The sequence below is a fragment of the Epinephelus moara genome, chromosome 5 (assembly GCF_006386435.1).
Source record: "Epinephelus moara isolate mb chromosome 5, YSFRI_EMoa_1.0, whole genome shotgun sequence".
In the NCBI taxonomy this organism is placed as follows: Eukaryota; Metazoa; Chordata; class Actinopteri; order Perciformes; family Serranidae; genus Epinephelus; species Epinephelus moara.
Window position 1 is genome coordinate 33,706,394 of NC_065510.1, and position 124,247 is coordinate 33,830,640.

General features: G+C 41.8%; 4 protein-coding genes and 1 non-coding gene across 11 annotated transcripts in view; 3 read left to right on the forward strand and 2 right to left on the reverse strand.

The window, feature by feature from the left end:
• Positions 1 to 23,757, forward strand: part of LOC126389719 (nucleosome-remodeling factor subunit BPTF-like) — a 55,551-nt gene extending 31,794 nt beyond the window's left edge. For 4 of the 7 annotated variants that reach the window (XM_050043535.1, XM_050043536.1, XM_050043539.1 and 1 more), the window contains 15 exons: positions 1,145 to 1,275; positions 1,632 to 1,746; positions 2,544 to 2,761; positions 3,544 to 3,784; positions 3,907 to 4,190; positions 4,509 to 4,622; positions 4,798 to 4,959; positions 5,454 to 5,536; positions 9,267 to 9,492; positions 9,738 to 10,069; positions 10,787 to 10,960; positions 11,418 to 11,610; positions 12,277 to 12,361; positions 16,297 to 16,483; positions 20,117 to 23,757. In XM_050043535.1, coding sequence (XP_049899492.1) covers positions 1,145 to 1,275; positions 1,632 to 1,746; positions 2,544 to 2,761; positions 3,544 to 3,784; positions 3,907 to 4,190; positions 4,509 to 4,622; positions 4,798 to 4,959; positions 5,454 to 5,536; positions 9,267 to 9,492; positions 9,738 to 10,069; positions 10,787 to 10,960; positions 11,418 to 11,610; positions 12,277 to 12,361; positions 16,297 to 16,483; positions 20,117 to 20,153 — 2,582 coding nt within the window. In that variant the 3' untranslated portion in view covers positions 20,154 to 23,757. Of the gene's footprint in view, positions 1 to 1,144; positions 1,276 to 1,631; positions 1,747 to 2,543; positions 2,762 to 3,543; positions 3,785 to 3,906; positions 4,191 to 4,508; positions 4,623 to 4,797; positions 4,960 to 5,453; positions 5,537 to 9,266; positions 9,493 to 9,737; positions 10,070 to 10,786; positions 10,961 to 11,417; positions 11,611 to 12,276; positions 12,362 to 16,296; positions 16,484 to 19,133; positions 20,072 to 20,116 lie in introns of those variants that run through there. The other 3 variants (XR_007569893.1, XM_050043537.1, XM_050043538.1) reach the window with 3 other exon arrangements.
• Positions 23,758 to 26,880: 3,123 nt separating this feature from the next.
• Positions 26,881 to 33,660, reverse strand: LOC126389732 (UPF0450 protein C17orf58 homolog). Its single transcript, XM_050043561.1, has 5 exons — positions 33,542 to 33,660; positions 32,007 to 32,669; positions 30,877 to 30,963; positions 28,982 to 29,173; positions 26,881 to 28,609 (listed from the first exon to the last, which is right to left on the reverse strand). Exons 1-5 carry the CDS (start codon positions 33,612 to 33,614, stop codon positions 28,422 to 28,424), a joined length of 1,203 nt encoding a protein of 400 aa, XP_049899518.1. The 5' UTR covers positions 33,615 to 33,660; the 3' UTR covers positions 26,881 to 28,421.
• Positions 33,661 to 36,923: 3,263 nt separating this feature from the next.
• Positions 36,924 to 36,996, reverse strand: trnar-ccg (transfer RNA arginine (anticodon CCG)). The gene has a single exon. It is a non-coding gene; the product is annotated as a tRNA-Arg (tRNA).
• Positions 36,997 to 37,325: 329 nt separating this feature from the next.
• On the forward strand, positions 37,326 to 46,335 carry LOC126389730 (importin subunit alpha-1-like). Its single transcript, XM_050043558.1, has 11 exons — positions 37,326 to 37,384; positions 37,730 to 37,840; positions 37,938 to 38,078; positions 38,737 to 38,825; positions 39,416 to 39,684; positions 41,017 to 41,111; positions 42,934 to 43,197; positions 43,383 to 43,616; positions 44,103 to 44,285; positions 45,215 to 45,364; positions 46,104 to 46,335. The coding sequence occupies exons 2-11, from the start codon at positions 37,775 to 37,777 to the stop codon at positions 46,191 to 46,193; spliced, it is 1,581 nt and encodes a 526-aa protein (XP_049899515.1). The 5' UTR covers positions 37,326 to 37,384; positions 37,730 to 37,774; the 3' UTR covers positions 46,194 to 46,335.
• A 976-nt stretch (positions 46,336 to 47,311) lies between these two features.
• LOC126389725 (E3 ubiquitin-protein ligase SMURF2-like) lies at positions 47,312 to 119,246 on the forward strand. The gene is made up of 20 exons (XM_050043551.1): positions 47,312 to 47,734; positions 77,416 to 77,454; positions 79,648 to 79,756; positions 87,166 to 87,299; positions 91,257 to 91,322; positions 92,392 to 92,476; positions 92,826 to 92,909; positions 95,214 to 95,425; positions 97,773 to 97,857; positions 98,929 to 99,087; positions 99,919 to 99,972; positions 109,193 to 109,406; positions 111,117 to 111,220; positions 111,315 to 111,429; positions 112,533 to 112,711; positions 113,425 to 113,562; positions 113,691 to 113,811; positions 113,921 to 114,122; positions 115,584 to 115,659; positions 115,783 to 119,246. Exons 1-20 carry the CDS (start codon positions 47,683 to 47,685, stop codon positions 115,880 to 115,882), a joined length of 2,328 nt encoding a protein of 775 aa, XP_049899508.1. The 5' UTR covers positions 47,312 to 47,682; the 3' UTR covers positions 115,883 to 119,246.
• Positions 119,247 to 124,247: the final 5,001 nt, after the last annotated feature.

Consider the following 124,247-nt stretch of genomic DNA (forward strand, 5'->3'; position numbering starts at 1 on the left):
CTGTTGGGCGCCCTGTTTGTTTTGGAAGGGCTTAAGGAAGTTAGGCAGGAAAACAAGTTTACCCTGAGGTCTGCTTCCCAGACAGGTAGGCCTCTATAGCGGGATTCCATTTTTCTTTTTTTCCCTCCGTCTTTTTGAATAAAAGTGGACCTCTCTACTCACCGGAGTCCCAACTCCCCGACCTCTCCAAACAGCCAGCCCATAGAAAAGCGTGTTTGATGTGTGTGACTAGAGCAGCTACTCCCCTGGTCTTACGACCGGTTTTAACGTTCCTGTTTGAAGAGGGAAACCCTTGATGTATAGGTTTACCTGCTCGGTTGTGGTTGAAAAACCGCAGCGAGAAGGCAGCAGGAGGAAAAAGAGCGACACTCTCATGGTTTCCATTTCTGCCATTGGCTTCACGTGAGCTCATTAAGGCACAGAGCCTGGCGAACAAATATGAAACGCTCCCTTTGTCAGGTTAAAGTTAAAAAGTAGGATCTGAACTCATGCATAATTTATCAGGGGGGTTCAGGTATGTTGGGGAAAACCCAACTAAGCTTTCAGTGAGCCTTTGAAGATTTTGTTTACCTGCTCAACTAATATTTACCGTTGCTGTGATCAAAAGCTGGCCATCGAGCAAGGAGAGAAGCCCACAAATAATGTATTGAGTTGTATCAATGCAGGACTTCTGTACAACTGCTCGCTTGTGACACGCGAACATGTAGCCGCTGCTTCACATCAGTAATTGTATTACGATGTTTAAGCTTTTTCAAACGTGCTGGTGGATGTGTTTGATGTAGTAAAAGGCAGGTATTTGACTTGTAAACATCATTGATCTCTAAAAATATAAGCTTACAAGCAGTCCTGTGAGAATACAATTAAAATTGTATCTTTAAACCACACGTCTGTTTGTTTAAACTACCCTCGTAGATAAACTGTCCCTTCCTTGCAGCATTTTTCTCTCTGTCTCTTACTTAACTTCACTTTAAGTTTTTCCTTGTCATTTCCTCATCTTTCCACCAGTTATGTTCTTGTCTTGACTGATAATTAAAATTGACAGGCTGCTTCCTGGGAAACCTTGACTTCGCCCCACCCCTCTCCTCATGCCTCTCTCTTCTCATTTGTTCACTCTGGTATCTTTCTGTTTCTCTTTTCTCTGCAGGTGTGGTTCAGCAGAAAGTGCTGGGTATCATTCCCTCCAGCACAGCAGGCGGTGCTCAGACCTACACCACATTCCAGCCCCGCACCACCACGCTCAACATCAGGCCCAATACCCCAGGCTCCCAGCAACAGGTACAACCGCCTTCTCCCTGCTCTGAAGTCATTATAGAGTTGTTTTGACTTAGTGTGTTCATCCCTTATGTGATCACAGCTGTAGTCTGTACATTATCTGCTTTCTGCTTTGTTTCGTTTTCATTGAATTTTCTACTATGTTTGTAAAAAAGCTCTCACATTACTGATTTTGTAGCCTGTGCTGTTGGTACTTTTTAAACTTTATAGAGCTGGTTATATCTCCATTTTCTCTGTACATAATTTTCTAGAATATAATGAATAATTTTTCATCAGCTCCAGGTGCGCCCCTCTGCACCTTTTCAGACGCTGGGTTGAAGCAAACAATTAATAATATCTTCATGAATATATCCTTTTAGGTACTGGCAGCTGGTGGTCAGATCCGTCCAGGCATGACAGTGATCCGAACACCGATCCAGCAGACAGGACCAATGGGAAAGACGATACTCCGAACACCCCTCATGGTCCAACAAGGTAATGCACTCTTTGTGAGAGTTTGACTTCTTTTCAGTTGGAAAACCTTAAAGAAATACTGCACACTGCAGGGTGGTGCCCGCCCACATCTCCTGGAAGATTTCAATGGAAAAATTCCAGTCAAATATCATCTGTTTTTATTGAGCTTAAAAAGCAATTGATAGGCAGGCTATATGAAGTATGACATCATCATGGCATGTAGATTCATATTTTTTTCTTTTGATTTATAATCCAAATTGAATAGACTTACATATATGGTAATGCTATTTTAAAACTGGATAGATATGACGCTAGCCTACGTTTCTTGGTGCAACACACAAATGCAAAGAATTTCCTTCAGCTTTAGACCTACATTTTATCAGATAAAATCAAAAAGAATAAAAACTATTTGAATAAAAAATACATGTAGGCCTATCTGGCTCACAACATTTTAACTACGGCATGCGGCAGTTGACTTGAAATAATTTCCATTCGCTATAGGCCTTTTCTCCTATTATCTCCATTATGACCAGAAGACATTTAAATATGTCAGACTGCGACAGATTTTCCCTATTAAAAAAACTGATAATGTAAACCCTTGCACACTGGCAGCAGGTCTAGAAACAACCTAAAATGGGACTGTTTCATGCCCTCTTTGTAAATCAGTGCATGGGCGGGTGTCTGTGAGTGTGTAATCTCCCTCCTCTTGCTAAATTCTGAAACTACAACAGCTGTCCGGAGCAGATTGGGGACCTTTAATGTCTGCACATATGAAACTCTAGTTAAAAGTACTATCTTTATTCACCTTTCTCTTCCAGGTCAGGGTGGACAGCAAGTGGTGACGCAGATCATTCGTGGCCAGGCAGTTTCCACAGCAATATCTGGTGCCAGCCCTGTCGCCACGGTTACCGGCCAGGGGGCAGCCAGCCCCACCACGGCTGGACAGGCGGCAGGCCAAACACCACCCGGCACCCCGCGGGCGCAGGGGCAAGGCCAGGTTAAACTCACCCTGGCGCAGCTCACCCAGCTCACACAGGTTAGTGAAGGACAGCGAAAATTCCCAGATGTCTTGTGTCACACTGCCCAGATAGCAATGAAATTTGATTTAAAATAAAGGATACCATGGCCTGTAACTTGTTATACAAATTATTTGATCATATCAGACATGTACACTCCTGGACAGTCTTAGTGTAAGATTTGTACACAGTATTTCTCCACATGTTTTCCTTTAATTACAGTAAGAGGAAAAAGACATTCAAATGGGGAAGTATTCAGATTAATTCATTGATCTTTCAAAGATATGAACTATAACAAGTATTATTTTAGCCTCAGCATGAAAGGATGATTATAAATTGTGTGGACGTCCATGTCTCCACAGAAATGGAACACGTATGATCTTAATTTTGAAATGTCGAGGCTACTTAGGTTCTCGGGAGTTCAGTTTTAAAAATTTCTACCAAAACAATTTTGCTTTTAAAAGTCAAAGACCCCAGTATCAAATATACGGTTTAATGGGCTTTATAACCACATCCCAGCAACAGTTCATGACCCAGCTCAAGTTCTCTTAGAGGACAAAGGGAAACTCTCCAAAAGCTTGTGAGCGACAGAGCCCCCCGTCTGTGGTGGAGCCAACAGCTACAAACACTTTTACCAATCTGAAACAAGGTTTGAGACTTTGTGGGGGAAAATGGGATAACTATCATTCATTTATGCTTTGGATAATGGGATGTATCCACCTTTTATTACCAAAGGCAGTTTCATTTGTATTAAGACTGGAAGGTACAGTGTGACTCACCTACTCCTCTCTACCTCTCGTAGAAGCAGCAGGCTGGGTCAGGTGTGGATCGGCAGGCTGGTGTCAGTGGTACCCAGCAGGCTCTGACGGTGATGGTTCAGGGACAGGGCCAGACCACCGGCCAGCTGCAGGTCATACCTCACGGGGTCACCGTCATCCCAGGACCCGGTCAGCAGCTAATGCAGGCAGCGCTGCCCAACGGCCAGGTGCAGCGCTTCCTCTTCACCCCTTTGGCCTCAGCTGCCACACCCACATCAAGCACAGGTACAAGAAACAAGCACTGATCACTGGACAGACAAACTCTCAAACTGCAGACAATGAGGGCGACATTTTAACGATGACATTCTCCTGCTCACCTCTGACCCTCTATCTCTCTTTTTCTCCAGCCACCACAGTCCCAGGCCAGCCCAACTCCACCTCCACAAAGACCCCAGCCCAGCCCGCCCAGCAGGCTGCCGCCCCCGTCCAGGCAGGCGCGATCCCCTTAGCCACCACCAGCACCCCTTCGTCGGCCACCCCGCAGGGCCAGCTACCCCCTCAGACGCAGGCTCACATGCCCATTCAGTCTCCCACCTCGCTGCAGGTGAAAACGCAGGGAGGAACTGCCCAGCTGCAGCTGCAGCAGACGCCCCAGCTCATCAGTATGTCTGGACTGCAGCAGCAGGTACAGGTATGATTAGCAAAGAGACACTATGATACATTGTCAGCTACGAAGTCACTCCACTTCCCAAAACGACTGTAGCTCAGATGACCTTGAACAACTTAGCAACTGCTCAGGTGATGCCACATAGAGTCCGGCAGACTTCAAACTATAAAACCTAGGTCATGCTATGAACTGCTAATTTAATAGATCCAGCTATTCTTAAGGTGGCGCCCTTTTAAATGAAAGGTGACATTAGGCTGACAGTGTGATCTAACTAATCCAAAACAACCCTGGTTGTCTTTTCAGCTTTGTTAAATTTGTGTATCTTCTGTGTTGTGACTGCAGGTGTTGGCGCAGCTGCAGGCCCAGCAGGGTGGAGGCTCACTGCCACAGCACATCAAACTGCAGCTTCCTATCCAGATACAACAGACCGGCACCACCTCAGCTCAGGGAGGACAGGTAGTGCAGCAAGCCTTCGAAACCAGACCCTAACTTAGATCACCTTCAAAGGACTTTGTTTAAGGGTTTTGGTCCTTTTAGGAAAACAAATCAGAAAATGTTCTGTGCACTGTTTCACACATTTAGACAGAGTAATCCAAACTGTATACCTCCTCACACCATGCTGTCTGCACAGATTGGGAACGTAGTGACCATCCAGGCAGCTTCTGTCCAGGAGCAGCTGCAGAGAATCCAGCAGCTCAGAGAACAGCAACAGCAGAAGAAGAGACAAGCCGCAGAGGCCAAGAGAGAGCAAGCTCTCAACGCAGCCAGCCAGAGCGACATCATTCAGAAACAGGTGTGTGTGTATGTCTGTGTGTGTGTGTGTGTGTCTGTGTGAGCTTGCTCAGGCGCCCATCGGAGCCAGGCCATCCGTCTCTGTCCAAGGCTCACTCTCTTCCTGCCATCAGTACATAAACAGTCACCATCCTCCAACCCTCCACTAAGGCTGCGTTTGTTTTTACAGCTCAGGCCCTGTCTCTGTTTGTTGAGCTTAATTCCACTGCTACTACTGTGTGCTTATGTGTGTGTGTTTTCACCTGTCCCTGTGTGTATTTGACACACTATACTGTCTGGTCCATTGCTGTAGATATTTGTAGTACACATTAAACATCACTAAATACACAAAGGGTTGTCACAAAGTCCAGGTGATTGTATGTTTTTGTTTCATTTTGTACTTTTGCCACTCTTTTTTTCTGCTTCACTGTAGCAGTTTCCTCTCACACCATAAATATCTTTGCTCTTGCTTAACATGTAGTTTGTTCTGACATCTTCCTGCGGGGTGTGTTTCAGGTGGTGATGAAGCAAAACGCTGTGATCGAGCACCTGAAGCAGAAGAAGACAATGACGCCTGCAGAGAGAGAAGAGAATCAGAGGTTTGTGTCCAGAAGTTGTCACTCTGTGTGTGTTGGGTTGGTTCTGTAAGAGAGATTATAGGTATGATATTTTGCATGCATTCAAAGGTGTCATTTCAAGAAGGAAAAGAGCATGCACACCATAGACATGGAAAGTAGCACAGAAATTATGTTTAGAGTCATAATCTGTAGGACACTTATTCTTCGTTCAGTTCTTATGTACCCATGTTCTGATCATATGGATCTCACGTGGGCCGCCTGTACACTGTCCTCTCCCCTCTTCCATTTGACTGTTATCCAAACACCACGTTGGGAGGTACTACACAGCGTGGGAACTTTTGGGTGTGTAACCACCAACAGCTGCATGCACTCACTGTGACCCTACAAGCACGAACACAAAGATGTATAAATGAGAGGAGTTGCACAATAAAATCACACAAGGCCCCTCAAACCTTACACCAATTTGTAGGGATGCAGCACTATATTATAAAAAGTCTATTAGCTTGGCATCATTTGCCAAATAATTCAAGTGGAAACAGACAACATTTTCCTCCCTAGTGTTTCCAAGTGGTATTGTTGGCACCAGGTTGTCTCAAAAACAACTGGATTGCTTTCTCATTTTTTCAAAGCCTAGCAACTATCACAGTTTCCCAAAATTACTTCAGTTGTTCCAGTGTCTGCATTTCCACTACTGGGGATAGTAAAGATGCAAAGTCCTTACAGTGATACTCTTTGGTAAATGGGGATAGCTACCGATAGCTACTGGGGAAAACAAAAGTGCTGTCCTCCTCCTGTTTTAATTGTGCAGTGGTTGAGGCACTTCTTTTGTGTCATAAATTGAACCTACATTTTCCCAGAATATTGTACCCGGTGGCAGACAGCACTGCACAATAAAAGTGAGATTAAAGTGATGGTGTCATTATTCAGTAGCCATTGCATTTGCAGTTAGCATTTATTACATAATGATAAGTTAAAGCAAAACCTTGTCTGTTTCCACTGTAAGATAAAAAAAAAAAAAAAGCAGCTTCCCTCTGAGTACATACGGTGTACATACGGTGGAGTGGGATTTGTGGGTTTCAGTTTATAAACACAAAATTCAAAGTTGGCCACTCCTCCCTGGCTTCTCCTGGACACATGCTTATGATCTGGAATGTTGCTATAACGTTTTTATAGAGTCCCGCCCTCACACCATATGCGCTGATATTGGCAGGTGACCAAAGGTTGATGCCCAGAAGCATCCTGAATACAGCAAAATAAAAGAAACAGACACTGCCAGGCCTCAAACACATCTAGTGGATCATATGATGATTGTGCTGGATTATTTTCATATGATTGTATAGATTGCTTTTAGGAAAATCCTCCTCATTCTGCCTTTGAGCTGTTATCACTCCACTGACAAGTACTACTGTTGGTGTACTGACACTGCTTTGTCAAGACCAGTTGTTATTTCCTGAAGGCCAGGTACTGTAGCGCCCAAGAGACTTTCTAACTCTCTTAAGACCCACTGTGTCAAAATTTTATGTTCACCTACTTTTAACCTTGAAAAAGGCGCATTTTTTCTGCAGTATTGATCCACCGGTACCAGCTGTGCTTTCACTCTCTCCCTTATTGTTAATATTTACTAAAGTCATTCGGCCGTTCTCTGCTACTAACAAAGAAAGGAAAAGTCGTTGTTGTCATGTTATAGCCGTGTGCCATGTCAATTTTTCCCTGTGTTACCGAAAATGATATGAAATATTGATATGATATTTTTCAAGGTATAATATCAAAGTTAGAAGTTGTAGTATTGTGACACTACTAAGTAAAGTTGGGACCACTACAACCATCAAAACAAAAACACAATCTGTATAATAGAAGTCTTAGTAGTGGATTGTTTAGAAAGGCTTCCCTCCTGTTTTATATGTCGTAGGTAGAGTATACTCTGACCCACAGTTAACCCTGACAACCATGTGTTTATGTCCACAGACGGTGTGTCAACACTGTACCCATTCACACAAACCTGAAATACCAAACCCAGACTACCGTGACATCACTACAGCAGCTCTGTCTGTTGTCTGTCTCTCCACTTATTTTTCATCCTTTTTTCCATTTCTTCATGTCATCCTTCTTTCTCTCGCTTTTCCTTCAGAACACGGCTCGGTCAGTAACAACCTGGAACTCTGACATCAGCATGCGTGTGTTTGTGTGTACTGTTTCGTTAGCCTCCTCCACTTTCACGCTGCATTTGCAGTGTGTACTTCAGTGGACACGCTTTAGGAACCGCGGCCCATCTCTGACCTCAGCAGCCAGCGTGTTTGTGCGTTATTCACACAAACGTGCACTGAACACAGCCTTCTGGCGCTGAACATGAACCAACAGTTTTCTATGTTAGTTGTGAATGTTAGCGAACACAAGTGAACATACAGGAGCCACAGAGCCATGAAATATCTTGATTTACTGTAATATACTGACGTCTAGTTTCGTCAAATGTTTGTGAAGAGTTTCTACAGTATCGTCCAATTTTTTTTTTCTCTTCTAAATTGCTTGATATTTCTTGTAGTTTCCTTTTTGATTTGCAGGAAGTTGTGTCATCACACAGTATAGGACTCTACACACTCTACACGCTTTGAATCCCCATGGGCATTTTACTTTGCTTGAATTTGTACACATGACCTTTCTTCCTCCCTTTCCCATGTTTACATGAGCGGTGTGGCTTCTCAGTCGTCATCTATCTGCCCATCTCTCACCATACCTCTCTTCCAACCCTCACGTCCACTCCCATGCTACTGAAGCACAGAGTCTCATACAAATAAACACTGGACAACCAAACATCCCTCTAACATCTGTGAGACACGTGGCCCAGTAACTCTGACTGCTTGGTTCTCACAGGGAGGATGACACAACGGCATCGCTTTTAGGTTCAGTGACTGAAAAGGCTATGTTGTGTAATTATGTGACTGGTCTGTCAAGTCTGCAGCCAGTTGCAACTGTTTTTTTGGAAGCTACACCATCTATTCCCTCTGCATGTCGACGCAGTACTTTTGGAAGTTGTTGGGAAAAGCAGTTCAATTTTTATTTCAGCCCTTGTTTGCTAGTTCACATCAGAGAAGGGAAAGATTTCGAGGCAGATAGGGATGGGATATAAGAAAAGTCTCAGTCAAACCCTGGACTTTGTAGTTAAATAGTTTACTCACCAGAATACCTCAAGGACATGCATTGAGAGAAATACCTCCATTGTTCATTGACACACACCGCCATTGCGTACATGTGGAAAGTTTCAATGTTCGCGTTTTTGAAGTAGCCAATAGCTGTGCAGGTCTCACTCGCTGAAACATTGAGGCATTGTTTGGATTAATACTCCATCCTGCCCACTGGTGTATCAGAGGGATAACTTTCTTCCTCTGTGACTTCGACTGTACTGACTTTCTGAATTCAAGATTCAGATATGTGATAATCCTTTCCCTCCCTGCTCTTTCATCCGCCTCTCTCAGCAGGAGTATTATGTGCAGTTTATGCCTTAAAAATACCCTGAATGGGCCACAGCCCTTTTTCACATGGGTCCTCATTAGACTGGATATTTCTTGACCTGTGTTTGAAGGCGAGACTATACGTACATTACTGTATTATAGGAGCTGTTCATTCGCAATATACAGCGCTCCATTATTCTTGACAATATGCATTTATGGTCCTATAACTTTTCAAAGGTCAGGAGGACATAAGTCTGTAATTAATTCCTTTCCCATCGTCCTTTCTCCTGTCTGTGTCTGTCCAGGATGATTGTATGCAACCAGGTAATGAAGTACATCCTAGACCGGATAGACAAGGATGAGAGGCAGGCGGCCAAGAGGAGGAAGAAGGAGGAGGTGGTCGAGGCAAAAAGGAGGTTGGCCAACGCCAGCAAGCTCTCCTCGCTTCTTTACCGGCACAAAGAGAGCCTCAAGATGGAGATCCTGAAGAAGCGGGCGCTTCTCGACAAGGAGCTGCAGCTAGAGGCCCAGGTACGAAGGCAGGGAGAGAGGTAGCAGAAAAATAAGGAGCGTAATCTGTGTTCATTCAAATATCATCCAACTTATACATTTTCAAAACAAGCAGCTACAAAAACAGTAAGGAGAAGAATGCATAAAGCTTCACACACTCAGCATGCTCCTTTGAAACATTGTTAATCATAAATGACAGAATCTAAATTTTAAACATGCAGTCCACCCCTTTTTAACCCCATCTGTCCTGTCCTGACACTCCTCAGGAGGAGCTAAAGAGGGACCTGTTGCGGATGCGAAGGGAGAAAGAGAGAGCTCAGGCTGCAGCCCAACAGGCTGCCCAGGCTGCAGCCGCCGCCGCCGCTGCCGCCCACAACCAGCAACAGCATACTCTGGCACACACGCATGGCATCACCTCTCAGCACCACCTCACCATGAGCGTCACCTCCACACACAAAAGGAAACGGGAAGAGGAGAGGGAGACGGCGACGTCAGCCAAGTCTAAGAAAAAGAAGATGATCTCGACAACAAGCACCAAGGAGAGCAAAAAGGATACCAAGCTCTACTGCATCTGCAAGACGCCCTACGACGAGACCAAGTATGATGATGCTCTCTGGAGTACTCTCTAATTAATATACTATTGACCCAGATGGTAGGTGTGGTAGTAGTAAGCCAATAAAAAACTGACTTAAATAGAGAATTCCTCAGTAACGAAAATGTAATGGCCCCAAGTTTTGGTCCCTGCCTACCAGAAAGTCCCAGCTTCTAAAGTTGTATTTTGCAGTGGTCCAGAAACTATAAGGGTAGAATTTACTGTCAAACACAAGCCTCCAGATTGCAGCAAGTGTAGCACATTCATTCAGCCTGTAAGCAAGCACTGGGTGTAGAATCAATATTAGGATGAGGGATGGAATTCCGTTCAAAGTTGATGTTTAAACGTCACCTATGCAGCCACTTCCTGACTAGTAAAAACAGGGGAAAAAAAGTGAAAACTATTTGCTAAATGCATCAATGCAGTCACGTACCAGAGGACAAACACCCCCAAAAAACACAGTTTATTCCTGCATCTTGCCTTTCTGTCAGTCTGTTCCTTTTTTTAACTTCACTTCACACATCACACAAAGAAAAGTACAAATGTAGTGGAAACATAAACATAAAAACGAGTGTAATCTATTACATGACAACCTGATTTAAAACTAATGTTTTAAAAACCAGAATAAAGTTTGTTATATTTATTGACAAACTGTACACTAGTCGGTGTCTCCTGCAGTTAGACAAAGTGACAACACTTTTTGTATCCTTTTTCTCTCCGAAGGTTTTACATTGGCTGCGACCTGTGCACCAACTGGTATCACGGAGACTGTGTGGGCATCACGGAGAAGGAGGCCAAGAAGATGGACGACTACATCTGTGTGGAGTGTAAACGAGGTCAGGAAGGCAGCACAGAGGAGCTGTACTGCATCTGTCAGACGCCGTACGACGAGTCCCAGTAAGGAGCTGCATGAGCATGTGTTTGTGTTTGTGTGCCTTATGCTGTGTTCACATGAGAGGCGATACAGCAACACGCTGCAAATCATTTTTGGTTCCGTTACTGTGTTATTTAGCTAAGCAAGCTGATGCAGTGTGAGCTTTCTGAGCATTGTGGTGCACACAGGGATGCAATGGAGCAGTGAAATGTGATGTTAAAATGGGGCTCAGACATGAATCAAAAGCATAGATATTGTTTGACCAGATACAAACTTTAGATGGCGTACAGTCAAGGTGCTGAAGAAGCAGAAGAAAGTGTCCTGTGTTTGTCTGAGATAACTACAGCTCCTGTACATTAACCCACCTGTCTAACCATCGTCTCTTTTTCTTGATTGTTAACAACAATTTATTTATTTATAAAGCACTTTGAAATGTAGAGTACCCTACATCACAAGTTAAACTACTTTCCATCTTCCCAGGTTCTACATCGGCTGTGACCGGTGTCAGAACTGGTACCACGGTCGCTGTGTGGGCATCCTGCAGAGTGAGGCCAACCACATCGACGAGTACGTGTGCCCACAGTGTCAGTCGACGGAGGACGCCATGACGGTCTTCACGCCGCTTACTGACAAGGACTACGAGGGCCTGCGGAGAATCCTGCGTTCGTTACAGGTGAGCAGATTTTTGTAGCTGCACAAACACGTGTGTGTGTACGGTTAAGAGCAGTGATTAAAATATTTGTACCACAGTCAAGCTAGTTAAGGTCATTTCATTTACCTGGTATCCCTGGTTATGTTACGTTTTTATAACACAATGCTGACCAAAACAGTGGGTAATCTGAATTTTGGGGAGGTTTACTCTCCACGCCATCACTGCACATTTACTCTGCAGGTACTTGGACACCTTAAGCAGTAGCTGACGCAGCAGCAGCACTGTAGTGGTAGTTTTATTATAAGTGATAGAGCGAACAGTGACACAGCTCCTCGTTGCCCCACTACAGTGTAAGAGCAGCAAACAAAAGTCCTCTGTGTCGGTCTTATCTGATGGGTTCATCTCCCCAGAGTGCTACTTGGACAGCTGCCTGGCCTCTGCATTTTTTTTCTAGTTTCCCTTTCTTTTCTCCTCCTGCCTCCTCTCTCCTTTTCCTCTTTCCAGCAGTCTGTGTATGTGTGAGAGAGATGGAAGTGTGGAAGAAAGTAAGAGAGAACATCTGTGTTGACCCACCTGCTTCCAGTGTCATTTTCATGGTGCTGTTTGTTTTTCTTCATCGGTTTCAGCTTTCTCAAGTGTCTTGTCTTTCTCTTTATCTCTCCCTCTCGGCCCCTCCCTCCTCCGCAGGCACATAAAATGGCATGGCCGTTCCTGGAGCCAGTGGACACAAACGACGCCCCAGATTACTACAGGGTTATTAAGGAACCAATGGGTGAGTGGAGGAAAAGTGTAAAAGCACACACACGCACACACACACACACACACACACACACCACTGACAACAAGGTTTGTGATTGAATGTTTTCCAACTGCTGTACGCAAGGAATTAGCCTCCAGTCCTGTTTGGGTTGATCCTACTCTGGAGCCGAGCCTTTTCTGTGTTCTTTATGCCAGTGAGAGCTTTTATGTGTGCACATATTGAGCATATTAAATGTTCTCACTTTTCCCCTCTTTTTTTCTGAGTATTATAACTGACTTGCTCACTTTTTTTCTCCACTGTTTCCTTTTGATAGCCTTTTGTACGTTGGCTGACGCAGGCAAACAGCACAAAACACTTCCATGAGGAGAGACAGGTTGCAGCTTAACAAATGATGCTTAATCACAAACACATACAAAAGTCCAAAACAAATACAACAACTGAAACATGCTGGAAATGGAAATGTTTTTGGTCGTTGTAGCTCGTTTGCCCTTGTCAGCCAAAGTGCATATCAATGAGAAAAAAATCTAGAAATTCTATACAAATCTGAAGTATCATACAAATGTTACGTGTTCTACGTTATTTACTTCAGTTCAAAGTCCTTTTTTTTTTTAGTTAGTATTTGTGGAAGAAACCCTCAGGAACAATGCTGTGAGACATTAAATGGCAAAGCAGCACAGTTGTCAGCGAGTCAAGCTGCTTCGGCCCTTGGCATCTATTTCAGTGACATTTCAGTGCAAAAAATGATCTTTCAAGGATTCTGATAATCAAATTACTGCTTAAGTCATTTATCAAGGTAAAATACCAAATATTAACTGTAGGGATGCGCCGAATATTGCAAAAAAACACACATTCGGTATTCGGTGGAATACGTTAAAAGCAAGGCCGAATAATAGCGGCGTGTTTTGATAACGCAATCAAACAGCTTGCCGTGACGGGCGGAATAAAATGTCGGCAGTGTGGCGATCCGTCCGTCACGGTACTCGCATTTGCGACTAAAAATAATTTTGAGCAAGCAAAATAGGCTTAAATCATTCAGCACGCTGTGCAAGCAGCCTACAGATTTCAACCAGCAGCAGAAACGAAAGGCGAATCCCACCGATTGTGGGTTGAACGGGGGTCACAGACACAGACAGTAATGTATTCCTGTCAAATACGGCGGCCATCGGCTTACCGTTACCGGCGACAGAGAAGTCGGTTCCAATAATATCCTCTTCTTGGCGTCATGACTGCCCAAAAGTACCTGAACAGCCGAGCCAGCCGAACACAGGTATGTGATGTGTCAGAGGAGAAACGAGCCGTTCACATTACTCTTTCTGGCAGTAACAGCCCACAAACCTCACCGCACTTTAGGGACTGTTCATTACTTATGAAGGGACTGTTCTTTACTTGGCAGGGGAGGAGGGTGGCTGGTTGATTCTTATTTTATTTATTTATTTTATTTTGATCCCCCCTATGTTAATCACTTATTGATGCTGTTTTTGAAGTATGAATAAGTCAATAAGTAATTTATTCCATTGAAATATCATTGATGTCTCCTATAATAGAAAAGTGATTTATCTTTTAATAAATGACAAAAGGCACATCTGCCTTATTTTCGCTGTGGTATCCTGATACTACTCAGAACCATGATATTTTCATTGGTATCGCACAGTGGGATCCAATTTTGGTACCGTGACAACACTAATCTGGAGGGGGTTCATCTGCAAAAACTAATGAAAAACTAAACAATGATATTCGGTATTCGGTACTCGGTATTCGGCCAAGCGGTTAATAATATTCGGCTTCGGCTTCAGCCACAAATTTTCATTTCGGTGCATCCCTAATTAACTGTATGAATGTGAGGACACATTCACACTGGTGCTATTTGGTCTGCTTTAAACAAACCCTGGTCCACTTCCACAGATAATTCGGTTTATTTGGAGTGGTGTGAACGCTCATTCAAACTCTGGTGTGGACCAAACGAGTGAACCCTAGTCCGTTTGAAAACTGGGGGTCTTGGTTCACTTTCAAGTGAACCCTGGTGCGGTTCGTTTACAGTGGGAAATGCAAACGGACTATCCAGCGAACCAAAGAGAGGAAGTGAACCAGAGAGAGGAAGTGACGTAGATCGCAGTGCATTTTGGTTAGAAAAAAACAAAGCCAAACAGTGAACTGGAAGAAGCAGAGGAAAAAAAAAAAAAAAGAAAGAAAGAAATAAAGAAAAAGTTGGAAAATGTCTCGTGGGCAGGCGTAGAGTAGTGAGGAGGTGCTGTGCGTATTGATGTATGGTCAGAGGACTGTATATCGCAGTTGCTTATGGCTACCCACAATGGATGAATGAAGGTGTGAAATTTTTTGGCATTCCCAGCCCAATCGGTCCGAGTTCCCCGGACTATCCTGGTGTGAAGAGGAATTTGTCACTCTTTTCTTCTTTATATCGTTGTTGTTGTTGTTGTTGTTGTTGTTGTTGTTGTTGTTTTTTGGACAGTCTATTAAGCAAAATGAGCAACTTGACAAAGTCACCTTGGGCTATTTTCCCTGATTTCTGACATTTTACAGACATGATAAATGGCTTAATGGATTATTTGATAATGAAAGTAGTCATTAATGTTGCATCCCCAGAAAATTTCATACAAAATAATTGAAGGACCCAAAACAAAACATTAAAGGTAATATTAAAGAAAAGCAGTGATCCGTGCTATATTTTCTGAAATCAGAACTCTTAAAGACTGAAAACATCACATCTTTTGTGGACTGGTTTTACTAATGTCGACATGCTCTTACTGTTGCACTTTGTGGCTCTGTTATGTAGGAAAAAATAAAGACCATGACTCGTGAATCAGCACATCACCAAGACTGGGATTGTGAGCAATCCCTATTCGGAAGATCAAATTGCCTCAGTAGTGCTGTTTTCTTTTCATAATTGCTTTAGGTTACTGGAAGCAACAGCCACTCTCTATATCTTAAACTGTGCAACAAGCCACCAGGAGGCCAGCCGGGAGGAAGCCCTCCAACTCAGATCAAACTGGCCATGTAAATGGGGACTTACGTCAGCAGGGCCTTTTTGAACTTCCACACAAACAAACCGTTAATGAGCTGCTCCGGGTCTGCCGGGCTCCCCGTGGAAAGGGACCAGCCCCACACTCAGCTCCTGTTGGCCCGGTCCTGGAAACTCTAGTCCTCCCTCTCCCTTCCACCGCAAGAAAAAGACCTTGTTGGTTTTCAAAAAAAAAGGGAGTATTTGGCTGGTGTAGCTGCAGCCGTTGGTAGTTTTTGGAGGGTTTTGAGATGAAATCTGATGACAGAGAAGAAGGAGGTCTTTGATATTGACCATGAAGTTTGTAAGCCCCTGGCCAGCTGGGTGGGGGTTAAGGAGGTTAAGAGTCGGATATGTTTGTTTAAAACGCAGCCTCGGGGACGCCGTGCAGAGCAAACCACCGGCAGCAGCAGATTATATGAAGCCTCGGTTGTTAGCTTCCTTGCTAACTCTTTTTTTTTTTTCAGTTTCTAACTTAACCAGGTTAGTAACACTGAAAGCTCCTTTTTATGGGAGACCTCGACTTGGAAGCACTCCTTTGACACTTGGATAATGACGCTCTCCTCAGGAATGACAAATCGGTCAGATCTCAGTAACTGATCTGGAAGGCTGAGAAGATCGAGGTTAAAGCTGGCAGAGGTTTTGGATTTTTGCTGTCACATATAAAGTGATGAACTGTGCTCCCAGGAAACATATTTGAATGTCTGTCAAACACATGCCACATAAGCTGCAATTACTTTGAAGCAGGCATGCTGATTTGTGGAACAAAGTCGATTAGAGGAGCCAGATATTTATCTGCTGCTTCCGCTTATGTGATGTTTGTCCCTGGCAAGAGTTCACGATTAAATGACCATGTTTTTCTAGTCATTTCTGTTACATACTGTACATACAATCGTTAACCAAATATATTTCTTTAATCCCCTTTTCTTAGACCTTTCCACCATGGAGGAGAGGATACAGAAGCGCGAGTACATCAAGCTGACAGAGTTCGTAGCGGACATGACCAAAATCTTCGACAATTGCCGCTACTACAACCCCAGTGACTCGCCCTTCTACCAGTGTGCCGAAGTTCTGGAGACCTTCTTTGTCCAGAAACTGAAAGGGTTCAAAGCCAGCAGGTAAGATGGGGATAATGATGATGGTCAGCATTGATCGGGAAACACAAAAATGGCAGCAGGTGACTTTGGGGAAAGGAAGGCAGTGGAAGAGAAAGAGACCAAGGTTACGTTCATACTGCAGACATTTCACATTGGTTTCTCAAATCTGACAGACTGTCGGCGCTGTTATTTGCAAGTGATCAGATCAGATATGTGTGTCGAGACTCCAGACATCACTAACATATCTGCATGGGTTGCTGTGGTAACGATGTAGGCATCGGCAACTACTTAGCTACCTTAGTGACGTTGCTTCCTAACAGAGAGGCATGAAAAATGGAGGTCCCTCATTTCTTTCTCCAAACAATCACAGTACAGCGCTCCTCTGTCACACCAGACACACTCAGTGACAGAGCAGGCCAGTACACATTACGATGTCCCTTGCTGCAGTCATGGCTGGCTTCACTGTACAGTAAGAGCTGTGGTGCCATCTGCAGAGCACTAGCTGGTTGCGAGTGACACTTTGAAACCCAGTTTATGCTGCCATAGCATCTTGACTGAGACACATCTGTAGAAATCCGACTGATAGCGCATTTCAAACCACCTCTAAATATGGTCAGTGTTTTTTTTGTGTGTTTTTTTGCTGTCCACACTTTGTAAAATAAACCTGTATACAATCTGGACAAGCCAGAAAACCAGATCTGGGCTGTCAGTCTGAACAAGTCATCAGCAGTTCCAGCTGTGTAGCTGACGCCAACCTCTGACCTCCTTGGAGGTTGGGCAGATACACTTTCTCCAATGAGAGCAGTAAAATCTAACCTCTCACATCAGATGCTTGTGGGGTTCATTAATTCCTTCTTCTCTTTGATTTCCTGGGTCACCATCTTGTGCTTCCTTTAAACATTTAAATCATATTTTTGTTTCTGTTGTTTTGGGGTCATGACTGAATGCTCGTACAACATGCAGGCTTCTTCTGTCCCCATAGAGAACAAATCGGCATAAAACACCAACACAGTTCACATTGAAAGAAAAGCAAACCATGGCTCTGCATGGGACGCATGCCTTTTCCTACCCTCCCTACTCTTTTTTTCCCTGCAGACTGTATGAGCTTTCACTCACACCCTTGATCCTGTACAGTTTCATGTTGGTTGTATCTTCATTCAGCCTTCAGTCAGCTGATTTTCCACCCACAACAACATTTCTGCTTCAGCTTTCATCGTGTAACGAAGGCGTATTTTCTGCTGTGTTGTTTTAATGGAGTTCAGATTGAGCTCCTAAAACATATGTTAAGGAATAGTAAGTTGAAACTAAAAAAGCTCAACATAAGCAATTTGGTGAAATGGCAAAAACTTTACAATCGATTTGTGCCACATAGGCTGGAAAGTACAAGAAATTAGAGCTTGACTCTGCCAGATCTGGGCTGTTTTGTTCATCTGAGTATTTTCCAAATCCAGTTAAAGCGATGTTTTACTCTTTTCATTATGGCCTTAATGCTATTACTGCTGTTCCTGCCTACACTGTAGTAAGGAAGCAGTCAATAAGCCTTAATAATTCCACTATGATGTTGTGCCTCTGAACTCACCTCACTGCATTTCCCTCGCTGCATGATGTGATTGCTGTAGGTGGATGCACACTGCAAGATTATAGCCACAAGTTGATTTATATTTACATACAATGCTTGTAGTTTATTTGCCTTTGCTGTATTGCAATTTGTTGATTTACTGAAGACCAAGCTGAACATTTAATGGTGTGTTTAAAGGAGCTGTATGCAACATTCAGAGTATATCTATAATTCACAGTCAAGGGTGAGACGGTCTGCACATGGTTCACAACATGGAGGTGGCTGAGCTAGCTGCTAGCAGCTAACAGTGCTAACTCCATAAACAGCGCTATCAACAGCAACAGTGCTGACAGAGCTAACGTTATTAACCAGGGGGTAACGGGAGAGTGGTGCTACACTCCTGCGAAGTAGAGCTTAGATCGGGCCCAAGAAATCCAGCCCGAGCCCGGTTTAAACCCGACATTTTTACGATAGGATACGAACGTGGACATTGAAGGCTGACTCTCGTCTTTCTTTCCATGGCAAGCCTTCGTCATGTGCCTCTTAAGTGTCAAGGTCCCTGTCTTTTTGCTGTCATATACCAGCATCGCGCTGCATTTGGTACGCTCGTCTTATTTTGATGCAAAGATTTGTACATTAGCAGGAATGTAGCGCAACATGAAAGTGAAAGCAGTGCTCTGTTTGCAATAAAAATATTTTGTCCCTAAAAACAATGAAAAATCGTGATCTCAATATTGATCAAAATAACCGTGATAATCACTTTGGCCATAATCGTGCAGCCCAACCGTCTTACCACAGCAACACACAGGGGGAGCGACACTTCATCCTCTGCTCAGGACGCCATTACTCCACTTTATCTGTACATAGCAGACTGAGGTTTGCTGCTATATTAACACTCTGAATGTCACATACAGATCCTGAACTGGAGGTGGTGAGATCTTAGGCTCGTGTCATCTCTACATAAATAATGTTTCCATCAGCATTTCAGCTCTGAGTTTAATTAGTTCATAGAGTCTTGTGGTTTGCATCCAGCTATGTGCCTAAAACGGTGATGTGCTTCACCCGCGTGTATTTACACCATCCATTCCCTCTCTCTCTCTCTTTCTCTTGCAGATTGTGATGTCAAACTCCTGGGTGCCGGGGTCACTCTTAAAACAAACAAAAACATAATTTGCTATCCTGGACGTTGCTGTTTTTACTTGTTTAAAACAGCGTTAAAAACTTTGTAAGAAAGTGCATATATTAAGCCACACTGTAGGTGTGATCCTTTTTTTTATTTTAGAGGCAAGGAAAGAAAAAAAAAGTTTCTACTGTCATAATGGCAGCCATGTTGGTAACACAAAGCATCCAAGGGAAAATGTATTTTCTTACACTTGTTGCAACAGATGACTGATATTTTGTTTATGTTTGAGTTGGATATAAGACAAAATATGAGGTTTGTCGTTCTCTTTCTTGAGATTTAGTTTTGAATAAAACAAAAAGCTATTGATTTTGATTGTAAAATCTGACTTCAGCTCCTCACACACACACACACACACACACACACACAGATAACTTATCTTTTAATTTGACAACTGTTCATCATACTGGTCATAACATGCTGCAGCAGAACATTTTTACCTCATTTGTTAGTGGAGAATTTTTAAAAAGGCATGCAACATTTATTAGTTTCTTTTTATCGGCTGTACCCATGTATAATGTTATTTTATGTGAATATTATATCTTCTTGTGAAGGACTATTTTTATGTTCTAAAGGAAATAATGGTAGGATCTGTAAAGATAGATTGGAGATAAATGTAGCTTAGCTTTCCTGTTATAAATATGGCAAGCTTGACAGTCTCCAGTTTAAAATAAAAAGTCCTTGTACATACACTGTTGGGCCGACATCACATCACACACTTTGATAATGTTTCACCAACATGGCTGCTTGGTCTGCGTCAAAGTGTCTGACCCACTGGCATCCAATTCATGTTTTTGTTTTTTTTGTATTTCCCCTAGTGCATATTTTTGTCATATTGTAAAGCTTTTAATAAAAAAGGAAACAACAAGAAGTTTTCCAACTGTTTTCTTCCTCCTCTCTTTGCCCGTCTCTGTAGGTCTCATAACAACAAACTACAATCAGCAGCCTCTTAGCTCCCTCCTAAAAATCCAAGTGTCAAAAAGACAAGCCTTGTGAATGATTAAGCCCCGTGGTCCAAGTCAGGCTGCATCTGAACCTGAGCCCTCTCTGAAGGAGAGCACGCTCCCAGCTGAAAATCAGCTCGCACTGGTGTCAAAGCGCCCAACCTCCAACACGGAGAGAAAAGCCCCTTTTCATCCAAAGTGTCATTGGGACGTAAAGGCAGAGAAGTCCTACCTTCAGACCAGGAGACAGGGCAGCCGCGGACCCTGTCTGGCAGCCTGCTTCATCCCAACCAGCCGTTCCTACCAGTGCATCCCATCCATGAGAGGAAAGGTCCAGATGGGACACGCAGATAAAGTTGATAAGTTGGCTGGTTGGATTTTCAGTGGTCAGTCCGGTTGTCACGGCAGCAGCGGACTCGTAAAAGAGTTGTGTTCTTTCTGTAACTGATCACTATTTTTGTGTATCCTATATAGCAAAGTGTCAGCTTTGATCTTCCCACCCAGAGGTGCAACTTTCATTTCATCCTGTCAAATTTTAACGACACAAACATCCCATTTAAAGCCGAGACCAACATGGAAATGTTCATGAGGTCAAAATGAAAATGCCCACTTTATGCTTCACATGTGACCAACGGCAGGCTTCACACCCATGTACAGTACCTTCAGTTTCATCTCATATTTAACGGTTATATGCCTGAAAGCTACGGAAGCCCATTTCCAGCAGTGTGATTTTTAAAAAAGAAAGTTATTTAACTACATCAAAACAATGACTGATATCAAACAAATTACTTTGTATTGTCTCTTGGTATTTTGAGATGCTAAATCACTTTGAGATAAGTCATTATTTTGAGAATGTTTCCTATTACTTTAAGATAAGTAAGTCATTATAATAATTATTTTGAGAAAGTTAATTAATTTGAGATACAAAGTCATTTTAAGCAAGTTTCTCATTGTCATTATTTTTGGAAAAGTTTCTCATTATTGTGAGACAGGAAGTCATTATTTTGAGATACGTTTGTCATTGTCAGAAGTCGTTATTTTTGATAGTTTCTCATTTTGAGATACTAACTTATTTTGAGACATTACCTCATTATGTTGAGATACTAAGTCATTATTTTAAGACTGTTTCTTAATATTTTGAGGTAAGTTATTAATAGTTATTATTTTGAGATATTACTCACATTTTGAAAATTGTCATTATTGTCAGAAGTCATTAATTTTGAGAAAGTTTGTAATTATTTTGAGATACTACCGTAAAACTTCATTTAAAGGCCTAGTCCCTTTCACTAGGCCAATGTGGCTACGTATTTTGACATATAAGGGCCTGTCTCAATTAGATGCCTGGTCTGGTTGCCAAGCACTTAATTTTTTTTATAGAAGTTCTTCAGATGTATGACAGGGGGTTGTTGGCTACCCCAGATTATGTTTACATTCCTTGATTACCCTGTAAGTAATTTATATTCCCTTAGTCCATAAGGGTCATCGGAGCAAAAATAATCTTTTTCATAAAAATGAATCCAACTTGTGAGTATTGTTTTCACAGGACAAAGTGGTGTTGTGTCGGTATGCCGGGTGCTGTAATCCTTGAGTGCCATAAGAGTAATATTCATATTGGTTTAAATGAACAATTTGATTCTATCTCCCATCTTTGCTGAGCAACTGTTTCGTGAAAAAGGAATTAAAAGCCGATCCCAAATATAGGCCTGTTAATTTTAGTGATTTAAGCAAATAATAGCCTGGGCTACTAATTGAAGTTTTACGGTAAGTCGTTATTTTGAGAAAGTTCATATATATGTTAACTTATTATTTGAGATAAAGGAGTTATTATGAGACAGTTTCCCATTATTTTGAAGATAGTCATTACAGTGAGTTACAGGACCTTTTTTTGTTTTGCATCACACTGGCAGAAATGGGCTTCCATAGTCAGCAGCATTTTCTTGGGTCTGCAGGAACTAACGTTGCTCTTTGTCCCCCACCAGATAAAAACAGCCCCATTGAAGCAAACCAGTTTTCAGATCTCAGGCGCAGTGTCACCATCCGTCTTTCACACTTCACTGCACCGTTACTTTGACTGTATCCTCAGTTGCGTAGCCCTGCACGAAGCATGAAGCAGCCTCATAAAACCCACTCTGCGGCACATTTCACTGTACATTCCCTGTCACAGTAGCCTGGTGCTGAGATGCTCCGTTTGTATTTGAAGCTAGATTTCTGAAGTTCATTGTAGGATTAACATCACCACATAAAGGCAGCATTCACTCAAGTAATTCAAGGGGTCTTCATTTTGTCCAAGGGCTGTCGTGTTAATGTCCAGAGGAAAACACCCAGGACAGACCATCTCACCCACCACATCCTGCCCCTCCTCTGACCTTTTACCATTTAGTGTTCCTCTGAAATGCAAGTGAAGAATGTTAACTAGCTCTGTGCTCCTTTTAAACTTGACCTTTTTGAATGGGGTCAAGGGCAAGAAGGGAGAAAGCGAGACTGTTAGGCCTTCAGGGAAGGTGAGACTTTTACGAGGCTTAACTAACCCACATGTACTGTACCTTCCATACACACACTGTCTCGTCACAAGCTCTTGTTTCTGTCAGTGGCTGAGTCTGTAAGTCTCTCTCCCCTTATCTATCAGCCACTTCTTCCAACATATTTCATTGAAGTTGACAGGTTGGCTCACATATGTCTCTCAACTCGCCCTCAAAGCATGGTTAAGTAATTGGATAATGGACTTTTCCACTCAGCATCAACTCAGTTATGTTGCGGTCTGCGGCAGCATGTCTGGGAGTAAACTTTGAGTGGGGACTGGGGAGTCTTTGTACCGTGGGGTTTGTATGAAAATTTTATAGCTGCATTTTTAGCATATTTGGGCACATTTTTGTAATCGGTGATTATCAGTTTTGTAGGAGGGGAGCAGTCATGAGACACAGTTGTCTTTAAGTTGTTAAAAACTCTTTAAATTTAGGCAAATGTTTCCGTTTCAGTCATTAAGTTTTTTTGTGTGTGTTTGCAGAGTTGAGAGATAATGTAGCTGCTGTCTTCTTTACTGTGTTTGTGTGTCTTTCACACAAATGTCCGTCACTTTGTAATCTGATGATGATGTGTTTCATCCACTGTTTGTAATCTCTATTGTATATTATGGCTGTCCAAATATGTAGAGATGAAAGATTTTTAGAGCAGTAGAAACTTTTATTTTTCACTCTTTGAACCAGCAACTAAGCCCGCCTGTATATTTTAACTGTCTATTTTTTCTCTTTAATTGAAGTGAACTCTACATTTTAGGTGAAATTGCCCTTTATATTAAAAGTGCTGCATATTGTGAGCATAAAGGTTTTTGAATGGGGGTAGAGTGACACAGTTAACTCTTGTAAAGAGTTTCTTTTTTTTTTTTTGTAAGAAACCAACCAGTTCAACATAACTTCTATATTGACATTGCATTTCTTGTATTATTTATTCATATCAATGAAAAGTTCTCAGTTTTTTTTAGTAATGTTGAGGAAACGTAACTGCAGATAAAAAGTACTCTATGTTTTTAACTGATTGTGGCAACTCCGAAGAGATTCTCTTTTGTACTTGATAGGACATTTCATCCTAGATAATAAAAGTAATGTTTTTGACACGAGATTTCAGAAGAGTTGTGTTTTCTTTGATTGCCTCTGCTCATGACAGACACGCTGTTCATGACGGACACGCTGCAGAGTGGTTCTTCTAACTTCATCATACAGGCCTGTCCAAGTTTGTCAGTGTGCATTGTACTATCATACAACTTGTGCACTTTTTTACCATGTATTTACTTTTAGAACACTTTCAAGAGCTGACATCATGAAGTGTTTTACAATAAAAAAAATTATGTATAGCAACAGAAATATAATACAGACTGAAGAAAAGTTAAAACAACAAACAGAAATAAGTGACAAATATATGAAAAGACAAGTGTTAGAGTAGATCTTAAGGTGTCTGCAGGTGACTGACCCTACAGAGCTCTAAAAGTGATCACAAACATCTTATATGAACTTCTGAATTTCATGGGGAAGCAGTGTACAGACATCAAGCTCAGTGTCTCACGAGACCGTTTTGAGGACCCCATCAAAAGGTAGGGAAAAGCTGTTTGGACCATTTCAAAGTGACCCAGGGATGTTTTGCTAAGGCAGGTGAAGAGGGAGTTACAACTACCGAGACGGGATGAAATGAACGCATGAATAATCATCTCAGTCTCAACGGGCCTGAGCTTCAACTGGGGAAAAAAACAAGTGTGAATCACACACAAGATATTGGTCAAGAGTCAGGGTCTGGTCCATGCAGATTTTGCACAGAACATTTAACAGCAGGGGAAAGAAAATCGAGACCTTTCATTACCGTCAAGACGAGGCTGGCTGGCTGTGGCAGAACTGACATCTGTTTTGTCCGTGTTTAAGAAATTATCTGCCATTTTTTTGAAGAAGTTAGGTAGGTATGTAAAATGGAAAAATGATCAGGCTTAAAGGAGCAGTGTGAAGGATTTAGTGGCATCTAGTGGCAAGGTTGCAGATGGCAACCAGCAGAATACCCCTTTCCTCACCCCTGCCTTTCCAAGCCTGTAAGAGAAGCTGTAGAGGCCTTCACGCAACATAGAAATGTGAAAGCCCTCTCTAGAACCAGTTGTTGGTTTGTCCGTCCTGGACTACTGGCAGGCTCCATGAAGAGAACCTGCTCCCTATGTAGATATAAATGGCTCATTATATGCAAATGATAACACAATGGTTCCTAGTTTCAGTTATATATTCACAACCAAAACCATAATTATGCATACTGTATTCCATTTCTGCCAATAAATGCCCCCAAAATCTGTACACTGCTTCTGTAAGTCAGGTATAGAATTGAGTATCATCTGCATAGCAGTGGCAGGAAATATCTTTACTTAAATGACATATTATTAGGCATCCCTGTGGTTCATGGTGGAGTTGAGAGCCCCATCATGAACTGCAACATGCCTTATTAAAGTCCCGCTGGTGACTTTTTTTGCATCTTTGTTTTTCTAACGTCCTGTAAACTCTACTACTGTCTGTTTAAAACTGTTTAGAAAAGCCCAAAACTGCCCCAAAATGGACTTATCTGCCCAAGGAGAAGCATGCACAAGGCTCCTGAGTTTCAATGTAGTTTTAAAGGGACAGTTCACCCAAAAATCTAAAATACACATTTTTCTTCTTGCCTGTAGTGCTATCTATCAGTCTAGATTTTTTTGGTGTGAGTCATCAAGCATTGGAGGTATTGGCTTTAGAGATGTCTGCCTTCTCTACTGTTAGCTGATCGAACACCACTGAGTTAGCTTACATTGCAGCTCAGCTAGGAAGGACGCCATTAATGTTTATATCTTGCAATGTCACAAGCACGAGCCTCTCATAGGTAGATGCGTGCTTCCCTCTGCACAATGATAACGGCTGGTGGGTGTAGTGCGGTAGAAACAAAATTCTTCCTTCATCAAACTGCTCACAACAAGGTCTGTGGATTATCTGTGGAGTAATTGGTCATGATTTCTGGGAAGAGACATTGCTGTTGGGTTTTTCAAATGCACCACAAGCCAAGTGCCATCTAGTTCCATTATATTCGAGACAAGGCAGACATCTCCAATATCTCCAACACTCGGCAACTCACACCAAAACCATTTAGATTGATAAGTATTTTTGATTTGGCAGTGAACTGTCCCTTTAAGACCTATTGTTTACATGTACATGCACATATATTCATGTATTTTGTAGAATAAATTGGCGCCTAATAAAGTATCAACACATTAGTCATTAACAAATACAAAGACTGAGAGAGGGGGGGTTCTGTGGGGACCCACAGCTCATTTTTCTCCTGGGGCCCCTCAGTGAGATAATCCAACACTGCACATCAGGTTCAACCCCCATGTCAATTATCTGAAGCTTTAACAGACAAGTGTGTGTGCTTGTGAGTGCTGAACAACAAGGTCATGACCCCCAACACACTCATACAAACTCTTCCTGTGATCAGATTACGACATGACACATAAAAGCCACCTCCGAGGTTGACCTTTCACACTCCTCTCACACCCTTCTTTCTCACCTCCCTCTCTTAACTCCCCACTCAAACCGCTAAATGAATCCAGAGGCTTGCATGGACGCTGCAAGCGCTGCAGATGGCCACAAGCCCCAAGTGGTGTAAATCCACCACCCATCGGCTCCTTCTCTCGCTCCCCCCTTGTGGCTTGGGGGCTATCACACAGGAAGCAATTTAGAGATGTTCCCACCTCCCTCTCCTCTCTCCCCGCTTTCTCTCCCTCCTCCTTCTCCTCCTTTACATCCTCTGCGATGAGGAATGTCCTCCCGCTGCGATAGTAGCCAAGATGTGGAGCAGGCTCCTGTTTCCTGCCCGCCTGCATCTGTTCCCTCCAGCGCTGATCCCAGATAGAGGCTTCCTCGAGCCTGGGAACCGAGCGGCCGAGCTGACAGACGGACAGAGGGGGAGAAAAGAGGCTTAGCCCTGCCTGCCTTGACGTCCAAGTTCCCAAGTCAGTCTCTCCTCCCGCAGGCCAGACAGAGACCATGGTTGTTAAACTCTAATTAGAGCGTCTTGCGTTGGGGGCTCCTTCCCATGCAATCACTGGGAATGATAATGAGGATCGATGTTTCAGTCAGTGGGCAGATGTATGTGATAGCGCTGGTGAAGGCTTGGTTTAAAGACAAATAAATTCCTCACAGGCTCGTTGAGTACAAAACAAATATACATTTTTATTGGGTTTGTGTATGGTAAAGCAATGTAAGCATTCAGTGCAAGTTTTCCCTTTCATAAGAAGCATGAGCTCGGGGTCGTACTACAATCAAGCCAGGGATTTCTGATTAAATAAGAAGCTATCCCTTTAGAAAGACAGACCCAACATCCCCTCTCCTGCTTCAATCCCCTCCCTGTGTCATTTTACATAACCTCCTCTATTTCTCCTCCACCTTGCCCCCACCTCCTCTGATCTTGCCTACACTTTAAATGCCCCCCTTCTTGGAGGATGTCTTTGTGTGTAAGCAAGAAAACAAGGGCCGTCCCAGAGAGGAGCTGTGACGGAGGCACTTTTTCCGAGTCATGTGTCCAGGTGCGGAGAGGATCAGATTCCTGCGATTAGATTTATGGCTTAGTCCCTACAACAACACACCCCCTCCTCATTCAGCAAGGCCCCTTTTGATGTCCCAGTCTACTTGGGCAGATATTTCATCGTGGACACATAATTAAAGTTAGGAAAATAAGCCGCTCTCATGACAAGCAAAGGTCCTGTGTTCACTCATTCCCTCTCTCCCTTTTTCTCCCTCCTCCTCCTCCTCCTCCTCCTTGTTTTCCACCGAGGTTTGTTGCTGCTTTTTCAGGCCCTTCATTCCCTCCCTTTGGTCCTTGTAACAATAATAGTGCATTTCCTGCCTACCAATAATAACCACAGTGACAACATGCACAGGACTGAGCGTTACAAAACAACACTGTTTGGTGCAATACAACATTTTGTATTCATATCAATTTAGAAGCATCATTGATTAATCATAGGAATTAACATGATTATTGGAAATATTGGGTTTGTATTAAGATCCAAGGTTCTAAATGTACTGAGCAGCTGCCATTATTTGGAAAAGCCAGCATGCTTGTCTTGAAAATAAAGTTTCTCTTTGATGTTGTGTAAAAGTATTGATTTCTGTTTTTCAACTGATAAAAACGGGGGCATGCTTTGAAAAGCAACATAGGACAACAACATTTAACCGATAATCTTATCTGTATGCATGTTCATATGTGTGCTTGGATTATAGTGGGGATAAAGAGGTTGACTGCAGCACAAATATTGGCTTGTATAACAAAAACACGCTAACGTAAGTGCTGGTGCAAGATGATAAAATATACCCATTCTTCAGATGAGCCAAATATACCTTTAAATGTGAGCCAATTGAATTAGTTTAGGGACTTCATGAACCAGCCATGAATGAGGAGTTTGAGTGGAGTTGCTATTTTGGGAATAATAAGGTTGGGGACACTCTTGTTTGACGCCCCAAACGTTACAAAGTAATCATGGAAAATCCATTTAAAAGAAGCTGCTTGTGTTTTCTATCAAAGAAACCACAAGTCAGGAACTTTACAGAGGAGTAAAAAAGATAAACCAGGTTTAGGATACATCATAGCAGTCCGTATGAAAATAAATCCATGCCTTCCGCAAAATGTCTTCTGTCTTGCACAATACTGAGGGGTTATTAGTTACGATCAGTTCAGGTAAGCTGCAATGTCTCTTCCCCTGCAGCAGGGGGCCATAGTCCTATCTTTGGTTCACCTACACCTGGAGCGGGTGGCCTCCAGGGCTTTCTGGTGCCTCCGTTTGTTGAATCTCTTGACGTAGTTGTTGCTTCTCAGGAGGCCGTCTCCAGGCTTCAGTTTACCCCCCAGTAGGTTCAGGAGGTCGCTGGGAAGATGGCGCCGCCGGTGGTAGATCTGGCCCATTATAATGTATCTGGTCCCTAGGGAACGGTTAGGGAAGATGTTGACGTGAAAAAGTGCACAGCTGAGCATTTTTCATGTTTGCCCTAAACAAAGTGGATGCTGCTGCTTTTGCTGATCTCAGGGAAACAGAATTCCCACATCCCACACAAGGAGACTTTGGTGGGGACTTGTTAGAGACTTCTTAGTTAATTGGTCTTGACACGTCTGCGTAAATGTCTCACGATGTACAACTTCTGTCTTATATCTGATCTTGAGTATCAATCAAAGGTTTGCATTCATTAGATACACTTTCACAGTTACTACAGTTTCATTATTTCACTACACTAAACAGATTTTCTTGTCAGATCCTTTTGTTTTATGAGGCTTTTGTGCGTTCCCACTACACTCACCGAGCTTGATGTCAGGGCAGGGCTTGCTGCACTTGTAGGTGTCCAGGACCAGAAGGCGAACTTTGAAGAAAAAGCTGTCAGGGGTCACATAGAGACGACTCATCTTGTAGAAGCCGTCGCTGCTCACCATCAGCGTAATGAGGCGTATGCCTTTACGCACCACATCGATGTCGTGAACTATCCCATTGACAGCTGTTAAAGGGAAATGAATAACATCATATGTAAAAATGCTGGAAATTCATACATAATAATTTTAGGTTTGAATGTACAATCTATATTTTAGATGTATGTTTTGTTAAGGAATAGTTGGACATTTGGGAAAATATGCTTATTTGCTTTTTTTGCCCTGAGTGAGATGAGAAGATTGATTCCACTCTCATGTTTGTCCAGTACATATAAAGCTACAGCCACGAGTCAGTTAGCTTAGCATAAAGACTGAAAACAGGGGTAACCGCTAGCCTGACTCTGTCCAACACTGACAAAAGCAGATTGAACAAACCAGATAATTAATTAGTTTTGGAGCTTCTGCAGTGATGTGGGCGCTGCTCCGGACCGTCGTGGTGAAGAGGGAGTTGAGCCAGAAGGCGAAGCTTCTGATTTACTAGTCCATACATCCCAACCCTAACCTGTGGTCATGAGCTCGGGGTAGTGACCGAAAGAATGAGATTGCCGAAATGAAGTTCCTCTGTGGGGTGGCTGGGCTCAGGCTTACAGATAGGGTGAGGAGCTCGGACATCCGGAGGGAGCTCGGAGGAGAGCCGCTGCTCCTCTGTGTCGAAAGGGGTCAGTTGAGGTGGTTCGGGCATCTGATCAAGTAGCCTCCTGGGCGCCTCCAGCTGGAGGTGTTTCGGGTACGTCCCACTGGTAGGAGGCCCCAGGGCAGACCAAGAACATGCTGGAGGGATTATATATCTCATCTGGCCTGGGAACACCTCGAGGTCCCCTGGGAGGAGCTGGAAAGCGTTGTTGGGGATAGGGACGTCTGGGGTGCTTTGCTTGACATGCTGCACCTGTGACCCGGCCCCGGATTAGGGGATGAAAATGGACGGATGGTTTTAAACATGCTGGTAGTATGATATTTTATCATTTGGACAGAGCTGGGCAAGTTGTTCCCCCCTGTTTTCATGAGAATGGCATCAATCTTCCCACTTCCAAAACATTGAACTCTTTCTTTAAACTACAAGCCTCAAAATTGATGTTTAGCTTAAATTAATGTTTAATTCTGTTTTTGTTGAGTGGTCTTTGTACACATTTGAAATTATCTTTGATATCCTTTTTTCCAACTGGCGCTCAGTATTGTAACATCAGTTCTTCATGGTTTTCTCCTGCAACTTGACTGGATGCTGTCGGACTGGTTCAAACAAATGATGTAGGGATTAATGAATAGCGTTAATGTTGGCTGATTGAGGAAATGAAGGGAAATTAAATGATTTGTGACACGCTTTTTAAATAACATACTTTCTAATGTTTGGGTAAAAAGGTTAAAAAGGTATAAAGTGGTTTCAAGTCAGGCTCAAGTCCAAGTTGTGCAATGGTCATTGGTGTTTAAATCCAAGTTTAGTTGAAATTCTTGTTTGATTTTGTAAAGTCAGGTCTAAAGTCATCAAATTTGTGACTCGAGTCTGATTCAAGTCCAAGTCATGTAACCCGAGTCCACACCTATGAATTATTCTATAGCAACTGTACAATCAACATTTACTTAACTACCTCCATAAAGCCAGTGATTTGTTCAAAATGTTCAGGGATGTTTATTTTTTGGGGGGAAAACAGACTTATATGAACTAATCAGTACTGAAACATTAAAGTTCACGCTCACTGTCCAAGGCTTCAGGCTCTTCCTGCATGTTGCTTTGTCTACCTTTGACAAACTCTTTTTGTCTCTCGTGGTTACATACCAAACTCACTGTAGCAGTAATACTCCCTCTCCTCCTTCTCCTTCCTGCACTCGCTCATGCAGAAGGCATCATGCGTGAAGTCGGACTCTGTGGAGAAGAACACAAGCAGAGGACAGGATGAAGGGATGAGAGTGTGAGAGAGAGTGACTGTCTGCCAGACTCTCATTCCAGCGTCATTAGCAAAGAACAAGGTTGTCATTACAAAACCCAGGCGTTGCATTCCTCCGCATGGGACCGGAGGGGGTGGTGTGTGTGTGTGTGATGGGATCACATCCGTGTTACATTTTCCATCTTAATTACAACATCAGGACCTTCTCGTTCACTCTGCATCAGTTTCTTTACAACCTCGCTGCACACAAAGGGAAACACTGACAGCCAGACTCAAGGGAGGTGGTTGTAATTAGTGGCAAGAGATGTTCACTAACTACCAGTGGAGGGTTCAAACTATCATCACTGTCATTATCACTCTGAGTGAACTCTATGAACTCTGCGTGTTAGTGTATATGATGTTACTTATATGACTGACTTATCTTCACAGGAGTAAAACATATGTAGATATTTTTTAGGTATTTTATGAGGTATTTTGTCGTCTTGATGAGACAGGAGACAGCGCAGAGTGGCAAATAATGTGGAAGTTGCTGGATGTTATGTAGCAAAAGTCCCTAGCCAGACTCAGTGGACTTGTCGATGATATGATCAGCCACCAGGATGCACCAACAAATGTAGCTTTTGAGCATTTTTTTCAGTTTTTGGTCAAAGGCATTTTGGAAACTTTAGTATAAAAATCAAGTTTGGTCCCTTTGTAAGAAATATAAATTACATGGGGAAAAAAGTGGAATAGAATTGCATTTTTTTAAATTCAGTGACTTAAACACTAAAAAATTGTGTTTGGTTTGAGTCATTTGTCACTGTGACTATGTACTACAATATTTCAAAGGTTATTACTGGTAATAAATACTGTGATACTGAGCATCAAAGGTTTTCCCAGATGTTGAAACTCTCTTTTGAAATATGTAATCCCAAATGGGAAGCTCAAGCCCAATAAAGTAACGTTCAAAGACGCTGTGCACAGCTCTGTATCAATACACAGGTCAACTTTCAAGGTCAGGACACAACAAATCCTCCCGTACCTCGTCTCAGGATGTCGAATTGGTAGAGCAGGCTGGAGGAGCGCCGGTTGAAGAGGACAGGCGGGCGGCTGTTGTTCCTGCTCGCTGCACCGATACCTGACTGATAGAGACTGGACTTCCCCGGCCGGTTCTCCTCTGGGTCGAGCCGTCGGTTTGGGGGATCTCTGCGCGGGGAAGGGGCCGGTTGGTGCGGCTGAGCCTGAGGCTGTGTGTGGGATGGACTCCTGGGTCTGGAGTTGGGGTGACCCTCTGGTTCACTCTGCTGAGGAGGACTGATGTTGGACTGGGCGTCCTGGTTGGTTCTCTGCACAGTGCGGTTGGTGACAGCAGCTGTGGCTCCTGTCAGGGGAGTTTTGGGAAGCAGACCAGCAACTTCTGCTCTGGTCTTCTCGCTGTTGTGCTCCACCATTCGGTCGCTCTTGGGGCCCTTTTTGCTTTTGTTGTGGGGGCCATGGTGGCGGGGGATGGGGGCCAGGTCGGTGTGCTTTGGCCAGACAGCAGAGGGTAGAGGATGGAGGGTGAATTTGGACTCCCCGGTCTTGCTGGTCTTCTCCAGGAGCTCGTTGATGGGCAGGGAGGGCTCTTTAACCACCAGCCGGCTCTGGTTGCTCGGAGCTGGATCCACAAAGCTGGGCTGGCCCTTTTCTATCAGGGTGTACAGCTCTGTGTTGACACAAACAATAAGTTGTACTTCAGTAAGACATTTCCTGTAATAATAAAGCATCTCTGCTCTCATAATAAGCTAAAATACTGGATTCATTCACTGTGGATGTTCCTTTCAAGGAGGCAGATTTTGTGCCAATATAAGGGGGGGACACATTTAAAGTTTTAGTGTCAAATACCTACTTTCCTGTATTCTGGTGAATTTTCATGCACAAATTTGTACCTTTAAATGTATTTTGTTTTGTAAAAAAAATAAACGTCTTCTGTCTCTTTTATGCGTTGAAAATGAACATGTTGTAAATATTGAGGGTTGTGTCCCCAGCGTCCCCCTTACAATCTGCACCTATGCTTGAAACACAGAATATTTCCTGGTTCAGGATCTTTCTTGAATGAATAAAGTGGGAAAAATGTTAGTGTTAGTACTTATCTCGGAGGTTTATCAGTAACTCTCATCTTGAGAACTTGACACTTTCCTCTACAGTAGGACACTCATAGACATTAGCATGAGAGGGCTGGAAATATGGAACTTTATAAGAATCTACAGCTCAGACATTAGATTTTAAAATGAACCAATCGTAAAAGTCAAAATTATGAAATTCTGATAACTATTACCCACTTAGCATTTTATCTACGTGAATTATTATATCATTGTTTTGGGATGTTTTCTGATGTTAAAATTGGTAAGGAAGTTTAGGAATGAGTAAATCCCCTCTGAGCATGCTGCTGTGAAAGTATACCTGTACAGTTAATAGACCTCAATAAAAAGAGCTTAACATGTAAAGCAACAAGTGAATGTGTAATAAGAAAAAAATCAGTATTTCTCCACCACATTAAAATGTACCAAACTACAAATAAAAACAATTTCCACTCACCGTTGACAACATGCTCCTCTGTCCTGTAAAGAGGAAAGCCCAGAAACAAGAGAAACAGAATAATCCCTGCCATCCTGGATGTTCAGCTGAGATGTTCAGTGTGGACACATATGTTAAGGTCTGCCTCACAGAGGGGATTCCTGGGATTTTTATACAGCCGCTCAGGAATGAGATGGGATGTGGTGGAAAGGGAGCTGGTGGGACGTCCCTAACACAGAAATAAACACTGTGACATTACACTCCTTCCATTCATAAATGGATTCTAAAAGGGCTCCTGTTGTTGTTTACACTGTAAGAGGGGAAATGCTGATCTGTTGAGATATTCTTTGTTCTCTGTTTTTGTTTGTTTATTTTACAAACTAGGATTTTATCTTACAGGACACAGGGTTTACCTTCTGGTATGTGTTATCCAACAGAATGTTTACAGTCGTCTGTGTGGATGGTTTACTTGCATTTTTGCTGGGTAATTTTATAAAATATCCTCCACTCCAGGGCAACTGATAGCAACCTCTCTGCTGACATCAGCCCGCCTTGATGAGAGGTGGAGGTGACGGTGTACCTGAGTGTATTCAATATCAATCAGTCTTCACTGCCCTCTGGTGGTCACATGCAGGAACTGCGACACATCATTAACTGTCAAATTAACAATTTCCGGACCTATACTTTCTAAATACAGGCACCAAAGTAAAGCAATCTGAAAATAACACAAATGAACGTTTTTACTATTCATTGCAAGAACAAAAAATACAGTGGAGCAGTCAGAAAACATACAAGAATGATTAAATATTGCTGCATCTTGTAGAAACAGCATTCAACAGTTTAATATTATGAAGATATATTGAAAAAATAATTTAAAAATGACAGGTAAATACAAAATAATTCATATTTGTAGAAAGACAAAGGTAACAAAACGAATCAAATAGTGACATACTGACAGGCTGACTGAGATTATGGTCGACTTTAATGAGTTTTTTTCAATAGTTTTGAATTCTTCCACTGTATCAAGAAAATATTTACCAGAAGTGTGATTACTTGCTATCATTTCTGCATTGATACTTTCTTTGACGCATTTAATGTGCTGCAATCTTCACTATGACCACAGGAGGGCAGTGAAGACTCGTGAGTCTAAACACTCTCAGGTCACCTGTCACCTCAACCTGTCATTGCCTCCGTTTACACTGGGTATTAACATGGGTTTTGGTTGAGCCAATCACAAGAGGACAGCCAAGACACATAGCTGTTCACACCTGTGCCTATCACACTTCTCCAGCTGATAACCTGTGTTCAGATGTCGTTGCTGCCTCACCTGTATAGTTTTTATATCCACACTTTTGCTAGCTGTCATGTCAGCGGTTGTTTAAGACCTATTGAAAACATTGCTGTCAGCAGATTTCAACATGTCTCCTTCCACAGGGCAAAATGATGGATAGTCATGCAACACTTCGCCCAACTCTACATAAAATGGGTAAGTTATGAGCATTTGTGCACCGTCACCAAAACAACCATCATGTCCTGCATTGATGTAGTCCTGGTTGGGGACGCATCAGGACGCATTAGCATTTACACTATGTAAGATATGTCGTCAAGTGCGTCCCAGACCACCGGGGCAAGTGGTCTTAGATTGCCTCACAATGCATCTTGGTGGTCATTTACACTTGTATTTAGCACTGACTACTTGTGACCGGATCAACCAAAACACATGTTAACATCAGGTCTAAACAGGGCCTTTAAGACAAGCTCATATTAATTTTGTTGGCTCCGTTTCGTCAGTATAAATAATGCTAGCCTGCCTTGATGCTTGGTGGGTTAAAGCACATTAATACTCCCTTTATTTAATAAAAAAAATCTGTTCATTTCAAACATGTAGTAACCCTCACTGCCCACATATATCCTTGCATCCCTTATGTTGACATAGATTTACACTGGGTGGCACTCGAGGTCAGAGTCAAGAGTTTCTGGCAACAACAAACATGGCGAAGGTGGAGGAGGTCATATGTGGTACCTTTGAACGGGGGCAGCGTTGGAGACAGTGGTGGTCTGAAAGGCCATGAAATATAATGCGACATGTGGTCGGAGAATTTTTTCGTCTGTGTCTGTGATGTTTCAGAGGACTTGCAGAAATACAGATGAAATGAATGCAGACATACATATTTAGGGTTGTGTCCCCCTGTGCCCCTCCTAAAATATACACCTATGCTGCAAACATAGAATATTTCCTGGTTCAGGATCTTTCTTTAGCTTAAATGAATAAAGTGTGAGAAATCAAAATCACCCCTGGGAAGAATCCACAAGAAAAGCACTGGAGCACTCAGATCACTTGTGATGAATTTATTTGTGACTAACGTTTCGACGCCAGCTGCGTCTTCATCAGAGTCAAAACCTGTGAGAAATGTTTGTATTAGTAGCCTACTTATCTGGGAGGTTTATCAGTAACTCTCATTGTGAGAACTTAACACTTTCCTTTACAGTATGACACTCATTGACCTCAGCATGAGTGTGCTGGAAATGTGTAACTTTCTCATACATTAGGTTTTAAAATGAACCAATCGTAAAGGTCCCCAAGTTATGAAATTCTGATGACTATTACCCACTTAGCATTTTATCTATGTGAACCACATTACGTAATTGCTTTGGGGTTTAACATTTCCTCAAACGTTTTTCATGTCAAGGACCCCTAAATTGATACGTACATCAGGTCATGACTCCATTTGATAAGATTGTGCTTCTGAGAGGAAATGAAACCTATGATCAGAATTGTCACTCTTTTGACTTTTACTCACATTGGGCTCACATCTTTAGTGAACTGAATAGTGAAAATGAACTATTTCTCATTTTTCTGGGGATGACCCCTGGTTGAGAACCACTGGATTTGGGTACCATCCTATGGCACCATCAGACAAGAGACAGGAGCAAACATGCTTAACTGTGTTTTATCAGATGAGTGGAACTTTTGGTACTTTTCTGTTACAGATTCTGCATTTTGATTTCTTATATTCTAGCTCTGGTTAAATTCCACTTATGTGACTACTCTTACTTGTAGATTGGTTTAATGCTGGAGTTAAACTGTGAAAAGACATATTCATCTGTACATGCCATATTTTAATTTGTCTTATTTGACCTTTTCAGCATTGCTAATTGAGGTTCAGATTATAATTTATGAACCCCCCACTGCCCAGTTAAAGCAAGGTTTTTAACAGCACAGTTGTCTTGGTGTCGAGCATACTCACCTTGCTAGAGTGACTGAGTTGGTACAATGTAGACCAATTTGGGGTTTTATTATTTACCAAGAGAATCCCATATCCCATCCCATATCCCATCATACTCATCACTGCGAGGAGCGCCCTGTCTTTCACATATTTAAGCCCTGAAAAGGAGCTAAAGACGACCCAGATGGGACTCGAACCCACAATCCCCAGCTCCGGAGGCTGATGCCTTATCCATTAGGCCACTGGGTCATTACGTAGTTATATGTGGAAAATAACTATTATCAAACTGTAAGAGCGAATAAAAAACAGCGGTGAGACGTGTCTTTGAGCACCTAAAATTTAATGACAATTTGTTATGTGAGGAAAATGTTACGCTCGGTACATTGGGTAGTTCAGACATGGCCGCAATGGTTCATAATGAAAGCCTACCAGTGCACAAAGATGTGGAAGCTTTGTCTCGCGATACTACCAGCGGTTGCCTTTGACAACGGGTGTGTTGTCTGAAGCTTTTTTTTGTTACCAGTGGGCTAGGGGGAGGGGCTTGTGGTTAATCTGACCAATCAAAACGCAAGGAAAACAGGGTGGTATATACGTGACGTCACATTTAGTGTAAAAAAATTTACAAGAAATCTGAACGGTAAGCGCGTCGCACATGTCGTGTGACAAAATCTACATTTCAAACAAACGTATTGTTATGGTTTTAGTTTAAGTTATTGTGTTGCTTATAATTTTATTGTTTTATCGCTGTTGTTGTGAATTTCAGCGGGGTTTGGGGTGTTGGTTTATCAGACAGGCTCCGTGTGCGGCGGGGCCACATGGTGTTAGATAACCGGCTTTGCCTCAAGAGAAGCGGCCAGTTAACTGCTAGCGTTAGCTTATCCACCGCCCGTTAGCTCACTTAAAGTAAAGCAGAGGAAGGAAGTGAAATTAGCCGTTTACATGGCTGTTTAATTTTTAACGTTGAATTTTCATCTCTGAACAGGGAGTGTCTGTACGTTATTGCAGTTGTCTTGTTCAACGGTCAGGAATGTCAGCTGGCAGCGACAACGGAGCTCGTCTCACCCAGTTCAAAAACAAAGGGAAAGATGCCAACGTAAGTTCCGCGACCAACAGCCGACATTATAACATTAATTATGTCGCTTATCGAAATAAATACAACCTTATATTCTCATGGGTACCGACTTCTTCAGGAGCTAAGGCGAAGGAGAGCGGAAGTCAACGTAGAGCTACGTAAAGCGAAGAAGGATGATCAGATCCTGAAGAGGAGGAACGTCCAGACTCTTCTGGAGGATCCGACTTCCCCTCTCCAAGAGAAAGACCCCAACGCTCAGGTACCCAGCAGCTGATCCTGGTCAGCTCTAATGCCCCTTTCATACACTCTCTATTTCATTTGGCTGGGGACAGTAAACAGGAGGCACCTGAAATAACACAACTGGTTTTGCATGTCTGAAACATTTGATTGTATAATTTAGTTGGCTATGATTGAGTTGCAGCAAGCTTAATGCCAACACCCAGCACTATCCTCAGAGAATAGGTCTAGTCAAATTGAACCAGAAAGGCAGATAAAAGCTTGGTCTGTTTGTACTCATTATACAAAGTGAAACTTGGAGCAAGCTCAAAGCATAACTAAGGTTTCACCCACACTTATATGTTTTCATTTAACGTGCACATGTGTTTACCTAAAGATAACAGTGTGAAGGTTGTTCCACTTCATTTTAAAATACTTCCTCATTGCTTAAAGAGTCACTGTCAGTGTTAATCAGTGTATGTTATGAAGGCTTTGAACTTGCATTCAGTACCTAATAATTCTGAAAACAAATTTTAGGTCAAAACTATTTTTCCCGCTCTTTTTTTACAATTGATCTGCACTCTCCTGACACTGAAACCTTGACCTAGAAATGCAAGCCATGTTGCAGGTTATTCTTATCTGCTCTTTGCCCCAGGTTTACCTGCCAGATAAGTAATCTGTTTCTGTTTCTGTTTTCACAGCCTCCCCAGCACTGGTCCGTGGAGGAGATTGTAGGAGGTGTAAACAGCCAGAGTCTAGATCATCAGCTGCAGGCTACGCAGGCTGCAAGGTAAAAATCATTTAGTAAAAGAAGCTTGACTGAAGAGTTTTAATGAGATAATATAATAAAATTGTTCCCAGGTTGTTATATGGCATTTTATTCTTACAAACACAGTCCACACGGAGCATATTTTTTTGTCCAGTCTTTCATCAAATGGATATCATCTCTCCTATATAATATTCCTAAATCGTGACAGGTTGTCTATCGTTTTTAACAGTTAGATTTTGGGCATATTCTTTTGCGGATGTCTTGCTTCCTCCTATTAAGTATAAAAAAAATTTGTTCCCAAATCTGTTAAACATGATAACTCATGTATTGTCCTTCAGCTAGTTCTTACTATAATGACATTTAACACAACTACAAGTTGCTTTGAATGTATTTATTTTTCCTAAAAAAAATTATATCTAACGTTTTTGCAATTTATAAGTCTTTTTTATATTACTGTTTTTCTTCAATAGAGCCTCACAGAGTAAAATATATCACATTGTTGCCTATACACTGTAGCTGAATAACCAGAAGGACAATACATCTTGACTTTCTCTTTCTTTAAAGTTACTTTACCTTAATTACACCCCAACTGCGTTTTTCCTGATCTACAGGAAGCTCCTCTCCAGAGAAAAACACCCACCTATTGACAGCATCATCGCTGCCCAACTCATCCCAAAGTTTGTTAGTTTTCTGGCATGGTCAGAATGCCCCCCCATCCAGTTTGAGGCAGCCTGGGCCTTGACCAACATTGCCTCGGGTACCTCAGAGCAGACAACTGCTGTAGTGGAAGGAGGGGCCATCCCAGCCTTCATCAGCCTGGTGACATCACCCCACCCACACATCAGCGAGCAGGCCATTTGGGCCCTGGGAAACATCGCAGGTATTGTAGGCCGACAACACTTAACATCTCTTTGTGTCTGAGGTTACTTGTTTTACCTCCGTAGTTCCGTTACTACATCCTGCACTGCTATATTGTTCAGCTTATTCACCTAGATAGTTGTGATGTGCGGATCTGCTGTTGTTATTGTGTGTATCTGCGCTTCCTTTGCTTTGTCTGGACGTGTTGTTTGTCCCCAGGCTGCCATGTTGAGGGATTTTGAATTAATTTAAAAGGGTGTGTCCTAGTAATCTTACTGTAAGTGTGTTGTTGACACTGTGAATTCTTGTCCAAAGGTGATTCATGCGAGATAAGAAGGAACGCACTGTCTATTAGAGTATCAACACAGGTTGTTTTCTCAGTCAGTAAAGATATTAGAACAGATCATGGTGAGAAAAAGGGCCCGAGATATTATGGTAGTTGCATAACACTGAAGCTAACGCTAATGCTGAAGGGCCAGCTCCTTATTGTCATGGTTCCTATGCAGATGGGAAAATTATGGAATTTAATTTTAATAATATCCAGGTCTGGATAAGTGTTGAAGAAAGAAAACAGTGTGGAAAAGTATTTGTGTCTAGACAAACTGATCAAAGACCTACAAGCTGAGTGCTTTTCATGGCTTTTGTAGCAGGCAGCCAGCGCAACCAAAACGTTTACCACTGTGTGAGAAAGTGCAGGCCAGAGCGAGCTTGATGTCTTCGAAAGCAAAGCAGGAAATATGGTGTACAATTGAACACACACTTCTACATAGGGCTGCCTCTATGCCTGCATGTCACAGCATGCAAAACAGCTCTGCCCCAAGCGCCGTATAACTGAACCAAATCCAGACATCCGCAACCAAAGTAGTTCAAAAGAAAATGGAATATCTTTGAATTGCATATGTAGCATAGGAAGTAACAAAATATGAAGCTTGTCTGAGCATTTAGGAGTTATGCAGTAATGTAGTTATTAGAAAAATAATATTTTATGCAAAAGGAAATTATACCGTTATGGCTGTGCTAATTGTCGTTTCCATGGACACAGTGAATTAACAAGGCTGCACAGATGCTTTGAATATTAAGTAATTAAATTTAAATAAAATAAATATCGTATTTCACTTTTTTCAACTCATTGATTTTAGCTATTGGTACTCCGATGTCAGATATGGTTGGAAAAATACACCAAGAACTGTGGAAATACAAGTCTTAAAGTATGAAAATCTGAAATGGAAAATATGTAACCCTGCACTATAGTGGCTGACTGTAATTTTCATATAGTCACAGTTTGCTTTTTTTCTGTTCTGATTGCACTGCAAACAGCACATGACTTTAAATGTATTTTTCCCCTTAAATCTAGGTGATGGATCCAACTACAGAGACCTAGTGATCAAACATGGTGGTCTCCAGCCACTCCTCGCCTTGCTGGCAGCCCCTGACCTGTCTGTGTTTCCTGTGAGTTTCTATCAAACAGTATTGCACTGCTGCTTTTAAAAGACTTTTCCATCTTGGTTTCAGTGTGTTCTATTCAGATTTATAAATTGACACTGTCTGAGTCCAGTTGAGGCAGACTTCTGCTCCCATTTGGCATTAGAATAGCAAGATTTTTATGGTGTAGGCAGATCAGTTGGATCAAGCTGTTAGTAGATTTGTAATCTATGGGCGGCAGTAGCTCAGTCCATAGGAACTTGGGTTGGGAACCGGAGGGTCGCCTGTTCAAGTCCCCGTCCGGACCAAAATATGGAGCGTGGACTGGTGGCTGGAGAGCTGCCAGTTCACCTCCTGGGCACTGCCAAGGTGCCCTTGAGCAAGGTACCGAACCCCCCAACCGCTCAGGCCTCACCAAGGGCAGCCCCCTCACTCTGACATCTCTCCACTTTGTGCATGTATATGTCCTGTTTGTGCATGTGTGTGTCTTTCGGACCTGTGTGTAATTGACAAGCAAGAGTGAAAACATTGAATTTCCCCTCAGGGGGATTAATAAAGTAAATAAACTTAAAACTATAAACTTAACTTAATTGATGCTCTTCAGAATCGACTAGCCTGTCCTTATGTGGAGTGCATGTATGCGTCTGTCAACATATGTATCCCCTGCCACATTAGAATCAGATCCTGATTCTTTTCCATGTGTTTTGGCTCCAGTTACATCTGTATTTAGAGCTGTGCTCTCCTGATCTGATCAACTCCTCAATAAGTTGCAGTGTGGGTGTGTTCAGGTTTATTCTGCATCTGAAAAAAGAACCAAAAAAAGCCAAAAGGTGTTTTCCAACATATGATCCAAATTAGAAATTTGGCATTAATATGGTTAAGATAATGTATATTGGGGCGTTGGTAGCATAGTGGATAGCGCCGGCGCCCCATGTACAGAGGCGATGCCTCACTGCAGCAGTCGCAGGTTCGACTCCAGCTTGCAACCCTTTGCTGCATGTCAGCCCCCACTCTCTCTCTCTCACCCCATTTCAATCTGTCCTGTCCATTAAAGGCAAAAAGCCCAAAAAAATAATCTTTAAAAAAAAAAAGATAATGTATATTGTTTACTGTGGTAGCAAGAGGAGGTGTAGTAGACTGGCTACAGCTTTTCTGTTCAAAAAACAAAAACAATGTTTGTGCTGTACTGGTTTTTCTAGTTTGGTTTTGTTGGGATTCTGTGGTATTGCCAATTGCTTATATGCCCACAGACAAGGCCTAACTAAATATTAGTTCACCTGAAATGCTTTCAGTGTCAACAAGGCTTATCTTGGCATGTGGTGTGAAACGATTTATTCCTGTTGAAAAGTTAATGCACCGTTGAGAGGCCTTTTGCACACAGCAGAGCGGTCTGTAATTTGACTTTGCTCTTGCACCTTAAAAATGTTATTCAGTGATTTGACAGAAGAGTTTTTTAATGTGGTTGTGGCACAGGAGGTAGAGCGGGTCGTCACAAATTGCAGGAATTGGCAGTTTGATCCCTGGCTTCTCCAGTACACATGTTTAAGTATCCATGGGCAAGATACTGCAGCCCAAATTGCTCCTGATGGCTGTGTACTCATTAGTAAAGCTTCATGTATTCAGCATCACTGACCATTGTTATGTACTGATAAAGGTCCTGAGACCCTGATGTTTCTCTGTTTGGAGGGGGCTAATGTTATAATTTTTCTTAAGCTGAACCTATTCTGTTTGGAGATGGCTCTCTCTTGAGTCTCTCTAGGGCTTGTCAGTATCTGTTTCTCTAACAACTATCATGTTATGACACTTTGATGTTTTAAAATAACACTTGGTTCTTAATCCACCATACCAGTCTGTCTACCTGCGCAATGTCACCTGGACGCTGTCCAACCTGTGTCGGAACAAGAACCCGGCACCTCCTTTGACGGCGGTGCAGCAGCTGCTCCCAGCCCTGGTGCGCCTCCTGCACCACGACGACAGGGAGATTCTGGTCGACACCTGTTGGGCCGTGTCCTACTTGACCGATGGCTCCAATGAGAGGATAGAGGTGGTGGTGCAGGCTGGCCTGGTGCCCCGCCTGGTGCAGCTGCTGGCCTGTGGGGAGCTCTCCATTGTGGTATGTGATGTTGAGTTTGTAACTCAAACTCAAGCTTAAGCTGCTGCTGTGTGCATCATTAGTGGCTTCAAATAGATATGCATGAACACACAGAATTTAGGTTTCAAACCATATTCATATTCATCACCATTATTCCTCCTATATATGATTCCTAAATAATTGACATGCTCTCCCTCACCTTGCAGACTCCAGCCCTGCGGTCACTTGGCAACATTGTGACTGGGACAGACGAGCAGACACAGTGTGTGCTGAATGCAGGTGCTCTGGCAATGTTCCCGAGCCTGCTGCGACACCACAAGCCCAATATCCAGAAAGAGGCAGCCTGGACAGTGTCCAATATCACTGCTGGCAAGGACACCCAGATCCAGGAGGTCATCAATGCAGGCCTGATGCCCATGTTGGTGGAGATCCTCCAACAGGTCAGAACACAAGAGACAGGAAATACAGCTGGCTTGTTACAATACTCAAAATGCAATTTATTTATTTACACTGAGTTATTTTACTGGCTAAATACCTGCCTCACAGACCACAACATACATATATGTATACTGTATGTATATACTGCATCAAAAAGAGAATCACAAAGTTGTCGAAAAGTTAATAATTAATAATAATCTATACGTATATATGCCTGTTTTTTTTTAATTATTATTATTGTTCTTCCTGTAATCTAAAATACCCTGACCAGTGCAGTCACTTGTATTTTCCCCAACGTCTCTCCAGCATGCTGCAGTTTTTACAGAGTTTTTTTGTTTTATGAACAAATTAACTAATTTTCTCTGAGGAGCTGATTTATGATGATATTACTTTTATTTCATTAAGGCTCATTCAGTATATCTTAAGTATCTGTAGTTCATCTCTGTAGTTTTCTCTGGCCTAAAACTTCAGATGTCATTTCTGTTTAGGGAGACTACAAGACTCAGAAGGAGGCGGTGTGGGCTGTCACCAACTACACCAGTGGTGGAACAGTGGAGCAGGTGGCCTACCTGGTCCAGTGCAATGTGCTGGGGCCTCTGTTCACCCTGCTCACAGCCAAAGACAGCAAAATCATCTTGGTCATCCTGGATGCAATCTACAATATTTTACAGGTAAAGACCCTGTTGTTGTGTGTTTTGTAGTTGCTTACTGCAAGATTTTTTTGTGGTGTGATCAAAATGCTGTGATTGAAACTCTGTGCCATGTGTGGAGTAGATTTTACCCCCAACTTGTCTGACATTGCAACTGATCTCCGAGGCTTACTTTAGAGCCAGTGTATTGTGTATATGTTATATATTATAAAATGATTGTGTAGCAATGACAACTACACCAAAGCATTTTTAGAATGTATTTCATTTTGCTGATGAGAAGAGATTATAAGGAAGATACATTTAAACCAGTTTCCTCAGATTAATTCGTCATGTGTGATGGAAAATGAGTGACTTGATTAACTAACCAAAAAAGTTAGTGGCATAAGAGATTATGCTCCATGAGGTTTCCATTTTCAGGAATGAACGAATGATGGTGGGGCCAAAACCGTCAGATGTGCATTCATTTATATTTTCATACATTTTTGCAGTCAAAATCCAAAGTATTTCATAAGCCATAACTCTGTTTACCTGGTAACATCTCAGGGTTGGACTGATACCTGCAACAAGCATTACCATCCCATGAGGTTCTTACGCAACAGTAACGTTGTTCACTCCATTAAATAGGACAAACCTTAGACACAACTTGACAATGGGAGATATATCAAGTCCGCTCAGACAATAATTAAAATACATTTAAGAGAAATTAGCCTGGAAATATACAGACTCCTCTGCCAGCAGACATTCATTTTTAGGTCCCAGTTAAATGGAGATTAACACTGTGGGTTTCTGAGATTAGCAAATGTGAAGATTTGCAGAATTTAATCTGTCACATTATAGTCTGAATGATGCAGATGTATTCCTGACAGTCACAGATTAAAATGGATGGTAACAGTTCATCTCTTGCTAAGGAAACCATTAGTCTTACGGAAGTCTCCCCCCTTTCTCCACAGATGGCATACAAAACTGGTGAAATTGAAAAAGTGTGCCTATTGGTTGAGGAGTTGGGTGGTTTGGATAAGATTGAGGCACTGCAGTCCCATGACAACGAGGCTGTCTATAAATCCTCTCTCAACATCATAGACAGATTCTTCTCTGAAGAGGTAAGTGCTGAAAACAGGTGTCAACGCTAATGGTGAAAACAACCATAGACATTTGCATATACATGCACCTTGAATTTTAGATTCTTGAATGGCCGCAGTGGCTTCATTTTAAGAGTTAATTTTCTTCTGTATCTGTTCAGCTTTGCTTTTTTCGTTTACAAAATGCATATATGTGCTCGATTTTCCAAAGACTTTGTCAGGAAATGCCACTCAGTGTGATTGTACAGTTCGTTACAGTTGTGATACAAACCACTTCCTTCAACAATTCAAGCAGAACACAAACATGGAATGAATTAAAAGACTGGCAGAAGAAGTATGACTACAATTTAAATCGTAATTCATATGACTCATTCACAGATTAAATGACAACAGCCTTGGCAGAGCTGGCAGGTTGGCACACGTTACTGCCAAAGAATAAATGTGGGGTGTGATGCAACAGTACAGTAGCCTGAGCTGGATCTTGGCAGGTTTCTGCAAGGCAACCTTCAATATAATGCTTATTGTATGTTTAATGGGTGTTTTTCTTTTTGGTGAAATCACTGACCGAAGGCTTTTAGAACTAAAACATACTGTTGTGTACACTATCTGCCTTCAGTGTTAATGCATTCACAACAGACCATTTGTTGGCTGACAGAAATGGTCTGGTCCACAGAGTCTATCTTAAACCATGTCCATTAAATGATCCCCCAAAACATGCTAAGACTCTGTTAATCCTCTAATGCGTCCTCCTGCCTTTCAGAATGAAGACGATGAGTCAGTGGTTCCTGAAGCTACAGGAGACTGCTATACCTTCCAGATCCCCGAGGACCAGAGCACTTTCCAGTTTTAACATGTCCACATTTCTCTTTGTAACATAAAAAAAGGAAGTTCATACTGTGTTGATATTTTTGTATTTTTTTTTAGACATTTCATTCTTGTACATGACATTACAAGAACAAAATATCCGTTTTAAATAAATATTTGTAAATAATTATTACTCTTGCATAAGGTTTTACTCTTGGTGGGTGTTTCAGATATAAGCAGGTTACAGGGAAATGTGCCTGATTTGTGACGTAGGAGGAGTGTTAAGAATAACTTCTTGAGAGAAATAAGGAATAGGTGAGTGTGTCCATGTCACCACTAGGTGACACTGTGGTTATTCTTTATACTTGTAAGCCTACATGTTATAAGGACACTGTTGTGTCTTCAGTACATTGTAAACTATTTTATGAATGAGATCTGTGTTTCAGTGTGTTCACACTTTATGGCCATAGTGGCTCAGGAGGGATGCAGGAATGAACACTACCAAGCTTGGAGACTTAAATGTCAAAGTCATTTTCTTTACTGCAGACCTGCATTCAGGGTATCTACCCTCAGGAATTTCTTCTACAGTGCTTAATTGTTTTATTGGCTTAATGTGGTAGACCCAAAGTATTAAGTGGCCTTATGACATTTTATACAAGACACTACATATCACGTGTGAATATTTGTATAATAGACTTGAGAAATTGTTCTGTTTTGCAATGGATAAATGAGCCTCCCAAAAGCTTGGATGCTCACTTTTGATATTACCCCGCTTTTAACTGATACAACTCTTACTGAATAGTTTTGATCCAGAGTGGATACACAGTAATTTAAATCGTTTAACTCAAACTGTTCGCTGGAACTGTCCAGCGCGGTCACCAAGCTGTTTAAATTAAGGCCGGATGAAGATAATTTGTACATTCAAAGTAAAATAATTGGATGGTTTGTCCCACTTCAACCAGGCAAAAATGATTTTTAATTATGTGCTAATTGTGTTTTAATGGTGTGTGCACTAAATTAAAACGCTATTTCTTTCTTGCTGGCAGCCAGTGTTAAGAAAATGTCGAACATGTGTTTTAGTGGGGCTTTTATTTTTAAGGAGTACACCGGATGTGCTTTTATATAGCGTTGTCCTGCCTGCCTGCAGTGGGACATGTAGCTCAGTGTTCACCATCACGACCAGCTTCAGTGCAGACAGCACGGGCAGAGCAGACTCCTGTCTGGATGGAGGGCAAACCGTCCACTTGATTCGTATCAGTACCCGCGGCTCGCTCCCTGAACGGCATTTGTGAACGTAGTTATTTGTATTTTTTTTTACGGAAAGAGGGGCAGTAGAGCGAGTGTTATTCCGTCGTTGTAATTATGATACCATTATGTTGCATACACAGTCCGTGTGATTTGCTATGGTGATACTACAAGCTACCACAAGCTAGCAGGGGGATTGTTTTGGGAGATACCGTTTTCAGTTACCCATACGCTCACACATGAATTAGACGCTTTTTGTGAATTTTCATCAAGCTGGAACACAAAGGGGAATGTCTAGCCAAGGAGTTAGGAGAAATGGCCCAGTAAAGCTGCGGTTGACAGGTAAGCACATTTAAACCCCCTCCTGCGCCGCTCGGAAACGTTAGCAAGTTAGCCTGCTAGCTAACCAGGCTAACATCTGCTGATGGTGCCGCTGGACACTGGCGCGTGCGTCTTGTGTGATTAAAAATGTCCAATTTCCTATTATATCGTATGTTTCTGTCCAATGCTGCTTATTATTTTACACGAATGTAACCCATGCTAATTTACGAAGCAGCACTGAAAGACAGTCAGTGAGCCTTGCTCTTTAGCAAACATTAGCTGTGACAACAACGCTGTTTGTGTTGCATTAACCTAGCTGGCTAACGCTACTTGGCATCTTAACTGATGGGTTTCTTTCCAAGGTTGTCTTAGAACAAATTTTTAAGCTTAATATTTGTAAGTCTGTGCTAATGTCCACCTATACATGTAGTCTTTCAGCGTAATTTGTGAGGTTGTTATTAATACTTGTTTATCCGTATCGTCATTGAAACGAAACAAGTTACATCTAACCATTAATCATTAGGACTTGATCTCTTCTGTGTAGTCATGTTCTATGAACATCAATGGGGGTACAGGTTATGCTGTTTGTGGCTTCATACTTGGGCTTCAGTGGATGTGGAATCACATTTAATTGTTAAATATCTTATCGCACATTCTGGTGTCATTACTAATAGCCTTGATGTATTTAGAGCATGACTTTAAATGTGCTATATCATAGTTGAACAACATAGAAGAGACATACCGTTAAACTGTGCAGTACACACGTTTATTTGCAGTATGTGCATTTTGTTACAGCTCTGAGATGGCATTTGTAGCATATGTTTAACTTGGATAGATGGATTTATGCAGGGAGCAGATTTCCAGCCCTTCACTCCCATCATCCTCTGGTGGTAGCCACATCCAATGATTAATCTGATGGTGTTGAGAGAACATAAGATTTGTCTCATTGTGAAGAGTCATTTTTACCTCTATTTAGTGAAACACCACACTTACTTTTCAAGAATCCCAATACCAGTAGTGTAACTTCTAATTCCCACAGTACAGCATGACAGGTGTTCTATCATGGTGTGATTTTTCATAGGGTAAGTGAATTAACTCTTTTCTCGTTCAGTGAACAACAGGTTAATTTATGTAGAAAGGTAGAGTACTGTAAGGAGAAATAAACTCTCAAAGCTTAAAAACCTACCCTGCTCGCCTGCCCTGGGTCTCTTTTTTCCCCCTCCATATGGGGAATGGTTTTAAATGGGCTGCAGTGGTCTTCAGACGGAATCCCAGGAATGTGAAACCTCAGAGAGGAAATGTGAGTCTTTCCCGATTATAGACACATCCCCTGTCTGTCCTTCACGAGAGAGAAAGGATAAGGGAAACTGTGTGTGTGATTGTGTGTGTGTGTGAGGAGAGTGAAATTGGGGTTTATATGAGTGACCAGAATTGCTGCTCACACAGTGATGATCGGTGATGCTAAGTCTACATTTAGACTTGTGCATTCATTTGAGCTTTACATTTGTGCTTAGTTGTGGCCACACTTGATTTATAAGTCTGAGACCATGTGCATTTAGACCTAACATTGCATACCAGTCGAAGTCCAGTTTTACTCTGTCTGCTCTGTGGTTTCTGTCATAGTTTGCATGTTTTTTTCTGTCAAGGAGAATTAGAATTTGCTAAACCAAAAGCTTGGATCCAATGAAGTTAACAGATTTGGAACCGATGTGCTTCGTAATAGTTTTTCACAGCATTTGGGTTCCACGTTAATGAAACAGTTTAGTTTGGTAAGCAATATGAATTATTGCCAAGAATTGTTATAGTCATCAAACAAATCCCAGACTGATATGGTTATAATGTGTCTTTGAGATCAAATTCAGTCAAAAAGATTTACTTGTCGTGCTGGTTCATGACTTGTTAAAGTACCATTGAGTGCATGTGTTGCATGCAGTTTGTAGCTTCATCGCCTCTTCCCAGCCTTCATCCCTGGTGGTCACCATACAGTTTCTCCAAGCATGAGCCAAGTCACAGTAAAACAATGGTTCTGTATCAAACTGGGTCTTTCTATCTTGCTAGCACCTCTTTAGTAAACTGTCCTTATCTTAATCTCCATCTTTGGCTGTTTTCTTCATGTGGCTACATGTCTTTGCAGAAGCACTGCCAACACTAGCACTATGCTGTCAGTGCTGTTAATGACTCTTATATCTGTTTCCAACTGGAAACTGCAGAGGCTTTTGGTTTATTTCTTTGCATTTTGCTATTTCAGCCAAAAGTACACACTGCACATAATTTGCAATCATTTTCAGATGCAAGTCTATAAAAAAAATGAACGAAAACTACCATATTGGTTCTGCTGATGCTAATGATTATTTTCATTGTTGATTAATCTGCCAATTATTTTCCTCATTAATCGATTAGGTGTTGGCTCTATAAAATGTTAGAAAACGATGAAAAATATCGGTGACTGTTTTCCAAAGCCCAAGGTGATGTCCTGGAATGTGTTGTTTTGTCCACAAGCCAAAGATATTTAGTTAAAAGTCATAGAAGAGTAAAGAAACCAGGAAATATTCACACTTAATCTGAGAATTTTTACAACCAACCTAATTGGTTATCAAATTAGCTGGCAATTAATTTAATAGTCGACAATTAACTAGTTAATCGTTGCAACTTTAATGCACACTGAATTTGCAGTGTGCTGTTATAGCTTGCCACCTTCACGAGGATCCCTCTCGTCAAGGCCGTGGATTAGAATTTGCGTAGAGTGGGTTTACAGACACTACAGGATCCTGACCAAATTCATCCCCAGTTTAGTCATCCCTCGCTGCATTCAATTGCCACCTTCTAGCTTCTTACAAATGCATTTTTGGAGCTCCTCCTTACGTCTGGAACATTTATCTGGGACAGCTGCTCTTTGATGCTTAAATTAATAATAATAAAAAAAACTTCCTAGTTTGAGTTTGCTGGTAGGCGGCGTGTCACCATGTCCCCACAGAGCTTGCTGCCAAGCTTGTAAAAGCGAACAATCTTGGATTTCGAGAGCTGTTATTCCTAACACTGCAGGGAGCCGACAATTGGTGTAGTTCCCCCTCTGTCTCCTGCGCAGCAACAGTTGGTGTGTGATTTACTGAAATCGAACAGGAATAGAGTGTTTTCCCCTCGCTCTCCTTCACTGGATGGAATCTGGAGTTTCTCAGAGGTGAATGACATGAGATGTACAAGGGGATGAATCCATCGCTCACCCCCTTTTCAAATATGGCTTCTTGGCTGCAATATGCGGCTGCTGCCTGTGCTGTGAGGAAGGGAGTCTGTCTGTGTGATCCATTTCCCCCATTAGCCTCCAGTTGGCATGCAGCAAGCAGGGAATGACTGGAAGAATCATCTCAGGATTCTTCCTGTTCTGTGTGAGCGCGTGACACACAGGCAAGCGAGGGAACCCACATGTACAGTTTTCATTTGCTGTCCTGCTTTTTGTGTGTGCGTGCGTGCGTGCCTCATTCCAACATTTTGGGAGGCTGGTGCTGACGCATATGTGCATTGAAGGGAGGTAAAACCAGGAAGCTAGTGATTAAGATAAAGATCCAGTCTCTGTTCCTGGCCCAGCCTTAGCACCAAGGAAGACTGCATTTCAGGGAAGTTATCAGGGACCACTGTCTCAGCATTCATAGTCAGCTCTCACAAAGTGCAGCTGTGTGTGTCAGCTTGTTTGTATGTGCAAGCTTAATGCTTGTGTTTCCAAACAGAAGACAAACACACACTTTAACGCCCACAGGCACTCAGACACACAGACACACTCAATTGAGCTTACTGTCAGCACGCAATGTGGAGCTAAATTAGGGCTGTCAGCTTCCTAAAATATTAGGAATGAATGTTACATAGAGTGTGCTGTGGTGATGGTGAGAAACCGATGAGAGTTGTCAAGTTATAAGTTATGATGCTCATGTGGAGTTGAACGACATCTGGGCATTATGGATAAGCTTTGTTCTGTTAGAATGATTTAAAAATGTATGATGTGATGCATTTATCTTGTTAAATGGTAAATATTTACTGCCTTTTGTTTGTTTTTTTGCTCAACCAAGTAAAACCTGAAATGAGAGGAAATGGTCCCCTCTGTTTGTTTTAATCTGGCAGTGTGTTAAATGTTAAATATGCCTTTGCGTTTAAAATCAGTCTCCCTGCTCTTCTCTGACTCACTTCTTCATCCTCACCTTGATGGATTAAGTTGGTTGTGTTATTTCTGCTTGCCAGGTTTGCTGGCCTCCCTGTATGATTTGAATGAAAGCTGATTACATCACGGTAGTCACATTTAATCAACACATTGTGAGCTGCTGGTAGTGTGGGGATTTGGACTATGCATGTGGTGTAATTTATTTTGTTACGTCTAAGCTGTTCCTTTTCCAAGTGGATTTTTTCCCCCTCTTTAAACAATACAGAGTTTTGACAGTTGAAATGTGGACCAGAGTTAGTGATTATGATTCATCAGCACACACAATGGACGTGAGTCATACTGTGACGTGTTTGTGGTGTTGCTCTGTGTTTTATGTATCCCTGGCACCAGCTTTATTTAGGAACAAGCAATGCTCCGGCAGAAAGTGCAGTTTGACCCAGTTATGAGGCAATTAATAGGCACTGCTCATCATTTCTTACTCTCACAGAAATCACCTTGAAGATACTGGGCTTTTCTTAAGAGTTTTTGCTTAATAAATCTACATTTTTTTTGATACCGCACACATATTGAGAAATATCTTTAAAAATATCAGCTGCACAAATAGCATTGATGATGAACCAGTGCATTTCCAGAAAACAAAACATCTGGCCTCAGGAAAGATGAGAGAAGGTAATCTGCTAATGTGGTGCAGAGTCAAGCCCATAGCATAAGGATGGACCCATGTAGAAGGCTGCTTGTAAACCTGAGCTACCCAGACACTCAGATAAGTAAGCCTTAGCTGTTCAGTATGCACCTCATATCTCTACTTCACCACATTGAAAAAGCAGTGTGTTGTTTGGGGAGGGCAGTGGGCGATTCGTCTTCGCAGTCCACTGCCTTTTTGAAGTCTGTGGTTCAGTGCTTGTGCTGTTTAAGACAGCTTGCACAAAAGTATGATGTGTTCAAGCCTACATGCTCATTTCCATACTGCTTACCTCCGGCTTTCCTCTTTCTGGAACCAGATACTTCCTCTTTGACTTGACTCCCTGTTTTTCTGAGCCTGTCTGTCAGTGGGATTTCTGAATATGCAGTGTAGCACAATGTGGTATGCTTCGTCTTCAGACATGTGAGGGTCAGATAATAGATGTACTGTACACGCTTGCTTGGTGACCTGTGTGTGTGTGTGTGCGTGTGTGTGTGTGTGTGTGTGTGTGTGCGCGCGCTTCATGAAGCATTTTGCATTTGATCTGCCAAGACGAGAGAGCAGCCCAAGTGGGGCAGTCCCCCACTGCTGCTGTCAGCCCTTCTGTCATCATCTCTCCCTCCATCCATTATCTCATGTCCATATTTTTCTTATATCTCCTATCATCTCTTCTCCGATAACATATTTTCTCTGTTGTTAAAGTCCTCTATTAAAGCCCTGACACACCAAGCTGACGCATAGCCGTCGGGCTGTCAGTGAGCGTCTGTCGCCCTAGTTCCACCAGTCAGACCTTGTCAGTTTTTTTCTCAGCTGATTCAGCATGTTGAATAGGCTGAGAAAAAATCAGAATCGGCAGCCTTTTGTTAAATAAAGTCAATCTGATTGGCAGTTAAGCTCAGTGCACCAAAAGGGAAACGGAAGTGAGGAAAGAGAACAACTGGCCTTCTGTCACTTGTGATATGAGGTAAGGGTTTTTTTTTGGCTATTGAGTTCAATAAGCAGAAACGGTTCTTGTTTGTGTTACTTTTCCCTTGTGATTGGCAAATATCCTTTGTTCACTCAACATCAGGTTTAGTGTGTGCCCAAATATAAAACACAAGTTGCAGCTTCATTTTTCATAGACACAAAAAATTTAAATTTTGATCAAATTAAAGTGGAAGTTTGAGATCTCATTAGGGGTGTAATGGTACACAAAAGTCATCATTCAGTTCATACCCTGGTTTAGAAGTCACGATTCAGTTTGGGATTGGTACAGTGGAAACGCACCCCAATAGATGAGGATACGATTATTTTCATTTATTTTTGAACAGACAGTAGTGCAAGTGTCAAAGACAGACAAAATCCGCCTGCTAGGGACTGAGGTAAAATTTTGTCCAGTGGCAGCTTTGGTGAACTTTTTTCAATGTAAAAAGAAGGAACATTACAAACGCTTCTGTACAAACACTGAAAAACCCTTTGCCAGAAGGCGACAGGTCACAGCAGGCTATAAAACTGAAAAGCATCTGTTATTCTGTGAAACTGAAAATACCAAAAAACACAGTATAATGAAAAATAAAATAAAATAATATCTGTGCATGAGGAGGTGTGTTTTAATTAGTTCCATCTTTGCTATATTTAAACATCCAACACCCCAAAACATTTACCATCCCAGTGATCAACTCATCTGGGTGATGCTGTGGAATGTGCGTCCGCATGTTGGGTGTGTTCCCAGTCACAGCTCTTACAACTGTGGAGCAAAGCCGACACGGTCTGTTGTAGCTGACTGGGAACCCACAGGCAGGTCTTCCAACTTGGGCGTTTCTTTAGCGCTCGCCATAGTGTGACTGACACACATGCTAATCAGCTGGTTTAGCTAACCTCAGCATATGGTTAGGGCATGTGGTTATTATGGGTCAGTGATGTATCGGATATAGTATACCACGTGGGATGTATAAAATGACTGTATCGCGAACATTCTCTCACTCGCTCCTGGGGCTCTCTCCTTCTAACAGACACACACAAAAATGAAGACTCACAAACATGATATGTCACACACAGTCTTCCGTCTACCCCAATCATTTTCTCTTGAGGGATAGTGTGAGCAGGCGAGGTATGTTTCTTATCTGCAAATCATCATGTTTAACGCCACTGCGTTAACAGTTTAACTTAATGAGATTAGTGATAGCTTTAGCAGAGGAAGTGTTTCTTTGTAACTGTAGGGATCCAGACCGTGACTATTTAGTTTCATTTTGTGACCATGGTGCACCACTGCAACTTGCAAACACTATAGAGTGCCTCAGGAATGAGTCCTAAAACCTGGAAATCAGTTAGCATTTCTGCACTCCCGATTCCTACGTCTCAAAGTCAGTGGGGTTTTGGAATGGGTTTTTGGTTAGATGTCTGAAATAAAGTCTGTGTGTGTGTTCTATGACACAAAATGCGTCAGTAAATAAATACTCTGACAGTAGCAAAACACACTTGTAAGTTTAAAAAAAGCAGTTGCTAACAAGTGGCTAAGTGAGACTACAGAACGTCATCATGCAGAACATGTCTTTACAGCTGTGCAGTGGGGGCGACATTAAGACATGCCACTTATTCAGCATTATTATAACAGTACTGTATTTACCTTAATAATAAAAATATTTTATTTAACTTTATTCTAACAGTACCGCATTTAACTCTATTATGACAGTACCTACTTTATTTAACTCTGTTGTCACTGTAGTTCATTTAATAATTTTGTGTTTTAGTAGTCTACAGTACTTTGGAGGATTTTTCAGAATATTTCAATATTTATCATTTATTGCCATATAGCCTAAAAATATTGTGATGTTATTTTCAAGCCATATTGCCCCGCCCTATTTTAAAGGTTTCCTGGTGGGGCAATAAGACTTGGACTTTGGTTCCACATTACGTGCGTCTGCTTGCACTGGACTTGGACCCCTTTACCATGATGAGTCGGTACAAATACACAAACTGTTAAAGCCCAAGATTCCGGTTAGTTTCAAATGAGAGAAACGGAAACCAATACGTCATTCTAGTACTTCTTATAGTGCAGCTGTTGCAATCTAATTATAAAAGAAGTGTGATCTTGAAGTAAGGGACCAAATACAGAACTGTCCTGTACCAGCAATAACACTGGGTAATAAATCTAACATTAGTGAGAAGTCAGGCACAAGAAACACTCTTCATACTGATGATATATGCAATGTTTCTGATTTTGATGGGCTGCATTTGAATGCCAAAACACTGAAGGCTGTCATTTTGTGTTTGAATCAGTCGCCGTGGGCATTTGAGGCAGAAGTTAGTGCTAGACTCTTTGTGTAAACTACTCTTAGTTTATGGGATGCATGCCTCTGTCTAAAAATGCATGCTCTGTGGCAAGAATAATTGGGCTAGTTAATGACCTTTGTTTTATTTGCAGTGACTGATTTAGTTGAGTCACCTGGCTGTGAATGAAATACCGTCTAGCGTAAATATTCAGTGCTATAGATTAGTCTGTGTGCACAGTCCTTGTCAAGAAAGAGATGATGCTCTTGTAACTGTGTGTGTCTGAATGTCTGCTTGTCTGCTTGATCTTGCCTCTAGCATTTGGGGTCACTGTGTTGTGGTTAGGTTTTGTAGAGCAGTACAGAGCTCTATACCCAAACTTCCTCCAGCTCTGTTTAGTCTACAGCACCGGCATATACTTCAATTGACCACACGCACACTACTCTGGTTCTATACACTCATTCAGTGTTCATGTGGCCCTTGTCATCATCAGGAAACATTTATTTTCACTTTGTGATGCAGCTGTCCCAGCTGTATTTATCCTTTCTTTTATCAGTATATCTAAAAGGAAAATACAGGGGGTTAACAGTTTTCAGATGCAGCAGACCACACGAAATTATGTTGCATGTTGTGCTTAATTTGTTGTAAAAACATGAGGAATTCTCACTGCTTTGTTGTAATCCCAAAGAAACTTATATATTTCATTTTCACATATCCTTACTTAACCTCCAAATGATAAGCAAAATCCTTTTAATTAAAATACAAAATACATGTGGTTTATTGTCCAGGTGTCTGAAATAGGGACCCGCTGTCTCTAAGTTATAAAATAGAGGGATGGTGAAACACGAATTGACACGAATGATTTTGCGGCATGATTAGAGATATTATCCTGATTGCCAAGTGTAGCACTCTTTCTTCTCAGTTGCTTTACTGCTGAATGTTACTGTATGTGACACCAGTGTGATGCTGTCAAGTTCAAGTAATGTATAATCAATGAGAGGGTTTGTTAATGTTGAGGGCACCTTTGTTGTGACACTCTTATCCAGCATGTGACTTTGCCTGTATGATACTTACACAATAAAGTAGTTAAGATCACCTTGTGGATCAGCAGTGTTGTTGCTGGCTGACCTATTTTTCTTTCTTTTTCAATAATCTGCAGACAGTGAGTCAGAGTCAGTGCAGTATTTCAACCCAAGACTCACCTGGCTGGCAGTAGCTCAGGTACAGCTGCCTGGTTACTGTGATGCCCACGAACATCTGTCTTGCATTTCATCTCTGTGTAACACACCAGAGTCTCAATAAGTCAACCTAAACTAACTGCCATTTACGTCTGATCAGGTTTTGATGATTTGTCAAAAAGAATCACGATCTCATTTTCATGGTCTCCTCCCACTAACGTGCAGATGACCAACGGAGGCTGGTGGCAAGCTGAGGCGACAAATTCCTAATGTAAAGTTTGTACGCAATTGCAGTTCATAGATTATATTGATGCTGAATTGACAAGAACAGTGTTGACATATGACACCTTTTTATCTTGTGTTTCTAGAATTATGTGTTGTTTTTTAAATTTTAGAAATTGTTAATACGTCACGTCTCTTAAAGGGAGTTTGGTGTAATATTTCCCACAACGAGCAGAATGGGGATTAATCTCAAAGGGAATCTAGTTGTAGTCTTGCACATAGTGACCGTGCAAGATCCCAGGTCTTTGCCAAATCTCATGGAATGTGACAAAAAGTCTCACATTGTCTTAAGATGTGACAGGGTGTCAGACTTAAGTCTTCCAAAAAGTATTTTCAAAGTCTTCTAGTGAATAGTAGGCATGGATCTACTTGCACCAACATGGTGCTGGTATCTTGCTTTCTCCATTTTTTATGTGACAAATGTATTTTGACAGTCCCTGAAATTTTATTGTATCCACACAACAAACACATTTTATTATTGCAGCCCCTGAATCCAAGAATTTATCAAGAGGCACCCTTTTCCCCATTTCCTCCTTCCCCTGTTCATCTTCAAATCACCCCATGAAATGAAGCTTTTGGTATGTGTTTTTGTTTTGGGTTTTGGCATCACTGATGCTGATTTACGGGGATGTAATTCCATAATGCGGGTGAAAAGGGAACACAGAGCTCTGCACAGCTTGTGGTCATCTCACTTTCTGCTCTGCGCTCACATTTCATGCTGTGGGGGGACCCCCGGGTCTCTGGTGTGTCGAATTATACCCTCTCGTTTCGTTGATACATTTGTTTTCAGTTGACTTGTGGAGTTTCCTATTAGGTTTAGCACATTTAACACGACCACAGCAAAGCAGTCTTTAAGGAGCATTGCTCTGGAGAGATGTCAGCTGAGTGCTGCTGGTCAACCCTCTATTAACTCAAGATGGATGCTACTTGATATCTGATCGAGCCGTAATGATTTGTTTTGAAACATTACTGTTCGAAATGACAAATTCATGCTGGCTTAGCATTTTTAGGCACCGTCTGTGTATCTCAACACAGCACTGTGTTTTGGAAGAATTTGGCATCTTAGGAGACTGTGACTCAGTAATGAAATCTCACAGGGCGCTGCCAGTCTCATAACTCAGCTTTACTGTTCTCCACTCATGACCTGCGTTTTACCACGCAACACACAGGGAGCTGAGATGCTTTCAACTTGATCAAAACCTTCCGTGAATAGGATATTTGGCTGAAAGCTGGATCCAGGGAACCATTGTATATGGCACATATGCTATTCTTTCATGGTTTCTCACATTATAGCTTATAAATATGCCTTTTCTCTAGAAAGCTTTTTACACCTTTGTTCTTAGACTTTGGTTGTTTCAGTCAGTCCGTAGTTTTATCTGCTTTTCAAATTACTTTTGAACTTGGTGGCATCAGCGTACTTCTGAGCAGGAAAATGGAAAGACTGAACACCTCACTATTGCATAACAGGCTCTGACTGGAAAGGAGGTGGTCTTCAATATGCAGAATACATTAAACTTTCCAAGTGCTTCAGGAGGATTTTCCTGCAGAATATGGGGAAGAAATATCACCTTTTCTTTTCGCGGGCCAAGAGCATAATATTTCTGACAGCCTCTGAGAATTATGAGGGGAGGCAAAAACTTGAGTCTTAAAAATAAAATTTGGAACATGTGAAACGGCAGGTAATTGGTCTACATATGTGATTTCTCTGCAGTGTTGCTCTTAACTGCATCCTGCCTATCCCTCTTCCTTTCACTGCCTGAACTCTCTACCTCCCCACTGCAGCGTCTCATCATGTGTCTCTGTATCCTGTATATGATGGTGTACGTCTCTTCAGTCTTTTACTGTCTTTTCTTTCTTGAACAGGATGTCCCTCATCTCTCTGTCGTTTCTCTCTCTTCCTTCCTCTCCCTCACTCACCCCCGGATCTAGTCCAGACAGCTGACAGACGACGCTGACGGTGTGGCTACAGTTCGGTGTTTTGTTTTTTTTAAATCTGTTCTCAACTTGTGGTGCATACACACACACATGTGTATACACAAACTTACACGTATACTCACTTCCTGTACCGGTCCCTTATCGCAGTGCAGTACTTAATATTTGTAAACGTTTGTTTGGGGACCCTAAGGAGTCTCTTACTCTGAGAAAAAACTAATAAATAAATTCTTTATCCTTTATTCACTGAACTGACAATGGTAGTTGTATGTCACATCACCATATTTTACTCTTTTACAGTGCTGATAATTCTACAGTTTAATACCAAACCAACAGAGAACATTATACCAAATCAATAAAAATATTTATGTGTATAAAAATTTAGAAATCTTTGAAAAATCCTAAAATGAAAAGCACGGCATTGAGGCCAAGAATGCTAGTAATGCTAGCATGGTTGGCCTCTCTCTCTGTCTTTCTGTAAGACACTATTTTGCCTTTATCTTCAGTAAAGCAATGTGAATGCAGGCATGTTACAGTAAATGAAAACTGAAATTAAAAGAAACACCACAACCCCCAATGATTAAACAAAATAAAACTGAAACAAACTGAAGCTAAACTGGAGTGTTGTTATAATGAAACAAAATAAAATAGAAACCTGTTTATCGCCCCCATTATTGCCTATTCATGTTTCTGTGATTCCCAGAAATTGAAAAATGTCAGTGTGCAAATTCAAAGAGCGCCCATCACTGTTGCCAGGCTAGAGTTGTAAATATTAAGCAGTTTTTTGCCTGTGAATACAGTTAAGGCTTTTCACTTTTCAGTTGTGCTTTTTTTAAACCCAACTGAAGCAGGAAGGCAGGTTAGACTTTAAGGATCACACTTTCCTCCCCCTCACTGTTCTCCTGCTACTGTTTCTGTGGTCAGACTGCCCACCACTGTGTGTGAGTGTGTGTCTGGTAGACCACTCAGCATGTCTACTGTACGGACACGCAAAGACATACACACACTCACGTACACTGCCCCTCAGATTGCATCCCCCTCTCTCTGAGTCTGTGTTTTCAGTTTCAGTGTGGGAGAGAGACAGTCGGAGGACGTGAGCGATGCAGTGGTTTATATCGTGGAGATGAGGATCAAGTAGCTCGGACGGCGCCGGCGTGCCACAGCATCCCACTCCACTCAGCATAATCACAATAACAGCAGGATTTCCCACCTGTTTACAAAAGTTCAGAAGTAAAGAACAGTGTTTCCTTGCATGCTTTCTGTTGTGCACTAGAAATAAATTATTTGACCCCTCGTTCAGCGACTAAAGGCGTGTTCTGGTGCTTCTTCTGATTTAGGGGGAATTACTGAGTTGGGTTTTTTTTGAGAGAGAGAAACCTAGAGCTTTCATGCTTGTTATAGATGGACACCGTGGAGCTACACTCTCAGGCCAATTTGTGGACTTTGTTGCATTCGTCAAGGCTGTTTTTCATATTTGTTATTGTCAGAGATTTCACAACAGTTTGCAACATACATGGCAATCCAACTGCTTGATGACAAGTTTACAGTTTGAATCTGTTTCTCAATATAGCTGTAAAAACAACAGCCCAAAGCAGTGCTTTATGAGACTTTTATAGAGATAGCCACAAGGGTAGAGCTATTTGCAACATAAGAGAAAAGAGTGTGAAGTTTGATACTGGGGGAAAAAAACTTGGCTGTTTTGGCATGATGTGGAGGTCAGTAATTGGGCTCTAATCATTTGCATGAAATTGGGAATAAGAGTGAAGAGTTTTGCGTGCAATTGATGTTCCCCCATGCTAATACAAGTACTGTCCTCCTTTAGAAGCTCAGGGGTTGGATTATTGTAGTCCAGAGACGTTTTCTCATGAGGTCTGGAGTTTCCCCTTCACATACCTAGCACACAACGGGGGATTGTCCATGCCAGATAGGTTCTCACCTACTTGAAATAATGTGTTAGGTTAATACGAGGAGTGGTGCCTGGGTAGAGTGTGCAGGAGGCAGGACATGACGCAAAAACTACACCGCCTTGCCTCAGATTATACCACATTAAGGTAGCCAGATCTTAGTTTGATCATAAACAATCAACTGTTGTGCCATTCCTTGAATTTGTCTAACGATTTTGACTTCAGTCCTTATCGGCAAAGGTTCCCGAATCTCATTGTTTCTCCAGTTGGACATTTTTGTTGGTGTCCTCATTTAACTTGGATGTTTGTATTCTTCTTGTTTTACGCCAGTCACATGTCATCAACCCTACTCGCTTGCAGTGAGTCCTCCGGACAATGACCTGCTCTATTCACATATGGGTTCAATCACTTTGGACTTTGTACAAGAGCGCAGGCAGGGTAAAGTCACTTTAATGTCCAGTCCAACTGATTCAGACATTTGTTTTCTCACACACAGCTCCTGCGGCTAACGTCTAGATAAGTCCAGGGTTGCAGTCCATATGTGACAGGGACTCATGTAAGCTAAATGTGGTCAGTGTCGTGTTATTGCTGTCCTGTTATAGATGTGCTTCTGTGCCACACTTGACCACTCTCCACCCACAGACAACAAAAAGCCCTGGACTCCACCATCCAACTCTGCCAGCTGAATATTTATGTGTACACAGAGATGAGGAAAACTACTGCAGCCGAAAGTAACCTCTCACCATGTCATTCATACTTGGAGTGACAGGAAACGTGGCAAACACCGCCTCATCTCTCTCTCTGTCTGTTGCTGCACTGTCTGCCTCCTTTACCTCTATCGCCACAGTAGCAGTCTGTCTGGCACCATCCCGTCTCACACTTCTAACCACTTGCCTCCAAGGTCGCACCTCAGGCCGTGTTCTTTTGTCACAGTTTAGTGAACGGAAAAACAACATAAATACAGAGATACTTGGTACAACTGGCATTTACTGTATGTAAGGCATATTTAAGACGGAGACACATTCTAGTGACTTGGCACTTCTCTGGTGGCTGGGCCATATTGTCAGTGGGTGAGCCTGATGGTGACTGGTGACATATGGGCTGTCATATGTTCATATGCACAAGAGCAGGCAGTGTCTATATGGCACACTATCTGTTTGAGACAGCAGACTACAACTGGTTCAGGTTCTTTTTTTACTGTAGTCTAACTCACATATGAGCCAGTTTCACTGTGCGTCCATTTGTTTGAGTCTGAAACATATGAACAACATGGATTTGTGGGTGAATTGTAATTTATTTGATCCTTACATGACAGCTGTTAAAAAGGCCAAAGCTGTAAAAGAAGAGGATGAGCCTTTAAAACTTGCTATGTTGGCGGTATTTGATCCGGAACAATTTCACAGTTTGAGGAACTTGAACAAGTTCCAATAGATTTTGACAGTAAGCCAAATTGAACTGTCTGACAAAACACAAGACGCTGAATGGGGGATTAGCAATGGGGAACTTTTTTGTTGTTGTTGGCAGGGGCCAAGTTTCATTTATTAAAACAAAACCAAAATATGAGTTTGCTTAAATTTGTGTTGTGTAAAAGCTGTTATTAACTGGATGGACTGCCTGCCTCCTAGTGCCACATCATAGCACAGCACAGTGTCTTACTTTGTAGCACTCCTCTTGTATGTTAGTGCCTTATAAGGGCATACTCAATGCTTATTTAGATTTGATATGTTGTATATTCACCGTGTCAGGCTTGTAGGAATTAAAATATCTAAGTAAGTAATATATAGTAAGTGTGTGCATGCTGCCTTTGTGAAGTCTAATGTAGAAAACATTTTGTTTGACATGTAGGCTGTCCCTTGTTGTCCTCAGTTTTGCTCTCGAAGTGCTTGTGGGATGCGGTGATAACTGCCATGTTGTATTACCCACTAGTGCATCTCCTTCTCCCTCCATCACCGCCTCTCCTCTTTATCGTTCTGTCTTTTACTCTGTGCTGCTTAATTTTCCTCCTCATATTTCTCAGCCTTCTTCTTCTCTTTTATTTGTCCCTATCCTCTCTTCCATCACTGCAGTTCTCCTCTTTTATTGCTCTCTTTTCCTCTTCTTAGTGCTCTCTAGATCTCCACCTCCCCACCCCAACCTCTGAATACTGTTTTCCACTTCATAATCATGGTCGTCATCTTCCTCTGCCCCTGTCTTCTCTTATTCCCTTGTTTCTAAGGACTAATCATGCATACATAGACAGTTAGTAAGTTAATCCTGGCATCCACATGGGAATGAACACACACTTATGCAAAAATGTGGCATAGACGTATACACTATCTTTTGTTCTCATGAACAGACAAACACACACTCACATTCTTGCAGGACTAACAAAGAATGATATAGTAGTTCTGGTTTGAAGCACCTTTATGAGCTGAATAAGCTTTGGCGTAATGCCTGCTAATAGCGCATCCTCACAACTGTGGCTGTTTTTAAGATTATGCAAATAGATAAATATTATATTTTTAAATATTAAATACAGTTTGGTTGAACCTTAAACCTCCAGCACACATAATCACAACAAGCAACACCGTTTTCCATGTTATTGATGCTGTATTTTGTCCTGACCTTAAGGGCTGTCCACACCAAGAACAATAAGTATAACAATAACGATGTGAGCATCCATACTGATTAACGATAACATTCTGTAAACCATGGCACCAAGCACGCGCTGCACGCTTCAGCTGTGTTTGCAACCTTCCAGAGTTAGCTATTTATAATCCTCATCTCCGTAAATATAACAGAACACTTACCACTGATTCTAAGGGTGAGCCCGATTGCGTCCCAAATGTCCTTCTTTTAGAAAGCTTTTAAAAAGACTGTTTTATCAAACCAGTGCATTTTTTTGAACTTCAATAATGAGTCTCTCCAAATTGTCATCTGCCATGTCGAACGTGATGCCCTGTACATTAAGATGGAGTGTGATTTGTCAGTGTTTTTATCGTTCTTCAAATCACTCTCAAAGTGATCCCAAAGATTTCATTTGCCGTTGTTGCAGGTCATTATAGTTTTGGTGTGGACTCTGCCATTTCACATGAGGTAGAGCGATTTTTTTTAAACAATATAACGATAGCTATTGTCGTTCTTGTTGGGGACGGCCCCTTAGCCTCATTACAATGCAAGGAAAACCCTCATCCAATCCAAACCCACATCATTTGACCTTATGTGAATCATATGCAATGGTCTCTTGCTCTTAAATACTGACAAGAATGGCCTTTACTGCATTCCTGAGACAGCTGCTGCATGAATCATATAGAGTACCGTCCAGCAGCTTGTGCTCATAAAGAGGCTGGACTAACTTACATCAGCTAAAGCACGTGCAGATGAAATAAGCCATCTCCCAGCTGTAACACTGCGTCTACACAGGAGGCGTAGCGTGAGCAGCACCTCAACAGAGCAGCAACTTAAGTGCTCCGTGTGTGTCTACACAGGTTGCATTTAGGCACAGTCTTGAGTGTAGGTCACCTGCATTTGGAAGCACTCAGTTTCTGACTCGCTGTAGTTACACACCTAAATGGGAGAAACCACCTTTTCTTTGTTGGTTATCTGGCTTCCTCAGTGTACAGGCCAAAATACTTCCACATACTGCTTTTCAGATGCTTCTGTGAAGTGTTTGTCCGATCAGCATGGCTTTGCTTGGTAGTTACCTCCTCCATTTTTACGTGTTAGCCAAGTTTACTGATAGGTTAATAGGGCATGCGGTAAGCTGATAGCAACTGAAATACACAGTTAAAAAACCTCCCCCACAGACACACTGTTAATGTACCAAATGAGTCATATGGGAATGACTTTCCTGTGGTATGATATTACACCTGACTGTATCTAAATCCAATGTCCGCTTCCTGTATGCGTATTCCATTTACTTTGTGACTCAGTCTTTAGATGAGCTTGATTCCCTCCGGCTTATTTCCTCCCCCTTAATTCTTTTCTTTCTTTATCCCTCCCTCCATCCTTTTCTCTCTGCTTCATGTCACCTTTCTTCTTTGGTTTCCTACCACCCAAACCCTCCATCTGTTCATTGTGTGGCAGCTTGCCTCCACCTAAAAACTAATTTAGCTTACTCCCTGTGTTCCCAATTTCAGTCTCTCTACACATCACTTCCTTTCCCTATCTGGCCATTGCTCTTAATATTTTGTCAGAAGACTACAGCAACTCAAATTGTAGAATTGAGGTTCTTTTTTTCCCACATCTGACATTTGTAAACTTCATATTACCTTGTGATACCTAGACCTAGATTAGATTTGATGTTGTCATTGTGGCTCAGTTTTAATTTAGTAATGTCACTCCAGGCCCCATCTATGGAAACATTCATTATAAACAACAAAAAAGAATAACAAAAAGTGTTTTTTGTATTTCAGACAGGCACACATATTGGTAGATGAGATTGCTTAGATATTGCAGAACATGGAAATAACACAACACAGCTCATTAAAGTAGAAAAGGTTGAACCTTTTTTTTGGATGGCAGATAAATGTCAACCGACGAAATTTATACAGACCACTTCAAAAAGTTGTGAGACATCCTCCTAATAATACAACCTTGGTGATTTCAGTGCAGACTTTAGTGCTGCTTCCTGAAAGTCAAAGAATTAAGTCACCACCCGAGACACCTCAGTTGATTCTTCAAGTTTAGCAGTCAGTCAGTTTGCAGTGTTCTTGTGGGGGTGTTTCGGTCCCCAGATTTAGCGGCACAGTGAGCACTTCTCGCTTTCATGCTGCTCTACGCTACAGGCAGCTGTGGACACAGACCCAGGTTGAGCCTGAGTGAAACAGAGGCAGCTTCCTAGAGGAAGAGAGGCTTTTCCCGGTCAGGCTCTGAGAAAATGTTATTGTCTGTTGAATTTACAGTTCACAGCAACTTAAACCATACCGTCTCTGGCTTTTGTTTGATATTTAGTGTCTGTAACATTGCACATTTCTGATCAGTTGTTAGTGTAGTTATCCTGCATTAGCTCAGAGGACTAACTTGGCTTGTTTACTATATTACATGAACGTCACTGTCACTCTGAACATCTTGCCTAACCCTGTTTTATCTCTGTATGGAACAAAAGGAACGAACAGTCCATACTTGTGTTTAACAGCCAAATACAATATGACTGACATAGTTCTGAGTTGGGTACAAAACTACTTGTAAGTAAATGTGACAAATGCTAAATATCCCATGCGCTGATATAGAACTATGTTACGGTCTACTTTGCTTATTCCTGTATCCCTCTTCTCCTCTTCTCTGTCATCCCTTCTTATCTCTCTCCGCCATCCCTGCTACTCCTCCCTCAGTGTTTCCACTGTTGCCAGAATGTCATCACTATCAAAATTCCAAATTAACATCTCCCCTTTCTTTCCCTCCCTCTGCTTTCCCATATTTCTCTCCCTTTCTCCCCCTCTACTGTCTGCATTCCACAGATTTGCGACTCTAGATAGACCTCCCTCACCACCCCTCCTCACATTCCTCCCTCCCCTTCTCCACCATTCCTCCGTAGATGCCTCCAGATGAACGTTTCGTCTTTACCTTCTCACCCCTCTCCACCCCAACCCTCCTCCTCCTCTGTGTAGTGACTACGTTCCACTCCAGATTCCTGACTCCAGATTGTTGGCGTCTCCTCGGGGAGCAGAGAGGAGGGGGAGGTGGAGGGGGAGTGTCAGCTGTAGACTGCTGGCCTCTCAAATGAATGACATAATTGGCATCCTGAGCATTCACTGGGCTGGAGAAAGGCTGGAGAGGGTGGGAGGTTGGGAAGTCTAGTAATGGCTTTCCAGAGGAAGTGCAGTGTAGATTAGATCCCCAGTTTGGCAACATTGCCCAATTCTGGATACCCATAAATGCTAATTCATACCACACCATCATTATTTTTTGCAGCATGTACTTGCTGCTGGAGCATAAAATTGGTCACGTACACACACTGTACTTTTTCCAACATGTATTCTCAGTGTGTTCTAGCGAGTGACCGGGCCTGCCAGGGAGGCATGAGGACAGGAAGAGGAAGTGTTTTGTTTAACTGTTGAACAATGCTGTGAATGAGACAGCATGGGGCTGTAGCTGGAGTCATAAGAGGGGCAAAGGCGAGGGATGTGGGCCTTCACTTTCAGATCTGAATGACTGTCACTAATGAGTCGGGGGATGTCAGTGTGTGTGTTGGGAGAGACTTTTTTGTATTTTTAATTGTATTATTTTAACTTCAGAAACAGTTAGCCTCTATAAATACAGATGTTGATAAACATTTTACCCCTCTCATTTAAAATCAAGAGAGATTTGAAGGTTATTTAATCTAAAAAAGAATGCTCAAAGAAACAACCTCATCTTAGCTACATTAAGGGCTCATTTATACTCCTTTTACATAAGAAAATAGATGTGTTTCAAACATTGTAAATGGCATTGTCCCCACACTTCCATACATCCTTTATGATGGCACATATACAACAAATAGATGGCACTAGAAGGCACAATCAGAAGTTTCAGACAGCAACAAATGAGGCGATGGTGGAGGAGGTCGTAATAATTTACCTTTTAATGGAGGCAGCATTGTAGATGGTGGTGGTTTGTGAGACCATTAAATACATTGCTACATGTGGATGGGTTACTGCTTTGTTCCATTCCATTTCTTAAATGTCTTAGTTGTCTCCTATGGACGTAGCTCGCTTGAACTACACCACACTGCCCCCACGATTTCTGGTGGTACTGCTCTGTTTTGTCTGCATCTGTAAGCTTTCAGAAATCACGCACAAATACAAACATAATGACTTTGTGATGCAGCATGGCCCAGTGATGTGGTCAGGATTACGTAAACCCAGACCAAGTCATGACCAAGATCAAAGTGTGTCAAGACTGAGTCAAGACCAAGACCAGACCAGTGCATTACCCACACTGCATTACACAATTTTGATAAAATGTGGAGCATTCAAATCATAGGCACTCCTAAAGTTGATCGAAAAGATCCACCCAAATTTATGGGAATTCACATTATTCAGCTCTGTTTTTTTTGCTCAGCAACTTATTGTTGTGTTTTGGTCTTGACCAGTCTTGAAATAAAATTCAGTTCCTCTTTGTCTGAGACCAGGACAAGACCTAAAAAAAATGCAGTCGAGTCCAAAACAAGACCGAAACCTTCAAAATGTGGTCTGGAGAATGGTCTTGAATACTACTACACTGGCGTCACCTATTTGGTCCAAGGAAGAGTACTTTAGCTGTTTTCAAACTAAGCAATTATGCTCCAAAAAGAAAAAATGTTTTGAAAATTGAAAGTGAAGGAACCCTGTGAAATGGCTGAGTGAAGCAGCCTGGGTCATTGCACAGAGTCCACACTGGCTGGTAAAGTGTGTGCAAAGGTAAGAGGAATCAAATTCTGGCCTTGAGCCACATGCACATTTCATTACTTGGTAACCTAGATTTTTTGGAGAAGTGGGGATGTTCCTTCAATGTATGACTTTTCCTTGTATTATTAATCTCCCCCACTTTGATGGTGTATTGGTACAACTTTCTGTCTGTAAAGCTACCTGAGGCCCAGGACATTATCATAACTTCATGCTTGTGGATAGGCATGCAGTTTTTAGGTCACTGCATGCCTTGAGGAAGCAGTCGTCCCCTAGGAAAGATTCATGTTTATGATCAAGGAGGTGGTAGACACCCACATCTCTATTGGTTGGCTGCACTCCATTTAAGTGAAGTTTATAATGATGTAGCTGAAGATCAAACTTGACGCCACAACATGAAATGTAAAATATGTCTCAAAGGCTTGTGATTTACATTTGACGTCTTTCTTACTCTGCTTAGGTTGCATCTAATTGAGCTTCACCAGGTCATGTTCTAGCTCCTGTTTTTAAGTAGCAACTTTTAGGTTATTAAACCTGTCTGTTTGCTATTATCTTGTGTTTGGGAATTAGTTAAATCTGTATTTGTCTGTCAGAGAGGCTTTTTGGAAAGAAACAGATGTTCTACTTAAGAATATTTGAAGTACTGAAAGAATAGAAGCCTTTTTTTCACCCTGAAAGATGTTGCCCTGAGGGGTTTTAGCTGTGAGACTTGAGCTTTTTTCGGTCTTCCTAGACAGCCAAAGTCACGCTCCAGTGTGTTGAACATTTCCTTTTAAACAACCCTCAGTCACACTATTGACGCTGTTAATATTTGGTTACGCTTCGCATTTAGTCATAATGTTATTTAATGTCGTGTTGAGTAAAGACCAGCACAGTATTAAAAAAGCACATTACTCATTACAGAAGCACAACTTATATTTGACTGATGATTTGGCTGTAGCACTCACTGACATGTTGATTAAGATTCAAATATTACATCATTACTGCACTAAAATTTGTTTGTATTGCCAAAAAGGCAGTGGAAAATTAAAAAGATTCTAGGTCAGATCACCACTACTCTGTAGCTGTGTTATTCATGACAGCATCCAAGCCCAGCAATTGAATGCTGATGCAGCAAGGGTTGACTCTCCTGTCCTTGTAGCGCTGCCGGAGAATTAATTGAACAAATGGACCACAAAATGGCTGTACTTGTCCGTGGAGTCAGCAGTGCACAATCACGCAATCGTCTACTGGAGTTACTCACCACAAACCCTTTGGTAGAGAGCAAACGCAGCCCAGCTCATTGGTTTGATAATGTTTACAGAGTGCAAGAGGCTAGAGGCATGTTTGTGGTTCAGTGGACTGTACAGTGCAAATCATACACTGTTGTGAACTTAAATACAGCTCATGTCTGTTTGTCTTGTCATCCCCTTTCTTGACAAATAAAATATTTTCTTAAAACAATGATTTTCTTGTGCCAGGACCTTAAGGCCCTTTGATCAAGCTTTACCCGCGCTCTAACTACACTCCTTTATTCACTGACACCGTCAACTATCCATCCATTATCTGTAACTGCATACCCTAGCCTATCCCGGCTGACATTGGGGAGGTGGGGTACATCCTTGACAGGTTTCCAGACTATCACAGGGCTACCATCAACCATAATCTAAAATAATTTTGTCAAATACTATGAATTTTCCTATTAGTTGACAAAAATAACGTTTAGCTGTAACCCTTTGCACTTATGCTGCAAATGTTCACACAACTCTCACAGCTTTCCTCTTTTATTCAGAGTGAATAGTACCACCATGAATGAATGACACATTCATACCACTCAGAATTAAGTGTCCTCCTAAATGTGCATTGGGACAGCATTTAACACGATTTTCTCTTGTTATAAAAGAATTAAAAAATGATAATTTTGTGGATTGTGCTGCTTTTATACCTGTAAACAGAGTATCAGTCTCTTTGGGTTTAAAGGAGCTGAACATCTTATCCCGCCCCCCACTTCCCCTTTTTCTCAACGAACAGAGAGAGGCATTAGGCAATCATTGCAAATGGAGACTCCCATGAGAAAACAAGTGGGAATCCCCCAACACCCCCCTGCCCCTATCTGTTTAAGACCTTTCACCTTTTCACCAGAACTAATGCTAACCTTCAGCCTGACCTTTGTATTCAGACAGACGGAGACGGTTTAAAGCTCCCACCCCTCTAACTGCCTCTCTTTGTGGTCTGAGGCACATGGTGCATTTTTGTAATGAATACTAAGGCACTTGCATTTTGTAATGCACAATGTAATTATGCATAATTTTGCACTGATTTATTGCAGTGTTACATCAGTGGGGGTGTATTTTAAGTCCTATTTCAGAAGAATTTTTATACTATATATAAGCTATTTAATTACATCTATATTGGTATACAGGCTTTTGCTGCACCCTACTGTGTTGTGCGGACGAGCTTCTTTACTTCCACTTGCTGATGTATAAATGGCCAGTAAGGAGCAATTTAAATTTGAGTGAGATTTGGATAAACAGTGTTGGGAGGGTCGAGGAAACACATAAAGCCAAACACAAGACCACTTCTGCCAGTATGCATCTACCTCATGAATTCAAATTCGGTCACTAATAAGGCGCAGGTCCCAGACGCAGATGTCATGACTGCCAGCCACTGAGGGCCAGCATAATGGTAGCCTATAAGTGATTCTGTGAATACATGAGGAGCCGTATTTCAGTCGTCATCACGGTTAAGATTTGCATGGAATCAGACTAACGACTGAGGCAACAGGACAAGCATGATATTCACACATAAAGATTGTTGCATCTTTGAAAAACATTTAACTGTTAGTCATTTGTAGCCTCTGATTCATAGTGTGGCACTGATTTAATACACAGTCAAAGGTACTGAGACGTCAATCATAGTTTCTTTACTTTCATATCCTCTTTTTTGAAGTCTTGAGTTGCTGGTTTGCAAGCTCATTAAAGCTGTAGGCTTAAACGGTACATTAGCAGTTCCCCTGGGGATGGGAAGCTATGGTTGACCTCTAAAGCTAAAGGACATATTGTCTGGGTCAAATACAGGCCACTGTCTGTCTCCACCTCCCTTAGCTACCAGACAGTGGTAAAAGCATTATCCTAGCATGTTACTTGCTTAGATGGATAGGCTCAGTTTGGCGTGACTGTTACTTTGATTTATGGCTTGTTTCAGACTGTGGAATGGGGCGACTCACCTACAAATGGTCCCACAACAGCAGCTGTTTCAAATCCTTTTGATAAACAATGGAACAGAGTTGACCTCTTTTTGACCATTTAAGTACTATCACAGCTTAGTTTAAGATGAGGGCAAGTTTGGGTGGTCAGATGACTGAATCAGCAATATTTAGTGAAAAATGTAATGTCAGCACATAGAAAAGGACTGTGTACAATTAGATTTAGACAAAATTCAGAGGAATACTTAGGTTTTATTTAATTAAAAGATGTCTTTTTTGAAAAGAACTCTAAAACACAGTGAATTGAAATCTGATAGGCGGACGTTGGTAAGTGTCACATCAACACCAGAGTGGGTAGATAACAGCCTAGTTAGTTACAAGGATTGCAATAGCCAACAATATCTTAAACTTGGTGGGAAGATGAGCTACCTAAACTCTCTTGTTCATACAGTATTTATCAACACAGGCTGGCTGTTAATTGATAACCAAATACTAAGTGTTTAGTTGTGACTCTTGGGTATGACTCAGCTGTCTTATTCCAGCCCTTTCATTTTGAAACCATTGTATGGTTAAAAAGGGCTAAAAGAAGACAAAATGATACTGTGGTGAACTTTTCCCGTCCACAAGGTCAGGAATGAATTGTAATTCTTTTATTTAATAATAGACATCCAAAGAAGTATTTGTAGAATCCCCTGCCAAAATATTTAGGAGAGTCCCAGGTGATGGTAACATGATTATCATCTGCTTAGTTTGTTAACAGGACACTAATGTGTTGCCAGATTTATCGTCTCTCCTCTTACTGTTAAAGTGAGGGTTTGTGGTGGGGATGATGATCCACGGACAACACTGAGGGCAGCTTCACCCCAGGGCTTCCTGGTCGTTTACTGATTCCTAGTTGACCTAGCTTTCCGTGTTAGGATCTGAATGAGTCTGGTCCTCTGCCAACCCTGGGTCACCATGGCCTGCCTGCTCACGTGGCAGCTATTCAACACTGCTGGATCCCCACAGGGTGCTGAGATGAGATTTGATTCCTCATTGATGCTAGGGTCCGCAGTGATACAGTCTACATAAGGCCAGATAAGATTATCAGCTTATTTAAGCATGTTGATCTAAATCCTTATGGGGCTTCTGTAAAATGATATTCAAATCTTTAGGGGTGGTCTTAAAGTGGTGGCTCACATTTTTCATGCTACCTTTGTTTTCAAAATATACTGATGTTTTCTTTAAGTTTCCTGCTCTTTTTAAATTTCTTTTGTGGTATTGATGGCACTGCTTTTTATGTAGAGACTCAGTGCTCAATTGCTAAAGGTTAAACAGAGAAACTTCATTACACAAAGCTAAGGAGCCCTTTATTCAAATTTCAGGGATGAGAAGTTAATTTGCCCATCTATAATGCAGCGCTCTTGCTTTAAGAACACTTAACACTAACACACTAATGCATATACATGTCCAGATGGCTTTACCGTGCACCTTGCTGTTGCATAAATCTCATGATACTCACAGTACTTTGTCACATGGCTTTTTTAATGTGAGTCAGGCTCTTGTAGCATTGATTTCGAAAAATAACCAGTAAGTAAATTATGTGCCTCATAGAAACCTGGATATCTGTCTATCCATCTATCTGGGAGTTGGTAGCAGTTAGTAGTTTTATCTCTTAAAAAACTTTGGTCCCCTAGTTGTTATTGTTGGTCCTTTGTCTAAATCCTGCCCTCTTTTGAACTTTATTCGTCATCATAGTCGTCAGTAGCAGCAGCCTGCTGTGCCTGGCAGTACAGTTGGTGAGAGGCCATTGATGACAATGAGAGAGGCTTTCCCCTCTGAGGTAATTGTGCCTGAGACACTGGAGCAGTGTGCAGGTTAATCCCTTAATCTTCATTAGCATAGTTTTGTAGCTGAGGAGCCAAGTCTGTATTATTGCTCAGTTGAACATAGTAGCAGCTGGTTAACCAGTGTTGCTTCTTCAGCAGTTGTTATCACCCACTGCAAACCAAATGACACATGACAAAATCTATGACTGAATAATAATATGAGGAAGGAAATGCACTTGGCACGTTTGGTAGACCCCACGGTTACACACACAATCTGTTCTGTTGAATAAGCTCAAACCCAATTCACCCCTTGCTCCTACCACGTAGCCCTACGCCTCAGTTTTACACGTTCATGCCGAGGGGTTGGGTGTCCTGATTCTTGCAGGGATAGAGGGGAAGGGTGAAGTGTTATGGCTTTTTGAATCAACACACAAATCAATAGAGTAAACTTGTTTATCTGAAAGTATGTAAGGGCTGACCCAAATGCTTCGAAGCTTCAAAGCTTCAATCGTTGCCATGGTAATCAACACCCAAATCAGTATTCGAATGCTTTGTTTTTTCTTTTTTTCTTTTTGTTTTTTCACCAGTAAAGTGGTGGAAGAAATTGAAAGGAGGTGGTCAGTGACAGACATGAATGAGGCCAGTGTCCTCAGCACAGTCACTGACCCCTGCTTAAAGCTATTGAATTAGCTGTCCTGGTGAGGCAGAGGCACAGGTGAGACGAAATGTGGACGTTATCCTTGGCTGGCAACTGTAGTGAAGCGCTGCTTTGTATCTTGTGATGCTGTCCGACCCGCAGCATTTGAGGTATTATTAATTGTGGAAAAAGTGCTTGCAATAATCCAATCTTCAGACTTCTCTTCCTTCTCTGTCACTGTTTTTCTCACACACACACACACACACACACACACACACACACACACACACACACACACACACACACAGCAGTGCAAAGGCCTGCTAAAGAAGGGTCAGGTTCGGGTGGTCCCATCGTGTATCATCAAAGCTTTGAATATTTACTTGTAATTATTATTGAAGCTTCAAAACTCCTACAATACATGTGTGACACAAACGGGTTGATCCAACACCAGCAGTTGAATCACTAACTAGCATGTTGTGTAGCTAGGCTAACTACAACAAAACTTGTTTCAAGTCTCTACTACACAAGGCAAACTGATCCACCAGCATTCTGGCATTGAAGACGTCGTCTTTATCTTGCATTTCTCTGATTTGCTGCTGACACCCGCAAAAGTATGCCTGTGGTGAAGCAAGAGCAATCACCACAGCTGAAGATGGCGTATTTAAAACGTCTGGCTACAAATTTGTCCCATCTGTTTATGTGAACGCATGGAGGACTGCTGATGATGAATCAGGGTCGTGAAGGGTTGTCCCATTTCACAGGGGAAAATTTCAACCACCATCTCTTGTAATTCTGTTATGAGGGGCAAAGGGGCACTCAAAAACAAAGGGCTTAGTGAGAAATGGGATTTAAACATAACTAAACATAACTTTTGCTTGTTTACAAGAAGACCACACAAGACCTGTTTAAATAAGATTTCCAAACCAATAGATGGAATCAAGTTTTTGCCAATCCTCTGCTGCTAATGATTTGGAATACATGTGCACAAAATAGGCTAATGCATATCATTATGTCCAGGGTTAAGGCCGAAGATGATGACCCATTTTAACTTTGGTGGCTGATTTTTGTCTCTGAGTTGGATTCTCTGTCCACAAATGTTCTGCCAAGATTTCTGGCCTCTGTCTCTCCTGTTTTTCTCCTGTCTGCCGACAACATGGTGTCCGTTTTGTCCCACAGGAGGCTTTTCTGGCTGCCTCCGATTTGGCCTGCACCCATACTGTCGGCTTTGGCAGTGTAATTTCCCCTGACAAGCTGATGGTTAGTGTTCATCCACTCGGGCCCAGTCAGTGTAATTTGGTTTGTGTTGAGATCGTCTGTTCCCATGTTGTGATTCTGTCTGATTTGTGTGACTGTGTCATTTTGGTTACTGTCAAGGTCTCCACATTGAACGGGTGTAATACTAGGTTGGTTTCCCAGGCCTGTCCGTATCTTTTTCGGAAGTGGTGCTTGTTTCTCATTCGTGGCAGGTTCACATGCTCTAACATGATCTATTGTGTGATTCATGTACATGATGTCTCCAGCACAGCACTGTTTTGGCGTATAGGGGTCTCAATGTAATAACTCTGTATTTCCCTGCTGGTATAAACATCTGAAATGATCAAAAAGTCTCACCAACTCTCTGACCCTCTGTCTGATAACTGCATGAGAATTCTGTCTTTTAAGACGCATAGTTTATTCATAGACTCTGTATCTTATTTTCTAAATGAGGCTAATGCATGCGTAGTTGGCTGCAATAAATAATGCATCCAGCAGCATGCAAGAGCACTCACACTACAGGCTTTACATTGTGTTTTAGATGGTGGACAAAATTCCTTTTGGCCGCCGAATCGGTCTGTTTTTCAGCTTTTTTTTAAACATCTAATATTGCAGTATTGGGCTTGTTGCTTTATTGGACACTGACTACAATTACATGCACACGGGTTATGTAAACAGTATAATCTGTTTGGATATTCAAAATTATGCCTTTTCCGAATTAAGTATTTTACAATTAACGTGAGATATGCCAGTATTAGTTAGGTTTTAGGAGCATTCTTTGAATATGTCTACAGCGCATTCAGAACATGCGTCTCAACAGGGGTTTTTACCACAGTTTGCGCCACACGGCTTCTTCTTCTTTTTATGGTCACTTCTGTGTGTTGTCATGGATACGCAGCAAACAAATCAGCTCGCCAACAGTTTGCAAGGTTGTCAAGTAGAAATGCATGCCCAAAAGGTTGTAGGGAGAGACATTACCCCACATGCCCATGTAAAACTAATCCCGTCCGAATAGTGCTTAAGGCTGTGATATGGTTGGGATAAAAAGGGGTCATATACCTGCATTGATAATGAAGTGGCAGTCCATGACCATGAATAGAAAGAAGTTAATATAGAAAATGCGTAGATGGGTGGAAGCACTTGTTTATTTACCTCTTTTTTTACTGTCTCTTTGTGTAGTGTTTAGCACCACCTCCAATTCATTGACAGAGAAGTGATTAAGGCGTCGTTCTGTCTGCAGCCTGTGATGTTTATACAACTCCATTTTCCATCTCTTAAGTTCACTGTTGTGTTTATTACCTGCATCATGTTGGTTTTCTCTGCCACTGCTCTTTATTGTTGCTGCTTGGCCTGCTTTGTCTCGCTCCATAATTGTCACAGGATTGTCTAGCCAGCTCTAAACAAAGCAGTGGCCTGCTTCGCCTCACCTAGGCCCTCCAATACAGACATTTAGGGAAGAAGACAAAAAAGAAAGCCAACAGCAGAGAAACCCAAACACAGACTTATTCTCTTACTCTGTCCATCGCTGTTGAAAGCCATTGTATGTTGCCTGTGATGCAAACCCCGCAGAGACTTGCTTCATACAGAATAGAGTGCTTGTCTCCTAAATATTTCACAAGGAGAAAGTCTTTAGACTGGTCTCCTCGCCTGTGATGGGACAGTACGAATGGACAAACTAATATGTTGGCAAAAAGACAGCAGTAATTACTCAACAGAAACTGTGTCAAGTTTAACAGCCAAGACAAAAACTAATAAATAATTTAATATTTAAGTTAGCTGCACTTTTACTTAAAATATCACTGGAGAGAAGCAGTTAGCCTAATCAAAACGTTGCCACACATTTACACTTTACAACTGTGCTTTAAAAATATTAACTTGAAGAATATTTTTGAGAGTTTGTTATTTCACTAGCAGGGTGAGAGATGCAATATATCAATGGAACAACTATGTACCATTGAAGGCTGACTATGTATATTTGGTGATAGCCTATTTTTTTTGCAGTCTTTGCCCTGTTTTTCTTTAAATTTATTTTTGTCTAATTTGTGCACATCTCATTTTTAACCTGTCATTAACATCTCTCTGTCTTTCCTCTCTTCCAGTCCTCTGTGCAAAGAACCTGGCAAAGAAAGACTTCTTCCGTAAGTACAGCCTATTTTTACATATTGCTATTTCCGTCCCATTCCCTCCCTCGTGCATTAGAATGGGCTTTGTCAGCAATGGCAGCTTGCTGGCTTTTGAAGCCATGCTGTAAATGAAGTCCCTCAGGAGCTGCCTGTCTGTTATACGCACCGGGAGGCTCCGCACGCACAGGGACCCACCGGTAACCTAACTTCTAGTAATAGGTATCAGATCCACTGGTACAGAAGCTCAAGACCTAATTAAAAAAGGCTTTAATTAAACTAGACAGAAATTACACCTCAATGGCAATGACAAGAGAATAAACGCAAACTTCACTATGTAGTCAACATGACCTTTCATCCTCTGATTTTCATTATGTTGTGAAAACGTTACATGGCATGTCAGATCATGCATATTTTGAAAAATAGGAAAAATATTTCTATTTTTACTAGAAAACAAGCTAATGAGAACACAGAGAAACTGAAGAGTAAGATGGGACTCAATGGATTAAAACACACAAGTGTACACAGACATTGATAGATTGAGATGCTGATAGCTGGAGGTCATTCAAGGGGGAAGTAGTATGTTTTGTTCCTGGCTTCTAATTTACTATTAGTTAACATTTAGCTTAAGGCTGTTTCTTCAACCTCTGCTCAGGTGATCAGGGCAAAGGATCCATTCATGTAAGAGGAGACATGTTATTAAGTTCCACTGATGAGACATTTTCACTCCCACGCAACCCACATTTTAACCTTAATTGCTAGTTCTGATCACGGTAAAAGCACTAAATTGCAAAAGTGGTGTGGTGTTTATCTAACAATTTGGTTCTCCATTAACCTGTAAGTCATGGATACAGACAATAGCAGGCTTATTTTTGTCTTACGCGCATGCGCACGCACACACACACACACACACACACACACACACACACACAGAGGGAAGTCGGACAAAAGTGTAAGGGTGAATGAACAGGTTTGACTTGTGTCAGTATCGGTGCCCAAAGGTATATACTAACGTTTAAAATACATATACATATATGCACAGTCACATGGATAAACACACCAAGAAGAATCCTTTTATCAGATTTCCAGCTGACTGAGATGCTGTGAGAAGGCTTAGTTGTGGAGAAGAGTAAAAGCTTTAATGTCAAAGAGGGGCAATTTGGCTCACAGACAGCAGTCAATAATAATAAGTTTAAGAAGAAAGAAGAATACAACAATAAATAGATAAGATAAGTATAAGATCAGTTACTTAGTTTCTGAATCTTCACACAACACCATGATGTTGTCGCACTCTGTTGAATTTCCCCTCTGGGATTAATAAAGTATATAAAATTAAAAAAAAAATAAATAAATTCTCTCTTCAGAATCGACATATAGACCTGAACCAAATTAACATTATTAGGATCAGAGCTACTGAGAGGAGCTTTGCTTAGATCTATCAAAAAAGCAGCAATTGAAATCCCCCATTATATGGTCCGTATGGAGAGGCAGTGCATTGGCCGAAAAGCAGTCCAGGAAAACATTGGCTATTGTCTAATGACAAGTGTTTTATATTATTTACTTTGTTTTATTTATCTGCATTCCTTTGCAGATATCTGTTAACAGAGATTAGCCGATATGACCAGTGCACAGAAGAGGAAGTCTTGTCTGGATATCCACAGGCTACACCGGATCAGCCTGAAATATAAGCCCTTGCCCCCGTCAGCTTATTGTCATCAGACAATAGCCATTGGGTTATGAGATTAGGTGAATAAAAACAGCTGTGAAAAAATATTTTATGAAATTGTCTTGACAGAGAAACGGTTAAAAACTCAACATTGGGGAAATTCTCTGTTGTACTTGAGTCTCTGAGGCTAGTCATACTCCTGCATGACTAGCCTCAGCCCTTAAAAAAGACCAGTATCAGGAGGAAAAAACTTGAAACCTTCATGATAGTAGGATGACAACAGATCAGATAACAGCACAAGCAAATCCCCTTTCAACTGGGCACAATAAACAATACTAAGAAACAAGAAAGCAAAACAAACAAACACAGGAGACTGCTGTCATGGGTCACCAAAGATGCGGCGCCCTGACTACAAGTCAAATGAGGCTTGAGCATGTCACACCATCACACACGGATTTCCTCCATCAGAGGGGTATTGGTGACCTCACTGGGTTTGTACAGTGGCTAAACAAAACCTTTTCACTTCCATCTGTCTGCTTTTACAGGGTTGCCAGATCCTTTTGCCAAAGTGGTGGTGGACGGCTCAGGACAATGCCACTCTACAGATACTGTGAGAAATACGCTGGACCCAAAGTGGAATCAACATTATGATCTGTAAGTCAACAGAACTGTGGAGCAGCATCACATGTTGCTGTACACGGCTTATGCCTCATTGAGAAACAAATGTAGTGTCTGTGTGTGTGATGATTTGTGTATGACGTCACGCGCCACCTGAAATTTGAAACAGTACAGACAAGCATTGTTGTCACAGAAATGCAGCATACTGGTTTTGCTCTCGAGTGTGTCTCAGTGTGTAACTGCTATGACAAGTGTTTCAGGAATGCAGATCGAGTCGCCTCTTCACTGTGTGTAGAAACACCCATCTATAAAGCTTTTGAGTTGTTTTACGTGTGAACAAAACATCTTGAGGGGTGAGATTATAGACATTTCATACCTCAGACCTCACCAAGACGTATGTATATGAGATTTTTTGGGAGAAAAACACAACTCATAGTGCTGTGAATTCCTTCTTTCTGAGATAACAGATTATTCCTATTTTGGGTATTAGAAGAAGGAGTTTGCCAACTTGTTTTGCACTCCTGAACAATGTTCCTCTGTGAATTGGAGTTTGTCTAATTCATATTTTTCTGGCTTTCTCACTTTCTCTGAGTCAGATTTGGCTTTTGAAAGGCCAACACACATTTAGAGTGCTGTTTTATTCTAGTAATCTCTTTCAGGGTAAGCTGTATATCGGCCTTTAAGAATCTTCTTGAAACCTGATTTTTCTGTCAAGGACGCTTTCACTTTCTGTCAGTCTTAGAAATGTATACGCAAATCTGTATTTCAAACTAAATCTATGAACAAACCAATAGTAAAAAAAAAAACAAACCAAAGAGATGCAGGAGGAAGAAGCTTCTCTTATTTGCTGGTTACATCGCTAATAAAGGCTACAACCCCGTACTGAGGTCTGTGTCGACAGGCCGTTACAAGGAGTGTTCACCCCAAAGGACCCGTGGAAACCAAGGCTGTGTAGTGATGAGAGATGGAGGGAAACAGTGGTAGAGGAAGGAATGAAGGAAAAACCGGATAGAAGAAATACTGGGAGGTTTTTAGTAGAGAAAGAGACATGAAAGGAAGGTAGGAGAAAGGGATGCACTCTAGAATTACAAAAGAAAAAGAGGGAATAGTAATGATAGTTATAAGATGACAATACGTAGCACACTCTGAGCAGATTGATAATTTCTTTTATAAAAAGGTCAAAAAGTTAAATTTAATAGTTTAGCAACAAAAATCATGTTTTGGATTGGCTGGTTGGCAGAAGAAGAATTTTGATGATCGATTAATTGTTTTAGTAATTTCTCAAGCAAACACTGCAAACATTCCAGCTTCTCAAATGTGAATGTTATTTGTTTTCAGTGATAGTAAACTGGATATCTTTTGTACTGCTGGGTTTTGCACTGTTGGTCAGACAAGTCACTTCAGAGTCTGGGAACTTGTGACGGCATTCTTCACTATTTTCTGATATTTTATGGACCAAGCAATTAGTTAATCTATTTTTCAATAAAATAATAGGCCGGTTAATCAGAAATTGAACATATTTTTTAAGTTGCTACCCTAAGTATAATAAAACTCAGTTGTAGGAGAAGTTCGGAAGTGTGATGCATTCACTTGAGAAAAAACAGTTGCTCTATTTTCATGGGGAAAAATTATTTGATTTTTATGCTTCCGCACCGATGATAGTTGTGGCTGGAGGCATTATGTTCTCAGGTTATCCATCCATCCGTCCGCCTGCCTGTCCAACCAATTCTCATGAATGCAATATCTCAACAACGCCTTGAGGGAGTTTTTTCCAGATTTGGCAGAGATGTCCCTTGGACACAACGATGAGCTGATGACACTTTGGTGATCAAAGGTCACTGTGACCTCTCATAACATGTTTTAGCTCAAGAATTCATAGGCTAAGTATGACAAAATTTCACACAAATGTCTGATTAGATAAAATGATGAAAGTGATGACATTTTATATCCAAAAGGTCAAAGGTCAGCTACACTGTGACATCATAATGATCTGCAAAATCACTTTTCTGGCCTCTACTCAATGTCGAAACTCAGGAACAAAAGGGGAGACATTTGGTCAGATACTGAATTGGTGACACTAATCTTCCATCTTGAACCCATGGAGATGTAACGTATCTTCTGTGCTGCCAGGTTGAAGGTGTGTTTGAAGCATCTATAAGAGTTAATAGCTTCTTTGCAGCAACATTTGAAGCTTTGTCAACTGTCACAGCTACATATGAGTCTGGACAGACATGGGTGTAAACTGTAACTGCAACTTGACTGATTTGCGGAGACATACAATTGCAAGCCAGTAACTATAGTTTTTTTTTTTAAGTCGTAAGATTATTATATCCAAATTATGAGACATTTTCATGAAAAAAAATCTACTCTTGTTTTTCTGAACTAACAAGGTTATCTCATTAAGAAAAACAAGAATTTTTTTTTTCATGTAAAATTTTCTCATAATTCTGAGCTAAAAATCTTGTTGATTCAGGAAAACAGGGTAATTTTTTTTCTCAAGTGAATGCATAACATTTCCATAAAGATCATATATGTATCTGGATTATTTAAGTGTCCATTCGTACAGTATGTCACCAAATGATTCCCTACAACAGCAGATACAGGTTGCCTTTCTGTGCACACTTTCATTTTCAAACACACACCTGTTCTGCAGTGCTTCCTGTACCCTGTCAACAATAACCTCAGATCCCCTCTTTACATAATTCTCTGCCCCCATCTCAATCCCCACCCTCTCTGAGGAGTATATATGCCGCCAGCGACCCCTGGCCTCTTCCTCTGTTTCAGGAAATGACTAACATGCCACAGAAAGCAGATGGGAGTGTGGGCTTGGCAGATTGCCAGCTCGCCACACCCCCAGCTTTAGGAGGAGGGGTCTTTTCCCACATGACTCTGATACTACCAGAAGCCTTAATGCTCTACATTTTGTGTCATACGTAGCCTGCAAAATTATATAACTTTTTAACTACAGTTGATGCTCTATAGTTCTTAATGTATGAGGACACACAGACCCAGCCAACTTTTTGAAAACATTCTGTTGAAAGTTCATGAACTCCCAGTAGTATGTAGGTCTGGTTTTGGCATGCTGCCTCCTCATGCTTAGCCTCCAATTTCCAGCCTTTTTAGTGTAAACTCTTCACTTTGCTTTGGTTAGAGGGTCAGATTCTGTTCCCTCTGCCTTCACTCTATATTAAATGCGGTACACGTTGTGCTGCGCATACCATGTCCTCTCAAGAGAACCTGTGTTACTTTACCAGGCTTCACACATACTGCATGAGCAAGATCTGGTTTTTAGTAATAAAATGTTGAACATAGTAGTGGTACTAGCAGTGCTACAGTCAGATTTTACTCTGCTTATGGCCATCCATATTAAAAATGCATTGGGCCTTCATCGCAGCCTACCTATCATAGGCCCTGGAGGCCTGTATGGCAGACATACCCACCTACAGTATAATCAAAAAGTGAGTAACTCCAGACATTGATTAGTAGTGGTTCAACCCGCAGAAGATTTCTCTCTGCTTCATTCCTGTCTGCAGTGAGTTGGCGCAGTAAAAACGTGGGTTGACACAGGAGAGAATGCTAACAGAAAGCAAGCTGTTTGCTCTGTGCTTGGAAACAGGCATGGTCTGGGTTTTATATTCAATAAGTGTTTTGTCTTTCTCAGCCTAGGACAGACAGCAAAGGTTTACTAAACACTTACGCCAGACATACCTACATTGCACCCCAGGACTTATTGTACTCTATAAATTACGTTATTGCTTAAATATTCACAGTTTTCCATGATGAGAGACAGGAAACGTCTGAGGAAGCATATGTCCAAAAGTGGAAGAAGAGAAGTAAAATGGGGTGGTCGGTTCAATGTAACAGCAAGGAACACGGGAATCGAAGAGGAATGCTTTGGCATCAACTCAATTTACATAAATCAGATCAAGGTACTTGATATGGACGAGCCAGAGCTGTAGAATCTCCAGTCTGATTTATTTTTGTCTTTATAGATGTTAACAACTGAAGGCTGTCCAACATTAATGTGAAATATATCCAACCTGGAGAGAAATCTTCCCAATGTAATGTACGTTCCCTGGCAAGAAAAAGTTTGGGAAGTCCTGCAGGTCTGGATTTAGTATGTCCTGGAAAGCTAATCTGGATTTGACCCAAGAATTTTTTTCCACTCCTCTGCTGTTGTCTGTAGGATTACGAGTGCTAATCTTCATTTTTGTTGTTGCCTTAACCTCCTAATGAAGTGTGTTTGTGTGAGAAAGAGATGTATGGATTGTTTGTAGTTGTGTTGTTGCTGTGCTTGACCACCAGTGTTTAGTAGTCAGTGATACAAAAGTTTCTTGTTCTTGTTTTAGTGGATTTAGTGGTGGAAATTGAATAATTTAACACAATGAATAGAATAAGGAACGTGCCAAGAGCACGAGGAGAACCCTGCACAGACTGTTCTGTCTGAACCCTGAGCAGTATTCACAAGAAGAGTCTCATAAGAAAAAGATGAATCTAATGGCTTATATTACCATCTCATTATTAATTCATGTGTAATTAATGTCATCTATGTTATAGCATTATCTGGAAAAAGATAACTTTGATGACTGTAATTACATTTGACATAATATTCAGGCGTATATTTAACCTCCGGGGGTATATTTCCTTTTACTTGGAAATCTTTTATTATTTTGAGCATGCTGGGATAATGTTTCCGTTGTCATCAATCAGTCAGACGATTTCCCCTTCAAGATATAGATAAGAGATAAGAGTATGCACAGGGTACCTCCCTCCTCATGTACGTGCCTTGAAATAATTTGATGTAATTTCATTTTTACATTTTTGTAGTTGTAGTCATGTGAAAGAACCACACAAGGGAAATGTGTTAGAAAGATATTAGACATGTATTAAAATGTTATACACCTTGTATACTGTGGTTTTTAGAGCAACAACAACCACCTATAGAAGACAGGGAGTCACAGTCAGTTCAGTCTGTGGTTACATTGTGTATGTATTGTACTTCTACCTGCTTTGCAGTCCACTTATTAATCAGTGTTCTCAGTGTTTCTCCTACAATTGCACAGGCCCAGCACCCCCGCCAGGCCATAAAAATCTTTTTTCACTGCCAAATATAACACAAAATATTCATCCCAGTGTTTCCCCCTTGTTCATTCTGCTGTGGCACAATACTGTAAGTTCATAAACGAGGCAAGTGTCTGTGGTTTGTTCTCATGTCTATAATAACAGTGGTGTGTTATCTTAACTGCTGAAGTCAGTTGAACAGGTGACATGAAGATAACGTTGCTGGGACCGGTTACAAACAGGCCTGGATGTGAACGACACACTAATGTGCTGATGGATTTGGTGTTTTTGTGTTTTTAGCTGAGCTATTCGTGAGAATGTTTGTTTAAAACAGATTGGGGATGCTGTTTTGCCCTCATTGTTTCCCATGCAGTTTGCTGAAAGTTATGTAACGTAGCCTCAGTGTGTTTTATGCGGAGTAAGCACTGCACTGGAGTCAATTTAAAAATGCTTTATAAATGTTCGATTGCTTGTCAACAACTGGTCACGGTAACTTAGGAGGCAATTTGGCCTCAAATGCTCTGATTAATTTGGCTTGCAGTTAACACACCAGTCATAATATTGTTTGAATGAAAACTTAACTCCTGGCGTTTGCTCCTGGTGTTTGTCACCATTGCTTTCGAAGAAGGAATTAATGGTAGTAAAAGTGGAACCAGCTTTAAAATTGATGTATTTTCTTTTTTAAATAATGTGCTGTGGCTCTAATTTATGCTGATGTGAGGAGTGGTTTATGTGAATTTCTAACAGCAACTGATAAATATTGGGTGGCAGAACGAGTGAATAATAATAATTACGTCAGTGCTTGCAATGTTATGTCAGAGAACAAGATTTCCCAACACTGTTTTTGGCACAGTTATTGTGAGTGAGGAAATAACATTTTGTTCTACCTGTTCTCTGATTCTTAGACACTCAATCATTGTCTCGTGTGCTATTTCAGTTCTCTTTTTTTTGCGCTAGGTTGCTTTGCACAACACACCTTTGCATCACAGAGACCTCACAACCACACTGTGTAAAGAGAGCTGCACAAGATTAAACCCAGAGCACGTTAATGTGCTCAGAGAGACAATTTGAGTTGCACTACAGCATACCAAACGCAGGAAACCAAATTTCAACTTCACAGTACAATGCTTATACATCTGCTGTTCTAAGATTAGAATGGTGTCCTAATCAAGGATGGAGCACTACTTTATAAGAACATTTATTCAGCTGTTTTGTTTTATTCCTCATTAAATCTTTGAGTAAAAAAGTCTCCCAAATTGTCCTAATTAGTGAAATTATCTGTGTCATCACACGGTTATATTATGCTGTGTCAGAAGCCTTTTACAAGATAGATGGTTTGAACATCTTACCAGTAGTTTCTAGTATTTAAGTATCCACCTCTTGGAAAATAAGCCTTTAATTAACTCACCTTTATTGGAGAAGGAAATTGAAACTTCCGTTGCAAAATGCTCTGTGCTCTTTCACCCATTTGTAATAGTGTTAAATGACTAGAAGATGAGATCATAATCAACATGTGCAGCAAAGCACAGGCCTAGACACATCAGCATCTGCTGAGAGAGAAAAGTGCCAAGATGCAAATCTCTGCTACTGCATCCTGATCAGATTTTCAGATAGCAACTAGAGACTGAATCACTGGACACTTAAAAATATCCACAACCCTCACAGGTTATTTAATTTCAGTGCAACAGTTTCCCAGCTTTTATGATTTGGCGAACATTCCAAGTTTTGATGTGTTTAGTAGGGAAACCCCACTTCACGCTTATGGTACACAGCATAATATAGAGCTTGGCATCAGCGCTAGGCTGTAATTACGTGTGCGTGTCAGTGACTGTGTGATTGTGCATTTGACTGTTGAACTCTGCGTGTTTACTGTGGTAGCCGTCTGGGTCTCAGACAGTGGTGGAGCACATCTCGGGGACTTCCTCTGTTCTTAAACCACGACTAGACTGACCTAGACCAGTGCTAAATCTGCACAAACACACAAGCACGTACACACAAGGTACTTAGAAATGTGCTAATCAGCGTCATTACACAGTCTGAAAGTCTACACCGCAAACATGGTGTGCATTGTTTCCTTGCTGTCAGAGAGAAGAAGTTGGAAGTGATGCAAAATACAAGTTTCTGTTTTTTAGACAGTGTTTGTTAATGTTTTGGAAGATTTCTTAAGTGTTTAAGCTTATGATTTTATTCAATTTCCATCTGTTTTACCCTGTGGGCTGATGAAAACCTGCTCTGTTCTTTGAGCTTTGAGCCACCCCTGCAATGTGCACACGAGCATACACCATGTCTCATTGGGCCCTTTGAAATTCTATACATATTTTCAGGATTCAAACTACTCCCTTTTTCTGTCTCATTAAACCGCTTTCTTTCTCCTCCCCTGTCAGATACATCGGAAAGGCAGACTCAATCACCATCAGCGTATGGAATCACAAGAAAATCCACAAAAAACAGGGCGCAGGTTTCCTGGGCTGTGTCCGGCTCCTGTCAAACGCCATCAACAGACTCAAAGACACTGGCTGTAAGTACCTGTTTGTGCGTGCATGTGGATCCTCTGTGTTGGTCTCTTCATGCCCCCCCCCCCGCATGCTTATCATGGCCTTTACCCTAACGCGCCAGTCTGCCTTGTTAGTGAAGGCTAATGGGAAAGCTCCATGGGAAATACAGAATTAATTAATGAATAACTAAACAGCGGTTGGGTGAGCCATGCTAACCTCTCTTCACACATGTATGCACACACATCCTGCCTTCAGCACACAAAGTCAGACAGACAAATGTGCGGACCAGACCTAGTGTCTCCAACAACAAGACACCAACTTCATGTCAGGGAACCTTTCCTGTGCCTTTGTTTTATCTGGCTGCCGCAGTTTGATAGCAAGCTAGCCTGCTGGTACATGTGTGGCTCTTTCAACAGTGCCGCTGTCCCATCCCCAGCTTGCAGCCTGCTGGGGCTTTTGTGCCAGCCATTCATTGCCACGAGATTTATGAGCACAATACACATGCAACTCCTTTAGGCCACACATATCAGAAATATTGCCTGCTGTAGACATCCGGCACCTGGGACTAAATCAATAGCCACAATTCATTTTTACAGCAATGCGCCTTTCTGTCAAGGAAACAAACAGCTTTTATTCTTGGAAACATGGTCCTGCTGATACAATTATTGGCACTGTTTTGCACAAGATGTAGAGAGAGGAAGAAGGATGCTGTTTTGGGATAGTTGTGTGATATCCTTGGTTGACCATAAAGTTGATCTCAGGCCGATGTGGGTAGCATACAAAGGAACAGCAATGATTTTGTAGACACACACATTCTCAAACGCTTAGTTATCCCATCTGTGTGGCTTCTGACTGTGTCTCCTGTGATGTGCCCTTTGATTTCCAAGTCATTTAGACAGTCCATATGGCCACATGCTTGTTAGCCCTGTCTTATTTGCAGTACAAGTCAGTTGTTACTGACACATATACACTTAACTGTAGTACATACTGTCAAATTAACATTCCTTCCACACATTCTCCTCCTTTCCTTCAATCCATCTTCCTGACTTTAACAAAAATGTTAGACATGTCCCAGAACCACCACACTGAGTTACATTTTCCCCATTTTTTATATATATATGTGGCCTATTTCTTATTTCCATCCATCCATTGTACACAGTCACACCCCATGACCACAAAAGGAGTTGTCTGTCTGAATATAATTGCCATTTGTTGGATGTTTTTTATCCAAACTGCATAGTTGGATAATTCCATGAATGTAGGTAGCTGTAGTTTTGTTGGCCCAAATGTAACAGCCTCCGACGCCAACTCCAAACTGTCAAGCTAAATACCTCACATAAGAATCCAGAATATATTCCAGCAACCTTAATGTTTGCTCCGAAATACCATTCTCAGCACATAAAGTTAACCCCACCTAATCCACCAAAAACCACATTAGGGACCTTAACGGCCATCAAAGCCCGGTGCCACGCTCTAACCCCACTCGGTGCCCTTAGATTTACCCACATCTTCCAGAAACAGACAGTATAGACTCCAGTCAGGCTCCAGACCAGCCACTTACTGTACAGCCAACATGGCAGAAATTATACTTTCCCGTAGCCACAGGAAGTGGACAGGGAGGCATATCATGATCTATGACAAGACACCAGCGCTCACATTACCCCCTCGTCCTTGTCCTTTGTGTTGCAGATACATGAACTTTGCCCAGTCTGTGGTCTGACCAAGATGCTCACGCACAGGGACTAACATAAAAATACACACACACAAAAAAAGACTTTACTGGAATTGCCTTGGTTCCTAGAAGTCATATTCTCACACACACACACACACACACACACACACACACACACACACACACACACACACACACAAACAAACCAAAAGTGGGTCCGTTATGATTGTCTAGTTTACTAGAAGTCTGTCTGGCCCTACACTGAGCTCCACTTCCTGTAGCATTGCACACACAAACCTCTAAGTCATCTGTCCCACTTCTGAACCCACAAACTCACTAACACACACACACACCACCAGTTTTTCAAAATGACTTGCTGTCTACGCATGTTAGTCTGCCTCGCTTTGATCCCTGATGTTTATTTTGTGTAATATTTATAGTGTTGATGTAATGGCAAACAATACTTACTGATTTGCTGATCGCGATACTGCTGATACTACAGTCTTTATATATGCATAAAGATGTGCACACACTCAGAGATACAGATGTGCATAAGCTAAATAATCAATACATAGACATACTCAGCCTGGGTCTACATGCACATATTAACACTAATTTATGCAGTTGTTCATTGAAGCATGCAGTTTAGCAGCTTTGAGGAATTGAATGGTGCAGTGAGGGCTTGTGGTTAAAGGTCTGTAAATGTTCTGTCTCTCTGTTTCCCTCTTCTCTTATTTAAGAGAAAAATCTGCTTACTATTCCAGCCATGTAAGGCTTAGACCATCCCTGTTTAGTCTAGACACGTATCCGGAACAGATGCACACATGCACACACACAAACACATGCACACACATGTGCACAGTCCTGGAAACAAGCTATAGGGTTGTTTAGATCTGCTTAGTCTATACATACAAACAGATGCACCATTTTATGTGCATACAAAATCATTACAGGCAAATCAAAGACATGACAAATCCCGTCTGACTTTGGTTTTAGTATTAGCGCATGGCGAACTGGGGCATCTCTTTATCTCCCTTTCTCTCACTCACTCTCTCCCCCTGCCTTTTCTGCATATTTCAGCTCCTCTCCTTCTCCTACACTGACACTCTGTCTTATGTCTGATTATGTTTTACTTATTTAAGTAAGCCAAAGCCCCTGCAGGACTCCTACCCTGCACACATACACACATGCTGTTGATATTCCCCCTGTACTGGTCAGCTGGGCTGGTCATGCACAAATTTCCCTGCGGGATTGTGTGTGTGTGTGTGTGTGTGTGTGTGTGTGTGTGTGTGTGTGTGTGTGTGTGTGTGTGTGTGTGTGTGTGAGTGTGAGTGTGAGTGTGTGTGTGTTAGGAAGAGAGAGGCGGAGAAAGACTGCTGAGTGTATCAGTGTCTGGATCTTGTTCAGAGTCTTCCTGGGTTGTGTTTCTGTGCTGTCTGTGTCTGGCAGTGCTATCCTGTGCTGAGCAGACAATGAGTCCTTACTTATCCAGAAACAACAAGACCGCTTACGCATTTTACATCCAAAATTTGTGATATTTTATGTCTCCAAATTTTTATCTTTTCACACAAAATGGGTGAAGCTACAGATGTGTTTTTTCTGCAGAGATCACTGTTGTGTTTTTAACATTTTAAAACACACTTACATGCAGACATAACATTTTATATTAGAGTTTTTGACTGCCTACTTCACTGTGTCCTGTTTGACTCATGCATAAGTCAGACCGTCAATAGCTCTGTGTAAAAACACACAGCCTCCCTGTTCCTTTCAGTGGCACTGCATTGACACGGCAAGGTTGTCGGCATAGAAGGTTCCAGTAAAGGAAAACAGAATGTTGCCTGGCAAAAATGTTGAACCTGGCTCAGATTTTGCCACAACACAATGTGGAGTTATCTGGAAAGGTCTTGTGCTAGCCAATCAAATTTGTACATTCCTGGTAAACAGGGTAAATCTATGCTTACGTGGGGATTGTCAAAACGGAGGATACATATGATCGCTGAGATCTTTCCAAGATTCTAACACCCTCACTTACTGTATGATAAATCCACTGTACAGTTTCTGGCATTAGATAAGCCTTCCAACGTATGCATCTATCAGTCCAGTTTTGTATAGTGTTTCATCGTCTCACCGAGGCAACACGCCCCCACCAATGCAGCCCTCTGCAGTTATGTTTTCAGTCTGAATGTCTCGTTACTTAGCATGAAAAACCAAGCTGCACACTGGCTTGATACCTGGATGTATTCATGGTTGCAAACGAGGGCAGATGCTTAATCAATGATCACGAGTCTTATTTGATTTTTCCCTGCAGATCAGAGACTGGACCTGAATAAGCTGGGCCCCAATGACAACGATACTGTAAGAGGACAAATAGTCGGTAAGAAACACAATTTCAGTTGTATACTACACAACAATATTCAAATCAAGCCAAAGATATAAATGTGCATAGTCCTGTGTCAGTCTGTTTGTTTACGTATTCCTGATGCTCTTATCTACATCCAGTGTGCCCTTACTCTGCATACAAAAGTTCAGGAGGACGCTTTTGGTCAAATCCCAGAGCTTTTGTACCATGTTTTATTCACACTACACTAAACACTAGCAACAACACGAATGCAGGTAACAGCTGGAAGACACTTATTCTCATACGAAACAGTTTTCAGTATAGCTCTGGATGTCTCAGTGCATTGTATTATTTAAACACTAGAAATCACAATTTTACCCACACTGTTTCTTCGGTCTGAATACTCTGACTTGGTTTAAGCTTAACCCCTAAAACACAGTGTGGTAATTAAAAAAACGGATATATATAATATCTGTTCCCTACCAGCTAGGGGTGTTGCAGTATACTGGCATTGATGATAACTGCGATACTGTGATAGAAGTGATACGCTGATATCATGTTAATAGTACACATATGATGCACATAATAATCCAGCACCTCTTAAATCATTTGTGTTTCTAACCGTTCTCGCTTTGTCTGCCTCCCGCAACACCATCTAGTTGCCTTTTCACTATCCATGAAGTGTAACTGCTCTTTTTGTACAAATTCGTGGAGTTATGGTTACGGACTCTCTGCACCTCCGTACGCTGGTATTACTGCCAAAAAGAGACAAAACACACAATAAATAAAGTTGTTTTATATATATACATGTATATATGTATATTGACATAGTATATTTTTCCAAATTTTCTTTAGATACCATGATATTGTTATCGTAAACTTTTGGTCACAATCATCGTGCAGTGAAAGCTGCTATTGTGCCAACCCTACTACCAACAATATCTCTTTTCTTATTTTAGTTTTCCTTTGTATTAATGTAATAGATGCATTAGTGGAACTGGAATCCACATATTGTATAGACAATATTATTCATTATTTTGCTGCACTATAGGGGTTGGTAAATGTTATTGATCTACTGTCTTCCTTGTCTTTGTTAACTGTGTAGTAAGTCTTCAGTCCAGAGATCGTATTGGTACAGAAAGGCCGGTGGTGGACTGCAGTCGCCTGTTCGACAATGACTTACCCGATGGGTCAGTATTTTCAAAGGTTTTCCTTGTATTTGTGCACAGGGCTAGTTTCTATGTGGTTTTCTGTATATTTGAAAAGCAAGGTATATTGTCAGCAGTAAACAATCATTGTGAATGTTACTGTCCTCCCTATGAGACTTTCGCCTGGTTCGATACATTCAGAAGGTTCAGCTGTATGCACATCGGTGATCCTCTTTTTGTCCTGCTACTAAAGAAAATAACTTTTCAGTGTTGTTAGATAAGCATGTCCTTCGTGGTTTCAAAGATCGAGGAAGGCCTCTTTAATTTTGGTATTACTTTACAACAAGTATGATATTTTCTTACCCGTTTTTCTTAATCTGTCCTGAAACAGCTGGGAAGAGAGACGGACAGCCTCTGGAAGGATACAGTATCTGAACCACATCACACGTACCACGCAGTGGGAGAGACCTACCAGGTACATCTGCACACATACTGCACACACCCTCATCCTCAATGCATCATCAGCTAAGACTCCAAATGATGCATTATATTACATTATATTACAAAAAGTGAGTCATGTTAAAATGTGAGCTTTCCTCTGGCCCATATCATATCATCCTTAATCCCTCTACTTCCCACTGTATGTACAGCGGTCATGCTGACGTAATGCACAACAAACTTGACCTTTTACAACAAAGCATCGGGGATTGTACATTTCCCCACTTCCCTTTCCAGAAAAAGCACTTCCACTCAGCCCAGCGCACAACACAACAATAACAGTCTGTTGGTAATGAGTGAATTGCTGTCAATTTCCTTAGACCCCCACCCCACTGCAACACACACACGCGCACACACACGCGCACACACACACACACACACACACACACACACACACACACTCCTAAATAAACTAGCCAGCCAGTCGGGCAGCCAGGTTTTACTTGGCCCGTGTTCCTGCAGGAACAACTGTCGCCTTCCTACTTGGCCCATATCAGCGGAGCCGTTCAGGGAGTAAGCAAACAAATAACACCACCACCCCCACCTCTCCACCCACTCCTACTACACATCTCCAGTGGCCCTGAAGCAGCATAGTAGAACGAGACAGAACAGACAGGAAATGGTGTAGGAAGGGTTAAGTGGTAGGGCATTGAGGGAGGCGGAAATGGTGAAGCTAAGGAGGAAGATGAGCAGGCAGAGGCTGTGTAGGAGGAAAATGACAGAGGATAAGTAGTGAAGAGGATGAATACCAGTTAAGAGAGGAAGTAGAGATTGAGAGAGATTTTTCCATTTAATTTTTTCCATTGAACATGCAACAGCAGGTGTAACAAGCACAATATAAAATTAAAAAAGCCTTTTTTTCCTTATTTATAATGTCATGCAAGTATGTTACATATTAACTCACCAAGTACAAAAAGGGAACATTTTTACTGTGGATGGTAACTTGGTTTTTACTATTCTCACAATTCTTCACGGGTCCTGACTGATGACAAATATAATCTGGTCCATAAGCGAATCGTGAGACGACACATTGGAGGTGTAGTTGGGATATAATGGCTCAGAGACTGGAAAGAAGGTGGCATAACTTTGAGAAAGGACTAGGGAAAGTGGAAGGAGAGGTGGGATGTAAGTGAGGGGGGAGAAAGAGGAAATGGGAGTGGAGGGGAGAGGAGGTGGGCTGTGGGTCGACAGACAAGGGTCCAAGGTTTTAGATAGCCAAGGCGTCAGCAACTCTGGACAGCCAGACAGTGGTCAGACATGCTACACACGCACACACACACACACACACACACACACACACATACATGCAAAGTAAGTGTAGTAAGTGTCATGTAGTCAGTCTGTCTCTGGTTATGTCTGCTTATCAGATCTGTGTTCATAAGTCCTGCTTGCTGTTAAGTAGCACAAAAACACACTAAAGATTCTACTGTAGTCCTGTGGGGACTTTGTGTTTGCTTTTATGCAACCCATAATCCTTTAATCTCAACCATAACCACGAAAAGCATTTTCTTCTCAAGGAGTGATGTATGTCTAGACATCACAAGAACAAATAAACTGGCTACAACTCTGAGTTAACCCTTAGCACACCTATAACACACAGGACCACACTATTTGCACCCTCCGTACCCAGGTTTCTACAAGCATAGGGGGCTACGCAGGGAACACGTCCCCCTCAATATTTAGAATACCAGCAAAAACCTGAAAATAGTAGAGGACTTTTATTTTGAAGAAATAAAAGACATTTTGACCATAACTGAATAGAAAAAGGCACAAATTAGTGCATAAAAACTGCAGGAAATTAAGTGTTTGATGCTTTCAAATTCTTTGGAGAGAACCCCTTAAACCCCCCATTTCATATGTGCCCCCCCAGTGTTGAAACAGAACCTATGCCCTCACCTGCAAGTACAGGAAAACAGTGCACACTAGTGATGAAAAGACAAGTTCTCTTAAGGAACCCGGTTCATGTCGTTCACCCTCAACCAGCTAAGCGGTTTATAAACATCTCCCTTAGTTCACCTACCTCTACGTCTAATCTAACATCACAGAAAGTTCACTGAAACCAAAAGTCAGCCACTTATCACTTACGCCTGTAACACACTCTACTATGCATGTAAATCTTGGGAATGTGTTGACAACAGACACTTGTGTGATTCTTGTGTTATGTTTTTTCTGAGTAGTTATAAGAGTTATATGTATGATATAGAAGAAATTGGATCTTGAAATTAGAGATTAAGATGACACTGCACACACATAAACATGCACACTCTTTACTCTTTCCCAGACCAGCGTCGGAGTACTCCAGCCCATCAGGGCGTCCGCTAAGCTGCGTGGTGGATGAGAACACGCCAGTGATGACACCTGTTAATGGGGCCGAGGCCAGCTGCCCGCCAGGCGAACAGCGGATCCAGGAGAGACGGGTTCGATCGCAGCGGCATCGTAACTACATGAGTCGAACGCACCTGCATACACCGCCAGACCTGCCTGAGGGTTACGGTGAGGGACGGAGCAGCAACACACACACACACACACACACTCCCTTCACTAACTGATTACAATGTAAAAATTCAATCTAGTAAAGTAGGCAGGGAATAAAATAGTCTCAATAAAATATGTCTCTATGTTCAGCATTTTGAGAAGTGAGGACAGTGTTCTATAAAAAGCATGATGTCGTGTGACATGGTCTTGTTATGATCATGCGATTACATGGGCGATTAATACCCCAGCTGCTAAATCACTGAGTGTATTTTGTGGAACGCTTTGTGTGGCTGGCAGTTCAGAGGTTTCAGAAAACATTTAGTAGTTTTGCTGTCGTTTGAGTTTTGGACCTTGACGCTGAAAAGGCATGCAGTTCATGACAAAATCAAATACTGGGAAAACTCTGCAACTCACTGTCAGTGAGGTCACCTGAACTTGTATTTACACACCTGTTGAGTCAAGTCTGATGTCTTCAGCCAATGCTGTTAACATGCGACAGAGTTCAGCCTTGTCACTAGTGTTGCGCTACATTATCAATGTTGATGTTTGCTTGTTACTATTAGATGCGTCAGTACAACTACAGTGCAAAGGTACCTCCTGCTGGTGGTCAAGGTGATTAGACTGGGAATAGTTCTCACCAGGGACACTGAGTGAATGCTTTTAACAAGCTGGTACAATAGAAAGGCAGCTGTAGTTATAGCAATAAAACAACCTGTGTCACTGCTATCAAAAAGCCAAGCTGAGGTGAAGTCCCAGCACTAACCTTCAAAAACACACTATCAAAGACGTAGTTCTCCTTTGGTAGTATCTTGTTTGTAGCCCAGAGGCAGTGATACTTTGAATTATTTGATTTTTATGATTAGAATAAGAGTTTAAATGCCCATTTTATCCTCTTGTTCTCCCTCTGTCTCTCTGCTCTGTCCTCACACACTTTCACTACTAACTGCCCCCCCCCCCCTTCCCACAGCACCACATCATGACAACTGCAGTCAACACTTACTGTGTGTTAATATCTCTCCCCCCTCTCCTCTCCTCTCCTCTCCTCTCCTCCTCTCCTCTCCTCTCCTCTCCTCTCCTCTCCTCTCCTCTCCTCTCCTCTCCTCTTCTCTTCTCTCCTCTTCTCTTCTCTTCTCTTCTCTTCTCTTCTCTTCTCTTCTCTTCTCTTCTCTTCTCTTCTAGCTCGGTGTTTAAGCTCAGAGAAGGCACTTTAGGTTATTGCCTATTTTCTATGTCTGTAATTCTCAAGCTGAGCTTACTGACGGCATGCAAATACATAGGGAAAATAATGCAGCAGATACACAAGTACATTTTCCAAGGTTGGAATGTTTTTTTAGAGTAAGTCTACTTTTCACAGTCAGCCACAGAGCACCCCACAATACCCACAGAGTCTGTAAAATAAATTATTATTTTAAGTGTGGTGCTGTATGCCAGTGATTTAGAATGGCACTGTTGGACCTGTGCCCCCTTTGAAATGTCCTGCTGTGTCCACTGAGGCTGGCCAAGGTCGGACAAAGTGAGTCACTGATGCCCAACAGCTAGTGAGCTTTCTTCCTCAGCTGAACCCTCTGAACCAGCGGCTGGGTGTGGCGACAGAGCGTGAGACAGAATGAGAAAGAGGGAGAGAGAGAAGGGGAGTGTGTGAGGGGAAAAAGAGAGGGAGAGGTGGGTAGGAAACAAGTTGTGCCAGTAGGAAGTTGGGGTGGGGGGTAGTGATGGATTAGCGGGTGGCGCATATACACATGAACACCACCACGCCTGTGCAGCGCACACACTTTGTGCCAACATTCACACACTCCCTCTCCATTCATCCGTGAGCTGGATGGAACGAGAGATCCGACAAGCCAGTGATGAACCATTCTGATTTCTTTCAGTTCCCCCATTTGTTTACAGCATATTATTTTAGTCGGTTTGGAATGAGTGACAGCGTTTTCCTTTCCATTTCCTTTTGGTTTTAGAGATTAATGGGAAGGGATTACTTTCAGAGCACACACCAACCTTTAAGAGAAAACAAGGCAGCTAGGATGCGTCGAGGAACTCCGCGCAAGGAAAAACACTCATGGAAGTCTTTGATAAATTCCCCTCACATTTTATTTTCCCCATCCTCTTGGGATAGGCCTACTGGAGACTGGAGAGGAACTAATTGATTATACTGGCGCACACCTTAAGAAACTCTTGTCCCTGCAGTTAGCCTGTCACATCAATTATAAACAGACTTCCCCTTCTCCAAAATACACAAACTGGCTATCCATGCTTGTACCCACCAGGACCAGACTACAGAACAACAGCAACAGTTCCAGACTTGTTTCACTCCTTCTCTTTTGCGTTTTTGACATATTAATTCCATTAATTTTCTCTCTGTTTTTAGAGCAAAGAACAACTCAGCAGGGTCAAGTCTACTTCCTCCACACACAGACCGGAGTCAGCACCTGGCATGACCCCCGTGTGCCCAGGTAACTGCTTTGCTTTCCGTCTTTATCGTCCAGATTTGTATCTATTTGTGAAGCACTTCTTCAGTTTCTTTTGATAAATGTTATTAGGACCATAAATATCTCACAAACACATCGTCTGAAATACATGATAAATGCACCGCAGTGCTGACAGCCTCTGTTGTTTTAAGCCTAATATAAAACCTGACATATAATCCCAGAAGTAACAGGACCAAACTGGACTTGACTGGGCTGGATCAGGCCTAATTTCTCACTTAATTGCTCAGGGTTGTGTTCAAAAACAGTCGTTTTAGTCATATTTCAGGCTCAAGCCCGGGTCAGCCAAACTAATGACCTCCGAGTCCGATGTGGAGTTGGAAGAAAAGTTTTTGGACAGATGTTGAGCTGAACACACCAAAGGCTAGTGGTTCTGCATTCAATCAAACTGCTTCACCAAGTCTCAATAGCCCACTAGTTAATTCACAAGGGACTTCAGGCTCTGCTATTGCGTTACATTTTTTGGCCAGGTCTCGGTGTAGCTGCTGCGCAGCGATGAAGCACATGCATTTAACATCCAGCTCACAGCAGCAACCTCTGGGTTTGGTCATTTTGGACAGAGCTGCTAAAATGAGCCAGTATGTTGTGATGAGTGCAGCGAGGCATGTGCTTTGTCCCCGAGTGATGTGTCCTCACTTCACACAAGGACAAAGTACTCACACACACATACACACACATAGACAAGCACAAGTCGTCCTTAGGCTATAGCATTGTCCCAGATCAGGGCTTAGGTTTCTACTGGCAGGAGTGTCAGTGTACAGGAGAGATGAGGAATCAAGAAATGAGAACAAGTACTTTGTCAGAAGGATAATGGAATTTTTGAGGTTGTTGAGAATCTTCCTCATTTCATGCATCAATCTACATACTACGTATTTTGCGAGCATTTGCATGCACCTGACTGTGACCCCTATACCATGACAGTTTGGCACAAATATATGAATCATTAGAGCCCTATATGTTTGTGTGTATGTATTTATAGTATAATAGAGAATTGCACTTGTATCATTCTTGCTGATGGTTTCTATTTTCTTTGTTCAGGGACCTAAGCAATGTGAACTGTGAGGAGCTGGGCCCACTGCCACCAGGCTGGGAGATCAGAAACACAGCCACAGGTCGCGTCTACTTTGTTGACCACAACAACCGAACAACACAGTTCACAGACCCGCGACTATCTGCTAACCTGCATCTAGTACTCAAGTAAGTGTATAAATCACTGATGTGTTTGAGCCCCCAGGACAGTGTATTGTAGGACATTACCTTGGCTGTGTTTAGATTTGTGCCACCAAGGACATATAAAATATTCCTTTCCAAATAAATGCAACAGTCTACTTATACTCCTCTAAAACAGACATGGATAAATATGTCGCTGTGTGCAAATCTGTATATTCTGTCAGCAGGATTATTAGCAGCTTTGTGTTTGTAGAAGTAGCTTTACATTCACACTATCTGTCCTTCAAATGGACATGATGACTCCTGTGTGGGAATGCTGGAATAACCAGCACCAGACTGAAGAGAGGAGTAATTATTTGTGAAGCTGTGGCACAGACTGCAGTCCTGAATGTCCACCAGCAATGAATTAGTCTGCTGTAAGATTATCTCTGATGGCTGTCTTGGTTTCATTTATCTCACCTTGTATTTTTGTCCTCCTCTTTTTTTTCTTTTCCTGTTTCCTGTCCCTGTCAATGGTCTTTCCCATCCTCCTCTTTCCATCTTTCTCACTGATGCTATCTTTTCATCCATTTCCTCTCACTGTATTTGTCCATGTTTTGGACTTCATCACTGTCCCTCTGCTTTTCTTCTCATTTCATGTTTCTCTTTTTTTAATCTACCTTAACTAACCTACCTCTGTGTTTCCTTTTTTTCTTGTTCTGTGTGTTCCTGTCTCACTTTTACTTTTTTAATCCATGTCCATGTTGTTTTCAATGCTCCAAACCTCTTCTGTCATTCACATTCTTTTCATGCCCTTTTCTCCCTCTTTGTCCTTCTCCGTCTTCGTCCTCCCTTCTATCCTCCCATTTTCTCCGGCAGCCCAAGTCCAAATGGTTCCCGCGTGGCCATGGACAGCCAAAACACTAACCTCAGGTAACCCCCCCCCCCGCCCCCCCCCACACACACACACACACACACACATTTGTGCAGACATACATGTGTGTTCACATACTTGCATGCAGACAATAAACTGTATATGAGCACTTGCACACAGTCTATGAAATACATGCATGTGAACAATGCGATCAGCACACACAGGTTGACGGACGCTTTCATGCACTGACCCTGACTGTCTGTGGAACGCAGTTTCAGCAGCCAGTCACTCAAAGCTTCCCATACACACCTACAGTTACACACACACACACACACACACACACACACTCACACTCACACTCACACTCACACTCACACACACACTGTTACACTTTCATGAGAGAAAATGCTGACTGTGATACTTTTCCACAAGGGAATGTCCAGTGTTTTGTATGTGTATACGTCGTGCATAACCTTCGTCAGGGTTAACTTTCATGTGGATGTCATTCAAGTTCAACACACAAGCGCACACACACACACTGGCTGTCCGTGTCGAGGACTGTCAGTCCATCTTTCAGTGTGTTTGTGCTTCCTGTCAGCAGTCTGCCTACACTGAAGATCAGCTCATGGGCAGCTAAGCCAGCATAGAGGCCTGATGAGGCCGACACCACTTGGGAAAATTATACTGAACATGTGCTAGCACAGCTGCTAGCTTAGCACCAGCTCTCATATCCTCTCCAAACACACATGGGCTAGATACTGAGTAATTTAGAGAAAATGAAAAAACCTGTGAGTTATGTGAATCCCTGATATGATAAACTGAATTCTAGGACTTGGTCGTGTATTTTGGCTGCGAGGGAGCTCCCTGTACTTTCCGCCTGCCAGTGTGTGCGGCAGGAATCATTAGAACAAGAGGAACATAGAGAGATGTGGAGATTTTCCCCTTTGCTTTTTTTAGTGCAAATTCTTAGTCAAAGCCTCTTTTAATAACAGCGGCTGGCACGATAGACATGTTTGGGAAATCAACATCTGGTCATTTGGTCAAATAGTATCCATATGTGTCAGAACAGCCTCTGGTTGTGAGTTGAAGCTCAGCTATGTTATCCAGTCAGCATCATTAAACTGCTTGTCTGAGTCCTTATTAGGAGAGATTTGAGAGAGTCCAGACAAAGTTTTAGAACTTTGAAAAGGTCAAAATTAATGAGCTCTAATTTCTAATGCAATTTTCCGTGATACACGCTGATTAATGAAAACATAATCAAAACACATTCTGCGTACAGTCCATGTCACAGCTCTAAATTTGCAATGTCCAACACTTTTTGAACACGTGGACAAATAAAGTTCTTGTGTTTTAGAGTCTTGAAATAACTCTTTTCAGTCCTTAAGGGAACCTGATTTTTATTCTGGCTTTAGGACCATCAGCCAGCTGCGTTTTAAAGAGTGCAAAAGTAGAACTTGACATAGGGGCAGGAAATAATACTATCAGTTGTTTTATCTTAAAAGTTCAGTGTGTAAGAGTTAGGGGGATTTAGTAGCATCGATGGGGATTGCAGATTGCAGCCAGCTGAATCTTCTCTTAATTAGAATTCCTTCAGTGCTCATTGTTTAGGAGGTTTTTACCAGGAGCCGAATTATCCGCAGAGGCCTCTTCCTCTCCAAAACAAACAGTTCAGGTGATTTAAACCAGCAAAAACACTGAATAAAGCAGTCTTGTGAAAAATCCGTGTTTCTTCTTTTGCAGTTCAGCTCATCAGAGACTGGCCACTAGCCCAACACCTGCTAATATGTGCACACGTTTTCTCTTTTAATTAAGATCCAGATGTTCAGGAGGTTTTTACCAGGAGATGAATTATCCACAGAGGTCTCTTCCTCTCCACAACATAAGGACCCGGTGATTTAAACTATTATTAACACTGAATAAGGCTGTCTCACGTTAAAAAATTAGTGTTTTTCCAACACTGCTCATCTCAAGGTTCTGCTAGCTACGGTGGCCAATATGAAAACGCAAATGGCCCAATGTAGGGCTAGTGTTGGGTTTGTCCGTTCTGGGCTACTGTAGAAACGTGGCAGTACAACATGGCCTTCTTCATTGATGAAGACTCGCTCACTATGTCGATATAAACGGCTCATTCTAAGGTAACAAAAGCACAACAGTTCTTATTCTCAGGCGATTATACACTAGAGAAGTAATACTTACTATATTATCTTTCATTTCTGCCAGTATATCTCCCTAAATCCCACACAATCCTGTTGTTTTTAACACCCATAACCAAAAAACTGCCAACCTTGCTTCTGCCTCAATACGTCTTTTGATTTGAAAATAGTGTACCACTGCAGAAAAGTCTCTGTCAAGAAAAGTAACTTCAGGTAATTGTCAGAAAGCCTCTAACAGCGTTTCCTTTAAAGATGTTTTTCTCAGAGCAGACCCAGAATAGATTAGTGTTGTGCAGTTCTCTGAAAACAAAATTTTTTCCAATTTAAGCCTCTTCTCAGCTTTGGCTCCGAAACACTAAATTTTATTGGGCGTGTTAAATGGTCTCGACAACACAGACGTAATGTTGGATTGTTTACTGGGCTCAACTCTAAACACCCCGATGAGTGACAGCAGGCCCATAAACAAAAACAACAGCAGGCAGAAATACAAAGGCCACATGGGGAGAGACATGGAGGAGACAGCAGTCTGTTTACACACGTACATATACAGACCCAAGGTGTGAAACTCTGCACATTTGATAAACCACATCCTCAAGTTTACTAATGCCTCTGTTGTATAGAGAAACCACTTCAACTAACTAGTCAAACCAGTACTATATTCTCCCTTTTCTACCTTGTCTTCTAATCATCTTTCTGTCTTTCTTCATTTCTTTTTACCCTCTCATCTCTATACCTTCCCTCCTCCTGTCATCTCCTCTGTCCTCTCTCCTCACTCATCCTCTCTCCTGTGTCCCACACCCTCCTCTGTGCTCCAAAAACTGTTTAAATTATCAGCCTCTCTGCTGGTTCAGCGTCAGGACATCTGTCTTTTATCAGCGCCAGGGTTTAAGAATATTTCACCCAACATCATCCACATAGATCCACATAGGTTCCCCACCAAAAATAATGGATGTAGCTACTGTGACATTACCCACTGGTTTGTGGATTCCCATTTTGAACCCTCTAGTTTGGCATTTCGGCTGTTACCATGTTGGTGTTTTGGAGCCAGAGGTGACCATATTTGGGCGAGAGGTTGGTGCAGTGGAGGAGCGAGGGGTGGATCTGACTGAGAGGCCAAAGACAGTCACTCAAAGCAACCCCACACGTAATTTTGAGTAACTTTAAGCTTTAATAAACTGTAATCAGGTAAAAATTCACCCCCTTTTAGTTGTCATGAGGGAGGATATAACCATAGAGACCATACCGTTTTTGTACCAGGCTGTAAACATGTTATTTCTGCTGTAAAGTTTGGCATTTTGACACGGGGGTCTGTGGGGTTTGACTGGTCTGGAGCCAGCCTCGAGTAGCCGTTCAGAGAACTGCACTTTTTGGCACTTCTGTGGTGGCTTCATTTTTCAGCCCTGGAGGTTGCCGCTTGTCCACCGCACACACACAAATGTATAGACGCACATCATGAGCTTGCTATAATGCAGCAATGCATTGACCTCTTTCCATACAGAGAGATTGAAGGTGTTGGTTGTAGTGGGGTTGCGTGATAGGGGCAGCTGAGTGCATGGTATTTTGTGCTGGTGTGTGGGGTTCAAGCAAAAACGCAACTTTGTTTTTCTTTAGATGGTTACAGAGTCGTATGGATGGTGTTTTGATGTTGTTTAGAAAAGTAAGTATACTGCCGAGAGAGGAAATGCAAAGGAAAATTTCTCCTTTATAGTGGTAAAAAGAAAAAGCACTAAGCTGCTGTGCCTCTGTTTCCCTTGTTACACTGAAAGATGTTTTCATTAGTGTTTGTGTGCATCTTTCTCTCCTAAAAGTTCTCGCTCTTTCTTTTCTGGCAGACAGACACAAAATCAAAAGAATAAAAAAGTAGTTGGCAAAGGAGAAAATAGACGTGGTCAGTCAAACACATTTAGCTGCTACAGTGGAGAGACTTGCCTTAATTAAGTCAGCGGAGAGACTGAAAAAACGAAATGTGTTGACTTGAAATAAAAACCTACTGCAAGCAGCGCCGTCAGCCTCGACCTGAGGAGAGATTGATCGCAGTAACAATAAAATAATGAAAGACTGTTTCTTTTAGAGGAAACCATTGGATGCCGAGTTGTTAGACAGGAAGGTTGACTGAGCTTCGGGGTTACCTAAGTACGCCTGGTGTTTTGTCAATACAACATAACTACCTCCTTGTATTTGTGGCTGAGCGGCTGCGGCTCAGGAGGTCTAACTGGTTGTATTTTAAGCACAAGGGTGGCAGTTTGATTGCCAACTCCTCATGTGCTCATGTTGAAGTGTCCTTGAGCAAGACACTGAACCCCAAGTTGCTCCCGATGGGCAGGCCAGTGTCTGGCATGGCAGCTCCACCATCACTGTTCTTTGAATTTGTCTGTGAATGAGAATTGTCCGTTATAAAACCCTCCTTTAACAAAAAAAAAAAAAAATCACTTTGAAACTTTCCTAGCTTTTCTATGGTATTATTTTCCATGGTATTTTGTAGATGATACTCATGAAACCTGTCAAATTTATTAGTTTGACTACAGCAACAGGAGCTTCAGTGTCATTTTTTAAAAGTCACATATCAGACTTGTTGACACTGTCGTGCTGCTGTTTCTTGAAATACAAATACAGTTTTTATCAAACCTTAAATGCATTTTTCTTAATTGTCCTGCCAACAAAACTGCACTATTTTTTTTACTTACTCAAAAAACTTGTGTATTCACCTGTTATCTCTTAAACCATTTTGTCTCTGGGCGTTATTTTTACTCCCTGTCTGTGTAAACAGTTTGTGTTTTGGCGTAGACCAGATTTGACATTACAACACTGAGTCTGCAGTTTGCACCTCAGTCTGATCCCCCAGGACGCATCTTGGTTTAAACGTGACTCAGACGGCCCCGTCGCCATCGACCTTAGACTAATGAAGGCCTTGAATTGTCAGACAGTCAGACACAGCTACATTACTGTGGTCTGCCACACTGTCTCTCACATACTTCTCTTCCTCCCTTGCACCAGCACATAGTATATGTCTGAAAGATTACATCAGTGTTTGCTGAAGGTATTTTTAGTCGCTGCTGGATTTGGGTTTAGTGGGCATCAGCAGGTATTTTCCCAACCAAGTTATAAATCATCATGACATTTATATCAACATCTGCATTGATGTTTTAAGAAGTGATGATTATATATTATATTATATTTGGTACATTATAGCTGGGTGGTGTATTTAATCTGTAGAAATATAAATATATATTCAAATTGTTGGGTTAGTGATACATGTGATACAGTATTTGACATATCTACTGTACTTTTTAAAGCTGACGTGTGACTTGATGGTAGAGTAAATGCCAGTCGTCTAAACAGTATATATAGCAGGGTAAATCTGTCTGCATGTGGTGTATTAGAGGGCCGTCTGTATAGGCGTGAACAGGAGTACGGGGCCGTGGTCAGGCTAGTTGAAAGCTGAAATCCATACAGAAAGAAATTTACTCTTTCTAAATTACTTCTGTTTTATTCACACACTCAGTGTACTGCACCGTGGAGTCAGTGTGGTCTCATATGCTGTGCTCAGTATGAGTTATATGTCAAGTCAAAGCAGAACGTACAGCCGATTGTTTTCTGCAATTGCGACATCTTGCAAAGCTTTCATTTGTTATTCTCAGAAAGTGTCGTCAAATGCAACATATTTTCGTCAGCAGGCAGTCTCATCACTGCAGCGTGTCTGCTGCTGGTTTCCTGTACTTCCTGTATTTTTGAAACCAATAGAAGTGTGCAGATGTTTGATAGGTGGGGAGAATGTTAGAGATAGAACATTTACTGGCATAACACATGTTGTCCAAGTAAATAATTCTGCACTCGCATGCACACAGTTTGACTCCACGTTCTGTTAAATCGGCTTCAGTATTTGGCCAACCTCTCTGTCCTCTCTTGCTTTTTAGGCAAGTGTAAAAAGAGCAGGGCACCAGCTGATACTCGGACTCATAAAGAGCCCTTTGATTCTCCGTGCTGGGTGGGGGGGCAGAGGGGGTGTGTTGGGGTGGCTGGTGTGGCTTTAACACCACTACACCTACTCAACACTCATTACAGCCCACCTGTGCCAGCTGCCATGGAAGAGAAGCACACTTTCTCTCACACACACAAGCACGCAGCCTTGCGCTCTCATGCACTCTCTCACGTAACACATACCCAGTCTGCCTCCCTGCAAACACAGGCAGAGGATGGAGGCCTATCATGACTCGGCAGGTTCAGGCGCAGGTGACCCAGCTCTGGCAAATGCTCACTCCTTCCTTTCTTGACTTCTTCAGCTTCTTTTCCTCCCGCTCCTTCCACCTTGGAATAACAATAATAAGATCCTCTGGCTCTTATATTGAATTTGAAATTTATATTTCTCCCTGAGTAGTATTTCACCCGAGCTGTCACAGCAATAGGAACCTTTTCTCTCTTTTAGCTCGGGCAGATTTTCAGCTTTGCTGTGCTTGTATTTTCTATATTTACCATCAAATATGCAGAGCTCGTCCCGTTAGGAAACCAGAGACGATGAACTATGTCGAAACGTATTTTTAATTACACCATGCCCTCAGAAAGAAAAAAGAAAAAGTGCGCTGAAATTACGCTTTATTATATGGTTCTTGAGCCTCCCAGCCAAAAGCAACTCATTCCATTTTGTTTTAAGGCCATCTTTTCTTCCCCTCCTCCTTCCTAAAGTGGTTTTCAGGACTGCTCTGCTGCAGTCTTACCCTTTCTTTGACATGCTAGGAGCTCCAGCGCCTGCCAATAAAATAAATAGCAGCGGACTTGATTATACAGGGATAGACTAGCGAAACACTGCACCCGTTTAGTTTGGAAAGCCCAAATAGACGAGGCCTTTTTCAACCCACTGAACCAGAGAACCCAAATGTACAAGTGTCGGAATAAGTGGGTGGCTATATGCTGCTACCTTAGAAAGTCTCCTTTCCTTTTTTGTATGCCAATTCAGTCTTTGTTTGGCCAACAGCAGCCTCGACACTCCACTCCCAGCGGAGGACAGTAGCCTCTTTTAAATAAGTCCTCTGCTGGCTCAGCGTCTCCTCACAGGAAAGTGAGGGCTGCTGTCCTGTTTAAGGGAGAGATGGATTATGTTTTCACGAGGCCCACCCAGGCATCCCACCACCAACACCACAATGAGGGCTGGAGTAGGCCAGAACTACAACACTGACCATGGCTCACCTTTTGCCAAGATTGTATTTTATAGTTGTCTCATCTTTTTTTAGAATGTACAGGCCCTGAATGGCAAGAGAGTAAAAGGGGATGAAGGTCAGAAGCTATGTTCTTTGAACTGAGTTCCTCAGTACACTGTGCAACAGGCTCGCTTCCCAGCTCACACCCTTTCCCACACTTAGCCCTCTTGTCCCGAAAATTGCAAAATTACAAAACAAGGCTGCACTTTGACCAGGCAAACATGACCTCAGAGCAGCTGCTGGAATCTACATTTATCAGAACCTTGATTGCAGCGAAGACAAAGGCATCCTCAGTGCTTGTGCTAGTTGATGCCAACAAGCCTGGATGTTAAGAAAAATGTTGGCGTTTTTCTCCCCCCTTCACCTCAAAGTATGAGGAAGGGTGGCAGCTCCAGTGGTCAGATGATGGGAGATCTAATTGTGGTTGGTGTTGAGCGGGGATACCTTATCAGCCTTGACTGTCAGCTTCTTTACATTTGACAGGAGGTAAAGCTGTCGTCAAATAGAAAAGAGTTACAGAGAGAGATACAGCTGGAGTAATGATTTCGGGGGAATTAAAAATCCCCTACACTCAAAAATGTGTTTTTGTCATGTTTAAGTCCCCTAAAATGTCTGACCTTGATAATATTGACTTATATGTGGGCAAAGTTTGTCGGTACTCTACTGAAGGGGGCGATATCATTGCACATACCTAAAATTGGAGATTCAAATGTACCCTGGGTGAACTAGATCGCTGTCTAATGTGCAGACGCCGGCAAACCTGAATCCTCCAGCCCTGGGCAGACTTATAACTCCTAATATAAAAATATCAGCAGACAGACTGTATCGTTCTACAAACTTTGATTAGACCTCTGGTAACAAACAACATGACACATCTGCTAGTCGCTGATTTTGTTGCAGTACTGACTCCTCATCTGAGTCTGGGTCTGACTGAGGCTCAACATGTATGGCTGAATCTCTCTGCTGTTTCTTCTAACGCTTGCCACTTGATGCAAACTGCTCTTTTGCTGGTCAACCTAGTACAAGCAGTACTGGAGAAGGTGAAAACAAACCTACAGAAGCAGGGATGGCAGAAGCCAGATCCAGAATTTCTCAACAAGGGAGAAAGAGTAGATCAGCATCTGCCCTCTTTTCAGAGTTCTTTAAAAACTTTTTATGTGGGCAGTGTTAAACGGTGTTAAGCAAAGTATCGATTATAACAGAGTCTTTTTACATACTTTAAAACGTGCCTGGAGGGGGGCTTTAAAGTTGGATATTTTAGACTTGAAGAGAAATGTATAACGGAGGAGGGCAGAGAGAACATCAGCTAGCCGGAGGCGCCAGCTACTCTTACACCACCTTTTCTCTGTGTGTGTCTCTTTCTCTCCGCTTACCGGGGGTTTATCTCCCTCTCTCTGTCTTTCCTGCTGGAGATATTTACCAAACGTCTGGTCAAAGGCCCAGTGTGTCCACAGGTCTGGATCAGATTTACTCGGGGCTTAGGGCTCTGTTTAGTGCTCTTTGCTTTGTGAGGGCCAGAGAGGGAATTTCGTACAAAACTCCCGAGTTCAGCGGTTAGTGGATATTTGAGATGGAGGGGTTGGGGATTTCCCTACAGGACATGTCCCTCTTTCTTCTTGTATAAATCTGTTGCCTGGAGTCAAAGCAGTGCATGAGAAACATTGTAATATATACTCATGACTATATGACAGCAAACCGCTGCAATACATCAAATAGAAGTTGGAAAAGAGCAGCTCAGGACAAAATGTTTAACACTGCTGTTTACATGGTGAATCATACTGACATGCTACTCTTTTGTCTTTTCCCTTCTGCCTTTCCGTCTTGCCCCTCATTTACCCGTTCATACCTTGTCGATCTCCCTCCATCTGTTCAACTGCTCTTCTCCTCCTCCATCCCTCCTTGACTGTTACTCCTTTCCACATTATCCCTCTCAGTCATCCGCCTCAGTTGAAGGACCAGGGTGGTCCAGGGGTCCCTCAGCAAGCTCTGTCCCCGGCCCAGCTGCCTGAAGAGGCAGAGTGCCTGACGGTGCCCAAATACAAGAGAGACCTGGTGCAGAAGCTGAAGATCCTGCGGCAGGAACTTTCTCAGCAACAACCCCAGGCGGGCCACTGCCGCATCGAGGTGTGCCGTGAGGAGATATTTGAGGTAAAAAGACAAACTACACAAACACAAAAAAAAACCCACACACCTGAAATGCTCCGAAAACTAGTCTTGATTCTTGTAAACATGACACCCTTACCTAAACAGTTGGTTGACTGTAGAAGGGCATCTGAGCACAGCTGCAAACACAAGCACATACAGAATTTACTTTGAATTTGTATAATGTGCATTGACCATGTGTTCGTAAAATTCCCCATCTGGCATTCACGAAAGCATCACATGCTGACGTGCAAACTCGAAACCTCCATGAAAACAATAGCAGAATGCTTCCAAACCCAGATCTTTGCATTTTACAGGCATTTTTTCACCCTGTTTACGACGTGCACCAGAAAAGGGCCCAGGGCAGCACAGAACCACTACTCAGAACCGCTTTATGATTTCCAGGGAAAGGCAGAACAGAAAGGCCTTCACAACACCACACAAAAACGATTTCTCTGTTACTTTTCTTCTCCTCCTCCTCCTCTGCCTCTCTTTTTCTTGCTCTCCCAATCATTTGTTCTACCAAGGCAAGGCATTCTTTCTGGATGATTTCAGCAGCTAAAGAGATGGGGAAGGAGGGGGGGAGAGGGGAGGGTGGGAAGGAGCGGGTGAGGAATGGAGCTAAGGCAGCAGTGGCAAGTATTCGAGGCCAGACATAACTTCATAACTACAAGTTGAGCAATGAAAAATATGACTTCATCCTTCTTCGACGTGACAGCTGTGGAAGGGGGAAAGTTAAGTGTGAAAACCAGCCCTGCAGATCCACTTGAGGTTTTGGTGCAGGAACCAGTGCTGCAGTTAACCGCTGGCAGTGTGTTCGCATGAGTGTGTGCATGTACTTACAATGGTTATAGTCTGATCTCCTGTCGACACGTGTTCTGTGCCACAGGTTGACACAAATAAAATCACTAGGTGTGCATTCCATCATTGATTCAATTGAGGTTTTCAATGTATTGTGCACTTTGCTCCCAAATATTTTTGCTCACCATCATGTTCGATAACTTGAGTTCAGAGTATCTAAAAGATTTCAGTGTTCAGTAGCATCTTATAGCTCACTCTCACACTTTCACAGTGCTGCTGCTGTGGCTGGATATTGTTTACTGGTGCATGGCCTTTGAGTTTTTGGACTCCTCTTAGAGGACAGACACAGAGATGATTCTTATGTAATGTAAAAAAGGAACGCACAGACTATTTGTTTTAACTGTAACTGGGAGGAGGATTGCGACAAAGAGAGGCTAGGACAGAATTACCAGAATGCACTGGAATCAATTTATTCTTTTTAAAGTACTACTTTAAGATTCAGTGCTAGTAATGGAGGCTGTATTTTAGTCTTGAGTCTGCCCCAAGTGCACAGTGTGCAGATGAAAATGAGCCCATACCTGGCCTGAGTATGTCAGTGTTGTCAGTCCTGTCAGGCTCAAGCTGAGTTGGAGACGTCTGCTGCAGGAATCAGGTCATTTCCCATCACTAGTTAGTACTAGCTTACGGTATTTGATGTTGCGTAGTGTGTGTACATACAGTGCTAAGTTACACAGCTTAACACTATGTGCACACACACACACCAGCAAACTTCCAAAGTTAATATTTACAATTCTTCCATTCAGCCAAGGTAGTAGTGATGTCGCTCAAACTATATTAGAGTCATGATCTGTAATATTAAAGCTCTTGTTTTGTGCACTGCATTGTATTAAATCAGCTGTTTGTGTTGAATTGTAGGAGTCGTACCGGCAGGTGATGAAGATGCGTCCAAAGGATCTCTGGAAAAGACTGATGATCAAATTCAGAGGAGAAGAGGGGCTGGACTATGGCGGGGTAGCAAGGTACTTTGGCTGTAAATGTCAGGAAACATTTTGTCATGCTTGTTTTGAGGTATATTTTTTTCACAGTACATATGTGTATGTGTTTGTGTGTTAGGGAATGGTTATACCTGTTGTCCCATGAGATGCTGAACCCGTACTATGGCCTGTTCCAGTACTCCAGAGATGACATCTACACTTTACAGATTAACCCCGACTCTGCTGTCAACCCGGTAGGAACTGTTTTGTTTTTTAGTCATTTAAAACTTGTTAATAAATAGACATATGATAATAATGTATGTATCCAGCCAGTCAGTAGATACAGACAGAAACAGGACATGCTTTTCTATGAGAATATCTACAAGGATGCTTTTTGGATGAGTAAGATAGAATCAGACAAAAAGTAGAAGTTTAAAGGGAGGCAAGTCTCCAGACTGATTTCATCTTTCTGTGACTCCATGTGAATTTCTTGATTTTAAAAAGCTCATGAGAGAGTAATTATTACAATTTGAATTTCATAATGATAGAAAATTGAAATGATCCATTTGGTAAGTGGGTTCTGCTCAGTATGCAGACATTAATTATGGCTGTATCAAATAGTTCAAAGCTTCGCTCATTAAGTCGACATTCGATTTGAATTAACATTTGAATTCTTTATTTTTTCTTTTGCATGTCTAATTATTTAGTTTATACCCAGTATGTCTGCACAGTTGCAGTTAAAGATAGGCTTCACTAATGTTTTAAGTAATGTAATAATTGTAAAATTAGATTCAAGTGATGGGTGCGTGAGATGATTTCTCACTCACGAGAGTCCTATAACTCCAGAGTTGTAAAGTCCAAAAGTCAAAACTTACAAATTCACAACGTGTTTTTAATCCAACGAAATATTCTGTTTCAGTCATATTTGTTGGCATTTGGCCTTTCAAAAACAATATTTTTACTGCAGCCCAGAAACTGCTGTCCCTCAGGCACTATATTGAAAGCAGCAATCTTAACAGCACCATAAATTGCACAACAAAAAACAAGCAAACATTATGTATCTGCATTCATATTGTGCTCAAAGCTCCATCAAAACAAATTCACGAGTTTATTCCAGGATTTATTTAAGGTGATGACATCATAGATGACTGACATTTGAATCAAAAACCTCAATAGAAGCTTCAAATGGAAAAAGCTCTACTGTAAGTTATGCTGAAGCTTTATAAAGCAGTGAACCATCTCCTCTCCCTGGTGCAACTCATGTACTGGCATTGTAGTGAAAACTGAAGCTGTATAATCTGAACCTACATGATATGAATGAAAGCCTTCATATCAATATCCCTGTGTAAATGTGCAGGAGCACCTGTCATACTTCCACTTCGTGGGGCGTATCATGGGCATGGCGGTGTTCCACGGCCACTACATCGACGGAGGCTTCACTCTGCCCTTCTACAAACAGCTGCTGGGAAAACCAATCACGCTGGACGATATGGAGTCCGTCGACCCCGACCTCCACAACAGCCTTGTCTGGATCCTGTAAGATTTTGTTTCCCATTATTTTCTAAATTCTCTCAGTGGCAGAGGAAACACATATAGAACTGATATGAAGCGCAAAGGCAATTTTCTTATCAAAACAAGTAGAAATACAGATTACCCAACAACGTTCTGTCCTGTAACTTACCTGTAACTTAATACAGGATTTCCTGTTGTACCTGTGGAGTAAGAAAACAACTTTTACAGATGACAAAAACATCACACATATATACACAAAAAGCATTTTAAAAAGGGACACAGCACATGAAGTAGTATATTTGAGATGCACACACAACTCAACCCCACTGTCCTCCACTCTGTAATGACTGTGGCGCCCTCTGCTGACTTGTGAGCTAATGACATCCGATCTCAAAAATGAACACTTGGTGGTTCAAGCGTTCTCCTGCATGTTTGACGCATGAGGATGCTGCGACCATCTTCCCTTGATAGAACTTCTTACTTTTGATAAGGCAATCCACTATTATGTATGTGAAGTAGCAATCTCTGCTGAGTCATCACTGACCACATGGAAGTTAAGGATGATAAATTACTCACAGTTACACATGGTCAGGATGTCAAGTGCAGATGACTACTGTGTCTCATTTTCGTCGCACAAAATCCTAAAAATTAACTACAGAGAAATTATTTCTGCAGAAGCTGAGAGCTGATTCTTATTGTTACACACCTTTTCTCTAACCTGCCCTCCTCCTCTTCAGGGACAATGACATCACTGGCGTCCTGGACCACACTTTCTGCGTAGAGCACAACGCCTACGGAGAAATCATCCAACATGAGCTCAAACCTAACGGCAAGAGCGTCCCCGTCACAGAGGACACCAAGAAGGAGTATGTCAGGTAAGGAGAGAGATGCACATACACAAAGACAAAGCATAAATCTGTATTTGCAGTCTCTCAAGTGTACAATATTCTGACAGGCTCTCTCTGTGTTCCTCCCCCTCCCTCCTCTCTCATGTTCGCTGCAGGTTGTATGTGAACTGGCGTTTCCTGCATGGCATCGAGGCTCAGTTTCTGGCTCTGCAGAAAGGCTTCAATGAGGTTATTCCTCAACACCTGCTCAAATCCTTTGATGAAAAAGAACTGGAGGTACAGGATAAAAAAATCTTCTATAACATCGTCCACAATACAATAATTACCTCAGGTACACTTCTGTGGTATAGTATCATTAAGTGTCTGTCTCCCTGTCTACCTCCAGCTGATAGTGTGCGGCCTGGGAAAGATCGACATCTCTGACTGGAAGTCAAACACCCGTCTGAAGCACTGTACCCCCGACAGCAACATCGTCAAGTGGTTTTGGAAAGCCGTGGAGTCGTTTGACGAGGAGAGGAGGGCCCGGCTACTGCAGTTTGTCACTGGCTCATCCAGAGTCCCACTGCAAGGCTTCAAGGCTTTACAGGGTACTTTTCTGATTCGGTAGCCCCTTTCCCACAGGACCAAAACACACACTAACACCCACTGACATCTGCCTTTTGTTTAGAGTGGGAAAGGTTATAATCCACACTCACTCCCAGGACAAATGACTCTGCAGTAGTCACGGGTATTTATCGGCTCCATCTCTGATAGGCAGTGATGGGAACATGAAACCTGGGTGGACACGCTAAATTTACACTCCTTTTCCATGATGCAGTGAAGCACCACTGAAAATTTGCTCTGACTCCATTTAAGCAGCACTTAAACATCGTTCCAAATTAGTCGGCACTGATTTTCATACTTTAAAGAGGTAACCATGCAACATTTTCACTGGCCTCAATACGGCTTTCTGTTTATGAACCTGTTTTCTGGCATGTTGGTAGAATCGAATATGACACATCAGGAAAAAAACTAAAAGCTATATTCATCCTTTGGCAATGTCAAGCCGTCCATCACCTCTTCAGCAGGTTTTGCCGCATTTAAAAAAACTTGTACGTACATGCTAATTTTGGTGGAAAAGGTGTGTGTGTGTTTGTGTGTTAACCTGTCTCTCAGACAAGTCTCTGTCTCCAGTCCTGATGGTTTTCTAAATCTAACTTCAGAGAGCTGAGGTCCTGCCCCACTTCTGATCTGGCTTAAGTCTCACGTGCTTTCATTGCTCACAGAAGGATTCTTTCGTTTTGGTTTTGTTTTTTCAAAAGTTTGAAATGTCCATACTCTAGAATACATGGATATATATCTACTCTGAATATTTGAAACGGTTATAATACAAATTTTTTAAACTATCAATACTACTGATAGTGCTTTTCTTGCTCTTCTCTCTGACCGCGCGTTGACACACACACCACTGTTGTGCTCCGTAACCCCGCCTCCTCTCATTTACTTGAAGGTGCTGTCCTCTCGATTTTAGTGGCACAGTTTTGTTTCATTTTTTACTTGCACTTTATTGTATTTTTAATGCGTGACAGTCTCAAAAGCTTTTGAACATGTGCACTGCTGTGAGAAGAATATTCTTTTCATTAATGTAAAAAGGTTTTAATTACTAAGAAGGAAGTGTAATTAATTATTATGGTGTTCTGTGCTACTAACCAAGAAAAGTAAAGTCATCATTGTCATGTTATAGCCTTGTTATATTTATCTTTTACCAAAATTTGTTTGCCCTCAATGTCAAGTTCTCCATCTCTATCAAAAGTGGTATTGAATATTGATATTTTTCAAGGTACTGTAACAAAGTTAGAAATTTCAGTATGGTGACAAAATTGTTTTTTTTATCAGGAGCATGTTTCAGACCAGGAAAAGAAACCCTCTGATGAAATATTGGCTAATAGAGCAGAGGCTGGATTAAAAAGGCATCAGGGCTTTGTTAGCTAAGATGCTAGTGAGTAACTTAACAGTGGAATCTGATGCTGGACTGCTCCTGATGCATCCTGTTTGTGTTTTGCCTGCAGGCGCTGCGGGACCCAGACTCTTCACCATTCATCAGATCGATGCTAACACCAACAATCTGCCCAAAGCCCATACCTGGTGTGTGCCACATGCCGCTGCACACACGCACACAATATGCACTGAACCTATCACACTAACAGAAATCAGTACCTTTCAGTCTCTCACAGCTTTGTTCATGTGAACTCTTTATCTTCTCTCCAGCTTCAATCGGATTGACATTCCGCCCTACGAGAGCTACGACAAGTTGTACGACAAGCTGCTGACTGCGATCGAGGAGACCTGTGGCTTCGCAGTGGAATGAGAGACACGTCGGAGAGTGTGTTTGTGTGTGAACATGTGTAGCTGTGTGTGCAGGACTCAGATAGACTATTATGTCACTGCGGCGTGCAGACAGGCTCACTCAGAGCCTGCTACGTGCGTCATCGACCAGCCTGCAGTCTTCCTCCTCTCTCACCGCTCTCCACACTCTTCCCTCATCGATGTCTGTTTGAAGAGCTGCTAAAGAGTCATCCCTGTCATTTAATTTGTATTCATTTGTTTTTTGTTTTGTTATGGTGTAGTTTGTGTGAAATGCGGAGAGCAAATTAAGAGCTGCTGCATTTCTTTCAGCAGCTGCGAGTTGTTGTAAAGAGAGCAGTTTGTTTTTGACGGCTCCTTTTGCGTTCAGAAAAAGGAACCGTCGTCTTACTTTAGATCTTATCAAATCAGGAGGCAGTTTATCAACTCACAGTGTAGTGTTTTCAAAAATTGTCCCCCGGCATTTGAGAGCAGTGAGTCGCCATTTTGTTTTGCAATTTAAACTGATTGAATGGATCCTTGTCATGCTACTGAATCTCTAACACTGCAGGTAGCCATATCTTGCCCTTGGTAGCCATCTAACCTCAACCAACACACCTTCCAGTCCTCATGGCTGCAGAGTTTGTGTGCTTTGTTGTGTCGGAGCGCCGCAGATTCATCCTACCTCGGTGTAATGCTTTGATATGTAAATCGTTTCATTCCAAAATCATATGTATTGATGGATAATGTAATTCAAATGCAGAGTAGAAAATCTTTCATTGACAGTAATGCTTTGTAGTAAGTCTGATTTTCATACCATCAGTCATGCTGTGACTGTAAACCATATGATTTAAATTGTTTATATATCATTTTGAAATGGAACTTATGTACAGACTGACCTGGACGTGGGTCTGATGTTTCGTGGCGTCTCTGAGTCGAGCTTGTGGTGTGTTATTGAACGATGAGGAAGACGGACTCTGGTGAAGAAGAAGAAGGTGTGAATCTTTTTTTTTTCTTTTTTTTCCCCCCCACAATCACCGCAGTGTGGCCACAGCTCCTGCAAATGTGTGTCTGTTTGTTTCTGCATGTGTACACATTTGTATGCAAGGAAGGTAGACGGTTTATAGATGAGCTTCCCAATCGTCTTCACTAGCACAGCACCCTGTGTTTAAAGCTGCAGAGCTGATTGAACCTCACGTTTTGAGCCTGGTTCGTCTTCCGTTTCTCACATTTGTCTCCGGCAGTATGCATGTTTTTTTTGTTTGTTTTTTTACTATTATTTTATCCAACCCAGATAACCCAGCACACTTCCTGTCAGATCATATGTGAAAAGGGCACAACTGTCCACGGGACCAGGCTTGATAAGAAGCTATTCGAGGCAGGCGTCTATTTTCGGTCACATCCTCGGTTTTAAAAAGGCAGAAGTATTTCTTTGTCTCTCTCTCGTCACTTTAGAGCACTTTACAAACTGAGCAGTGATGGCAGAAGTGCTTTCTTCACGCTAGATTAAAAATATATCATGTTTCATTTGCTATGCGACTTCATTAGAAATATACAGAGTATCTATACACCTGTAATTTTTGAGTATATATGTACAAATACATAGCTATTTTGTATATGGTTGCTTGTTCTTTCTGTTCAATTTTAAATGCAAGCATGTTGGCGTCTGTCACAGACCTCTTTGCATTCTCAGGTGAAGTTGTCCTTTGTTTAATTTTTTTTTATTTTACATTTATTAGGCTAGTGTGTGAGGAGGGGTAAAACTGCTTGTAATGGAAACAGGACTTCAGAGGCCTCTCTCTTTAAACCCATGACAGAGTGTAACAGTCAGCAGGTTATATTACAGGTGATATTTTCTTTTGGTCAATCACTTTCACTCATGAACACACACACATACCTTCATCGGAGGACATGAACGGCCATATTTGCTGCTCTGGAGGTGCGTGTCACCACTGAACACCTAACAGCACAGACGGCAATGTCACTTCATATGCACGGCAGCAGTGTGTTTGCAGCACGGATTTTTTTAAAAGGACTGAATGCTGACAGTGGCCCTCAAATCCTCAGAGCTGCAGATGTTGGAGGTTGCCTGCTGCTGAACTCCCGGGTGCTACACACGGTGAAAATGTTGAACCAAAATGAAAAGTCACTGAAAAACCCGAGAGGCGGCAGAGTTAGGAGCGTCTCCATCACCACAGCCTCCATCCAAAGAAAACCCCCTTTGCATGAATGGACGCTCAAGAGATAAAGCCTATTTATTTGCATAATTATTACTCTTAGATCGACTTGGAAAAATCAGTTAAATGTTCTTTTTTTATATGTACTCTGCCTGCATTTATTTGTAACCATGAACACTTTGTTAGCTGATTCTCAGAGCCGAGTTTTCTAATGGTCATCACGAAACAAAACGCAGAAGCGAAACATGAAATTGTCGTCTTTGTACAGTTACAGAGAACTTATTTGATTTTACCTTTAACAACTTGACTCAGAGGCAGAAGAGAAATGCATTACACATTTATTTTTTTTTGCACACATTATGCATACTTGGGCTCCAAGTTATAATCAGACACTTCCTTCTATTTACCAAATAGTTAATGGACTGATCAAGTTTTTTTTTTTTTATGTAGATAACATATATACACACACACACACACACACACACACACACACACACACACCCATGTTCTTGATATGCACACATGTATGTTTGTCCAGTGCACACAGTCCACTTCTGCTCTTTGTTACTTTTTGTTGGCACCAAGTTTTCTGGCTGGTTCAGTCTTCAGTGCAAAGGTTGTGGGGGTCTGAGAGCTTCCAGATGAGGGGACGTCACACTGTTCCCCGGTTAAGCACACAGATTATTCTGATGTCTTCAACTTTTTTGCAGGTCAACATTGACTTTTTCAAGCGTTGAACACCTGTGATACAAAGAGATGTGCGTCTGCTCTCATTGATCTGATGTATCTGAATATATGAAGAGCCAAAATGATGAACTTTAACGCTGGTTTAATCGGTCACAGACCAGATGAAGCTGAACTCTCTCCCCACACTTTTAAGTACAAATTTACAGATTTATGTGCAAATTCATGTGTGTGTGTCAGAGAGAGTGTGTGAGCGCGTAAATGACTTTTGATTGAATTCAATACAAAACAGATTTTTTTTTTTTACAACTGCACCATGTTTTATTTCTTTTGATTTCCTATCTGTTTTTGTATTTATTATTACAGTATATGTGTTCATAGTTTTTCACATCAGCTGCTCTGTGAGCTTGTAACTGACACCTGTACATAAGGACAATAAAGAAGCAAAGTAATACACTTCTTGTACCCTTGCAGAAAGCTGAGCAATAAAACTATGCTGTTTGGACCTCACAGCATTATGTTTTATAGAACCTCGAGTGCTTCTGTCGTTTTTCTAAAATAAAAGAATAAGTAAAAATATAAATGATATATCAGCAAAATGCACTTTATGCAGCATTACATTAATTTTAATGTTCAATTTATCAAGGTGGCCTTAAATTTACCTATTTTCTGAACAGTTTAATCTACAGCAACACACATCTCATAACGTCATCACAGGTTTTTATTGTTAATTTTTGCAAAGTTCTGTAGTAACATTAGCTGTCAGAAAACTAATGAAGTAGAGTGTGAAGTATTCATCTGATATGTAACAGAGGTACAAGTAAAAAGTAGCATAACATGGAAATACTCAAGTAGAAGTAACCTTGCCTCAGACTCATAGGCTACTTAAAGACAGTGGTGCAATGTAGTGAAGTACATTTACTCAAGTACTTTACTGAAGTACAACTTTGAGGTACTTGAACTTTACTTGAATTCTTTTATTTTATGCTACTTTGTAGTTCTACTCCTAGAAGTACTTTATAACTTTTTAATGTAACTGTAGTTACTTTATATTTATATAGATTAATAATTCAAGATTCAAGAAGTGCACAGTAGAAAACTCAAAAGTTTGCACTGTACAATGAAATTCTTAGTTGCCAGTCTCCAGACAATAATAACAATTAGAATTAAAGTTAGATTCAAGAAAAATAAATAAAAATAGCAAAAACAAAGAAACAAGTTTAAAACCCTAGGTAAAAATGTAAAGTGTACCATGCTTCATGCAAATGTTGCAACAAGTCAGTTCAAGTTAAAGCAGTCAGTAAGTATGATGTGAGTGTTTCATGTTGTTATTCAGCAGTCTGATGGCCTGTGGGTAGAAGCTGTTGGTCAGTCTTGTCCTGGATTTCACACTCCTGCAGCGCCTGCCTGATGGCAGAAATGTGAAAAGACTGTGGGTCATGGTGTGTACTGTCCTTTATGATGTTGTGGGCCCTCCTGATGACCCTGCTGTTGTTAATGTCCTGGATTGGAGGAAAGGCTGCTCCTGAGATGAGTTGTGCCGTTTTTATCACACGCTGGAGGGCCTTCCTGTCCCGAGCAGTAGTTTCCATACCAGACTGTCATTGAGCTGGTGAGTACACTCGACTGTAAAAGTTACTGAGGATGTTGGTTGGCATGCCAAATTTCCTCAGCTTTCTTAAGAAGTACAGTCGCTGCTGGGATTTCTTGATCATCTGTTGTATGGTGTGAGACCAGGTGAGATCCTTGGTGATGTGGGTGCCAAGATATTAATAGGTTTTCACCCTCTCTACTTCTGTGTCACCTATGTGTCGTGGCATGTGCTCCCCTTTCCTCCTCCTACAAATTATCCAATAGCCTAACTAACTCAAAGGTTACGCTGTCCATCAGTATATAAAGTGATTAAATTGAGCTGCACATTAACCAGCTGCAACTGTAATTGATGAACACACTGGTGCATAATGCAGTCATATATATATTTCTGCACAATGAGTATTTTCACTTTTTGTACCTCCAGTGTATATTTGTTCTTGATACTTATGTAATGATACTAATGTGACATTGCTACTTTTACTTCAGTGAAAGATATTTCCTCCACCAATGCTCGAGGAGCAACTTGCAGGTTAATTTTTGGACTAAATTTATATAGTGTTTTATATACTGTAGTTGGTGGCTGTAAATTTGAGTGGCCGTGATTTAGTGATATTTTTTTCAGTAGTTTTACATTGCATTTTACACCATGGTGTCCATTCATGAACATTAACACACCAGTGTTAAACATCTATCTGGAAGAAAATGAGGACTTCAAACCAACTTTCCAAATCTCCAGAGCAGCCTTACACACGTTACTCACCACTCGTCGTCATGGCTGTCAATACTACTGCGAGCTTCTCATTTGTCTTTGTTGGGGTGCTCATGGAGTACCATTCAAGGTCACAGCTCAAGAATCTGATGTCTCAAAATCCCCTGTAAATCAGACAGAACAAACACTAGGTCATATTTTGCCCAAACCTCAAAAACACTGGTGAAGTTGGTCAGGGAGTTTCAAGACAGGTTCAAAATGATGCCTTTTAGTGAAGCTGTGTGAGTCACGGACGAGACAATCAGAATCAAGCCACCAAAATCCAACTACATCCATGTTTTCCACTTCAAACATTATTACTAAGTTAAAATGTTAGCAATATGCAGCTTATCAGGGCTGCTTTTGGACATATTTGTTTGATATCCCAATTCTAAAAAACACCTCCATTCATAGTGACACCCTCTGTCCTCCTGCTATTTCCTGTTAGGTGATGGAGGCTCTCCATACCTTGAAAATCCTATTACAATCATGACTCCATTCAGGCAGCTGCTAAGGGAAAGAACCCAAGTGCAGTTTGACAGATGCAATTTGGCCACCATCTCAGGCTTGTTCTGTGACTGAGTGGACCTTAAAACGGATGGTGTGTTGGAGGTCGACCCTCTTTAAAGCTCTGGAGCTAGAAACTGTTTTTTCACTCTTCCTTGTCTGTGCCTCCCGCACAAGATATGTGCCATTGTAGGAGATGCCATCACAGAGAACAAGAAGACCTTGGTCCTCCAGAACCTCAAATGACTCCAGGGAAATACGGGTAATACCAGGTAAATCAAGGAGATTAATTTGTTTAGTTGCTCTTATCTTTTCTGTTCTCTTGTCACAGTTGTCAAGCTCCTGTTGCTTTTGCATTTGTTAGTCTGTGTGATTCCTGATTAAATCCAGTGTCTGACTGTGTCTTCTTTTACTACAGTACACTTGGCTGGATGAGTCTTGGCTGCATGAGGCAGCTGCAGATGGAGATACCAGCGGTTCTGGTGGAGTTCTGGCAGAGTGTTGAGCTGAGGAGGAGTCAGGACTGCAGTGTCCTTCATCAGAAGGACTTTCCTCCCAGTCTGAGGTATCTCCCCTCACACTGGCTATGAGGTTTATTGGCTGTATGCCGCATATGTTTGTTTCCCATAGCACTGTGCGTGGCAGGAAAGAATTTCCAGCTTGCAGCTGTTGCTTCTGCGCCCTCTGTTCCCATGCCAGGTTTTACTAAGGCAACACTGTTTTAACACTGCTGGCATTCAGCCCACCCCAACAGAGCTCAGAGTGTGAGAGGGCAGAGTCACCAAACACACACTGAACAGGAGATCAGTTTAAGGCATCTGTCGTTTTCCCTGTATCTCATTTTAAAGTTCCCCCATTTCTGTCTGGCCTGCTCATTTAACAACAGATTATTTAGCTTCATTTCACTGATAATTTTTCAAAGAAGAACCCAAAATAAATATAATAATTCTACAGAAATGCCTTTTAGGTTTTTTTTGTGCACGTAATTAAACATGCGCCTCATGCACTTGAGGAAGACTACAGTCTCCTCATCACACCACATATACTTTAGTTTGCTGCCATTTTTAAAAAAAAAAATCTCTTCAGAGGAATGAAAGCTTCAGTGGACATTAAAGTCACAGAACATCAGGAGAGCCCCAAACTGTGATTTCAATATCATGAAACTACATCTGATCTGAATGACGCTATATTTGGAATTCCTTTTGTCCTTCCTTTTATCAGGAAGATAAATGTTTGACCTTCTGGAAAGGGGCTGCAGGCCATCAAAAACAAAATCAATTTCTAATCAACTTTATAACATTTACCACTGCAAAATCAATGGATTACTATACGAATCTGTTATTAATACTTCATTAACATGTTTTATAATTGCAGATGACTGATGAGCTTTTGCTGATGGCTTATTGGGAATTGAAACTCAAGACTCTTTGTAGTGACATACTAACTGTAGACAGTAGACACTGATGGCTTGTAAGAAAGTGACAGACAAACAAGCATTTTCAAACCAATTCAAGCCAAATTTACTGATGTAGAGCCAAATCACGATAAAATCTCTGGACACTTTCATACAGAGCAGGGCGGATGTCTCTGCACGGGGAAGTGAAATAAGTTTTCTCTGTTAGAAAATGTTGGGGGATAGAATTGTCCTCGCAGCCCTTAATCAGTTTCTGGAAGTCTGTTAAGTCCAACAGGGCCTGCAGAAAAGCACAAAGAGTTTGCACTTTACACAACCAAACAAAAAGTAGGTCAGAGGAAAAGGAGCCGTCACAAACAGAAAGGTGGCTTTAATTTATCAGCCCAGGTATGCTATTATTACACAGCTATGATTGTCTATCTTACCTGAAAGGTCATATTTATGAGTGCATCTCTGCTCTCTGGTCCCTGGTGCATCTCTGGTCCCTGGTCAGCTGAGGTCTTCACATGGCACAACGACAGGATTCAGCAGAGGCTGCAGATGGAGGCTTGGCTAAACTCTCTGCCAGAATATGCAGGGGGAGGCCGCAGCTGCATGTTGCTGGCCAAGGCTTAGTTGTAGGTTTTGCCAAGCTGTCTGTAAGAATCTGCAGGTGGAGGCAGCGGCTGCAGGATCCTGACAGTGGCTGTAGATGCAGGCTGCAGAGGCTGTAGATGGAAGAACTGAGCTTTCTGCCATAATCTGCAGGTGGGGGCGGTGGCTGCAGGTTGATGGCAGAGGCTTAATTTGATGTATGACTGAGCTGTCTCCCAGAATCTGCAGGTGGAGGTGGCAGTGCTGCAGGTTCCTGACAGAGGCTGTAGATGGAGGAGTTGAGCTGTTTGCCACAATCTGCCAGTGTGGAAATACCTGTTAGAGGAAGATGATGAAACTGAATGTAACTGAATGTGAGCGTTTTGTTGCTGGTGGCTTTACTTTTAATGGAGACCTCCGCCACTTTGTGGCGGCCACCAACACGGTTGACATCGCAACAGAGGAGAAGCTGTACCAGCTGAGCCACCACCTGACTCTGGTCCAGAGTCTGACCCAGAGAGGAATCTTGAAGCGTGGGTATCAGACGTCTTACCGGGTTTCTGAGATAACTGAGTGAAACCAACTTTCAGCGCCAACATATTATTGCCGTTTGTTGCGAATGAAACTCTGACCAGCCGCGCTGTGATACAGGATCCACGCGTCCTTTAACGGAGCCAATTGGTGCGTCAACAAC

Coding starts and splice junctions, on each gene's coding strand:
- LOC126389732 (XM_050043561.1), bottom strand. CDS start 33,614: ATGGCAGGGATTATTCTGTTTCTCTTGTTTCTGGGCTTTCCTCTTTAC. Junction 30,964..32,006: donor ATTCGACATCCTGAGACGAG/GTACGGGAGGAT, acceptor TCTTCTCCACAG/AGTCCGACTTCACGCATGAT. Junction 28,610..28,981: donor CTGCCCTGACATCAAGCTCG/GTGAGTGTAGTG, acceptor ACCGTTCCCTAG/GGACCAGATACATTATAATG.
- LOC126389730 (XM_050043558.1), top strand. CDS start 37,775: ATGTCAGCTGGCAGCGACAACGGAGCTCGTCTCACCCAGTTCAAAAAC. Junction 38,826..39,415: donor CAGGCTACGCAGGCTGCAAG/GTAAAAATCATT, acceptor CCTGATCTACAG/GAAGCTCCTCTCCAGAGAAA. Junction 41,112..42,933: donor CTGACCTGTCTGTGTTTCCT/GTGAGTTTCTAT, acceptor CCACCATACCAG/TCTGTCTACCTGCGCAATGT.
- LOC126389725 (XM_050043551.1), top strand. CDS start 47,683: ATGTCTAGCCAAGGAGTTAGGAGAAATGGCCCAGTAAAGCTGCGGTTG. Junction 111,430..112,532: donor CCGACTCTGCTGTCAACCCG/GTAGGAACTGTT, acceptor GTAAATGTGCAG/GAGCACCTGTCATACTTCCA. Junction 113,812..113,920: donor TTGATGAAAAAGAACTGGAG/GTACAGGATAAA, acceptor GTCTACCTCCAG/CTGATAGTGTGCGGCCTGGG.